Source organism: Talpa europaea, assembly GCF_964194135.1.
Source record: "Talpa europaea genome assembly, chromosome: 13".
In the NCBI taxonomy this organism is placed as follows: domain Eukaryota; kingdom Metazoa; phylum Chordata; class Mammalia; order Eulipotyphla; family Talpidae; genus Talpa; species Talpa europaea.
The window spans coordinates 42,318,965-42,463,143 of record NC_140080.1 but is presented as its reverse complement, the minus strand read 5'-3'; the positions used below and the strand labels follow the sequence as shown (position 1 = coordinate 42,463,143).

The following is a 144,179-nucleotide window of genomic DNA, read 5'->3' as shown; positions in this document are numbered from 1 at the left end:
ACTTACGCAAATATCTGTCTCCCCAGGATAAATACCTAACAGAGATGCTGTCTACAGCGAGTAAACATGTAAAATGTTACTGGAGGCTAAAAGTTCCCTTTCAAATATACAAGATCATCATTCTCTCAGGAGGCTGAGGAAATGAAACATGAAGGCTGTGAAAACAACGTTATTTTAGGCTAGCTAGGTGCTCTGGGCCCCTGGAAGGAGTCTGGAGCCTTTTCTGTCTTGAGAAGAGTCACACAAGAGAGGTAAAAAGGACTTCAAGACAGACGTTCTCCCTGAGCGACCGGAGGGCTGAGAAGCCTTGTCCGGGTGGGCACTTTCCCAGGACTCAACTCGGTCCCCGCAGACTGACTCTGGCCCACTTCTGGGGCAGGGGTCCCACCCGTTGGGAAACAGGGGTCCCTGGGCTACCCTGCTCTGCCCAAGCCTCACATTTAGTGTGTGCCTGTCAATGCTCCCATGGGATCTCACAGTAAACCTGTGAAATGAGCCAACAGCGGACCAGCTGCAGATGAGGAAATGGAGGCTCAGCACCATGCAGCGGCCCAGGCACACGCAGGAGGATCTGGTCTGCCAGTCTGGGGTCCCCACTCCTGCCTTCCTCAGGGTGTCTCCAAGGCTAGTTCCTGGATTCAAAGGGCAGCAGGCTGGGGCCTGGGGTCAGGGTACTAGCTGGTCATTCAGGAGGTGGCCCCCAGAAGTCTTTGGTAGGATCCTCCTTTAAATGGTTCAGGGGCTTCCCTGGGCTATGACAAACTCCCTCGGTTCAGAAAACGATCTTTCATGGCTGTCTGCAGATCTGGTGAGGGATCCTGGACAGGGATCTCAGGATCCAGCAGGGACTTGGGGACACTACAGAATCAGCCTGTCTCCCTCTGAACCCTCACCCCTACCCCCAGGACTCTGCTCCATCTTCCAACCGACTTGGGACAGTTCTATCCTCTCTTTCTGGCTTTGGGTTTCGAGGGTAATCACTGCAAGGAACTAGAGAAGTTACAAACACGGGGAAGTAGCAAAGCTTCTGGATTCTCAGAATTCTCAAAGCCCTGGTTCCCCTTCTGAAGAGACAAAATGGACGTTTCCATGCTGAAAGTTTCTCTTCTTTGCTATCGAGTTCAAGGCTATGAGCTGGGCTTTCCGTTGCTCAGACACCTCCAGTGGTTCCTTATGGCCAAAACCAAGCGCAGACTCCAGTGTGGTGCGAGGCCTCTCCCATATCTCCCCCCATGCCTGTCTGCCCCCGGTGGGCCATGAGCTTCCCCAGCTTCCAGCAGTGCCAGGGCTCACTTCTCTCCACATTCTAGCCAACAAGTGTTATCTCTTGTCCTTTTGATAAAGTCGTCCCGACAGGCGTGAGGGCGTAGATCAGTGTGGTTTGGGTTTCTATTTCCCTGAGGATGAGTGATGTGGAGCAGCCTTTCCTGAACCTGAGGGGTCCTCCTGTTCTTTGGAAAAACATATCTTCAGGCCCTTTGTCCATTTAAATGAGTCTGTTCTTTTTGCCATCACATATGCATTCTTTACATGCTCTGGATGTTAGCTCTTTGTCAAATCATCGGATAGATGATTTGCAAATATTCAATAGGTTCTCCCATTCAGTAGGTGGCCTTTTTATTGCTCTGACTATTTCTTTGGCTGTGTGGAAGCCGGACCTTTGTGGGGGCTTCCTCACCTGCTAGAACACCCTCTAAGCTGGAGGGCAGAGTCTTGCTCAAACCTCCAGCCTTGCACGAAATCACCACCTCCTAGAAGCCTTCCTGATCACTCTACTGGAAGTGACTTCTCTTCCCAGTGCTCTGTTTGTGTCTGGTGGGCCCTCATGCTTATCTGACCCCTCAGTCTCCAGATGTTCTGTGCCCTCCAGAGATAACTCCATGCTGTCTCTCTTTCCTGAAACCTTCCCTGCTTCTTCCACCTCCCCCAACTCATTCTCAGCCCAGGCCAATTCTTCCTTGTCTCCTCTTCAGTGCTCCAGCCATCCTACAACTCTTCTGAGTCACGGTTCCTCTCTTGGCTCCACCACCAGGCTATGCACCCCAGAGGGGAGGGATCAGGCTGCCCTGTTCCCCACTCTGTGCCTAGGGCCAAACACAGAGAAATGTTCAGTATCTGTTGAGTGCACCTCACCTGCATCACTGGATCAGAGTCAATGCTCCCCCACCTAGTTTGACAGAAGAAACTGAGGCATGGACAGGCTGGGCTTGGCTGTGGTCGCATAGCTAGGAGGGGGGCAGGCCATCCCTGTTCTATCTAGCCCCAGAGCCTAGACGGACATTTGATCTTTCTGACCTCCCTAGCTATTGTTGAGAGCTCTCTGTGGTTGAGTTCCTGGGTTCAAATCCATTTGTGCCACATATAGGCTCTGTGACCTTGGCCAGGTCACTTAGCGTCTCTGAGTCTACCTTTCCATGCCTGTAACATGGGATAATTATAGTTCCCCCCAAAGTGGTCATGAGGATCTAATGAGATGATCTGTGCAGAGTTTAGTCCAGAGACTGTCACAGGGAGGGCATGGGGAAAAGGGTGACTCTGGGCTCCACTGCTTTAGTGAGATTATTAAAGGCACAGTTTTGGGTAGCTGCTTAGATACTGGTAGATAGGGGAGCCCAGCAGGCAGGGGAGAGCCCCACATCTGCACCTTCCTAGGTGTAGGACAGGGCCTGACATGTGAGCATTTGCAGAATGGAGTGGTTTCTGGGAGTCCTGTGGCTGAGCCTGCACCTGCCAGGCAGGAGCCAAGTGTAGAGGCTACGAAGAAGCCTGGGAGAGACGCAGGCCCCGCCAGGTGCGGAGGGGCGAAGCTGGAGTGTGGAGGGGTCAAGGTGACGTTGAGTCCACACCCCTCTCATAGCGGTGCTAGTGCCGACAAGCAAACTCAGGGGTCAGGAAGAACACAAGACGGGCCAAGTCAGCAGGTGAGCATGACCCACAGGCAGGAGCAACAGAGAAGCAAGAAAGAAGGGCATGGTGAGTTCAGGAGCTGAGAGCACAGACTTCAGGGTCGCAGTGGGGCAAGTGGGGAGCAAGGATGGTGGGGACATACCACGAGGCTCTGGAGGCCCTGCTGGAGGGTGGGCTTGGTCTGCATGGCAGGGGTAGAAAAGCAGATGGAACAAATACCAGTAGTGCCATGAACCAAACACTAGACCTCCTGTAGGCTTCAATCCCCGAAGCAGAGGCTACCAAACCTTCTGGTTGAAGCAGGAGCAGCAGAAATGCTGTCCCGAGGATGAGCCCCTGGCTCCTGATTTGGGTTCCACTCTATGATCCTGGGGCAGAACTGCACTGGAGCCAGTGAGCAGGATGGGGGCTCAGGGTCTCTGCCACTGGGTCTGCATGTGGCAGGCGCCAGGAGCCAGAAAGGGAGGTGAGGATTAGGCCCTCAGTGACATGGCCCACACAGGTACCTCAGGATTTCCAAACCCCTGGGCTGACTTGCAAAGTTTCTCTGATAGAGGGAGAAGTGAATGTCAATCCAGGATCCCTGTTTGTCACCTTCCTGGCAGTCGCATTGAGGCTTCCCCAGCCAGGGGTCACCCCACTGAGCACCAGCATTTCCATCCCACATCTCCTGGTGCTGCTGGGAAGGACCCAGGGCCCCTGTGCAGTGTGGTGGTCATCAGACAGGCTGTGAGGCCAGGCTGTGGGCTTCAATCCCCTCCGTCATCTGGGTTGAGCAAGTGATAAAACCTCTCTGAAACCTAGATTCCACATTTGCAAAATGGGTTAATGAGCAGAGCCAGCCTCCCAGGTGAGAGGATTACATGAGGACCTGGGAGGTGGTTGGTACATCAACAACATTCAGAAAATGTTAGCCCTCCAAACACCCTTTTCCCAGGACAGAATGCTTTCCTGCCTGCAGAGTTTTGGGACACTCATTCATTGAATCATTTATTTTTCAAACATCTGAAGTCAGTGAATCAGAACAACTCAAGAGGTAGATTACCCTCACCAGCTGTATGATCTTGGGAAAGTGACAACTTCTCTGGGTTTTGGGTGAATCATATCTACCTCTATACAGTGTTGAGAACTGAATGAGAAAACTCCAAGGACACTTGGCATGTTGCCTGACATATAGGGAGCACCTGGTAAATCTGTGAACCATTGGAGTGACAAAAGTACTAGAATGGGGGTGAGTCTAGGAGGCTGTGGTTCATAGAAAGGGCACCTTCTGGCAGGGATGGGGAAGCCCCCAGAATGGGGAGCATGAAGGAGCTATAAGAATTGCCTGGTGGTCAGAAATGAGGTGCAGGCAGCATTCTCTGATCTTGGGGACAGGGGTAGGTACTTCCAAGGTGGCACAGGCCACCCTACAATACCACAATGACTCTGACCCCCCAGGAGGCCAGCCACATTTCTTCTTTACCTCAACACTCTCCACCAGAAAGGGTCGGGGACTGCATGAGAAATGCAGGAAAGCTGGGAACCCAATCCAAGATCAGATATAAACTTTCAGTACATGTTAGGGTTCTCAGCTTTTCTCAAGGCCACCCATGGGCTGTTAAGGCCAGAGGCCTTGGCCACAAGCAAGCATTAGAATCCCCTAGAGAACCTGTTAGCTGTACAAGTTTCCACCTTCCACCCCTTACTCAGCAGGCCTGGGGTGATACTGGAATCTGCATTTGAACAGGTAACCTTGCAATTCTGAGACTGGGGTCCCTGAACTGTATTTGGAGACATCTCCTCTAGAAACTCCCATTAAGAACCCTCGGTTTACAGGATAAAGTCTGAGTTTCCAGCCTAATACTTGGCCCTCACCCCTCCCTCCTCTGCCTCATCTATGCCTCTGGCTGACCTCCCTACCTCTGCCCCCATGCTGGTTCCATTCCCCGGCTTCCTTTCTGCCTAGAGGTCTCTTCCAAGGCCAGCTCTACAGCCACGACCCATGTCGTGTTCAAAGACTCCACTCCTTATCCCTATGGCTACCCTGTTTTGTCCCTGTCACTGCCTGAAGGGCTGCCTTCAGGGGTGGGCCTTGAAAGTGTCCCACTGATGACCCTGCATACTGTGGACAGGGTAGCGAAGGTAAAGGTGACCAGAGATGTCTGGAAACCAGGTCCCAGGAGGGCTATCCACGGGCCAGGCTGACCAATCTGAAGAAGTGGCACTTCTGGGGAGACTTGGGCTGTCCCCACATCCAGGAGGCTTGTGGAGAGACAGGGACAGAATTGCCTGGGAGGCCAGAGGCAGGGTGGCAGCTCCGGCCCCTGGGAGAAAAGCATGGTTGACAACAGGCCCGTGGGGCCTCCAGCTCAACCATGGTGAGGCTCCAGGAGTGCCAATGGGAAGCCTATGGTCCAATTTTTGGACCATTGCAAATAAAGCTGCTATAAATGTTCGAATGGAGGATTTTACGCGAAAATAAATTTTCATTTTCACTTGGGATACCTAGGAATAGATTCGTGAATGGGAGTGGTCTGGGCCTGGGCCTGAGAACCTGAGAATCCCACTCTGGCTCTGAGTCTTCCCCAAAGTCACTGTGTGACCTGAGATAAGCCATTTACTCCCTCTGACCTTCCCTTTTCTTATCTCTCCTGGGAGATAATGTGCATTTTGTGGAGTCCCTGTGACCCAGGCCTATAAGAGAAAATGGAAATGAAAGTGCCTTGTAAACAATAAATGGCTCACCCTTCCTAACAACACACGAAGCCCAGAAGCCAGAAATGAACAGACTGACAGATTTTACTTTCTAAGTAGCGCAAACTTCTCTCTAAATAAAGACACCAAAAGAGAAGTGGTAGATTAGTGAAAAATAATTTCAATATATATGATAATAGGGCCAATAGACATAGTCCAGAATCTAAATCACCCCAAAAAATCAACAAAAGACAGAAACTAGTAGAAAAACCGACAAAGGATACCCGGAAAGAGACCATAAGACAGTAGTAGCCAATAAATATGAAAAAGGTACATGTAAAAATCTCAACAAAAGAATACCTTTTCATATTAGGCTGGGAAAAAATTGTAAAGATCAGTATTCTCTAACCCACCAGGAACATAGTAAAGTTGAGTCTCCCACACACTGCTGGGGGGAAGTGCATTCACCCAGTCTTTTCTGGAAGACAGTGCCACACAAGTTCCACATTTCAATGTACGGAGCCTTTCACCCAGCTCTTCCTCTTCTGGGGGTGGCCCTGGCTGGAACTATGCACAGTGCTCAGGGTCACGAGCGAGGATGCTCACAGCAGCCTTGTTTACAAAGGAGAAAACTTGAAGTTACTCATGTGCCCTTCATTAGAAGAATGGTGACTAAAATCACGGCACAGTCCTGCCAACACTACAAAGCAGCAATTGCACAGAACTATGCCTATTTCTTTGCACTGACATGGCAAGATTTCTGAGACGTGATGTTGAAACCCAGCTGCAGGGCAGTAAATAGCACATTTTTGAAAACTGTGAAGTATGCATGCATGCATGCGTGTGTGTGTGTGTGTGTGTGTGTATAGATGAACGGAGGATTACAGAGATGAGCATGTGCTCGCATGGGCAAACACTGTGAAGGGCATGCACATAATTGGTACCATTAGTTGTTTGTGGGAAATGGACTATGATAGCGAGGTAAAGGATCTGGTGAGTTTCCATTTCAAAGGCAGGGCAGACCCCTATTTATGTATGACTATTTTAGAGCGAGCACTGGTGTGAAAATACTAAAAGAGGGAAATCAGTTGGGGCTGAGAATGAGAGAAGGAGGAGAGCCCAACCACCACCACCCTCTGCGAGGTCCTGTGGGTGTTAGTGTCAAGTGCGGGCCGATTGGTTATCTTTGCTGTTCATTTCTTTCCAGGGGCCCTTTTTTGTTGTCCCTGCTTCTGCCTGGAAAAACTGAGCCCTCCGAGTTCTGGCACTTGGCCCAGCTCACTGTATTAGTTATCTTTTAGTGCATAGAAAACAAGCAAGTCCCCACAAACCACAGGGGTACACAGCAACTGATGTTCATTTCTAGCTGATCCACAACTGGGCAGCTGCTCTACCTGGACCCAGTAGGCTGCTGGACTGGCTGGGCTCTGCAGGGTCACCTTAACCGGTGCAACTCTGCTCCTTTCTAATCCTTCCCAGAACCAGCAGGCCAACGTGGGCACATAGTCTTTGGAATCTCTTTTCTTTTATTTGGCATAATGCATTTGAAATTCGTCCATGTTACCGTGCGCATACAGAAGTTCTTTTTCATTGCTGGTAGTGTTCTGTTGTGTGAGTAGACCAGTTTTTCTATCCATTCAACAGCTCAGGAACATTTGAGTCATTTCCAATTTTTGGACCATTACAAATTAAGTTGCTATAAATGTTCGAATGGAGGATTTTATATGAAAATAAATTTTCATTTTCACTTGGGATACCTAAGAATAGATTAGTGAATTATATGTAAATGTTTTCTCTTTAACTTTGTAAGACTCTGCCAAGCTGATTTCCAAAGTACTTTTTTGCCTCCCCCCAAGCAATACACATATATGAGGTCTGGTTGCTTGTTTCTCATCATCAGAACAACATTTGAAATTGTCAAATAGCTGTTCAGCTTTTAGCCATTCTAATGGGTACTTTGGGGTATTTCATTGAGGTTTTATTTTGTAGTTCCCAAATAAATATTGACATTGAAGTTCTCTTCACAGATCTTCTTTGTTCAAGCATTTTGCCCATTTTTATTGAATTATTTGATTTCTTAACGTTGAGTTTTGAGACTTCTTATGACTCTAGATATAAATCCTATAGATGAGTGGCATTAAATTCTTTCTCTTGGTCTTTGGTTTGTCTTTTTAAACAATTTTTTTTATTTTTTATATCATTATTCAATCATTATTCATTTTTAAACAATATTTGCTCCTCCTCCCCCAGGTGGTCCCCATAGAATTTCCTTCACCAAGGCACCAGTGCACCATCACCTCAGTCCCCTGTGCTCCTCTCTCCCTCCCTTTGATCCCTCTCTCTCCTTCTCCCCTGCAGAATGTCTCTGGTTTATAATTGTCTGTTTGTTTTTATTTTGTTTTGCATTGTTATTATCTTTTTCTGCTGATGTCTTATTTGGTTCCCCTATATTCCTCCTAAAAGGAATATTCCTCCTATATATCCTCCATCTGATATTTTTCTTTTTCTTTCCGACATTTCATTGAGCGTAATTCCTTCTAGCCCCATCCATGTTGCTGTGAATGGCAAGAGTTTATCTTTTTTTGATTGCTGAATAGTATTCCATTGTGTATAATACCACATCGTCTTGATTGAATCATCTATTTGGGGGCATTTGGGTTGTTTCTAAGTTTTACCTATTGTAAATAGTGCTGCAATAAACATAGGGGTACAGGTGTTCTTTTGAATCAATGTTTTTGTGTCCTTTGGGTAGATCCCTAGGACATATGGTAGCTCCATTTTTAGTAGACTGAGGAACTTCCAAACAGCTTTCCATAGTGGTTGGGCCAGTTTGCACTCCCACCAGCAGTGTAGGAGAGTTCCTTTTCACCACATCTTTGACAACATTTGTTATTGCTAGTATTTTTGTTATGTACCATTCTTACTGGTGTAAGGTAAGTATCTCAATGTGGTTTTGATTTGCATTTCCCTGATTATAAGGGATGTTGAACATTTTTTCATATGCCTGTTGGCCATTTGCATTTCCTCTATGGAAAAATGTCTTAAGTTCTTCGGCCCATTTCTTGACTGGACTGTTTACTTTGCTTTTGTGGAGTTGCGTGAGTTCTTTGTATATATATCTTTGTGATCAGTCCCTTATCAGTTGGATGGAGTGCAAAGATTTTTTTCCCAATCAGTGGGGTGTCTCTTTGTTTTAGTTAATGTCTCTTTTGCTGTACAGAAGATTTTTAGTTTGATGTAATCCCAGGTGTTCATCTTTTCCTTGACTTTCTTTGCTTTGGGTGATGAATCTTTAAAGATGTTGCTGACATGTATGTCTTGTAGTGTTTTACCTATATTTTCTTCTATATGTTTCATGGTTTCAGGTCTTACATCCAGTTCTTTTATTCATTTTGAGTTGATTTTTGTGCATGGTGAGAGGTAGTGGTCTAGTTTCATATTTTTTGCAAGTGGCCAGCACCATTTATTGAACAAACTCACCATGTTCCATTGCATATTCTTTGTTCCTTTCTCGAAGATCAGTTGTCCATATAAGAGTGGCTTTATTTCTGGTCTCTCTACTTGGGTCCATTGGTCTGTCTGTTTTTGTTCTAATGCCATACTGTTTTAATTATTGTGGCTTTGTAATATAGTTTGAAGCTTGGACGTGTGATACCTCCATTCACCTTTGTTTTTGTCAGTAGGGCTTTGGCTATTCATGTGTTTTTTTTTTTTTGTAGTTCCATATGAATTTCATCAGTATTTGTTCTATTTCTATGAATAATGTCATTGAGATTTTTATTGGAATAGAAGTGAATCTGTAAATTGCTTTTGGTAGGATGGCCATTTTAATAATGTTTATTCTTCCAATCCATGAGCGGGGGATGTCTTTCCATTTCTTTGTGTCTTTTCTATTTCTTTTAACAGTGTTTTATAATTTTCTTTGTATAGGTCCTTCCCCTCTTTTGTTAGGTTTATTCCCAAGTATTTGATTTTTTTGTTTGTTTTGATAATAAAAGGGATGGTTTTCTTGAGTTCTTCTTTTTCAGATTGATTGATTGTGTCTAGGAAGGCTACTGACTTTCGTGTGTTGATTTTATATCCTGCTACTTTACTGAACTGGTTGATTATTTTGAGTAGTTTTTAGGGTTCTCTATGTATATTATCATATCATCTTCAAATAGTGATAGTCTTACTTCTTCTTTCCCTATTTGGATTCCTTGTATGTCTTTCTCTTGTCTTATTGCTCTGGATAGGACCTCCAGTATTATACTGAAGAGTAGTGGTGAGAGATGGTTTGTCTTTTAATCATCTCTTTTAGAGAGTGGAAGTTCTTGAAGTCCAATTCATTGATTGTTTTTTCCATTATGGAGGACATGAATCTTTCTCTTCCTCCTCCTCCCCCCTTCCCCCTCCTCCTTCTTTTATTTATTTATTTGTGTGTTGTGTTTAAAATTTAAAATTCTTTCCCTAACCTCCATGGTCATAAGTCCATGTGAATTTTCTTGTTTTCTTGTAGTAACTACATAGGTTTATGCTTAGGTTTTGATTCATTTTGTATAGGGTTTGAAGCATGGTCAAGGCTTTTTATTTGTTTTTTACATATGAATATCCAGTATTTCCAGCATCATTTTTTGGAAAGACTATCCTTTCTTCATTGAATTATCTTTCTATTTTTGTCAAAAATCAATGATTTTCAACTTATTTCTGTACTCTATTTTGTTCCATTGATGGATATGTATGTCTTTTCTCAAGTATCATAACTTAGCTTTCAAAAAGTCTGTGAACCAGTCAGCAAATGAGTCTTCCAACTTTTTCTTCTCTTCCTAAATTGTTTTGGCTAGTGTAGTTCCTGTTGTGTTTCTATATAAATTTGAGACTCAATCAACTCATAAATTTCTATAAAAACTCCTGCAAGCATTTTGAGTAGAATTTTGTTATATCTGTAGATCCACTTGGATAGCATTGGCACACCTGCCAACCATGAACATGGTACATCTCATTATTTATGGCTGTTATTCTTCTTGGACGTCTCACCTGTGTTTTGTTGTACACAGTATGTAGATTTGGGGCATATTTAGTAAATATTTATATCTAAGAATGTCATGGGTTTGGTATGAATGTGAATAGTATTTTTAAATTTAATTGATTTCTATATATGGACCTTGTATCCTGTTAAATCATTAGTTATAGTAACTTTTTTGTGGTTTCATTGGTACTTTCTCTGAAGACAATAATTGCCTCTCCAAATAGAGAGCTTTGTTTCTTCTTTCAAAATCTGTATTTCTTTTATTATTTTCTCTTGCCTTTACTACAGTTGTAGTACAAATGTATTTGACTTCAGTATAAATGCTGAATAAGAGAGCAGATGTCCTTGCTTTGTTTCTCCTCATCGGAGGAAAGTATACAGTGTTTCATCATTAAGTATCATGTTGGTAGTAGGTGTTTTTGCAGCTGCCTTTTATCATGTTGAAGGAGTTTCCTTTCCATTCCAGTTGCTAAGAGTTTTAATCAAAGAATGGATTGAATATTGTCAAATCATTTTCTACATCTATTGAGATGGTCAGATGGTTTTCCCTTAATCTGTTGATATAGCAAATTACATTAACTGACTTCTTAAATGTTAAGCCAAAATTGATTTGCTGTAACAAATCCCACTTGGTCCTGGTGTATTGTCTTGTTTATATACTCTTGGATTTGATCTGCAAAGATTTTATGGAGCATTTTTTGCATATTTGCTTGCAAGGAATATTGGTCTATAGTTTTATTTTCTTGTGGAGTTCTTGTGGAGTTATGACATCAGGGTAGTGCTGGCATGATACAATGAGCTGGAAAGTGTTCTCTGCTACATTCTGAAAGAGTTTGTGTAGCACAGGTATTATTTATGTCTCAATTGTTTGGTAGACTTCTCCAGCAACAATATTTGGGTCTGGTGTTTTGTATTTGTGTAATTTGTTTTTGTTGATGCTGTTAGAAAATTGTTTTAGCCGCAAGTATAATTTCCTTAATAAATATAGAGCTATTCATGTATTCCATTTGTTTTTGAGTTATCATTGGCAGTTTGTGTCCTACAAGTGATTTGTCCATTTTATCTAACTTGTTCAATTTGGAGTTGTTCATAGTATTCCTTTATTATCCTATTATGCAAGAGTATTATCAAAGAGTAAAGTGTCGATAAAGTTGATAGTGTTGGCCAAACTTCATTTTTTTTCACCTGCCCACTATTATTTATTTAACTTTGCAAATTGAACCAGAATTCAAAAAATTAAAATATATAACTGTGTTCTCCTAACAGAATCTTTAAGGGACATCTAGATTTTTTTAAAAACTCTAATATAAACTCTTTATTTTATTTTATTATTTATTCCCTTCACCTATTTCTCCCACCTCCCCCCTCACTACTCCACCTCTGGAAATCAACAATGTATTCTTTGTATCTATGAGCTTCTTCTTTAGTTGTTGGTTTTTTGTTTGTTTTTTTTTTCTGGAAATCAACAATGTATTCTTTGTATCTATGAGCTTCTTCTTTAGTTGTTGTTTTTTTTTTTTCATATGGCATTTGTCTTTCTCTGTTTGACTTATTTCACTTAGTATAATGCCCTCAAGGTCTATCTATCTACCTATGTCTATCTACCTATGTTGTCACAAATGGTAAGATTTCATTCTTTTTGTAACTGAATATATTTCATTGTATTTATATACTGCATTTTCTTTATTTAGCCATGATAGACACTTAGGTGGTTTCCATATTTTGACTGCAATGAACATGGGGGTGCAGGTACATTTTTGAGTCAGTGTTTTCATTTTCTTTGGAACCTCCATTCTGTTTTCTATAGTAGCAGTACTGACATCTATTCCCAGCAATACCACAGAGTTCTGTTTTCTATAGATCCTTGCAAACACTTGTTATCTCTTGTCTTTTTGATAATAGTCATTCTCACAGGTGTGAGGTGGTATCTGATTGTGGGTATGATTTGCATTTTCTCATGATAAGTGATGTTGAACATCCTTTAATGTGCATGTTGGCCATCTGCATGCATTCTTTAATATTCAGAGCTTCTGACATTTTCCAATTAGATTTATTTTTTTTTGTTGTCGCTATTGAGTTATATAAGCTCTTTTTACATATTTTGGATTGTAGCACCTTATCAGATATGATTTGCAAATATTTCCTCCTATTTAACAGCTGTCTTTTCATTTTACTGATGCAAAAGTTGCTGTGCAGAAGCTTTTTAGTTTGATGTACTCACACCTGTTTATTTTTACTTCTGTTGCCTTTGCCTTTAATTCAAAGAATCAAAGGTTCAATGAATCATCACCAACACCTATGCCAAAGAGCTTACTGCCTATATTTTCTTCTAGAGGTTTTATGTGTTTAGATCTTACATTCACATTTTTATTCCATTTTGAAGTAAGATGTCCTCCAAGGCGTACATCCCTAAGGATGGCCGAGATCCCTCTAGGCCTCTATGTGTGTGCCAGGCCTGAACGTGCCCCCCAGGCAGAAGCTCCAGGACAAGCAAAGAAGCTTCCTTCACAGAAAGGCTGTGGGGTGTACCTCAGTCTGCTGCTTGTTCTGTGCCCCATCAGAGAAGGCCTGCCAAGAACTGTCTCTATGATTGCCAGAGTCCCTTGGGCCCAGGAATGTAAGCCTCCCTGGCCTCCAGAACCTGGTGATCAAAGAGTGTCCCTTGGGAAGCAACTACAAAAACCCCTGGAACTGCAAACATAAAAACTAGGCACCAGACTCATGTAACTTTCCTCTCCGGGACACACTGGTGTTCTGGCCTATGGCAGAGGAAAAGCTCTTAAAGATAGCTATGGTTTCACTTGTTTGTGGAATATAAATAATAATCATAATAATAACTAGCAACATACAGAAAAAATAATTCTTTGACTCTGAAAAATATACTGGTTATCGGAGGGCATGGTGGGGGAAGGGAGGAGAGGGAAAGAAGGGGACAAGGCATTGGTGTGGGAGCATTGGGGAGAGTGAGTAAAGCATGTGCGCATTTTGTGGTGTGAAGTTCTACTCCCCGACTTATGTAAACAACCTGTAAACAACCGACAAATTAAATGTGAGAAGGGAAAAAAAGTGCCTGCTCTCCAAGTTTTCTGGAAAGGCTTACAGTCAGTCCTCAAATGTGTGCTTAATGAGAAGCCTACCCCTCAGATCCCAACCTTGATGATGACTAATAGACCTCCCTCAGAGCCGGACTGAGCTCATGGATCTGCAACTGTTGCTTTGCTCTGGGCAAAGACTGTTTCTGAGTTGGTTGTAAGCCTAAGGGCCCCAAGATTATAAGCACCACTTGTCACCAGAATGAAGCAATACAAGACCTCCTCTGAGTGGCAGCTGCAAAGACTGGGCTGCTGGACAGGAGCAAGGCACAGATTATGACAGTCCCTGGAGACCAGGAATGCAAGCTCCCCCTGGCCTCCAGGCGATAAGGAGACCTCTGGGTGGCAACTCAGATCTTTGATTAGTTTTTCATTTAAATTCAAAATATTTTCTAGTTTCCTTTGTTGATTTCCCATTTAACTCATTTATATGTGTCATTTTTTTAATAAGGGTTTTGTTGAATTTCTAGATATTTGGGGCTTCCCAGATAACTTTCTGCTAATGATTTCAAGTTTAATTCTGTTATGGTGCTAAAAATACTTCATATAGTTTAGTTATTTAAAATTTTAATGGTTTTTAATGGCCCAGAATATGGTATATCTTGGTGAATGTTCCCTATATCCTTGAAAAGAATGTATGTCCTGTTTATTGTTAAGTGGAGTATTTTATAAACATCAATTAGGCCAAGTTGTGTTAGAGTTTTGTCCTGGTATTCTAGATCCTTACTGATTAGCTCTTTACAGTGTTGCAAAGATTTGTCTGTCTTTTATTTCAGTTCCATCAGCATTGCTTTGTGTATTTTGAAGCTTTTTCTAAGGTGTATATGCCTTTAGAATTGTTATTTCTTCTTGGATATTTGACCCCCTTGTCATTATCTATTCTCCTTCATTATCCCTAGAAATATTCCTTATTCTGAAATCTATTTTACCTGATATTAATATAGCACTCCCGTTTTTTACTCTTTTTCAGCCTTCCTTTAGATGAACTGTGTGTGTGTGTGTGTGTGTATTTAAAGATTTATTTATTTATGCATACAAGAACTGGGTTGTAGGCCAGAGGTGCAGGGGAAGAGGGTGGTGAGATGATTCACCAGAGACAGAGTGGGGAGCAGAACAGGCAGACCTACTGGAATACACTGCTGAGGGGAGCAGCGGGCAAGACAGGAGAGGTCTGCAGTGCCATGTGAGTCAGCTCCCTGGCCAGTCTTGGATTGAACTGCAGTGGCTGCCAATAGCTTGATAGCCATGTGTCTTTAACCCCTGTGCCACCAATCAGGCCTGAACAATGTATATTTTGTGACTGTTTTATCTCCGCTAATGACTTATACCATAAGTTGTTTTTAGTGGTTATCCTAGGTTTTGCAATATAGGTATTGAAATAATCAAAGTCTACCTTAGAACAGTAATACACTGCTTCAAATGTGATACAAGTGTCTTCCAACGGTACACTGCATCTCCCATCTTATGTCAGGTTATTGTCATGCAGTTTAATTTTATGTAGTCTAGAAATGCACAATACGTATTTTTGCTTTCAATCAGAGGTTGCAAACTATAGCTTATGGGCCACATTTAAGCTGCCCCCTATTTTGATAAATAAGGCACCATCAGAACACAGCTACACGCAGTTGTTTGTGTATTGTTTGTGACTGCTTTTGTACTACATTGGCAGAGTTAATTAACTGTCAAACAGACTTCACGGTCCACAAAACCTATAATATTTACTATCTTGCTTTTTGAAGAAAAAATTTGCCAATTTTTCATGGTTTTTTCTTTTTGAGTAATTAAAAGTAAGATAAAAGTATTTTTTTTAAAGATTTATTTATTTATGCATACAAAACTGGGGTACAGACCAGAGGTGGGGGGCGGTGAGAGGATTCACCAGAGACAGAGTGAGGAAAAGAACAGGCAGACTGACTGAAACACACTGTTGAAAGGAGCAGCGGGTGAGACAGGAGAGGTCTGCTGCACCTGTGGGTAGCTCCCTGGCTGGCTGAGTATTGCTTCACAGTGCTGTGTTTAACCCCTTGCGGCACCAGGGCGGCTGCAAGATAAAAGATTTTTATATTAACCTGTATTTCTTCCATTTCCAGTACTCTATTTTTCCAGGTATATCCAAGTTCTGTCTGTAATCTTTTTATTTTTTCCTGAAGGACTTCCTTTAACATTTTTCTTTTGTAGTGATGGTCTGCTGGTAATGAATTCTCTCAATTTTTTTTTCTAAGAAAATTTTTATCCCTTCTTTTAAAAAAAATTGAGATGAAATTCACAACATACAATTAAACATCAACCATTGATTGTCAAGTGTACAAAGCAAGGGCATTTCGTACATTCACAATGTTGTACAACCACCCCCTCCCCCTCTAGTTCCAGGATATTTTCATCACCCCAAAAGCAAACACACAACCTATTAATAGTGACTCCCTTTCTTCCCCTCACCCCAATCCCTGTCCACCACGCCTCTGCTTTCTGCCTCTAAGGATTTATCTATTCTGAATGTTTTATATAAACGTAGTCATACAACATTGTGACATTTTATGTCTGGTTTCTTTCATTTAATCTGATGTTTTCAAGGATCATCCATGTTTTGACATAAACATCATTCCTTCTTTTTTTGAAAAATTTTATTTATTTTTGCATAGAAAAATTGGGGTGTAAGGCAGATGTGCAGGGGTGAGAGGTTTCACCAAAGACAGAGTGAGGAGAAGAACAGGCGGATTACTGAAATACACTGCTGAAGGGAACAGTGGGCAAGACAGGGAGGTCTACTATGCATTGTGGGTAGCTCCCTGAGGGATCAAACTCAGGCTGTAGTAATGACAGCTCTGAGACTTAACCCCTAAGCCCACCAGAAAGGCCTATCATTCCTTCTTTAAGGCTGAATAGCAGTGCATTGCAGGAGGTACCACATTTTGGCTGTACATTCATCAACTGCTTCTGTTACAGGGCGGGGAGAGGGGCAGCCCAGACCCCACAAACCTGCCTATTCTAAATGGGTTCTGCCATCCGCCGCATCAACACAAAACATATGAGACTTTAATGGGAAGGAACTTTAATAAAACTAGGAAACAATACAGGAAAGGCAAAGAATCTACTTTCTAAATGAAGCACCCAAAGTTACCCGTCCCCTCCTGGGTAAAACTCCATCCATATGGGATCGGCCCAGAGCAAGGCCCCAAAGCCTGCCGCAAGTCTAAAGCATCTTCCAGGGGGACCCACAGAAAAGGGTCAGAAACAACCAGACAAGCCCGGAAGGAAAAGAGCAAAATCAAAATCAAGATAAAAGCTGCCATGGTCACCTACCCACGGGTCTCAACCACATCTGTGTCACCCAGTCCATGACCAAAAGACAAGCACAGTTTCTTCACGTGTCTCTAGGCTCCATGCGCCTCCTCCAGGTCTCCTTCTGGCTCCATCCCGCTTCCTTCCTTCCTCAGTCTCCTCTGAAGCTTCTTCTCTCCCTGCTCACCTCCGCCCTCCATTTGGGTGGAGCAGGGAACCTGGAACCTCCCCCTTTCCTGGGGACCACCCTGTTACACTTCCACTTTTTAGTTATTGTGAATAGTGCTGCATTCACCATCAGTGTGCAAGTTATGTCCCTGTTTTCAATTTTTTGGGTATATCTCTGAACAGAATTGCTGGGTCCTATGGCAGTTCTCTGTTTCACTTTTTGAGGAATATCAAACTGATTAACATAACTGATGCTCCATTTTACATTCTCACCAGCCATGCTCAAGGTTTCCAATTTCTCCACATCCTCATCAGCATTTGATGTTTTCTGGAATTATGGCCAACCTATTTGGTGTGAGGTAGCATGACTGATGATAGTGAACATCCTTCATGTGCTTGGTGGTCATTGTGCATCTTCTTTGGAGAAATGTCTATTCAACTTTTTTGCTCACTTTTAAATTGAACTGTTTGTCATCTATGTATATTCTAGATACCTATCCCTTACAGACGTGGTTTGCAAACATTTGCTACTATTCTCTGTGTTATCTTTTTACTCTTTGATGTTTAATTGTGATGAAGTCAAATTTACTTATATTTTTCCTTTTGTTACTTGTGCTTTTGCTGACATATCTACAAACAAGCATGTCAAAGTCTAGACAGTGAACATTTACCCCAATGCTTTCTTCTAAGAGTTTTGTAACATTAGTCTTTTATATTTAGGTCTTTCACCTATTCTGTGTTCATTTTTATAAATGGTGTGAGGTAAGGACCCTTCATTCTTTTGTATGTTGATATCCAGTTCTCTTAACATCATTTGTTGAAAAGACTGTTTTTTTCCATATTGAATGGTCTTGGTAACTTTGCATTTTGGGAGCAAATCAATTTACCAGAGTGAAGACTTATTTTGGACTATCAATTTTATTTCCTTGATCTATATATCTATCTTTACGCCAACACCACTGTTTTTATTTCGGTACCTTTGTAGTAAGTCTTGAAATTGGGAAGTGTGACTCACTCAATCTTTTTTTTTTTAAATAATAAATTTTATTTTTATATTCCCCCATACAATTGCAAACCCCACATTCTGACCCCAATCCCTCCCCTCCCGCCCCCCACCCCCCAAAAAGTATCTCTGGTTCATAGTTTTTTGTTGATTTTGATTTTCACTTTCTTATAGTTATTCATTTTCCTGGTCCCTTATTTAAGTTTTCTAGATTCCTGCTATGAGTGAGACCATCCGGTATTTTTCTTTTTCTTTTTGGCTTATTTTGCTGAGCATGATCCCTTCCAGCGCCATCCATGTTGCTGCAAATTGCATGTGTTTATCTTTTTTGAATGCTGAGTAATATTCCATGGTATATATGTACCACATCTTCCTGATCCAGTCATCTATTTTTGGGCATTTGGGCTGTTTCCAAAGCTTAGCTATTGTAAATAGTGCTGCTATAAACATAGGGGTGCAGGTGCTCTTTGGAATTGATGTTTCTGTGTCCTTTGGGTAAATACCTAGGAGTGGAATTGCTGGATCATATGGAAGCTCTATGTTTACTAGGTCCAGAAATCTCCACAGTGCTCTCCATAGTGGTTGGACCAGTTTGCACTCCCACCAACAGTGTAGAAGAGTTCCTTTTTCTCCACAACCTCACCAACATTTGTTGTTGCTAGTTTTTTTAATATGTGCTATTATCACTGGTGTAAGATGGTATCTCATGGTAGTTTTGATTTGCATTTCCCTGATTACAAGTGATGTTGAACATTTTTTCATATATCTGTTGGCCATTTGCATTTCCTCTTCAGAGAAGTTTCTTTTTAGCTCTTCTGCCCATTTTTTGACTGGATTATTTTCTTTGTTGTTGCTGAGTCTCATCAGCTCTTTGCAGATTTTTGTGATCAGTCCTTTATCATTAGTGTTGTGTGCAAAAATGTTCTCCCAGTCGGTGGGGTTTCTCTTTGTTTTTGTTATTGTCTCTTTTGCTGTGCAGAAGCTCTTTAATTTGATGTAGTCCCAGCTGTTTATCTTTGCCTTCACTATCACTGCTTTGGGTGATGTGTCTGTAAAGATGTCTTTGAAGTGCACATCGCGTAGTGTTTCGCCTATATTTCCTTCTATGTATTTTATGGTTTCAAGTCTTATGTCTAGTTCTTTAATCCATTTTGAGTTGATTTTTGTGTATGGTGTGAGGTAGTGGTCAAGCTTCATTCTTTTGCATGTAGCAACCCAGTTTTCCCAGCACCATTTATTGAACAAACTTTCTTTGCTCCAATGCATAGTCTTTGCTCCTTTGTCAAAGATTAGTTGACCATAAATCTGTGGGTTTATTTCTGGATTTTCTATTTGATTCCATTGGCCTGTATGTCTGTTCTTGTTCCAATACCATGCAGTTTTGATGATTATGGCTTTGTAGTATAGTTTGAAGTCTGGGAGTGTGATGTCTCCATTTCCTTCTTTTTTTTTCAGTAGAGCTTTGGCTATTCGGGGTTTTTGGTGATTCCATATGAATTTCATCAATAATTGTTCTATTTCTTTGAAGAATGACATTGAAATTTTGATTGGAATAGCATTGAATCTGTATATTGCTTTTGGTAGGATGGCCATTTTAATAATGTTTATTCTTCCAATCCATGAGCAGGGGATGTCTTTCCATTTCTTTGTGTCTTCTTCTATTTCTTTTAACAGTGTTTTATAGTTTTCTTTGTATAGGTCCTTTACCTCTTTTGTTAGATTTATTCCCAAATATTTGATTTTTTTTTGTTTCAATAATAAAAGGGATTTTTTTTTATTTCTTCTTCTTCAGATTTATTGTTTGTGTATAGGAAGGCTACTGACTTTTGCGTGTTGATTTTGTATCCTGCCACTTTACTGAACTGATTGATGAGTTGAATTAGTTTTTCTGTGGAGTTTTTGGGGTTCTCTATGTATATTATCATATCATCTGCAAATAGTGATAGTTTGACTTCTTCTTTTCCTATTTGGATTCCTTGGATGTCTTTCTCTTGTCTTATTGCTCTGGCTAGGACTTCCAGTATTATATTGAAAAGCAGTGGTGAGAGTGGACATCCTTGTCTTGTTCCAGATCTTAATGGAATTGCTTTCAGCTTTTCACCATTGAGAATGATACTGGCTGTTGGCTTGTCATAGATGGCCTTTATGATGTTGAGGTATGTTCCTTGTATCCCAAGAATTTCAAGGGCTTTTATCATGAATGGGTGTTGCACATTGTCGAAAGCTTTCTCAGCATCTATGGATATTATCATATGGTTTTTATATTTCTTTTTGTTGATGTGTTGGATAACGTTGATTGATTTTCGGATGTTAAACCATCCTTGTGTCCCTGGAATGAATCCTACTTGGTCGTGGTGAATTATCTTATGGATGCATTGTTGGATTCTGATAGCTAAAATTTTATTGAGGATTTTTGCATCAGTGTTCATTAGGGAGATTGGCCTATAGTTTTCCTTTTTTGTGTTGTCCTTATTCGGTTTTGGTATTAGTGTAATATTGGCTTCATAGAACGTGTTTGGTATTGTCCCTTCCTTCTCAATTTTTTGGAAGAGTTTGTGAAGGATAGGCACTAATTCGTCTCTGAATGTTTGGTAGAATTCATTTGTAAATCCATCAGGTCCTGGGCTTTTGTTTTTGGGGAGGTTTTTGATTACCATTTCAATTTCGCTGTTTGTAATTGGTCTGTTTAGGTGTTCTATTTCTTCTTTATCTAGCTTTGGGTGATTGTAGAGTTGTAGGAATTTGTCCATCTCCTCTAGATTGTTGAACTTGTTTCCATATAACTGTTCATAGTAGTTACTGATTATTCTTTTGATTTCCGCTGTGTCCATTGTGATTTCTCCTCTTTCATTTATGATCCTATTTATTTGTGCTTTCTCCCTTTTTTCCTTTGTGAGCCTGGCTAGGGGTTTGTCTATTTTATTGATTTTTTTCAAAGAACCAGCTGTTGGTTTCATTGATCTTTTGGATTGTTTTTTTAGTTTCAATTTCATTTATTTCTGCTTTGGTTTTTATTATTTCTTTTCTTCTATTGGTTTTGGGTTTTTTTTGTTGTTCTTTTTCTAGATCTCTGAGCTTCGAGATTAGGTTGTTTCTTTGAGTTCTTTCTTGTTTCTTGATGTGAGCTTCTATTGCTATATATTTTCCTCTTATTACTGCTTTTGCTGCATCCCATACATTTAGGATATTGGTGTCCTCCTTGTCATTTAATTCAAAGAATTTTTTTTTAATTTTTTTTTAATAGAGGCATGTTTTTATTTATTTATTTATTTGTTTGTTTGTTTTGTTTGTTTGTTTATACAAGCACTGGGTACAGTCAGAAGCACGGGAGGGTGAGAGAATTCACCAGAGCCAGAGCGGGGAGCAGAGCAGGCAGAAGGACCAAAGTACACTGCTGAGGGGAGCAGCGGGCGGCAGGAGAGGTCTGCACGCCATGTGGGACCCTCCTCCGGTGGCCGAGGAGCAGCCAGGGATCGAACCGGTGCCACAGAGGCCGCGGGCAGCCTCACAACCCAGCGCTCAACCACTGTGCCACCGGGGAGGCCCTCAAAGAATTTTTTAATTTCTTCTTTGATCTCCTCGTTAGTCCAGTGGTCTTCCAGTAGTGTGGTTTTTAATCTCCATGAGGTAGGATAGTTCCTTGCCTTCTTTTTATGGTTTATTTCTAGTTTGATGCCTTCATGGTCAGAGAAGATGGTTGGTATGATTTCAATCATGGTGTATCTGTTGATGTTTGTCTTGTGCCCCAGTATGTGATCGATCCTGGAGAATGATCCATGTGCGCTTGAGAAAAATGTGTACTCCATTTTTTTTTGGGTTTAGTGTTCTATAGATGTCTGTTAAGCCCAAATGCTCTAGGTCCTTATTTAGAGCTTTAGTTTTTTTACTTATTTTTTGTCTTGTTGATCTATCCATTGTTGATAGTGGTGTGTAGAAGTCTCCCACTACGTATGTGTTTTCTCTGATGTCTGTTTTCAGAGAGGACAACAGTTGTCTGATATATTTTGGTGCTCCTTCGTTTGGTGAGTATATGTTAATGAGTGTTATTTCTTCTTGAAGTATTGTCCCCTTGATCATAATGTAGTGACCATTGGGGTCTCTTTTTATTTTTTTGAGTTTGAAGTCTGTTTTATCTGATATAAGTATAGCTGTTCCTGCTTTCTTTTTTGGTCCATTTGCTTGTAGGATTGTTTTCCATCCTTTAACTTTGAGCCTATTTTTATCTTTTGTAGCTAAATGTGTTTCCTGGAGACAGCAAAAGGTTGGGTTTTGTTTCTTAATCCAGGCTGCAACTCTGTGTCTTTTTATTGAAGAGTTTAGTCCATTTACATTTAGAGTTAATATTGATATGTTAGCATCTGTATTTGCCATTGTGTTTGTCTTTCCTTTGATTTTATTTATTTATTCTTTTAATAACTTTTTTTTTGGTCTTCTTTTGTTGTTATTCATCCCTCTGAGGTCTGGCTTTAGCATTCCTTGTAGTATTTTTTGGAGTGGGGGTTTAGTCGTAATGAAATTCCGGAGTTTCTCTTTGTCTGGGAAGGTCCTTATTCTTTCTTCATAGAGGAAGGAGAGCTTTGCAGGATAGAGTATTCTTGGTTGGCATCTGTTTTCTTGGAGTCTGTTGACTATGTCCCTCCACTCTCTCCTTGCCCGTAGTGTTTCTTCAGAGAAGTCTGATGTCAGCCTGATTGGTTTTCCTTTGAATGTTATCTGTTTCTTCCCTCTTGTCAGCTTCATTATTTTTTCCTTGTCCTGGATTCTTGGGAGCTTTACTATTATGTGTCTTGCTGTATTTTTCCTTTCGTCATGGAAGTCTGGTGTTCTTCTTACTTCTTGTATATCAATTTTCAGCTCCTTCTTCGCATTTGGGAAGTTCTCTTCAATTATCTCCTGGAATATTTTCTCTGTTCCTACATCTCTCTCCTCTCCTTCTGGAATTCCTATAACTCTTATATTTCCTTTCCTCATGGAGTCAGATAGTTCCCGAAGTCTTTCTTCGTTCTTTTTCCTTTGTACTTCTCTTTCCTTTTCTGTTTTGGTTCTTTTTATTTCTGTGTCTTTAAGAATACTTATTCGTTCTTCCATTTCATCTATTCTGCTTTCATTGCTTTTCCCAGAGTTCTTTAGTTCCTCCATTAATTCTTTGATCTCCTGCATTTCTTTTACTTCCCTCTTTAGGGACTCAATTTCATTCTTCTGACCATTGTTTTCCCTGTTTAGGGACTCAATTTCCTTCTTCTGATCATTGTTTTCCTTTATGACTTCTGTCACTTTTTTAATCATGGCAATTTTAAATTCTCTTTCTGGAAGGCTCAGAAGTTCTTCCAAGCTACTGTCGTTGCACTCTGGGGGGTGGTTTTCTTTTTGTGGTGTGCTTCTTTCCTGAGGAGTTGTTAGGTTGCGTGTGGTTTCTTCTACTCCCTACTGTCTGTTTTCTAATTTGTCGTATGCATTGGGACACTGTGTTGCTCGGACTGGCAGGCATCTTGGGTGAACTTCTCCGCTCCCCTCTGGCTCCTCCAGGAGCCATCTCTGGCTTCTGGGGGAGCTTTCTGCTGGTTTTAGGCAGTCTTTATTGAAGAAATGTCCCTGATCTAAAATTGCGAAGCAGGATGCTGTCCCTGTGCATCCGGTCTCAGGCATACTCTTCTGCGCGCCCAGTCTGCCCCGGACGTGGGTGCCTGCTCCCTCTGTGGGCTCAGATTGCTGGTTGGGAGGGGCCTGGCATGGGCTAACTTCCCAGCTGGCCACTGGGTCCTCCAGAAGCCTTCTGCCCTTTTCAAGAAGTCTTTTCTTAAGAAATTTCCCTGTTCTATGGGGTGTTAGTGACTTTTTTTTCTGGTCGCTAGGTGGCGCCAGAGATCTCTCCTATTGTCCTTGGGGGGCTGCTTTTCGATGCCCCCCCCCCCGTGGGACAGGGAACAGAGCGAGAATGGTAGGGTAAACCTCAACGGCTTTGGGGTGCTGTGTCTGCCTTGTGCCCCGCCGTCATGGAGAACCCACGCCCCGAATTTCGTGCCCCGGGTCTCAGTTCCAAAGCCCTCAGGTCCAGGACGCGGGCTGTAGCCCAGTTCAGTGGCGCGGGAATGGCACCTTTTGCACCCCGCTCCCGTGTCCGGGTGCCTGGTTTCTGATTACTCAGTGAGGGACTTTCACCTCAGTGAGGGACCCCGCGCGTCTCCCCGCAAGCCTCGGTCTCAGGCGCGGGGACCTGGGCAGCCGCGATCCCGATCCGCGTTTGCTTTTCCAGAGCGCCGCTTTTCCGCGCAAGCTTACCGGCCGGCCTGGGCTGTGTGCAGGTCTCCCGCGGTCTCTGCTGTTCTCTAATGGCGCCTGGAGCTCACCGCCACATGAATCCTGCAGGGTTCTCCACAGCTCCCGTTCACGGGGTGTGGTGGCTGCAATAGTTCCTTTCCACTCACAGTCCCGCTTGCTGCGTAGTTTGTTCTTGTTGGTTGTTTTAGTTTGTTGTTTTCCTCCTCTCTGCCGGTCGGAGAGTGCCGACTCTGTGGGCGGGGGAGGGGAGCAGGGTTCTGCGCTTTCCTCCCTTCTGGTCCTCTTTTATGGCGACTTTCTTCTTCGGGTAGTTTGCTGGAGTCTTCCGTTTATCCTCCGTGTCCCAGTTCTCACTGGGACCTGCCGCTTTTCCTCCCTATTAACTTTTTTTAATGGGAGATCTTACTCGCAGCATCTCCTCGCCGCCATGTTGCTCCGCCCCCTCACTCAATCTTTTTAAAGATTGTTTTGGCTATTTGTGGTTTCTTCAAACTTCAAAATGAATTTGAGAATCAGTTTTTTCACTTCTACAAAAAAAAAAAAAAAGGTAATTGAGATTTTGATGGGACTGATTGAATCTATAGATCACTTTGGGAATTATTACATTTTACAATATTAATTCCTCTAATCTGTGACTATTAGATGTGAGATGCCTTTCCATTTATTTAATATTCTTAGTTTCTTTCAGTAGTGTTTACAGTATATATGGCTTGCATCTCCTTAGTTAAATTTATTCCCAAGTACTTTACTCATTTTGATGCTATTATTGCAAATTACTTTTTCAAATTTCTTTTTGACTTGTTATTTATTTACATTTATTTTTTGTATTGAGGTAACATTGCACTGCATTATTGCTTGTGCATTAGACATACAAGCTCTCCCCTCTCAGGTGTTGTTACCACATTGTCCCACCACCGAGACACCCAGAGTCCACCCCCAAGTCATTGTTGCTATTGTGTAGAAACACCATTGAGTTTTGTATCCTGCAACTTTGCTGAATTAGTATATTAGCTCTATTGGGTATGTGTGTGTGTGTGTGTATTTGTTAGGTTTTTGCTACATATAGGATCGTGTCCTCTCTGAATAAAGGTAGTTTTAATTTTTCCTTTTTAATTTATTTTTCTTGATGATTGCTCCGACTAAAACTTTTAGCACAATGTTGAACAGAAAATGTGAGAGTCTTGTCTTGTTTCTGATCTAAGGGAGAAGGGCGCCATTCTTTTACCATTGAGTCAGTTGTGGACTTTTCATCTATGCCCTTAGTTACATTCAGGTCATTGTTTTTCATTCCTCCTTTGTTGGGTGCTTTATCATGAAGCATGTTAGGTTTTGTCAAAGGCTTTTACTGCATGATTGAGATGATTTTGTGGGATTTAAAAAAATTCTATTAATGTGACATAATAAATTAATTTTCCTGTGTTGAACCATTTTTACATTTCTGGAATTAACCCCTCTTGGTCGTGATGTATCATTATTTTAATATGCTGAAGGATTTGGTTTGCTATTGTTTTTGTTGAATATTTTTGCATCTGTTTTCATAGGGTTGTTTTCTTTTCTCTTGATGCCCTTGTCTGAAATTAGTGTCAAGGTAATGCTGTCATCATGGAATGAGTTGAGAAGTGTTCCCTTGTCTCTATTTTTTTTTTTTTAATGAGTTTGAGAAGGACTGGGGTTAATTCTTGAAATATTTGGGAGAGATTATCAGTGATGCCATCTGGTCCTATCTTTCCTTTGTTGGAGGTTCTTGATTACTAATTCAATGTCTTTGCCTGTTAGAGGCATATTCAGTTTTTCTATTTCTTCTTGAGTCAGTTTTGGTTGGTATTCATAATTAGTAAAGGTTCAAAATAATTTCCTAAAAACAAGTATGTATTTCATATACCCAAGTCCATGGAAAGAATCATCACATCCCTAATTCAATGTTATATTGGGATTTTTTTCATCTCAAGAAGTAACTTTACAACAATGTTCTTTAGAAATAAGAAGGTAAATATAAAGAGACTCAACTAAAAGACATAACAGTAATTGTATACAGAAAAAAAGCTGTTGGGAAATGTTATTTTTCTTAAGAAATATGGCAGAACAATTAGTCTCTTTGTAAAAATAAATAAAAAGTAACTTAATGAATACACAAAAGGCAGCTCTATACCAGGCTGCCTGGACCCAAGCCCAACCTCCACCATTGGTAACCGTGTCATCATGATCAAGTTTAGGTGTTTGGTCTTTCTGAACCTCAGTTTTCCCATCTGAGAAATGGGGACAATACCAGTATAATCACATAAAGCTGTTATGGGAGACAGCAAATATAAAGGGCTTGAGTGTCCTGTCAATGGAAACTTCTTGCTACTATCATCAGGCTCTCCCAGGCCAACCTAACATCTCTCTTGGCTTAGCCAGGGCCACCTGGCCACTCCAGAAGTCCCATTTGTGCCACTGATGGATTGTCTGACTTTGGGCACGTCTCTTCTGCCGGAGGTCCTTTGAGGTGGCTTCAGAAGGTCTCAAAACTTAGCCAGCTCCCCCAGCTCAGAGACCTCAGAGACTCAGGCCCTGCCCAGTGTCCAGCCCCTCCCGCTGAGGGTCATGGCTTTGTTTTCTTCTAAAGATTTCCAAACTCTGTGGTTGCCTTGCCTAGCTAAAAGGGGAAGAAGAGGATCTGCCCAAGGAGGAGGAAGAAGAGGAAGACAAGTCAAAACAGCCTGTGTAGCAGAGAGGGACGTATGTCCAGCGGTCTTGGTCCCTAACCAGCTGGGAGCCCAGCGCCCTGCTACCCTCCAGCGCTGCATCAACCTGCGCCTCCTCTGAGGCCATGGGCCCAGGAGTACTGCTAATCCTGCTAGTGGCCGCAGCTCAGCATGGTAAGAACAGAACCGGGGGCTTTGATGGGGAAAACATGACCGCACGGGCCCCTGCCCTGACGAGAAGGAAGACTGTAACCCTCGTCCCTTGCTGGGCTTCTGCCCCAGCTGTCAGCCCCAAGTCCTGGACTGCAGGTTTGTGGGTATCTGCATTGGAGAAGCAGTGCAGGGAGAAGAGGGTCTGGACGGGATGGGGGCAGCCCAGTAAGGGCTGCAGACTGGGCACCTGGCCCAGTCAGGTGTTGCTCACCTTGAGTCCTCAACAGGTCCCGCTGCTCTCAGGGCGCATCTACTCACTGGCAGGTGTTGGAGGCAGTGATGGACTAGACAAAAGCAATGCTCTGTGCTCTGACCACCTGAGGGTCCTGTTATAATGCAGATTCCGACTCAGTGGCTCTCAGGTACACCTGAGATTCTGCATTTCTAACAAGCTCCCAGGAGACACCAAGGTTGCTGGTAAGATGGACAGAGTGTGAGGCTGCAGTGAGCCCGGTGGCTGTGCCAGACTGTGATTCACAGATTGGGAAGGCCAAATGTGGCCGTGGCTGGATGCTGGGAGACCTGGAGGGGAGGGGGGGGTGTCAGAAAAAAGAGGTTAATCTCTGATCCAGGCACGGGAGAGGTACAGTTAGAAGGGGAGTATACAGGGTCTGTGGGGAAGAAATGAGGGTTTTGCTAACCAGAGTTTACAGAGACACAGGCTTCTGGGTCTCAGGAAGGGGAGCTGAGTGGCACACCCCACCCAATCCCATGCCCCAGCAGTGGCAGTGATGCAGTGCTTCCAGCTAGGAGGGATCTTAAATCGAAGTGAAGGGCTGCTGCGTTGCTTGTAGCTATAGTTGGCCAACTGCAACTATTAAGTTTTATCTAGTGCTAACGTGGGGGACAACTTGGGGGAGGACAAGGGTGGGAATGGGATAGAAAGGCAGCCTCTGCTCTGGCTTCTCCCCAGTCCTGGGACTCCAGGACCCCAGGGGCAGGTAGGTCTAATTTCTGAAGAGGAAGCCCATCGAAGTTCTTTTAGTCTAGTCAATCTCATTGGACTTGATCTTTTTTATTGGATGTGATGTATATGCAGTAGAAAGCACAGCTTTTTTAAAAAAAGATTTATTTATGCTTATAAGAACTGGGGTATAGGCCAGAGGTGTAGGGGGTGAGAGGATTCACCAGAGACAGAGTGGGAAGCAGAACAGGTGGATCTATTGAAACACACTGCTGAGGGAAGCAGCGGACGAGGCACGAGAGGTCTGCTGCGCCATGTGGGTCACCTCCCTGGCCAGAGATCGAATTCGTGCTATAGTGGCTGCGGACAGCTTCACAGCGCTGGGTCTTAACCCCTCGTGCCACCAGGGAGGCCCCAGCACAGATTCTTAAGTGTGCATTTGAGGAGCCTTGACAAATGTATGCACTGGTGTACCCACCACCCCAATTAAAATATACTATTCTTCCCACCCCAGAAAGTTCCGTGCATTTTATTTCACTGCCTTGTCCCATCTGCACACCGGAAACCTGCCAGCGGGACATCGTTGGGATAGAAGAGGGTTGTTCAGCATCCAGTGCAGAGGAGAGGAGAGATGGGGTGGCAGACTAGAAGTCTAACTTTTGCCCAGTAGACCAGAGTGATTGAGTAGGGGTGTGGGGGCCACTGTAAGAGAGTGGGGGCATATTGGAGTACTCCAGAGACCAGGAGAGACCTGGGCTGAAGGAGTCTGTGTGTCAAGCCTTATGCAGTGTGTGTGTGCTGGGGAAGGGGATGGAGGTTGGGACGCATCCCAGGCTATCAATGTGGGGGGCCATGAGCCAAGTGTGAGGGGTGGCGAGGTATGCAGCATAGGGGCCATTTGGAGCTGACATGAGAGGGTGAAGATGGGCAGACAGAGTGGGGCCTTGGTCAGTGTCAGCCTTCTCGCTCTGCCCCGGGAGAGGAGGGGGTCTGAGCGGGCTGTCCCTTCCTGCCAGCCAAGCCCGCAGGGGGAAGTTGGGTGCGGAAGTTGAGGGTAACAGCCATGTCCTACGTGAATATCTGGACAACAGGACAGAACAAAACAGGACAGATCTTCCTCTCTGACCGCATTTCCAGGAGACCAAAGCTGGGGTTAGGGGGACAAAGCAACAGAGGGGTGGAGAGAGGCGCCTGTAAGATTGAGTGGGTGCAAAAGCAGAACATAGCATGAAATCACAGAATCCAAGACCTTAGCGGGCAACCATCGCAGACAGTGACATTAAAGATGATGAATTGTTGAGTCTTAGGAGGAGGAGGGCGATTAGAAATGTCGCCTGGTAGCCGAGGGCAGGAGAGGTCCCCGAGCCCAGGCATCATCTCACTGAGCACCCCCAGGACCTGAGGTGGGGCCAGATGGCCCCACTGCATGGAAGAGTAGCCTGAAGGTCAGAGGGGTTAAGCAAACAACGCAGCTGGTTTTGGAGTACCAAGCTGCAGACCCAGACAGGCCCATGCTACAGCCCAACGCCCTCCTGCAATAACCCCAGTAGGGTCCTGCTGGCGGCAGCAGTAACGGTGCATTGCCCCTTCTGCCGGGATTTGCCAGCAGTCTGCACCTATTCCTAGGGGTCACAGGGTCCAGGAGAGCTGCACCTCCAGATGTGGGCTCTGGGGGTGCTTAGCACTCCATCTCTCTGCACAGGTAAAGCAGTGGCCCATCTCTGATGGGTACAAAATTAGATGTCAACGAAGCCATCCTGAAAGCACATGAAAGAGCTCCTACCCATGAAGGGGCCTGGGAGGGGAGGGAGATGGAAGCACCCATTTAAGGAGCTTTTCTGAAGGACAACGGAGAAGCCCTGAATTCACCCCATGTCCTGGGGGCCAGGGTGCCCCCAAGGCTCGGAATAGATGGGGCCCACTGACTGCACCCCCCAGGGTAGTGAAGGAGTCAGTGGCAGAGCCAGACCCCACAGCCCAGGGTGTTCTGATGCCCAGGGCACCCCTCTCTTGGGGATCTATCCCCTGGACAGGGGACAGTGGCCAGGAAGGCCAGGAAGCAGAAGTGAGAACATCCTTGGGAGAGGGCTGCAGGCTGAGAGGAAACCGGGGGCTGGACTGTCGCCAGCAATGTGTTTCCGCCCACACAGGCTGGGGGTGGGTGGGGGGGACTGGCAGTCCCTCCAAAGCACTGAATCAGCTCTCACTTCCCTCCTTCGTCCCTATTTTCGGCCCTGGAAAAATGCTGACACTGCAGAGGCAACGGGCCTTCTTCCCGGAGGGACTGATATGGTTTTCAAGTTCTCTTTTCTCCTTCAAGAAAATATTCCTTAAAAGAGATTGGCTCTCCAGTAAACAGTAGTGCCCGGGTGATCTATAGAGGGTAGTCGAGATAGAAAAGGCAACGATTAACCCTAAGTGAGTATTTATTTGGTGACAGGTGACGTCCTAAAGGCGTTCTATGTATTTTTTATATTTTTATTATATATAATTATTTTATTTTATATATTTTTTACTCATTTTTCATTTTTTGCACAATGTATGCATTTTCATCTTGGTTATATTCCCAATACAATTCCCACACCCCCTGCTTATTTTGACCCTAATCCCTCCTTCCCACCCACCCCCCCTATAGTGTGTCTCTGGTTTATAGTTGCTTGTTGATTTTGATTTGACACAGAATCATTACTTCAAAAGGGCACCTGCACCCCTATGTTTGTAGCAGCACTATTTACTATAGCTAAGCTATGGAAACAACCCAAATGCCCAAAAATAGATGACTGGATCAAGAAGATGTGATACGTATATCATAATGGAATATTACTCAGCAATCAAAAAGATAAACTCATGCAATTTGCAGCAACATGGATGGAGCTGGAAGGGATCAATTATGCTCAGCGAAATAAGCCAGAAAGAAAAAGAAAAATACCGGATGGTTTCACTCATAGCAGGAATCTAGAAAACCTAAATAAGGGACCAGGAAAAAGACTAATTATAATAAAGTAAAAATCAAAATCAATAAGCAACTATAAACAAGGCTTTCCATATATTTAAACCACCCTAAATTCCAATAATTGGACACAACTTTTGCCCCTATTTTATCGTGGGGAAACTGTGACACAGCCTCTGAACCACCCGCTGTGCTATAGTGTGGGAGTGGGCACAGCAGAAGACTCCTGGAACCTTCTAACTCAGCTGGGTGAACACCCAATACCCCTCTCTTTTTCCCCACAATGAAATCTGGGGACTTTGTCATACAGTCCCTTCATTTGCTTCTTCCTTCGCCATTCAAGCCCCCTGCTTTGTGCGAGGCCCCGGGCTCGGGGGAAGCAGTGCAGCCTTCTTTGTACAGGGGCCAAGGAGTCTGCTCCTGGCAAGAAGATGCAATCCCAGCCAGGGAGACTGCAGCAGGAGGCTAGGGGAGCCCCGGTGGAATATGTGGGAGTGGAAGATCAAGAAAGCTCCCAGTCCCCTTTCTCAGGGGGGCGTGTTGCACACTCAGGTATGGGGTAAGGAGCTGAGCAAATGACCAAAGAGTGGGGCAGCACTTGTTCAAGATGACCCCGCAGGTCACAGCTGAACCCAGCATACCCACCTGAGAGGCAGGGGTGACTCAGAGGCCTTTCAGGCCTCACTTCTGATTGCCACCCTTTCCACTAGCTCGAGGGGCCCCGGTGATAGAGCCCAGCGGCCCTGAGTTGGTCGTGGAGCCAGGCACAGCGGTGACCCTGCAGTGTGTGGGCAACAGCAGCGTGAAGTGGGAAGGCCCTATCTCCCCCAGCTGGACCCTGGACCATGCCTCCGTCAGCAGCACTCTGACCACCACCAATGCCACCTTCCAAAACACGGGGACCTATCGCTGCACAGAGACTGGAGACCAGGTTGGGGGCAGCACCGAGATCCACCTCTACATCAAAGGTGAGGACTCTGAGACCACTGCCAAGAGGCCTGGCCTGGCAAGTCCCATCAGGACGGGGCTTCCCGTTTCCTGGGTACCTGCTGTGCACAAGGACCTGGGGCCGGGCCTGATTTCAGGTAGTCCTCATAAGAACCCTGTGAGGCATCTTCTATGGCATGCCCAACTCCCAGGGGGCTTACACAAAAGTCACACAGCATTAAGTAGGGGGGCTGAACCAGACCCCAGGATCCCCACTCTGAACCTTGCCAGCATTGTGTGACCTCTGGTAAAACAGCATCTCCAAGTCTCCCTATCACCAGTGTCCAGGGGCCGCATAGTCTGGTGCAGATATGACGCTGTGTCACCCTCTCCTCCAGACCCTCTTCATCCCTGGAGGCTGCTGGCAGAGGAGGTGACTGTGTGGGAAGGTCAGGACGCGCTGCTGCCCTGCCTGCTCACCAACCCAGCGCTGGCAGGCAAGGTCAAGCTGTTCCGGACACGCCAGCGAGCGGTCAATAGCCAAACCAACTACTCCTTCTCACCCTGGGATGGCTTCACCATCCACAAGGCCAAGTACGCTGATAGCAAGGACTACCAATGCAGCATTTGGGTAGGCAACACGTGGATGTCATCGCTTGGCATCTCGCTCAGAGTACAGAAAGGTACGTGGGGTCGGAGGACCAGGCACAGCAGGGGCCAGGGGCAGAAAGCATGGCCAAGCCCGGCTCTGGAGGGAGGGAATGGGTTGTCTCCTCCTTTCACTTCTTTCTTCCAATTGCACCATGTTCATCAACGGGCACCTCCTGGGGCAATTGCGAGGTGTGTTGGCAGGGAGTCAGACCACATGCCAGTCAATACCTCAATGGCCAAGGTCACGTCAGAGCAGAGGACTCTGTGAAGATATTAAACAAGGCGATGGAGAGGGTAGGGAAGGGGATTTTACTGGTGTTGAAATGTGAACAATGAGGAGACGCTCAAAGAGCTACTGTCGTAGAGGAAATAACACAAAGTCAAGGTCCCAGCACTGCAAGAACAGGAGGGCCGGAGCGCTCCACACCCTCAGATGAGGATTTCCCACTCAGCAGCAGCCTGGAGCTGGTGCTGGTCACTGGGCATGTGAAGGAAGGGTGGCAGGCACATGGGACAGGGAGCTGGTGGGTGTATGGGATGGGGAAGAGGGGGTGCAGGAACTAGCTGTGTGAAGCCTCTCTCCTTACCTCCAGGCCCTGCCAGCTGGTGACCAGGGGTCTGGTTTCTGGAAGGACAGGTGTGAGTAGGCAGGAAAACTCAGCACTTGGGCTGAAGACAGGTCAGGTCCCTATCATGAGGGCCAGGGTCAGAGTGGCCTCACAGGCCCAAAGCCTGAGCATACAGGAAGTCAAGGACTGACCCCAGCTGTGGGGGCAGAGGAGGCCATGGGGGCCGTCTCCCCCAACATCATCTTGCAGAGCCCTGGGCTGTCTGGCAGCCAGGAGGCTTGAGCCCCAGTTCTGCCGTGACCCCTTTGGTGGCCTTGCATGAGTCCTCAGTGTGTCTGGACCCTGGGAGACTAGATTAGGTCATCTCTCAGCAACAGCAACCACCATGACTATTAATTCAATGCCTACTATGTGGCAGGCCGAGGGAGCTGCTAGGGATACAGCCTTGACGGATAGGCCATCCTACTGAGGGAGACAGATGGGAGAGAGAGTAAATAATGCTCCAAGTGTGATGAACAAGAAACCAAGCCATAGAAAGCTGGGGGTGGGGGTGGTGGGAGGGGATGGGAGGCTCATTGAGCTAAATTGGTCACACAAGCCCTCTTTGGGGAATTTTTGAACTAGAGATCTCTTGGTCTCTTGAGCTGAAGGATGAGAATAGTTGCCCATTCAGAGATGAGGAATGTAAGCATTCCAGGAGGAAAGGGAAGGTGCAAAGGTTGTGGAGTCGGGGGAGACCAGTGTGACTCGGCCTGGGGCTGTGGGAAGGACTGTGGCGGTTTTTCCAGCTGCACAGCGGAGAGGCATTGTCCAAGTACATCCTTAAGCACTTACTCAGCTGTTTGCAGGGGTCTCGGTTATAGAGGGGCCGGGGGTGTGAGGGCCCAGGGAGGCGGCCAGGAGGCTGTAGCAGTCTGGAGGAGAGAAGAGAATGGTGGGGGGACCACAGAGCAGTGGTGACGATGAAAGGAAACAGACTTTCCCAGGCCTATTTAGGAGATAGCACTTGCTGTGGGCCCTGTTGGGGCGTCAAGTGCTGCCTCCAAGGCTGGGGATGAGAGACTGCTGGGGTGGCCTGTGGCAGAGAACAGGTGACAGCTTGGCCCGGGTATTCACGGGTCCCTTCCTCTGGTTTCAGTCATCTCAGAGCCTCCAAAATTGACAATGGAGCCTGCAGAACTCATTCGGATTCAAGGAGAGTCTGCCCAGATCGTGTGCTCAGCCAGCAACGTTGATATTAATTTCGAGGTCTTCCTCCAGCAGGGAGGCACCAAGGTCAGTTCCTGGAAGGACAGCAGGTGATGTCTGCCCCAGCCCCTAAAATCAGGGCCCGCACCTCTAGCCCACCCCAGTTGGTTTTCTGGGGCACCGCCCAGGCCCAGAGAGGAGAGCGGACTCACCCAAGACCTGGGCCGACCAGTAGCTTACCCAGACCCAGGACTGACGCTCATGTAGCTGCCTCCTGGATGGGGCGGCAGCACCCTGGCCCCCTGTGCCCCAGCTTGCAGGCAAGAGCCGGATGCCAGCTCACTTTTGACTTAGCAAGGGGTTCCTAGGCCACCCTGGAATTCCAGGGATATAAGGGCTGCTTCAGAAAGACTTTGGGGGGAGGGGAGGGTTCCTAGGAAGTGGCCTTTCTAAGAACCCTTGCCATCCCACTGAGCCAGGCACACCCCACACCACCCACATGTAAACCCACACAAGCTCTTCACTATCACCCCAGGAGCAGGGCTCAGTGGTAGTCCCATTTTATAGAGGGAGAAACTGAGGCTCAGGGTTCAGCCCTTGTCCAAGGAAAGGCACATAGTAATTCTTAAAAACTGAGGAAATGAACCCCAATCTTTCTAATGTGTAAGCAATCCATGTGTATCTTTTCTATTCCCTTTGGCTACAGCTCACAATTAATCAAAAAACCGACTTTGTTGAAAAACGTTACCAAAAAAACCTGACCCTCAACCTCGATCACGTAGACTTCCAAAATGCTGGCAACTACTCCTGCGTGGCCTCCAATCCCCAGGGCATCAGCTCCATCTCCATGGCCTTCCGGGTGGTAGGTGAGCATCAGGGAGGTGGGGGCTTCTGGGGGGAGGAGGTATGTGAAGGAGGGTGCTGATGGCAGAAAGGAGACACTGTTAAGAACAACCCCTCTCAAACCCCCTCATCCTGGACCTGGCTGGGGCCACAACTCTGGGAGCCTTCCCAGACCCTCCCCACAGTGTGTTGCTGCATTTCCACGCAGTCCTATTTTGTTCTTCTGGCATCAGTGTCCAGGAGTTCCCTGCTGGACCTGGTTGACCCCTGCCTTTCCTGCATGCCTGGGGCGCTTACATCACACAGACACGTGAAACAGCCATGATCATCCAGTGACACTGAAGGGTCCCTCAACCCAGGCAGGCACAAAGTGGCCTATAAACTGGGACAGGCAGAGTGGAGGTGGGCTAGCCAGGCTAAAGTGTGGGAAAGGAAGCAGAACAGCATCTCTAGAAGAGGGGGCAGCATAGCCACATCCCAAAGACGGTGACACCGTGAAGGAAGTTGCTGACCTCGGGAATGTGGAGGAGGGGCGACCATCAGAGAGAGACGGGGAGCAGAGTTCAGATGACAAAGAGGCCTTGGAGCGGGAAGGGAGCTGGCCTTGTTCCCCACTCGGGGTCATGGAAAGTTTTAAAGAGGAAGGTGACGGCATCGGACTGCACAGAGGAGGTCCCACGTGGCGCTCGGGGGTCCAAGCTCCTGGGCCATGTTCCAACCTGCCTCTGCCAACGCTTAGGGTGAGTTGCTTAACCTCTCTGTGCCTCAGTTTCCCCATATGTGAAATGGAGATAGTAACAGTTACTGCCTCATAGGTTTCCTGTGAGTATTAAGTGAGTGCTGAGTAAAAAGTACTTAGAGCAGCACTCAGCACACGGTAAACACTGTCTCAGAGTGGGCCAGACGCCATCCTAGAAGGCTGAGGCAGTGCATGTGCCCTGGGGAGGTGGGGGCTGGAGGACAGCATGGTCCAGGCTGGAGGTGGCCAAGAGTGCTGGACCATGCTGCAAAACAATCTAGGAGGAACGATGGCCAAGACTCCGTGGCTGCTGGAGTGAAGGAGAGGCGCCCAGAGGAACTCGAGCTGTCTGGCCACAGGCTCCAGTGGGAGGCAGTGGCGGTCTCTGGGCTGGGAATCCAGCAGCAGGCGGGAGTTTCTTCAGAGCGGGGACAGGCTGTGAGTCAGTCAGTCTGGCATGCCCCGTATGTTCAATGTCACAGGAGATAGGGGAGGAAGGAGAGAACCCTGAGCACCTCTGCGTATATGCGGTGATGTGGGTGCCCTCCTGTGCTGGGTGCTTGGGGGCAAGGAGGAGAGGAGCCCCTAGAACCATCTCCCAGCTACAAGGGTTGCTCCTATGTTTACTGGGAGTCTCTCGATAAATGTGACCCTTCACACCTCTGGGCAGATGCTGTTCCAGATGCTGAGGACGGCTGCAGATGAAATGATACGAAACCCACTGCCCATGCGAAACTGTGCTTGCGTTGAGAGAAGACAAGCAATGAGGAATATAAAACACAAATCAACTCTAAGGGTTTGCAGTATAAAATAGGGTAGTCAAAAAATAAAATAATAAAATAAAATAGGGTGGTCAGCAAGGACCTTCTGACCAGGGAGCTGGCCGTTGAGCACGTGATGTTGGGGAAGGAGAGTGTGCAGACGCTGGGGAAGGGCGCACCGGGCAGAGACAAGTCCCCAGGGCAGCATCGGGCTCACCACATGAGAGGAGCATGTGTCAGTGTGGTAGGGTGGAGGCCAGAGGAAGAGCGTGCAGAGAGATGGAGAGGAGGGTGGCAGATTCCACAGTGCCCTGTGGGCCAATGTGAGGGCGTGGGCTTTTCCTCTTGAGAAAGATGGGGTGTCACTGGAGTGTCAGGGCAAAGGAGTGATGTGATCTGACTTGGAGTAATGAGATTTAACATGATGCTGGTGCTCTGTCGAGGGCTCTGCAGAGAGACAAGGAGAGAAGCAGGGGGACCAGGTAGGCTACAGTAATAGCCTGAGCTGGAGGTGATGGTCGCTCTATTGGGGTGGCAGTAATGGAGGTGGTGGGAATAACTGGAGTTTGGATGGGTGGATGGATTCAGCGACGGGTGGGTGGATTCAGGGCCAGACGGATGGTAAGGAGACAGTGAAGACAAGAGCTTCCACGCCCTAAAACCTCTGGATTAGTTGGGAAGACCCCAATGCAGGAAATAGTGTAGTTGTGGGCCTCACGAATGTGCGGAGTGCAGAGCGGGCAGAGTCCCTGGGGGCTGGAGGCTTCTTAGAGGGGCTGTGCCTTTAATGAGGATGAGGCAGACCTAAATAAAAGCCGGTGTTCCTGTTGGAAGAAATGGCTGGAGCAAACCTCCAGGGTTGGAATGACTGTAACATATTCAAGCAACTTTAGGAGACCCAGACAGTGGAGCATCAAGTGTGTGCCTGTCAGGAGAGGGGAGTTGTCAAGATGGCTATTGGGAGACTTAACTGAAGAAAGTCTTGAATGCCCAACTGAACAGTGTTGGTGATGGGGATCCACAGGGGGTTTTTGAGCAGGCACCTCATAGGGAAGAAGCACGAATTTAAGGGTTCATAGAGTTGAGTGAGGAGAAGAACCCTTAGAGGTCATCCAGCCCAGGGCTTTTTGCAAAGATTTGGGGATCTTAAGAAGGCCTTTTAGGGGCTTTCACAAGGGGCATGGAGAAGCTGAGTGAATGGGGGTTCTTACCACAACTGCCTTGTCTGAAATGCAACCAGAGCAGCTTGATTTTAATTCATGTGAGATTTAACTAGAAGGAACTGGCCAGGATCTTTTCAGATACAGGTAACAGACACCAACTCAAACTAGCCTCAACAAGAGTGTTTTTATTGACCTTATACCTGAAAAGCTCACGGATTGAGTTTCAGGTGCAGATGGATCTAGGAATTCAGACAATGTGGACAAGAATCTGTTGCTTCCCAACAGATTCTCTCAGCTCTACATTATTTTGTGTATCTTGCCCTCAGGCAGGCGTTCCCCTGGTGGGACCCCACACAGCACTCCCATAGAATGAGAGCATCTCTTTTCCCAGAGTTCCATCAAAAAACACCGGAAATGATTGTCATGGACTCATGGACTCACATGCCTTTCCCAAGCCAGTCACTGATCCACACTGATTGGCTGGCCTGGATGTCATGGCCACTTTAGGTTTGCTGTGGTAGCCACATTAACTAAACTATTACCAGAAGGAAGATGGGGCATGTGAAAAAAAAACAAGATTTATTTGATCTCTCATTATACAAATAAAGAGGTAGCAGCACCAAAGAGCACAGGAATTTGCCCAGGTTCTCCCAGGGACTCGGTGAAGAGTAGAGTTTGGAGGTCCAGGCTTGGGGGTTGGGGGTGAGGAAGAGATGTCAGAGGGCACCGTGGGGAGGGTGCTCAGTGCAGTAACTGGATGGATAAGTGGATGACTGACTGAACAAACAAACTGGGACATCTTCCCACTAATGCCAGGTCCCTGTGTGTTCTGCTTTCCAGAGAGTGCCTACTTGTACTTGACCTCTGAGCAGAACCTCGTCCAGGAAGTAACTGTGGGTGAGAAGCTTGACCTCATAGTCCAGGTGGAGGCCTACCCGGCCCTGCAAGCTTTTAACTGGACCTACCTGGGACCCTTCTCTGACCACCGGCCTAAACTCAATTTTGATATCAGGCAGGACACATACAGGTACCAGCCATGAGCTCCCGTCTGCGTGGCCAAGTAACCAGGTGGGGAATGCTTGAGCCAGTAGTCAGGACCCTTGGGTCATGGCTCCAACCTGCTTGGTGACCTTGAACAAGTCCATCCTCTTTCTGGTCTCACTTTCCTTGACAATGTCAAACCTCAATATCACTCATCTCTGAGATTTAGATCAAATTGGCATACCCCTTGGTCTGACATCCTTGGGAAATCTGGTGACTGCCTCAAGAATTCTTCCATTTCTGGGAGTTGTTCAGAATCTTGCTTATCTCATAAGCACGATGCTTGAGAAATCTCTTTTTCCCATTTTACAGACTGTGTCCTCAGAATCTCAATTTCCCATCCCAAGTGGTCTAACTAGGTAGTTTTCTAAACAAGACAGTTCCTCCCTAAAAGGCATACTGATCAGGAATTAAAGTGTAGTTTCTTTATTCTGCTGTATCTGAGCGAGAGAGCACACCTCGATGGAGGACAGCGAATGCTGTAACTCCCCCCAACACACACAGTCCGGACACATGGCCCCAGTACATTTTGAATGTTTCCTGAAGTCTAGATGCAGCCAGAGTCCTTCTCAACACAACCTCCAGATAGTATTTCCAGGGCCAAATTTCCAGTATTTCCCTGGGCCAAATAATCCCTTCAACATCTTCCAATTCCCGAGATTCTGTTCTCTTTCTGCTGAAGCCCAAAGCCTCCTCGACTCCTGGACTCTTGCTTGTTTGTTTGAGTTGACAAGGATGTTCCCTTGTCTTCCTCTCCCTCCTCCCAAGTCCTTTCTCCTTCCTTCTGGTCCACATACAGTAGCAACAGTGTGGAAAGGAGCAGTAGCGATCCCCTCAGACACAGCTGTCTGGGGCCACTCAGCAGAGGGCAGACGAGCCTGGAAACCAAGAGCCACCCCCTGAGCCCTTGTGACAGGTGCCTCCTAATTGTGACTGAGTCGTTCGAAAAGGTTAAATTCTTTCCATTTGAATGGTAGGTGTTAGTCTCCTCAGAACGGGCAGGTGTGGAAAGGAGATGTAGACAGAAAGCTGGCTGCCTCAGAGGCCCTGTGAGTTCCACAGGCTTAGCCCCAAGTGGCCAAAACGTGTCCAGGTGAGACTTGGCCATCTGTTATCATTTATTTCTTCAAAATGTATTTATTACCTAAACAATACATGCTCATTATGCACACTTTATAAAATAGAGCTTAAAAAAGGAGTGAAACAAAAAATTACCTGGAATCAGCCAATAAGTGTGCTTGTTCTCACTTGCTTTCCAGGCCTTTTCCATCACAACAGGTATCCATTCCATGAGCACCAAGAGTCAGGCTTAACGTTGGACACTCTGAACACATACCCTTTATTTCGCGGGCCGAGTCTGTGAAGGCAATACTGTCAAGGTCGCCTTCCCCAAAAGGGAAGGGAAGGCTCTGAGAGATTAAGTTCATGTCTAAAGTCACACAGCTAAAAACAGCAGCACGAGGACTTGAACCCTAGTGTCTGGTAGCCCCATGGCCATACCCAACTCTCACCCCACTCACAGTCCCTATGGGTAGGGTTGGCCCTTTGGCATTGGCAACAGGCCTGAGCCTGGTGTTTTCAGCAGGGCTCAGTGACCATGTGAAAGCAGGTGCTCCCGGTGCCCCCACTTTACAGACCTCGCCTCTACTGAACCTCAGGATGGGGCCACTTTATAGACAAGAGAACCATTTAGGGAGGGGGGGGGTTCCCAATGTTCCTGGCCTGTACCTGGCTCAGCGTGGGTCTGTGTGCTTGGAAGCTTTGTCAAAAATAAAGCACAGGCCTTCAGGACTGTTGTCTGAGCCCTGCTGTCCTGGTGGGGTTGATTAGGAATGGGGCGCATCCTGATGGCCAGCTCCTCTCACGCAGATACACCTCCACCCTCTCCCTGCCTCGACTGAAGCCCTCTGAAGCCGGCCGCTACTCCTTCCTGGCCCAAAATGCCGGAGGCTGGAAGGCCCTCACCTTTGAGCTCACCCTTCAATGTGAGTGATGTGGGGATATAGGGTCTTTGGGCTGCTGGGAGAGTTGGGGGGGCCTGGTGGAAAGCAGGCTTGTGAAGGGCTGCTGAGTTCCGGGAACTGGGGGCTGATCCATCCCTCCTTCATTCCTCCTTTCTCAGACCCCCCAGAGGTCAGAATCACGTGGATCTCCATCAATGGTTCTAAGGCCCTACTTTGTAATGCCTCTGGGTTCCCCCAACCCAACGTGACCTGGCTGCAGTGCCAGGGCCACAGTGAAAGGTAAATGGGTTCGCTTGCCTTCCTCGCTAGGCCCGCGGGCTGGGAAAGGGTGCCCACAAACTCCAAGTCATGCTTTGGTCTTCCAGGTGTGATGAGGCCCAAGGACAGGTCATGGAGAGCTCATACTCCAAGGTCCTGAGCCAGGAGCCCTTCCACAAGGTGACCGTACAGAGCCTGATGGCCCCTGAGACCTTGGAACACAACAAGATGTACGCGTGCAGGGCCCACAACAGTGTGGGGAACAACTCCCAGGCCTCCTGGCCCATCAGCACAAGTGAGCCCCCTCTAGGGCATGAAGGGTCGGGGGACCAGGAACAGCACTGCCTTAGGGAGCCAGAGTTCACCCATAAGCAGACTCTACCACTCCAGGTCCCTCCCAACCCAAGATCTCCCGAAGCAGAGGCACAGGAGGTCTAGGGCTGGGGGCTGGAAGTCTGGAGAAGCAGGCGTGAGGTGCAGAGAGAAAGCAACCTGAATCATGTGTGGCCTAGTCCGGCCCCTCTCCTCCCACCCCTGCCCTTGACCTCCCAAGCATGCACGTGCCTGCTGTGTGCAGTATAGTGGTGCCTCCGTGGCTAGGCTGGGTGAGAGGCAGTGACAAATGAGTGAGCCCAGCCTGCACAGCTTTCTCCACCTCTCCCAGAAAAGGCCTTTAAAACCATCAGAGACATCACTCCGAGAATGACGTCAGGCCCAGGCAGTCTAAAGGGGATGACCTTGTCTGTGCTGCACAGGGCTCTGTGCGGTTGCATTCTGATTCCCAGTCCCATGGCTGCAGAGACCACTGAACCTCAGGCTCCCCCTAACAAGTGGGCCTTGGTGTCCACTGTGGGCCAGGCCCGGCCAGACTTTTGGGCCCAAAGAAGACACAACAGGTACCTCTTCCTGACTCAGAGGTCGCTCTTAGGTAGCCCAGCTGCTACCTTGGCCCAGCACTGAGCTGCCTGCGGCCGCCCTGTCTGGCCTAGTAGCCAGTGGCCCTCTAGTAAAACACAGCCCATATTTTCTTCAACACTGGCCCTGGGCCACATTATCTCAGTGAACTCGCCCATCAGGGAGGTCAGTGCTGTTTTCCTTCCCACATAGGGAATCGCGATGGCCCTGAGGCTGAGGGAGAAGTCACAGGTTCCTCGTCACACACCTCCTAAGGGGCAAAGATGATATTTGGCCTTAGACCTGGCACCATTAATCTGGGCAAAAGGGATAGAGATTACGTCCCTCAAACTCAAGAGAACTAGGGCTGCTGGTCTGGGAAGACGAGACCCAGGGCCTGTGGTCCCCACTTTCAGGCTCTCAGAAGGGCTGTGTGATTCCAAAGGGCACTGCCTGGTGAACCCCCATCACTGGGGCGAGGGGTGAAACCCTGGCTGGGCACTGGGTCAGGCTGCTGCAGGCGGCACCTCGCACTGGCAGGGGTACAACTGTGTAATCCCAGGAGCTGCCGCAGCTGCAGGAGGCTACAGCTCCAGACAGGGTTTGGGGCACAGTGGGCTATCCGTCCTGCTCCTGCAGATGGAGGGTCTGCAGGAAGGCTCTCTGAGTCTCTGGGGGCTTCTGGTGAGAGGACACTCGGTTCGGTCAACCAGCATTTATTGAGCACCCACTGTGTTCCAGGTAGCCCAGTGGGGAAGGAGGCCCTTCTGCTGCTCACTCCTCTGCTCCACCCGTTCCAGGCTCATCTGTGCAGCAATCCGAGGAGGCCCTCTTCACGCCAGTGCTGGTCGCCTGTGTGTCCATCATGGCCTTGCTGTTGTTACTGCTGCTGCTGCTCTTGTACAAGTACAAGAAGGTGAGCCAGGCAGGGGTGGGAGGGCAGCCAGCACCCAAAGAGCCAGACCCCAGGACAGTGCCACCCTCCATGTGGACCCACCCTCTGGTTCCCAACACCTGCTTATCCTGTCAGCCACTGTGCAGCCAACAGCTCGTTACTTCAGACCAGTGTGGGTCAGGAGTGCGTGAGCCAGGACAGCTCAAGGCTCTGCCCTCACTGAGTTCGTGCTCTAGTGCAGGAAATGGCCATTGAGCCACAAGCACAAGGTGCAGGGAATTGGGACAGTGAGAACATGGAGGCTGACACGGCACGGGCAAGGGCGTCACCCCCAGATGGCCATGGCTGAGGGAGGAGGAAGGCCTGGCCACTGTTCCATTTGATTTTTTAACATTAGTCAAAGCTGCCTCTTCTTGCACATTGCCCTGGAGCGTGCTGCTGTCCCTGCGAAAGTCCACTCAGGGACAGTGGGTCCAGGGGCTTGACGGAGCATGCCGCCTGCATCCGCTCTTGGGTGGCCTCGGACACCACAGCTTGGAGAAGGCATCAGTAATTTCGTTTTACAGAGTGGCAGGTTGAGGATCTGAGAGACTGAGACAGTTGCCCTCATCCACAGCTGGTCGAGGGCAAATTGGTTTTTTGAAAGCTGAGCCTTCATCCATTGTGCAAAATGCTCACTCATCTCCTTCACCTCACAGCCCAGAGGCAGGGACTGTGACATCAGCATTTTACAATAAGGAAACTGAGGCACACTCAATTGAAGAATGTGCCTAAGATCCCAGGTGCCTCCTTGCCAGAGCCCAAGGCCCCCACCTCTGACCCAGCTGCCTCCCTACACAAAAGAGTGTGTCTGCTGCAGTCAGGGCTGGGCTGGGGGTTGGGAGAGGGCAGAGGCGGCTGGCAGGGAGGGACACAGGAGGAGATGGCTGGGCATTGGTGGGACGTAGAGGAAGGGGGTCAGCAGGGGAGATATGACTCAGGAAAGGTCTCTTGTCTAGAACTCCACAGCCCTAGCACTGGCAGAGGCCATCCAACCCCCAGGGCCCACTTCTTAAACCAGGCCCTCAGGGACGTCAGAGGAGAAGGATCAAGAGGGCCTCATGGCACAAGATGGGGAGCCAAGGACAATGAGTCAGCCATATTCACATGGCAAAACTGCATCAGGACTGGGCCCTGCTTTCTTGGGGCTGCACTCAGATCTGCCTCCACACGCTGGGAGCTGGCATGAGCTGGAGTCCTCTGGGGTTCTCCCATACCCCATCTGCCCAATATACTCCACGTCTTCTTCTCACACTGAAACCCCAAGGCAGGTATGGAGAAGAAAAGGCAGCAAAGGAGTCCAACGAGGTGGATTCTTCACCCCAACTCACATCACTCTTGTTCAAATGCACTGAAGGCCTTGAGTCTCTGGGCTGGGGTCCAACCCCTCAGACCCTGAGTCTATCCCCCACCTGCCTCTTTCAGACAACACAGTTGTGTCACTTAACAGCAGGGCTAGGTGCTGAGAAAGGTTTTCAAGGGACCATGTCATTACGGAACCATGGAGTGTAATGGTACACCCCGAGATAGTTGGCCTACTATGCGCCTCGTCTGTGTGGTGTAGTCTCTTGGGACCACCAACACAGATGTGTCCATCATTGACCAACATCATTAAGTGACTACACACGACTACTTCCAGAACCTACGTTGGTCTCCTCGCCGCCCCTTTGCATGCATTGCTCTTCTGTGGGGCAGATGGGGTGTGGAGGACCCCAGCTCTTCTGCTCATGCCAGCTTGCAGCATGTGGAGGCAGATCTGACAGCAGTCCCAAGAAAACAGGCCCAGGCCAAGATTTGAGGGCCCCGGGCCCAGCCCTGAGTCAGTTTTGCCATGTGAACTTGGCTGAGTCACTGTCCTCAGTTTCCCCTCCTGTGCATGAGGCCCTCTTGGCAATTGTCTTCGGATGTCCCTAAGGGCCTGATTTAAGAACCGGGGCCTGGGGCTTGGGCGGTTCTGGGTCTGAACTCTGCCTGTGCCAGTGCTCTGGCTGTGGGACTCTGGGCAAGCTGGGATCTCTAAGCCTCAGTGTCTCCATCTGTGTGGTGGGGTTAATACCCGCAGCCACCCACAGGCTGCTGTGAGGATTCACCAATGTGAAGCCTACAGAGAGGACTCGCTCAGCAGGATGAGAATGGAAGCTTCCCAGAAGGAAGTAGGCTTGGAGTTAGCTCATGTACCCTGAGCCCGGAGGAGTCTGAGGTTGGGCATCTCCTTCACTACACACCAGTGTGGTTGTTGGGCCCTGCTCGCCCACCTCCGGGACGGGCCCTCACTCACGCTTGTGGCCGCCTGTTCCTTCTCTGAGCAGTTCTGACTATTGCAAGTTCTTCCTTATAGGGAGCTGAAAGCTGTCTCCTGTGGCCAGTGGCATGGCCTCCTCAGCCCAGGGGAGCTTTGCAGACATCCCAGAGAAACACCCAGTTCCCCTCCAGCCCTTCACTCCTCCACTATCCAGCCCCTTGGCCAGCATGGTTTAGGGACACCGTACCCCCTCTCTGCGGGATCGTTACTTGGAATGTGTACTCGCATTCATCTCATTTCCCACCCGGGAAATTCAGCTGTCCCCTGAGCCCAACCAAAGCAAAGAGAAGGAGGGCATCCCCTCAGCCGAGACCTCGAGGGGTCAGGATGGTCATGCGCCTCAAGGCCTCCAACCCAATTCTCCTCTGTTTCCCAATGGGGTTCTGAACATTGCCCCTCACTGGAGACTCAACCCGTCCATCCTCCCTGCCCAGAGCTGGGGTGAAAGGTGGCTCTGTCTGGGGGAAGGGTTGTTTCTGCCTCAGGGCTGAGTCACTGCCCCCAAGAGACCACAGGGGCAGGAGAAGGGGAAGAGAAAAGGGTAGAGTCAGCAGGCTGGAAGAAGCCGGCATCTGGAGGATGGGATGCGGCAGGGAGGAGGGAAGGCCCGGAGAGGGCCTGGGAGGCTGGATTCTGGGGCTCAGAACTGAATTCTGGGCTCTGAGAGCACAATGGGGATGGACAGGAAAGTCCCCAGGGAACTACCTTCGAAGTCTAGTGCATTCTCTGCCCTCAATGTCCCCACTCCCTGTCTGGGGCTTGGAAGGGAAATCAGGGTTGGCTGGGGCCTGGGCCTGTCACAGAGAATGGACGAGCTGACGCACATGCAGCGTGCCCAGAGCCTGCTGACAGGAAGTGCTCGTGCAGTACCTGTTGTGATCATCATGGTTACTGTGCTCTTAGGAAATCTGGCTGAGTGGCCATGTTGACTTCCCTGCAAAGTTCTCCCTCATTGGAGAGGACTGTCCAGGTAGAAGGCCCTGGGAACCACACTGTAGCCCTTTCCAGGGATGGCAGAGGCGACCAAGCCTGGTGGTATGGAGCGGAGCTGGCCACGCCCTTCCAGGAAGAGTGGGTGCCTAAGGCAGGCGGGAGGCCATGTCGTCCTCCAGGTGTAGACTCTGGGATCCAGGAATCTGAGATTCCTTCAGACATCCTCTTCTTCCTTTACTGGCCCTCCCTTCCCCCAACACCCCCTGGGGTGACGTGGGGAAGGGGCTGACTCAGGCCCAACTGTGGGGGCCAGAGGAAGGAGAAGTGGCGAGGAGCAAAAACAGCCTTGGCCACAGAAGCTCCTGGAAATGGAAGTGGCCAGGGTAGGCCAAAGATTCCCCTCCTGAGTCTATCTGTCCTTTGGGTTGGGGAGAGGACCACACGCAGGAATCGAATCCTTGGAGACTCGGGGAGTTCCTCCTTCTGTCTCTCCCAACTCATAGTGTCCATGTCCTTTATGACTTGTGTCCCTTCCTGAATCAGAAATGGAAGCCCTTCCTCTAACTGCAGACTTTTCTCCCAAACTCCCGTCTGGAAGTTCTTCCCCATGGTCTTCTGGGGTCTTTCCTCTTAACTGGTGAGCCTTGCAGGCACAGGCCGCCCTCAACCCCAGCACCCACTCACATACCCTTTACTCCCCAAGTCGCTGCTCCACGAAGGAGCCCGGAGCCAAGCACAACCCAGCTTGTCCCATCCCTGGCCTGAGCGGAAAGAGCAGGACTGCTGAGCCAAGGCCTTGGCATCCACCCCACCCACCAGCTTCCACTTTCCACCTAAACTCCATCCTCCATCAGCACTTCTCAGCATCACCCCTGGCAGGACGCCCCCATGCAGCTGCCACCCGGGCGGGAGAGAGAGGCAGCTGTTCCCTTCCCGGACCTAACTCAGCCTGCTGATGGCTTGGAAACAGCTCGTACAACTTGACAACAAGCTCAGGTCCCTGGCCCCTCACTGTGCTCTAGGTGGGGCCTCTGTCCTGCCTCAAGTCCTCCCTCAGGGCTTCTCTGCAGTTAGACAGGAATCGCTCACCTATCACAGCCCCCAAGACCTTCCTGTCTAGGATGCTCCCCGGCGGCTCTCCCCTCCTCCTGTGGCTCACACTTGCTGGCTCCTTCCCGTCTCCAGGCATCCCGCCCTCTGACGGGCATTCTCGGCTGGCCCCTTCCCACCCCCTGGGGGCGCTCCCTGCCATTTCTTAAACCACACCCTCACTCTCTAGCCCTACAGTCATGTCGCTTAACAGGGAGCCATGCTGAGACACAGTAGGCAGTTTCCTTGCTGTGTAAACATTGTAGCGAAGGACACAAAGCTCAATGGCCTGTCTGTGATTCCCGGGGCTGTCCACTGGGACCACCTCTGACGCGGAGCCCCCTGGTGTTGATATGGGGGGCATGACTCACCGGCTTTGTGTTCTTTCCAGCGCCCTCTGAACAGTTCTGGGCTGAGACGCTCTACTTTATGTGTATCTTGCTCCGGAATGTTTGGATGGGAGGATGGGGGCGTGGAAGGATCTCAAGTCCCACCCTCTCTCCTGGCTCAGGAATTACCAAATGATGAGAGCTGTCGAGGTCCTCAGAGACCATGCAAGCCATTTTTTTTTTTTTTCAAATGACACCTAGGAAAACTGAGACTTGGGGCAGGGAAGGTCTGACATGAGGCAGAGTCACAAAGGACCTGGGCCTGAGATGACAGGGACCCCGCCACCTCCAGGGCCACCCTGCCTCCTCCGGCCCGGCCTGTGGGATGGCCACTCTCCCTACCCCGGGGCTGTGGCTGCCACCCAGGGCCCGCCTGCCTGCCGCATGCTTTGTCCTGCACCCTCTGCAGAAGCCCAAGTACCAGGTGCGCTGGAAGATCATCGAGAGCTACGAGGGCAACAATTACACCTTCATTGACCCCACCCAGCTGCCCTACAATGAGAAGTGGGAGTTCCCCCGAAACAACCTGCAGTTCGGTGAGATAGGGTCTCCACACCCGACATAAACCCCCCCCCCCCCCATCACCAGGCCAGCATGGGTTCCGGGAGCCTGGTGGCCCTCAAGAGAGCGCCCTCTGGCGCCCCGGGGACCTGAGGAGGCTGTGTGTGTGGCAGGTAAGACCCTCGGAGCCGGCGCCTTTGGGAAGGTGGTAGAAGCCACAGCCTTTGGCCTGGGCAAGGAAGATGCTGTCCTGAAGGTGGCTGTGAAGATGCTGAAGTGTGAGTGAGGGGGGATCTTGGGCATTGGGGGTGAGCAGGGGGAGGAGGTGGGTCCTAGGGAGGTTATTGCCCTGTCATCGTGAGGGTCATGACCTGTGCTGCTGGCTGTCGGAGCCCAGGGCACAGAGCCTCAGATTGAGGCAAGGACTCCGGTGAGCTCCAGCCTCCCTCGGACTCCTGGGTATGGAGGGGCTTCTGACTGAGCCCCAAAGAGACCAGGGCGCACAGTGGTCACCCAGAGCTGTGACCTGGCCACTGCATGGCTTCCTGCCACCCTGAGACCAGCTGGTGACAGGCCATCTCCCTTCTTTCTCTGCCCCAACTGCCATCTGTGCTCATATTTCTCCTTCTCTTGGCTTCTGATCACTTTGGGGTTCTGCGTACCCTTGGCCTGCTCCCCTGGCTATCCCCTATCTGTCTGTGTGGCACTCCGTTCTGTGGTACCTGTGACCCCAACTCTCAGCAACGGCCCATGCTGATGAGAAGGAGGCCCTCATGTCAGAATTGAAGATCATGAGCCACCTGGGCCAGCATGAGAATATAGTCAACCTTCTGGGAGCCTGCACGCATGGAGGTGAGGGCCTGGCAGCCATGGGGCTATGGGTTTGGGGCTTCATGGCGACCTGTGGGTCCCTGGCCCATCTCTCCCCATTCCCCCTTCCACCCACTCCAAGTGTCAGTAGGAGCCCTGTGGCAGCATCCCTTAAATTCCCAGGCCACTTGCCTGGCTTGGTTGGAAGCCACTGATGCTGCTGCAAGCAGAGATGTGAGCCCTGACTTGTGGTTCTCAGACATCTGAGTCCCCTGGGGAGGGAGACAGTGCACATCCCTGAGCCCTGCTCCAGTGAGTCAGAATTCTGTGGGTCTGGAGTGAAGCCCCCAAATCTGCTTTTAAGAAACACTCATCTGAAGATGCTTGGACACTTACCCCAGGGTCCAAGATGTGCCCCAGGGCCATCTTGAACCCAGGGGTTCCCAGTTTGTCCCCTCCTGTTGCAGCTTTGACCTCTCTGGAGCTGCCACCAGTTCCCTTTGAAGAAGTAACTATTCAGCATTAATGTTTTTGCTTTAGACATGGGGTTACCTAGGTACAGAGCAGAGAAGGCTGCTCACGGTCAGGGCTCCTGAGACCCAGTCACTGCCCAGTCCATGTTTCTGTTGACATTTGGAGTGGTTGATGGGGAGCACTCACCCCACTCTCTTGCTGCCATAGGCCCTGTCCTGGTCATCACCGAGTACTGTTGCTACGGCGACCTGCTCAATTTCCTACGCAGGAAGGCGGAAGCCATGCTGGGCCCCAGCCTGAGTCTGGGCCCGGACCCAGAGGTGGGCGCGGGCTATAAGAACATCCACCTGGAGAAGAAATATGTCCGTAGGTATGTCCCTGCCAAAGAAGGAGGCCAGAACTTGGAGATGGGGCCTCCAGGTCAATCCCCAAAGCCAGCTCAGGGCAGGGTGGCTGTGGGCCCTCACATTCCCATCCAAGGCATGGGGAGAGGCCATCCCAGCTCATTTGAGCAATTCAGATTTTGTATACTTTACTCCCAGCATCCAACTAATATTTGAGCACCCACTATGTTCTGAGAGTATCAAGGGCAAAGGTGGGCTGCTAATAATCTGGTAGAGCTGGGAATTAGTGAAATCATCACTTCAACGCATGTCCAAGATCAACCAAGATCTTCACGGGGCCCTAGCAAGAAGTGGGCAGGTCTTCGGGGGATCGCCCTGTTTCTCCCATAGCGTTCTGCTGGGTAGTTCAGGTCACCTACTGCACTTAGGGGTAGTCAGCGTTACCACAGACAAGTGGGGACGCTACTGTCTGTTGTGGGGAGAAGGTGGTAATATGACCCAACTGGCCAGGCCCGGGATCCACTTGGGCCTGTTTCACTGTTGAGCCATCAGAGGCTGAACTTCTCAGTGTCTTTCCTGTTCTTCTGCCATTGTGTAATGCTGTGATTCCTGGAAGCCAGGCAGAGGCAGATGGACAGTAGCTGCATTGGGAACCAGGGAGAGGAAGTGGCGAGTTTCATGTCACAATGAGTCAGGGCCAGAGGCATTGCTGGGCTAGAATTCTGCTCTCTTGACTCCCAGTCCAGTGCTCACCTAAGCTACACTGGCCCCCTCCAGGTCTGTCTCAGGAGTTGAGAGGCCCCAGAGCCAGGCTATTGGGCCTGAGAAAGGTCCAGAACAAAGAAGGGCATACCTGCGGTGCCTGTCCTGGCCACTGGCCACTGCCAAGCCTGGGGAAGCGAAAGGGGAAGGAGGCCATTTCACTCCATCCAGAGTCCTCAGCTATGGGGACTGGCAGAGTCTGCTTCCTCTTCTGATTCTCTGACCCCTCCCAGAGGGCCGTTCATACTGGGCCTCCGCAAGCTGCAACCTCAGGCCAGATTAAATAAAAATGAAGACCAAAATATTAGCTTCCATCTTCAAATCTGCAATTGGGTAAAGAATTTATGGATGAAGTGATCTCAGGAGCAAATGGTGTGGGAAGCAATCCTGACAGTGAGATCCTGGGCTGCATTAAATGAAGTATAGTTTCTAGAATAAGGGAAGGGATGGTTTTGCCATGGTCAGATCACAGATAAAACACCAGGTTCTCTTTCGGGAACACTAGAGAGTGGAAACTGTCCAGATTCTCATCTTTGTGGTGAGGGGAAAGGAAAGAGAGGCACAGAAATCTTACCCGGTCTGAGTACTGGAAAGCAGCAGGAGCTGCTCATTCTGGAGCAGTGCTTTCCAAGTTCACCTGCTCCCCAAAGCTGGGCTACTGGCATCGCCCGAGACCATTAGAACAGCATCGTCGCAGGGCCACCCAGCACTGCAGAATCAGAACCTACATTTTAAGAAGATTCCCCAAGTGATTCACATGAGCACAGATTAGTTTAAGAAGCACTGCCCTGACCAGTGGGTCTCAACTGGTGTTGCACGGGGACTCACCTGGAGAGATTAAAAGTGCGAATGACAAGGTCTCCCCGCTAGAGTTTCTGCCATCCAGCGGGCACCGGAAGGTCTGAAAGGTCCCCGGGGAATCTGAATGTGAAGCCAGGGGTGAGAGCCGCTGTCCAGATAAGAGAGGGTTCAGAGGAGTCCAGGAACATGCTCCATCCCTACAGGAGTGTCAGGAGCAGAGGGAGGGACTTCTCTGTGGCCCTTGGGGGAGGGCCAGGAGGAGAATGCCGGGGCAGCTCGGCGTTAGAAAGAGCTTTCAGTGGGCAGCCTGCCCCGAAGCAGGACAGGTGTCCGCTCCCTCACAGAGGACAGACTAGATAGTGGACATCTCTCAGGACTCGGCAGGGGCTTCCTGGTCAGAAAGGATGTTCCCTTCTCTGCCGAGTGACCAGGAGAGGCTGCGGGTGGGCAAAGGCCAGGCCTGAGCTGGGCAGTGCGGGCCTGGGGGCTGATGCGTCTGGCCTGCTCTCCCATGTAGGGACAGCGGCTTCTCCAGTCAGGGCTTGGACACCTATGTGGAGATGAGGCCTGTCTCCACGTCTTCTTCAAACGACTCCTTCTCTGAGCAAGGTGAGGCGGTACCCACGGGGAAAAGGGCGGTGCCCCCGTGGACTGGGCAGGGAGGTGCGGGGTGCCTCGGGCTGCCCTGACGTCTCACCCCATGCAGACCTGGACAAGGAGGAGGGGCGGCTGCTGGAGCTGCAGGACTTGCTGCACTTCTCTGGTCAGGTGGCCCAGGGCATGGCCTTCCTCGCTTCCAAGAACGTGAGTCGGGGATCCCGCCCTAGCGCGCTGTCACCCGGGCCCCTGGTGATGAGCGAGAAGTGGGAACATGGGGAAGGGAAAGGAGCAGGGCTGTCCAAGAGCAAGTGGGCAAGGCCCCGGGGGTGTCGGGAATGAGTGGAGAGGCGCCTGGTATGCGCCCAGCGCCTAGTGTGCCAGGCAGGTGATTTCCAAGAACCTGTCTTTTCCCTTCACTTTTACGGTGCAGTGTGAATGAAATCACTGCTGTGCCCTTCGGGCAGCACACGGTGGGGGATAAAGGCACACCCGCAGTCACCCCGAGGGTGTGAACTGACCGAAGGTGACACGTAGCCCAGGAGGCTGCCAGTGCCCAGCGGGAGCTCTGAGGAGGGAGTCGAGTGAGCACTGGCTGTCACTGGAGTTGGCTACTCGTCACTCACTCCAGAGACAAGCTGGAGGAAATAGGGTTTAATCAGGAGTCAGCAACCTGAGGGGGTGGCGAGCTGCTGTCCCCAAGGTCACCTCCTCCTGTGGCCCGCTTCCTCCCCCCGCGTCTTAGCTCAAATGCTAGCTTTGAGTGGTGGGTAGCGGGGGAGGACCCAGTACCATCTATGCCACTCGCTGTGTCCTTGTGCAACTAGGCGGTTCTCCGGGCCTTGGTTGCTACACCTATAAAGATGGGCACTATCACTGAGCTGCCTGAGGGCAAAACAGGGCGCCAGCGGGTACAATGCCAAGGGAAGAGCCTGGCGGGGCCAGAAAGTGGCCGCTATTACGTCAGCCTCTGGACTGCACTCAGCTCCAGCGCCCTGGCTGCTCTGCCAGTGGTCTGGGCCCAGGTAGGGGTCCTGGGACTGAGCCCGCGGTGCTTCCCCCAGTGCATCCACCGAGACGTGGCGGCCCGGAATGTGCTGCTGACCAGTGGGCATGTGGCCAAGATTGGGGACTTCGGACTGGCTCGGGACATCATGAATGACTCCAACTACATCGTCAAGGGCAACGTGAGTGCTGGGGAGGGCGGGCTGTGCTGGGTTGGAGCAGGGAGCGGGGCCTGACGTGACTGGGGCTGCCGTCAGGCCCGCCTGCCCGTGAAGTGGATGGCCCCGGAGAGTATCTTCGATTGCGTGTACACAGTGCAGAGCGACGTCTGGTCCTACGGCATCCTCCTGTGGGAGATCTTCTCACTCGGTGAGCCCAGGGCCCCCTCAGCTCTGCTCCGGTCACTGCCGGTGCCCAGGACAGTATCAGTGGGAGCGAAGGGATGGTCATGGGCAGGTCCTCCTTCGGGCTGTTCCCTCCCAAGTGTGCGCTCGCTGCTACTTCTCTGACACCTGCCCCGCCTGCGACACAGCTCCCATTTCTGTGGCGCTAGTAGCCACAGGGATTTGGGCAAAGCCCTGAAGTGTCCTCTTTTCAACTGTGGGATCACTTTAGGCCCCAGGTCACCGAAGCCTCTGCCCCTTGCAGCGCCTAGTGCCTAGTGAGCACTTGTATTATCAGAGTCTCCCTGAGGGGTGTGGGTGGGGGCGAGGCGGGGAAGAACTGAGCATGGTCTTGGCTTTGCAGGGCTAAACCCCTACCCTGGCATCCTGGTGAACAGCAAGTTCTATAAGCTGGTGAAAGATGGATACCAAATGGCCCAGCCCATGTTTGCCCCAAAGAACATGTAAGTGAATGACTCGGGCTTGGGTTGAAGAGGGAGGCCAATGGTCCTAGTGTCTTTCTGTCCAAAACACGCTGGCACCAGGCCTCACGCCCCACAATGGGCTCTGCTGTCAGAGTCTCATGGAGTTCTGGGTTCCCACTAGCTTCCCAGGAGGCACAGGTTGTGGGGGTTCTTAGACAAACAGTTCTTAACTGGGGCTGACCAGAACTCAGATTTTAACTCTGGCTGTTATTACGGTGACCCCAAGACAGGGGTTATTTTTTCTGTCCTGGAATCTGTGGTGTTGACTGACCTTCCACTTGGGGACACTGGCCCACTGTGCGCTTCTTGCTGGCACCCTGCCCTCACCACGGCTTTCCCACCAGCCAGCTGACCACAAATTCACCTCCTGCATCTCTGCACAGCCACTCTTGACCCCGCTGCTCCCCCTGCCTGGCAGGCACCCGCAGGCTAGCCAGTGCCTCTGCCCCTGCAGTCCATCTGACACTAGTTCCTGGCCCCAGTACCCCAGCCACTCACAGCTGAGCTGCCTCGCGAGCCACCCCCGGCAGCAAGCAGTGCCCTTCTCAGTCTCCAAGCTTGGGTAGATCAGTATCCCTGAGCTGCTTCTCCAGACTCAGTTGTCCAAACAGGTGTGACGGTGATTCCGCTCTCTGAGGGTGGTGGGAGGAGTGGATGAGAACACACGCCCAGAACGTGGCACATTCTGTGCTCAGCTCACTCTTGACCAGGCTGCAGGACCTCTGCTGGGCGGGCCTTGGAGGGGTGTTTGCACCGATCCCAGGCCCATGGCAGTCTCCGTCGGTTTCAGATATAGCATTATGCAGGCCTGCTGGGCCCTGGAGCCCACGCGCAGACCCACCTTCCAGCAGATCTGCTCCCTGCTGCAGGCGCAGACCCCGGTGGACAGAAGAGAGCAGGTGAGTGGGCCAGGGCTAGGGCAGGGGACTGGCTAACGCAGGTGGGACTGGGCCTGCCTGTCAGCACAGCCCTCCCCTCGCCTCTTCTCAGGACTATGCCAATCTGGCAAGGAGCAGCAGCAGCAGCGAGCCTGAGGAGGAGAGCTCTAGCGAGCACCTGGCCTGCTGTGAGCAAGGGGACGTTGCCCAGCCCCTGCTGCAGCCCAACAACTACCAGTTTTGCTGAGGGGACGACAGCAGCATTCTCCCTCCTCCAAGCTTCTGTGACCGCCAGAGGGCGCTGTGGACCAACACAGACTCTGCCCTTGGTCGTCTCCACTGCCCAGCCCAGCTCTGAAACTCAGGGAGGACCCCACTTTCAGGATCTGGGCCATCACTGCCAGTCAGGGGTGCGGGGCTGGGGCTGAGCCCTCCCCCCACCCCCACGTTCTCAATGCTGTGGCCTCCTGTCCGCTATGCCAACTGGGAGAACCCCCAGCTCACCCCCTTAACCTTGTCCCCAATTCCAGGAGCCCTGTCCCTACTCCCCTCATGTCTCCATGGAAACAAACTGGCTTGGAAACTACAAAGCCCCCAGAGACACCCTAGCTTTGAGAAAACAGGGCTCCTGGGCCTTGGCAGAGTGGAAGGACCGCTCCCCTAACACAGCAGAGCGTTTAAAGAGGACAGGTGCCCAGAGACGGTGCTCTACTTGGGCTCTTGGAGCAGGGGGGCTCCTTGGCAAGAAGCCCCCATCTCTGCCTACGGCCTTCCCTCCCCACCACACCAGCCCTGGACCTGGTATGCTGTAATGAACAGGTGGCAGCTAAAAGTTTGGGGTGTTCTGCCCAGTCCCCCATCATCCTGAGCTGGAAGGCAGGCAACCTGTGTGGCTGGCCACACCAAGCAGCATGCACCCCCAAGTTGACTCACAACTAACAGTGACACTGCGGGACGTTCATCAGCATTAAACTAACAGCATTAACACAGACGGCCTCTGGTTCTTTGCGCCGCTTGCGGGCCTGAGGCCTCCCCACACCCGTGACCCGCTGGCACAGTGCGCATGCACTTGACTCGCTTCACCAAAATCAGATAATTTAATAAATTTTATTCTTGTCGGGGGAAGTGAGAGGGGAAAAAAGCCACCTACTCTGCTCCTCTCAATAACTTAAATAACACACGGCCAGCTCCCAGGCCCCCAGCAAACCCTGGGCACTGAGCAGTCCGCTGTTTCCTTTCAGCCTGGTCCGCTTCCCCTTCACAGAAGGGAGTTTCTCCTACTGCTGCCAGGTTATGTCATGCCCGAGGACCACATCCCCGCCGTGGGGAGGGCCCGGGGAGGATGTAGGTGCAGCAGCAGTGGCCAGGGAAAGGAGGAAGGGGACCCTCTTCCTCAAAGTTTGGGGCAGAGAGGGAAGTCCTGGAAGAGCTGCGGCTGCTTCTCCCACCTCAGCTTCCCCTATAGGGTAAAGGAAAAGCAGGAGGAAAATGCAGCCCTCCTTGAGAGAATCAGGAACCAAAGGGGCCCCCAGAGCAAATGAAGCCCCCAAGGCCCAGGGTCAAAGGCAACAGGCTAAGGAACTCGTGGGGGTGGGCCCTGGAGACGGCGTTCCTCGGGGACAGAAGACACCTCGCGGCCTTCCCACCTAGTGCCAGACTCCCGCCTCGGCCCCCCCGGGGCCCTAGCAGGCCAGGTACCCACCAGGCACCCTCAGGCTCCCTCCCCTCTGCTGAACACACCATGTCCCCCCAAGTGCTCTCTTGGGCTGGTAAGGAGCGCTCTGCTGCCTTTCCCAACCCCGTGAGGTGGCGAACCAAGGACTGGGCCCCGGCGTGCTCAGGAAATGGAAGCTCTTTGGTCAGTCCCAGCATCAGAGGCCCTCTCTGCAGGCGAGCCTCCCTCCGCCCCTGCCCGGGCCAGGCCTCGTATGGCTTGAGAGAGACGGTGTAGTCTCTGTGCAGAGCCTGTCTATTCTGCCGCCACGGCTGCCTCCTCTTCCTCACCCTCCTCCATCTCTGTCTTGATCTGAGCAACCCCCAGGCGGTAGAGGGTGTCGCGGATGACCACCTCGCCAGGCTGGCAGCTCTGCACGATGTCGTGGATCTGCCGGTTGACAATCTCGCGGCTGGTGAGGAAGTCCATGAGGCGATTGTAGAGGTAATAGTGGGTGGCGTTGTCAAAGGCGATGGGCCGCTGGCGGACACTATTTGGTTTGCTGTCCCGGATGGAGGCCAGGATGGTTGTGTAGGGTGCCAACTCAGGGCACAGGGCCAAAGAGTGGTGCCCGGCGCTGGGGTCACCAGGGCTGGGCTGTGTGCTGGCATGGACGATGCGCCGGGTGGCAGTCTTGGTGACAGGGTGCTGGACGGAGTGCTCAGCCTCTGTCACATCCACAGCATAATGCTGATCCAAGAGCTCTGGGCAGGACACGTTCTAGGAGAGAGAAGGCACTTGAACATGAAAGAAGGAGGCGTGCAGGGAAGGCTGGGTCAGCCAGCCTGCTTAAATCCCGTGTCACCATGCACCTGCGGCCCCTCTCCTCCTCTGGGCCCTGTCTCGTATGAGAACAGGGACAGAGCAGATGCTGAATTACCTGGGCCACGACTGTCACCGCGCCTCATCAGTTCAGAGGGGGTGGTAGGGTGGCAAGTGGGGGTGGTGCCCACTGAGGCTCAGAGCTTTTTGCTGTGCCCCACAGAAGCTCTCAGTGGGACCCCGGGACAAAGAAGAGGTGATGGTGAGCTGTCCTTTTCCTCCTAAGGTTTCTTCCAGCAAAGGGCACGGCTGGCCTGAGGGTGTCCACTGTCTCTGTAAGAACTACTCACTGCCCAGTATGACACCAGGATGGGGCAATCAGCAACGGCCATGCCACTAACCAGCCATGTGACACAAGTCCACTCCCTCTGGGTTGTACTCTCCACTTTCAGAACAGGAGGGGGCAAATGAGGTCAGTTAGGATCTGGAAGGCAACTATGTACGTGGGACACCCTAGGCACGCTATGGACACACTATGGCCTCACATGCACAAAAAATAAGATTTTTGTGGGTAAATGCTGACTCCAGAGCATCAAGAAAAAATATTGGTGGAGGCAAAGGATGCTGGAAATGGTTCCATAAGGCCTTCCTGAAGGACTGGGGGGGGGGGGGTGAGACACTGTTGGCCTATGAGAATCACTCCAGCTCCTCAGAAGAGAACTCACCACAGGCGGCTCTGTGGGGCTGGAGAAGCAGCCCTGGTTCCTCCCCCACATCTGGTTGGTCAGTTCAGGGTACCAGAGATCGGCACACAGGGCCACTGGGGTGGCCATGTCTACCACGTAGACGGGCGGCCAGTGGCGGGAAGAGGCGAGCAAGTCCACGTGGTCCAGGGCGCTCTCGCCCCGCACAAGGTACTTAGAGCCACAGACCACCTGGAGGAAAGAGAGGCCCAGCACAGGGTTTTAAAAAGCTGTTCTATAGACAAGTCAGGCCCTCACTGGATTCGTTCAGGGAGTTCACTAGAAAGCCTTGTCATCCTGCCATAGCCAAGTCATTCTGCTTCCCTCCTACTTCTGTCCCTAACAGCTGAGGTTGAGGCTGACAGGACCGCTCTGAGTCACAGCCCCCCTTCTTGTGCCTCCCCAGCACCATCCAGTTCAGTGCTATCCAACCCTACCACATGGTGTGGGCAGCTAAGAGCTGGTCACAAATGGAGGTTTCTGGAACCCAACATGACCTTAAGAATTAGTCTCTGTAGGTGCGGCCCAAGCATCTGTATTCTGAGCAGCTCCCCCCACCCACCATGCTGTGCTGCCCAGGCGGGAGGCGGAGACAGGAGTCAATAGCTCCACTGCCAGGAAGCGCTGCACATAGTGGGGAGTTCAGACTCCACGCCCAACATGTACACCCACCCGTCCTGCTGGTGTCCCCCTCCCAGTGCCGAGATCTATGGCTCTCCTGTCCCTGTGTCACTGCTTCTTGTGAGAGGATTTCCAGTCACAATGACATAATCCTCTGAGCAGGCTCTCTCCCCATTCAGTGTGTTTGGGGTTATTAACCCCAGCACCTTCCTGGATGGGCCTACTCTGCACAGCATGATCTTCCCTAAACCAGATCACAGCCCCACCCTGTTTCCCAATCCAAGCCATCTAATGGACACTGCATCCCTCAGAAAAAATCTCCAAACTTTTGTTCTGGCCTACAAACCACAGATCTAGTATGGGGTGGCCACTAACCTTCCTCCTCTTGGATCACCAGTTTCCCACCCAGGCCCAAGTTCCCTCTGCTGAACTTTCCTTCCCTGGCTCCTTGCCGGGGCTATGGCCTTCTCTGGGTGGTGCATGGTGAGAGTTTACTCCTCTTACTTTCCATGCCAGGGTCTTCCTTCAGAGCTACCACCAAGCCATGGTGATATACCCATCATAAAAATAGGTCAGCCAGAAAGGAGTGCTGTCTGTGGCTCACTTTGGGGCCCTCGATAACCAATGCAGGGGTCAGCACATGGTAGGTAGGAAGCTTGATAAATACTCCCTGATGACGACCCGACTCCTTCTTAGCCCAAAGGCTGGCACCCGACCCACAAGATGAGAGGGATCAATGACACCCTGTATGGGTGTTCTGACATGGACAATTCACCCACCCTGGTTGTCCTCTTACCTGGTGGGGGCACACCTTGTAGATCTTACCCCCTGTGAACTGAGGTGGGGGCTGTCTGGCACTGGCTCCATTCTGGACAGATTTGTAGAGGGCCAGCAAGGAGAAGCAGAGCTGGTCCTGGGACAGAGGACAAGATTACCAAATGAGGCCAACTGCTAAGGGACCAGGCTTCAGTACCCAGAGCAAAAAAGAATCAACTGCCAAGGTCAAGTAGGCCTCACCAGCCCAAGCTGCTCGAGGGCCCCTCCAGGAACCCAAGGCCTTGAAAGGATAAAGTTATGGAGCCAGCCAAACAGAGCAAGCTGCCACACTCCGAGGTCCGAAATGTTCCTACTAAAGGGCAGGGAAAGCTGCTAAGAGAAGTAACAGTCACACCTGAACCAAAAGGAAGCACACAACTATCCAGAGCCTATCGGTATGAATTAAGGTAGGCCACGTGTGGCCACAATGTGCGTGTGCACACTCGTGCATGCTCACACGTCCCTGGATGCAACGGCGCCCATTCACCTAGAGCCTGGTCAGGAGACAACCAGACACTATACAAAGCACCTTCCTTGAAACAACCCTCAGGGAGTATTTTGGCTACTTTCACTTGGCAAATGAAGAAAAACAGACTCTGAGAGGTGTGGTAGCTTATGCAGGGTCACAGTAAACAGGAGAGCTGGAAGCCCAGGCCCACCACCTTCCGCACAGGACTGATGGGGGAGAGCCCTCCAGTGTGCGTGTGCCCAGGCCTCCTGCCCCCAGCACCCGCTGTCCAACATAGCGCAAGGCAGACTTGCATATCCCTGCTCAGAAAAATGGGCCCATTAGCCTGTTACCAAAACTTCTATCTCAACTGCCGCCCTCGAATGCTTACCTTAGAGTCATCTGCCCCAAAGGGGATGCTGCACTGCCTGAGCAGGTGCCGCAGGTCATCTTCATTGTAGGTGCTGATCTCCTCCAGCCTGCAGGCGCCCTCCTGGAGCAGCCTCACCAAGGCACTGCCATTGCCTGCAAGAGATAAGAGACATGGGGCTGGGAAGGTGCTGTGCCAGGATACCTCTTGAATGAAGCTGAGAACCGGGGTGGGGTTGGGTGGGAGGGTGCCAAGAGCCAGGCCAGCCACGTACAGAGGGCCCAGGGCTCGGGGGAGGGGCACCCGAGGTGGGTCTGTTAACTTCCACAGCGAAGTCCAGTCAAGTTGCTCAGAACTGGCTTTCTGACCCTGAACACTAATGGACAAGACCCAGCAGACAGCCCTTGCAAATACCCCATAATGGGTCGGCTTTCCTCTGTGCAGGTTTTGCAGAACCCAGGTGGCAGCGGCTCACCACAAAGTCACAGCAACGAGAACAGCGGCTCTCCTTTAAAGACACTCTACTGAGTCCCCAAACCAGCCTGACCACAGTTACTGGGACCTTAAAAAAACACTCCTGAGCTTTGAAGCAGCGAACACAAGGCAGGACCTCAGTATCTACTGCATGTGAGGAAGTGCTGTTTGAGAATCAGTAGATCCCGAAATATGACAAACCTATTTAGCAGTTCATGTCCTGAATTTCATATATGAAAATAGAAAATAAAGTGTATTACACTGGAAAAAAAAAGTACTATTTGTGAAAATTCTGTTTCAGTTACAGATATACACACTTGTGCAGATTTATGCACCACGAGGGTCATGACGCAGTTATTTTTTACTGTGAGATGCAAAAGCAAAGCATTTCACATTTCGCAGCAGTGCGAGTCCTTTGAGTTGAGAACAGCACATGCCTCCTTTGTGAATGGAGCAGAGGATCCGTGCAATGATGGGCTTTGGTGGAGGCCACCTAACTAGGTAACATACCTGGGCAGTGGCCCCAAGTTGTCAGAAACCTATGTTCTCAGTAGTTCATTCAGGGTGTCTCCCCTCATGTGTAATGCAGTGTCTACAAAACCATCTTAAAGATCCATTTACAAAGCAGGTTCCCTGGCTTCCCTGCACGTATCAGTGAGGATCTCTGGGACGGACCCGACCAGCAGCACCTTTCAGAGGATTTCCACTGTCAGTGTAGTGTGCTGCAGACAGCTGACAGCCAGCCCTGAAGTCAGCCCTGATATATGGCTGGCAACTTCTCAAAACTCGGCACCGTGAATTTAATCTCAGGTTGTTGCCCACTTTCCAGAAAAGCCATAGAGGCAGGTCAGCCCCCTCCCTACAACCTGTGCCATCCTGCCACGGACAATGTCCCGGACTCCAAAGTAGGCCTGCCCTGACTCCAGTCAGCTGCCAGGCACCTTACCAGGTGCCGGCTGCACATCCAGGCTTTTGTCTCTCTCCGTGTTGACGACCATAGCTCCTCTCATGAGTGGTGGGAAGAAGGGCGCGATAACAGAGGCATCAAACTTGGTGATGGGGATGCTGGTGGGGAAGGCCACTTGCTCGATCGCCTCTGTCTCCATCGTGGCCCAGAAATCCTCCACATTGACTTCATTAGAGCTCAAGAACTCAGGCCAGGTGAACTAAGGGGTCAGGATAAAAAGATCACATTGTAGGAGCCATGGAGCATTAGCAACACAGAACCTACCTCCCTGATACATGGCCCACGGCAACCAAGGCTGGGGGGCAGGAGTCTGACAGCCCTACACTGCCAGGATGTCTCCACATGGAGCACCTTAGTTCCCAATGCCCTTCAGCCTACTGCTCCTCCCACACCAAAGCACCCCCCAGACCTATACTTTATTAGATGCAAAAAAGCCTTCATTATTAACACCCATTTAAGACAAAGCTCATTGTACAATAAGAATAACAGAGAGGCTTGCCAGGAAAGGGGAGCCAGCCCTGCCAGGAGAGGGGAGCCACCATCTGTGTATGTGTCATGAGCCAGGCACTAACTCCTACAGTATCAGGGAAGGGGTCAGAGTGAGACACTAGACTGAGGGATAGAATAAGAAGTGAACAAAGTTCTAGTTCCAAAGTCTAAGCCCTTAATCCCCAAACCCAACTGGCAGGCATGAGAATAAGATGGAGTAACACTGCACCCAGCTTCCAAGGCCCTGTTGACCCTGGCACACAGCCCGAACTCACACAGCACTGACCTATCTGTTACAGGCACCCAGCACGCATGCTGCTAACGGTTACCTCTTGCACGTCCTCTTTCATGGCGCTCACTATGGCCTTTGGCCTTACTATCTCCAGAGTCACTGAGTCACTCAGCAGTACTCTAATTTCTTATTCAGACACATGGGCCAAAGCAATCTGTATGCACTAAATCGTTAGGTGTGCGTTTTCAAGATTCCCTAGGTAAGTGGGTCTCAAAGTGTGGCCATCATCTGGGAACTTAATAGAAATGCAAATTCTTGACCTCCAATCCAGATACACCCAGTCAGAACCTTCATGGGTGGGTCCAGCAAGTCCCCACACCAAGAAGTTTGAGAACCACTGCCTGATGCAATTCCATGCCTGAGACCCACGCTCCGCACAAAGACCTCTCCTTCCCTGCTCACCTCCCCTCCGTCCCCTTTCACAGGCACTCCGTGCACGCCTGAGGAAATGGCAAGTGTCCCAGTTTCATAAGGTATTGAGCCCACCCACAAAGGGACAGGAAATGCCAACTGAATACACTGTGGGAACAAACCAACGCGGTAACTGCCATCTGTGTCAAGGGTCCTCCCGCCAACAGCCCCCGAGGACAGGGGTCAATCCAAACCGTCTTCTACAGACAAGCATATTTACAGTGTTGTTCAGAATCTTTGTTTTATTTCATAGTCTCACCTTCTCCCTAGACACACACACACCCATCCTGCACACAGAAACAGGCAGCACCACAGGAGGGACAGGACCCCCGTGCTGAGAGCAGGAATGGTGCTCCATCCTGCGAGGAAAGGGCCTTGACCAGGACGAGGCAAGGACCAGCAAGGCTGGAGATGGAGACTTTGCAGGGACGTGACCTTTGTCTACTCTGGAAACCAAAATGTCTCTTGCCAGATGTGTTTAGAAAAACCAGAGCTCAGTACCTGGAAGTAGTGGTGAGTGTGGCGGTGCCAAGAAGCTCAGACACTGGGATCACAGTCATACCAAAGGCCATTCAGGGTCACCCCTTTCTGGCCAGGTGAGCTTGGATAAGCCCTGGAATTTCAATCCCTTCACCTCAAAGGGTTGGGTGGGAATGAAGTCATACAGCAAAGAATTTCACACAGAATAAGAAGTTAGCATATGTAATTAAGCACACAACAAATTGTGACTATGTTACTATTCATGCTGATCGGCAAACAGATTTGAATGGGTCTGGAGACACTCTCTTGGTGAAAAAAAAAAAACACAAAAAAGCATTATTATTAGTTCATTTTCTCTCCAAGGAACACTGAAAGAGCTCCAGGGAATATTGTTTTCAAATGTCTTGTTATGCACCACCATCCTTCAAAAATTTTTTTGATCAACATATGTATTTTTCTTTTTAAATTGGGACGGGAAAGAGGAATATGCATTACATCCCTAATGTGCTCAGCTAGCCATGCCAGAAACCAAACCAAAGCTTTTCTCCAGAGGCCCCCTCTAGTCCCCAATAATGACAGGTGAGAGGCAAAGCCAGTGTCCCAGGGCAACGACCTCACATGCAAGGGGCATCCATGCCTGGGCAAGGTGAGCAGGCCTTGACCTAGGAGACAGTTCATCAATCTATGGGTGCTTTTTAAAAAAAACCCCGTAAAGGGTTAAGAAGCCTCCCTATTATTCTCATTGTACAATGAACTTTATCATAAATGGGTGTTAATAATGAAGACTTTTTGGCATCTAATGAAATAATCATATGGGCTTTCTCCTTTAATCTGTTAAGTGGTTGCTTGCATTAGTGAATTTCCAAATGTTGGCGTTATCTTGCTTTCCTGGGGAAAGCTTAGTCATGGCACATTACTTTATTCATCATTAGACTTGATTTGCTGTTATCTAATTCAGGTCTTTGGCATCTATATTCATGAGTACAATCAGTCCCAATTTCTTCTCCTATGTTAAATGTCTGCTTTCATTCTCAAGGTTACATGGTCTTGCATGTGAACTGGGGAAATAACACCTATTTTTGTTCTTTTCCTATTACTGGATTCATACATTTCTTGGACATTTGTTAGAATTAATGTATAAAGCTGCCGTTCTTTTCGTGTGAACATTTTCAGTTACAAACCTAAGTCAGATCATGTCATTCTTTCCCCCCAAAGAATTGGTTGCTCCATTTCACTCAGTGTGAGGCCTTCAAATGGCACCAGTGACCCCAGTCTGAACTCCCAGTCTGGTGACCCTCACATGTTCCACCTCTCTCCCAAGGTTAGCACAGTCCAGCCCCTCTGGCCACCCTGCTGCTCCTCAGTCACACCCAGCAAGCCCACCCCAGACCACTCTTTCTCTGCTCCCTCTGCCTGGAACACTCCTCCCCAAGAGCTACATGGGCTTCAGATCTCTACTCAAATGCCACTGGAATAGAAAGACCTTCGCCAACTACCCGTAAGAAACAGTAATTATCCCCCATTCCACCACACTCTCCTCTTTTCCATGCTTTATTATTACTATGCTACTTTAAATAAATTAGTTATAATTATACATGAGAGATACAATTACTAACAATATTCGCTTCCTGCCTGTCTCCCCCAGCCAGCATGTGAGCTTCATGAGCACAGAAACCCTGTGGGATTTTTTACTGCCACTTCCTAAGTGTCTAAAAGCATACTTTGTTCATATTTACATTATTTGTAGAATGAGTAACAAATGCCTTCATTAGATTTAATCCTGGGAAGCAGCAGGAAGAAGTCACTCACCCCACATAGGACAGGACTAGTTATCTGCCCCAGGGACATGGTATAAGAAGGTGGGCGCCAAAGTGGGAGAACAGTTGCAGAGGTCACCAACAGTGGCCGAGAGGCACTTACCTCCACACTCTTCAGTGCCAGCACATTTTCTTCACTCCTCTGGGCCATTTCCACTTTAGGGGCCACACCACAGATGCCACAGATCATGTCATTGTAGTCTCGGACAGTGAGGCACTCGAAAGCCCAGTAGCCATTGCACAGAAGTTCCTGCAGCTGGTTCAGCTCCTCTGAGGTCAGAGTCTTCTCTGGAAGGAGAACAAGAGCATTGAGATCAAAGACGATGATTCTGAGGCCACCAGGGATGAGCCAATGGCCAGCAAGAACAGCAACTCTGTAGGCTGCCTCTCACCTAAGGACACTCAAGAATACTAACCAGTCTGAGGGTTGAGTAGCCTGGCCTTCAAAAATGTCAGAAGGCAACCCAAAAGCCCCCTTGTAATACCGCCTTCCAGGCACCAGATGCTGTGGCACCAGTTTCAACTGCATTATCTCATTCAACCCTTATATCTTTATGAACCGGGGCCCCTTATCCTTATTGTATTATAACTGGAGAAACTGAGGCATAGGGAATAACTTGCTCAAAATCACTCTGCCATCCAAGTGGCAGAGCCCAGACTCAAATGGATTTGTCTGAGCCAGGAAGATTTCCTCGACTCCACCTGTCCTCATAGCAAGAAAAGGTAATGGTTAAGTAGAGTCTGTGGGAATGGGAAGGGGAAAGGAATTAAAAAAACAATAATTTCTTGGTAGTAAGGAAGATGCTCTCCACCCTCAACTATGCGACTGGCACCTTCAGGTCACATGAGCCATGGGGCTGGCAGCAGACATGCAGAAACTGTGTGTGGCGAACATATGACTGAAATGCAATGAGATCACATCTACCTATGCTCAAAGGATGAGCTTCAAAAAGTCAGCTTAATTTTCTACTGATGGTCCCCTGATGCACAAAAGACTCACACTTTCCAAAGCTAGCTTGGTATTTCCAAAAATCAAAAGAACGAATGTCTTAGGAATGTCTCCATCACAAAATCACACTCTCTTCCAGGATGACTCTTTCAAACAAAGTCATCACTGAAAAATCCAGGGAGCTTAGGACTAGCCATGGGGAGGGGAATAAGGCAACTTTTACCTGTCTGCTCCTGCACTGACTTTAGAACAGTGCTGATGGATACTCTGGGGTCCTCTCCCAGCTTGATCTGGTTTCGGATTGCAAAAAGCAAGTCCAGGCTCACCAGCAGCTTGTTCCCCACATTAAAGAGACCTGAATGTTAAAAAGAAGCAAGAGAGTTTCGTCTCTATAACATCATCCACAGAGGCAAAAACCTGGAAATAGGATTATTAAATAAGCTATGGTGTAGTCATAAAATAGAAACACTATGCCTAGTTAAAAAGAGTAAGGCAGACCTATATGCTCTGACAGGCAGTTGTCCACAATATATTGTTAAATGAAAAAAGCAAGTAAAGAAATATGTATAGTATAATTTCTTTTTAAATAAAAACAGAAACCTCTCCCTACACCCAGCACAGTCACCACCACAGGCATCACTCTGCCACCTCTGCCAGGAACACCTGTGCTACTGGGACAGACCTAGCAGTCTCTAGTCCAGGAAGTGTAGGGGGTTAACAAAGGTTCTAAAATCACCTCTCTGCTAAATTCGAGGATAGAGGTACAGGAATTTAAATGCAGTCAATTTAAGATATATGAAAGATGGTTAAGATCGTTTATTTGCACAAAATACACAAGTTTGTTCAGACTGTGTTCCCATTAAAGGAAGAGAGGAGTGGGGAAGGCCTTTCTGAGCAGAATAGCAAAGTCACTTTGAAACCATGAGAACTTTAAGAACATAAAAATCTAAAAGAAACAAAGAGCAAAAAAATCTTTTTGACCTTTTGTGTCAAAAAGCAATTGCAACCAAGTTTAAAAGACAACTGATGAACTGCAGAACTCTTGTCAACAAAATACCTCAAATAACGGGAAATTCACAAGAGAAAAAATGCAAAAGATTTAAATCTTTCTAGTAATCAAAAAAATACAACTAATTAAGAAACTATACTGGTTTTTTTTAAAAAAAGATTTATTTATTTATGCAAGAACTGGGGTACAGTTCTTGAGATGCGCAGGAGGGTGAGAGGATTCACCAGAGACAGAGCAGGGAACAGAACAGGCAGACTGAGGATACACTGCTTGGGGAGTAGCGGGCGAGACAGGAGAGGTCTGCTTTGCCATGTGGGAGTCTCGCCGGCCGGCCGGGATCGAACCTGTGCTGCAGAGGCTACGGACAGCTTGGCAGTGTGGTGCTCAACTGCCTGCGTCACCAGGGAGGCCCAGAAACTATACTGGTTTTTACCTATCAAATACTAATCTACAAGTTCCTAAAGTGTATCTAAGCATGGTCAATGAATATGAAGACAAAGACGCTGCTAGCCTGAACAGTCAGAAACTGAACTGTGCCTGCAGCACTAAGAAGAGCACAGTAAAACACTGCAGTTTAAACCTAACAAAATAGGCTTGGGATCTAAATGCTGAAAACTATAAAACACTGTTAAGAAAATAAAATAAAAGAAAACGACAGACCATGTTCATGGATTGGAAAGTAATTATTTCAAGACATGTCAAACTTCCCCAAATTGAATACATATTTGACACAATTCAAATTTAAAATTCCAGCAGGATTCTGCAGATACTGACAAGCTGATTTTTAAAATTTTACATGGACATGCAAAAGCAACTAAGATAACCAGAACAATTCTGGAATAACAAGGCTAGAGGATTCACACTACCTGATTATATGACTTACTGCAAAGTCACAGTAAACAAGACAGTGCGATATTGGCAAAAGGACAAATAAATAGCGGAAGAGAACAGAGTGCAAAAGTGCACATATATGACCAATTGATGTTCCATAAAGAACAAAAGCAATTCAATGGCGAAAGGACTACTTTTTAAAAAGGTGGTACAACAGGTAGATACCCACACGCCAAGAAACTGAATTCAAGCTGGGCTTCACACTGCATACAAAAATTCAAAGTGGATCACAGACCTAAACTGTAAAATTATAATATGTTTAAAAGAAACATAGTAAGACTATAAGATCTTCCCCTAGGTAGAGATCTTAGAAACAACATAAAAGACACAATCCCTGGAAGGAAAAACTGATGATTTAGTTTTTACTATAATTGAGAACATTTGCTCCGTGAAAGATTCTGTTAAGAGAATGAACAAACAGGACACAGATCATAAGAAAATATTTGCAAATCACTTATCCAAGAAAGGACTTATATCCAGAATATATTTTTTTTAAATTTCTCAAAACTCATCAGAAAAGAAAACCAGATTCAACGGTTCAGAGATGTGAACATTTCACCCTACAGATGGAAAACAAACCCATGAAAAGATGCTCGACACAATTAATCATTGGGGAAATACAAATCAAAACCACAATGAGATACCATTACAAACTGGAACTCGCATTGTCAGAGGGAAAGTAAGAGTAGACCTGTAGCCAAATGGTTCAACAGTTTATTATAAAGGTAACCATACACTTACCATATGGCCCAGCAATTTGAATCCTACATATTTAACCAAGAGAAATGATAATTTATGGTCACACAAAAGCCTTTACAGGAATGTTGACAGCAGCTCTATTCCTAGCTGCCAAAATCAATGTTCTTCAGTGAGTGAACAGAAGTAAGCAAATGGTGGTACTAACACAAACTACTCAGCAATAAAAAGGAACTACTGGTGCAATAACATAGATGAACCCAAAGGCATTATGCTTAGTGAAAAAAACCAGACTCAAAATGCTACATACTAGGATTGCATTTATATGACTTTCTGGAAAGATAAAACTACAGGAATGGAAAACAGGTCAAAAGGTCTCCTGAGCTAAGGGTGAGTTTGATTACAAGAGAATATTTGGGGTGTGGGGGAACAGAACCATCCTACATGATGACTGTGGAGGCAGTTACACACCTTAGTGCATTTCTCCAACCTCAGAATTATGTAACAACAAAATAAATTTTATCACATCTAAATTTAAAAGTAAAGTTAAAATTAAAAAAGTATAAAACCTTAAGTACTACTCGGCCTAGAAAAGCTGCAGGGAATGGGCATTAATTAACTACTGACAAGAATATCAAGCAGCACAAACTCAATCAGGCAAGATATTAAATATATCTTGTATATTTAACATACAAGATAGAAAAAAGTGTAACTTCAAAGTAAGGAACCATAGATTCTGAAGACAAAGGACAAATAATAACTCAAACTCAATTCAAATTCTCACCATGGGGAATGTTCAATAAGCGCTCGATGTTGATGAAAGAATGGGGGAGAAAACAATAAATGTACAGCAATTCCACTTTTGAGCATTTGCCCAAAGGAAATAATTAAAGCTGCACACAAAGATGCAGTTATAAAGAGGACTCTAAAACAGCACGCTCATTCCTTAGAAATGGTCATGTTTAAACTTGCTGCTGTAGGGAGATGCTCATAATTCTGCTAAATTTAAAAAGTACATTTGAAAACATCTGTACTTGTCCTTTTGTTGCAAGAATTACAAACCAATGAGCACTTCTGGACATTCTTAAACTTTGCATGTACAAGTAAACATGTGGATTAGAGAGTGCAAGTGTTGATCTCATGACAGTAGAATTAATGCTGGTTTTTAGCTCCCTCTTTATACTTGTTTGCATTTTCCAGTTTTTCCACAACAAAGAGCTGTTGTCTTTAAATGTACTTTGTTTTAAGGGCCCAAAGAAGAAAGAGTCCTAACATTTGAGAAGTAAATGTCACCTTCTAGGGCAGAGGCATTCTGAAGGAAAAATCTCCTGCTTCCCCAGAAGCCCATCCGGGAAGGTCCAGTGATCCAAGGACAGGTCAGAACACAGAGGCTCTTCTCCAGTCTGCTCTGTGGCCTCTGAGGGGAGAAAAGGCTGGCACTCACCTGTATAAATGTCCATGAAGCTGTGCAGGGCCAGACACTGGGGATTCAGACACATCTTCACCTGAGCAGTCACCACCTGCAGTCGGCTGGCTGTCAGCAGCCAGCACTCCTGAGGTCCTGCCAGGGAGCTAGTACCAAAAACATCACCAATAAAAAAATAGAAAGGATATCAACCCCTGAAAGCAATTCCAGGGCTCAGTGATCAATAGCCAAATTCTCCAGACATTCGTGGACTGGGCAGATGAAGGCGCTGGAGCCTGGGTTACCAAGTGGTCTGGGCTGGCATTCCCACTTTGTTGAGATTTGGTCTGTGAAGCACTCTTGAAGTTTACATAACTCAATATATCACCAAATTTAACCATTCCCACTGACCTCCCAAATCCAAGTGTTATAATGGGATGTAAACTAAATCCTAATTTGGTGACAACAGAAATAATGGATAATCACTATTATTATTCTCATTTTCATCATCATCATTGTTCTATTTTTGGCAATTAGAAAGCTAAAGAAAACATTAAGAATGCAGAGTATAACATCTTCAAAGATGATAGCTTTAAAATCATTTGAAGAAAAGAGCCTATGAGCCATAGAGGGCATTTGGGGGCAGGATAAATCTGAATGGGGTGCTTACTTTTGTCCCCCTTTGAATAATGGGCTGCTACAGAGAAGGCACTGCGTGGACGGAGACTCATAATAATTCGACCAAGAGGTCTGCTCGATGGTGACTGTCTCCTCACTCACGTTGGACAGGATGAGTCGAGAGCTGTTGAGTTCATGAATCAAGGCGAAGACCTCGGCCAGCTCTGACTCATTCTCGGGAATCTGCAGGACCTTGCGCAGCAACTGCAGTGTGGACTGGCGCTGGATCTCCCTCTGGGTGGTGCTCAGAGGCTCCGTGGCACTCAGCACATCTGGGAGGGGTGGGCTCGTCTCCTGGGGAAAGAGGAACCAATCACCAAGCACGTAGGGCACAAAAAGCCAATCCTGGGCTAAAATAATGAAAGGCTGTGAGTGGCAGAGGAACAGGACCAGGCAGAGAGGTTGGGGAACCCGGGTTCTAAGAGCAATTCAGGCCAGGTAGGGTCTACCTCTGGCACTGTTTCTCTAGCATACGGTGAGGGTCATAGATTTGGAGTCAGCGCCCATTCACCAGGTATAGGGTTTGGAGGATTACAGATCTGAATTTCAATTCTGAATATGCCATTAACAGTTGCACATGAAATTGCAGCTGGAAATTGATTCTTTCTGATCCTTAGTATTCCCACCTATGAAATGGAGATCAAAATACTAGCAATCTCCAAGAGTTGTATGAGGTACAAGTAAACCACTCAGCACAATGCCTGGGATGCAATGAAAACATTGCACTGGTAGTTTAAACATTTAATGTTAACATTTTTAACATATAAACAAGCATCTATACTCCTTTAACCACCTATCTTTAACACTTAATGCTCCTGGGCATAAGAGATCTTTATATATACCAGCCAGAGGCTTCTAGGAACAAGGTTCTGAAATGCTCATTAAAATCAAGTCCTTCTCAGGAGGGTGCCTTTTCAATGGAGGTTTCTCCCCGATACAAATGGAGCATGAAACAGCCCCTCCACTGTGCTCCCAGAGTCCAATAATTTTACCTCCGAATTGACCTTCTCACAGCTAGTAATCCACTGTCCCCCCTTTAGTGATTAGAGAGTCCTAGCTTATTTTCTGATTCCCCATAACAGCATGAGACCAGGACACACAAGAGATACTAAATCATATTTGTTGGACATATTTATACATTGCTTTGTGGAAGTTAATTGCTTAACAACAAGAAAAGGCTCTCTACTACCTGTGCATACCTACAACTCTCATCTCACTTCAGCAGTGTGGTTACTCACCTTTCCCCTTCACAAGACTGTAAGGAAAGTGGCCTCTTGCTCTATTTATCTTTAATTACCAAAAGCCTGACCCATAGTAAGCGGTCAACAGCCCTTCCTTAAAAAGAACAAATTAATGGCTACTGACACTAAAATGAGTTGCCCTGGAAGGTTGTGTTCCCAGACATGACTTAGGTGAGCCATGGGCTGGAGAACCAGAAGGCAGGAATGACTGAGACACAGATGAGAAATGGAAAGGAATGAAGACTGTTCCAGCCCCGAAGTGGCACAGCCTCTTTAGTCACTAAAAACAAAATACATGGGAAATGCCCAACCAGCAGGGGGCGTCAAAGACAACACATACTAAGATCCTGGGTCTTTCTGACCAGTGCTTTATTTTGTGGAAAAAAGTAATTACATCTTATTTCTCTAAAACTGAGGGGATTAAAGTGTGAGTGAATATCTGAAGATGAGAGTTTAGGGGTAGGGGTGGTGGGGTAGAAGCTGCCAGTGAGCCAAAGACACAGAAATATAAATAAAATAGTGGGATTTGAAATCTCTAGACAATTTCTGACCTGAAAAGCTACATCACACCCTATCAGCCACCCTAGATCTAGAGGCCAATGTCTATTTCTCCACTGCAAACCACACCAAGAACTACACCACACCCTGAGAAAGTGTTGGGGGTTCTATCTACAAAGAACTCAATTTCACTCCACGATTACTGATCAACCTTATGTATGCAAGCTCCAGGGGTAGCAGGAATAGAGGAACAGACACACCGGAGCTAAAGGTTACCATGTTGCAGGGACAGTCACAGGGAGCTAATGAGGGAGTCCAGACAAGGTGCAGTGGGCACCACATGACGAGCAGCACAGTCGGGCATGAAAAACGGGGGCTGGTAGTGACAGAACCACTGGTAGCTCAGGATCCTTCTACTCATAATTTCAGGGGTTACAGACTCCTTGAAGCTAAATTCTGAGTCTTCTCTAGGTTCCTGTGCTGAGAACAAAATGCCCAGATCTAACCACCTTGACTGCCTTGTGTTGCTGATGAGGAAGCTCAAACTTGGCAGAGGAAAGCATCTCACTCCAGGTCACTCCCATCAGGTCTTCCAACCCCCAGCCTCAGTGTTTTCCCACTAAGCCATCAGTGCACATTAGTTCCACTCCTCTAAGATGATAATCTCACGAATGGAAACAGACCTAGAGATCAGAGTGAGGTTCATCTGCCAGTAATGCCCACCCCAGTCATGTCTAGTCTAAATGTCATTTAAGTTTCCTCCAATATCACCCTCTGCCTGGACTCTTCCTGTCTCAAGGACGTTCAGTGGGTCCCTATGGCACAATCCAACACTAAACATCTGCCACAATGGGGCCTGATGTGCCTTTAAAGTCTTATTTTCCATCCTCCCCCCAACCCCCTCTACCCCCTCTCCTCTAGCTGAATGGACACTCACTGATTCCCCATCTCTTCAGTATTGCTCAGGCTTGTCCAGGAATATGGCATACCTTCCCCTTCAACCCACATAGTACCCATCAAACAAGGTCCAGCTTAGAGCTGCAATACCTAGGCCCCATGTGAGATCCCCATGCTCTGTGAGACACCCTCACCTCCCACTCCCCAAAGCAGATCAGAAACTTTTCTGTTCTTTTTTTTTTTTTAAAAATTTTTTTTTTTATAGAGGCATGTTTATTTATTTATTTGTTTGTTTGTTTTTGTTTATACAAGCACTGGGTACAGTCAGAAGCGCGGGAGGGTGAGAGAATTCACCAGAGCCAGAGCGGGGAGCAGAGCAGGCAGAAGGACCGAAGGACACTGCTGAGGGGAGCAGCGGGCGGCAGGAGAGGTCTGCGTGCCATGTGGGACCCTCCTCCGGTGGCCGGGGAGCAGCCGGGGATCGAACCGGCACCGCAGAGGCCGCGGGCAGCTTCGCAACCCGGCGCTCAACCGCTGCGCCACCGGGGAGGCCCAACTTTTCTGTTCTTACTTTCATTCTATTTGTTGTCTTGTGCACTTAAAAAATTCCTCATGTGCAAATTCCCATCCTTCCCCGCAACCCCCCTCCCACCCCCGCCCTGATCCGGTTCTAATAAAAAGAAGTAAGCCGAGTAGAATGTGTTTTACTATCCAAACAGTATGGTCCAACTTCACAGATTTGCAAAGACCACTAGAGGTATATTAGTAACTAGTCAAAAGCTCCGTGAGGTACCTGAGCAGCAGTGATCTATAAAGCCCCAGTACTGGCATTCTCTGTTTACCAAAATACTAGTTACAGGTCCTTTGCCAGGCCTCAGAACTAAAAGGATGGAACTCTTCCATTCCTCATTATCAAAGTCCTTTTTAAGGCCCGTGTTGCCATTCTCTTTGTTGAATGAACTCTTGGTCCTTTAGGCTAGAAAGTTTTCAGAGATCAAGGTAATTAGTCAGCCCACCAATGAGGACAAGGAAGCCCAGAAAAAATGCACTTGCCTAGGTTTAAGAACCTGTAATCTGGTTGTTTGTGGTGCTCTTACTCTGATGACCTAAGAAATACCTTTATTTCTACTACATCAGGTCTGCTCACAGAACCCAACCCAAGGCCAAGGGAAGGAACTCACGAGAACCTTGTTGGTTTTCTCAGTCCGGTCCTTGGCAAGGTTAAAACCACAGCTGGGACAAACCCGAGGTTTATGCCGGTTGGTGTAGACATAGCTACAAGAGGGATTCTTGCACTTTCCCCGGCCTCTTGATGTAGCCAGGCCCAAATCCTAAAAAAAGAAAGACCAAAGTTTAGTTCTATAAAAGTTAAGATGCACCCGGGGAGGGCCAAGAAGCAGGATGACTGCTATCAGTAAATCAGAGGAAAGTGGCAATTCTAAAGCCAGAGTTAGATTAATTTCCAAAGGGTCTTGAAGAAGACCCCTTTCCTGCAGTTATCCCCTTCCAGTCATAAGAGAGCCGGTGTGATTTTCAAGTCCCTTGCCATCTGTGAAGCAAGAGAGTCAATGTCAAGGGTCAGAAATTCAAGACAGTGAGCATAGTGAGACAGGTCTGTCTAGATTGTAGTACATGCATCATGTCTCTAAGAGTTCCAGCCCCGCCCAAAGACAAAGTATGAATCTAGACTACTGATGCTCAAAGCTTGGGCATCCAAGCTTTGGGCTCCCTGGATACTTTTCCTTTTTTACTTTTAAAGATTTATTTATTTATGCATACAAGAACTGGGGTACAGGCCAGAGATGCTGGGGGGAAGAAGGTTCACCAGAGACAGAGTGGGGAACAAAACAGGCAGACTGACTGAAACACACTGCTGAGGGGAGCAGCAGGAGACAGGAGAGGTCTGCTGTGCCATGTGGGTAGCTCCCCAGCCAGCTGGGGATTGAACTCATGCTGCAGAGGCTGCAGACAGCTTCATTGTACTGTGCTTTAACCCCTTGCACCACCAAGGAGGCCGTGGACACCTTTACTAGTCAATTAAGAGGATCCTGGGTAAGACCCATCAGATGGCAACCTCAGTGGCCTCCTGGAATCAAAGGGATGGCCTGGACAAGGTACTAAGTACGTCTTTTGACAAAGAAACTCAATATGCTCTCGAGGATAGAGACTGCTGTGACTGTCCTGCTCACTAGTGAATCTGAGCACAGGGCCCAGACACATAGCAGGTACTCAAAAATTATATTTTGAATGAATGACTCTGCACCTGTCTGCCTTTATCAGTTTAAATGTTTAAAACTCTAGCTGCACTCTCAAACTCAAACTATGCATATTATTCAACTCAGCCAGAGAAACTTGTCAAAAGAGATCTGGCCGATTAATACTTTAAGGCTCAAGAAAATTAGAGACTAATAAAAGGAAGAGAAGCCCCAACATATCATGCAGCCTTTTCCAGACAGTGAAAACTGAGGTCCCCATGAGAGAGTTGAGCCCAAGGTCACATGGCCGTCGTGCTAACAGCAGTGTCAGAACTACTGTGAACCAGGTCTTTCAACACCTGGTGTTTATTCCTCTGCTCCATGCTGCTTACCCTGCAAAAAGATGACCCCCGAGCCACACATTTATTAGGGTGTTAATGTGTATTATTCTAAAAAATAAGGGGAGAGGGATGGGAAATATCAAGCTAAATAAGTTTTCTACTAAAGCATTTCTCAAGTCCTGTAAAACACTAGTATTGAATGTGACTATTTTAAGGAGGAAAAAAGGTAGCAATGCCCAAACTCATCTATGGAACACACTTTTGAGACTAAAAGGTACAAAGATAGCTAAACTAAACTAGATTGTCATCTTAAATTACACTTTATAGGTCCTGCATGAAAAACAAAAACCTAGTTGATTCATCAGTGGCTCTCACTACTATCAGTGAGGGGATCTTTAGAATCTATGATCTATCTGTGATCCTATGCATTCCTCGCCCCCTTCCCTAACCCCCTGCCAATCTGACTTATCCTCAACTACGAAATCAAAACGACCTGGGTCAACCAGTCCCCTGGTTGCACTTACCAATGTGACAGTGCAGCTGTACTTATATGGAGGAAACATATCAGGCTTGACCTCTACAACTTTCACCTGGGATGTCCTGTTGACTGGGCCGTTCGGTAGCTGTGGGTCAAAACAAACTATTTAGGGCTTTGAACCTCAAACTCCCGAAGTCCTGTGGGTTGAAAAAGTTTGAAGATGCAATTTCCCAGGGAAGTGATAGAATTAAGTCTCAAATGAACCCTCTGGGATGCTAATAAGCACCACCAGCGCACAAAAGACTGTCACTTTCAATTCCAGGAGTGGCACACAATTCTGGGTAGCTTATAACACTGCATAATAGAGACACTAAGTCAGATGTATAATTCCCATCAAATGAAAAAAACCTAGTAGTTATATACACAAATATATGGCTGAGTAAAGTTGACAGCAAGGTTTGAAAGATCATTCACTAAAATGCCATAAGGTGGAAGGAAGAGATGACATACACCATATGACACACAAGACAGTCCCCCTTGTTTTCATTTAAGCCCTGTGGAATGTATTATACAACTGCAGTTTTACTGACATTTAAGTAGCCAGACTGTTCACTTAAACCATCCATGTACCTGCAGAAACAGTCTGTAAAGACACAAACGTGGAAAATCAAAACACAGGCCCATAAACAAACAAAAAAGAACTTGAACAACAAGTTTTACCAGGATCTGTAACATTTTCAAATCTTCTATAAATACAGATATTATTTACATAATTAAAGAAAAGCTCTTGCTTCTGTGGCCCGACTTGCATCCTGGCACTGGTGGGAAGGAGATTTGGAGGAGACATGCGGAGAAGAGACATGCAGAGACTCTTGAAAGAGACACAGGGTAAGAGGCATGTGGAGCTGTCCTTGGCAGAGATAATGACAGTTGTTATCTTGATTTGTACTTTGTTTTTTTTCCTCTCCTTTCCCAGCTCTCCGGGACCTGCCTAACCCCTTTCCTGTGGTCCCTGCCAGAAGGTACCGTAGACTTGTGGCAGGCTTTTGTGGCTTAGGGGTCCTCCTTCAGGCTGTTTGATTACGCATATGCCCCTAAGGAAATGAGTAATTTGGGGGGTTTTACTGAGAAACTATCATTGGGGATATACCTTTTACTCTCTAGGCACACTAATTCTACTAAAAATCATTCATACTGGTTCTTGTGCCTCTATGTGGAAGATGGTCGGGCACCTTACAGAGGCATGCACTCTTAACAGTTTGGGGGTCAGTGCCTCCTGGTCACGTACTAACAGATTTGGTTTCCTGACTGAGAAAAAGCCATCTGTGGTTAGTCAGTTCCATGAGGAAACCTGGCTTCTCTATGGCACTGACTACCATAAGTGCACCTGTGGTTTCTGTTTCTCTATTGTTTGTGGATCTTGTTGCTTCATGTATGTGATTTTTTTTCCTGACCCTTGGATTAGAAAAATTGAATCTGACATCGTGGAAACTATGTGTATGCATGCAATTTATTTCTTGCCACTAATTCAGGTTTGATTTTGTGGAAACTGTTCTGTGTGATAGCAAGCAATTTTTCTTTCTTTGCTAAGTACTTGCAAGATGGTGTTTGAGAGCACATGGTTATGCCCAAGATAGTGTCTGAAGCTTCACAGCAAAGTAATTTCCCTTTTTTCCTTCCAAGGTCTAAGGTTTCAAAACGGTATCTGAGGCCAAATGACAGATTATTCTGGAACTCAGAAGTCTGACTTTTTTTAGTTTGGTCTCCCAAAATTTTTGCTTTTCATTTTCTGCCGTCCTTTGTTAGTTATATGTTAGGTTCTGTGACTTTCGGCTTTTATTTGTAATCTCTGCTGGCTTATACTCTTATTTAGCCTTAAGAGATTTCTGCAACTCTGGCTAAAGCCAACAATGATTCAGTGGTTAAATTATAAAATTCATGCTTGGAAGCTGAGAACAAGTTAGATAGATGAAACCTCTGGATTGAGAAATAACTGGTGATTGTGGTTGTAGCCTTAGTGAATTTGACTTTTTCTCCCATCGGGGATCCAAATCTGGATTAAATTTGAAGGGGTTCAGTACAGGGAATTTTTGTTTACACTGTTTGTTTGGGGCATACTTGCCATTTGAATTCTTGGATTTGTTTGACTGTTGGTGAATGGCAAGGTTCTAAGGCTCTGGTTTCCTACTATGATAGTTCTGTTTTGGGAAGCACACTACTGTTTTGATTAAAGCCCTCTAGGGACACCTGAAATGTAGTCCAAAAGCTCCAAGTTCATGGGGCATCCACCTTGTGACATGTTTTTTGCATGAGCCAATTACAACAGGTTTTGATACCACTGTTGTCGCCCCTCAGTTTAGAGAACTTGATTTATACCTGCTCTCTCAGCTTCTGTTGCAGAATACCCCAGGCCAGATGAACACTGGAAACTCTGAGATAAATGATGCCATTCGCATCCTTTGGTGAATGCTAGCTCAACTTTCTTTCCTTTTTCTAAAGTCTAACTAGGAAGACATTTGGAACCATGTGACCTTACACTCCAATTTTAGGTCCTTGAGTTTTAACTCTAAGGAAATAACTCAAGTTTTGATTTTGGCTGTTCTTGATTTTTACAATTTTGGTTTTCCAAGGTTTTTTTTTTTTGTGTTTTTTTTTTTAATTCATGGACCTATGTTTTCATTTCTTCCATTTTTCTCTTTGCAAACCATTTCTGCAAACCATTTCTGCATGTACTATTTAGGTGAACAAACAGCTTGGCTATTTAAATGTCAGTAAAACTTCACATGGCTTAAATGAAAACTAAGGAAACTTCCTATGTCTATACTATGTATGTCTTCGCCTTTGTGTCTAACTGTTCTGGCCTCTAGAAAATATAAAATTGGTATAGACGATGCCTATAGAAATTCTGAGCACGGAAATACAATGGAAACTGGTACAAATATTTCCAGGAAACACAGTTTGGGATAATTTTGGTTAATGGGAACTAATCTGATATATAATGGTTTGGTTTGAAGCACATATGCCTATATAGTTGTACTGAACATGATTTTTTTTCCTCTTCTATCTAGGATATTGACGTTGGGTACATAAAGTCTTTTAATGTCAGATAAAATGGTAGTTTTTATTTTGAAAGTTAAAATTTTCAGTTATAGGATCAAAATCAAAGGTTAAGGTTTGGCTGTTTGCATTGCGCCAGTCAGTTTAGCCAGAGCCTTGACTGTAATTTTAAATGTATTTTTTTTAATACTTAAAATAAAACTTCTCAGAAATCTAAATTAGAAAATATAGGTAGTCTTTTAGTTAACTGAGCAGAGGAAATTTTATGGAACCTCAGTAGAGCTCCTTAAAAGTTCTCCCTTTCCTCATGGGAAAGACATTAGATGAATGTGACCTATTTGTTTTTTATCTGCTAAATTAGAACTTAATGGGAAGCATTATATCTCAGGAGAAACATTAAACTGTGGCATCTATATAAATCTTAACATTACTGTTCTAAAATTTATAAGAAACCTTTTAAGTTACTGATAAGTACTTTCCTTGTCAATTTTGATTGCTGTTATTCTGTAATATTGTAAGTTACAATGTTGAACAAATTCCCTTTTGACTTTTTCAAAGCCTGACATTTGCAGAAATTGTTTCTGGAGAATTAGAGAAAGACCTGGACTCACGCTAAGTGATAGAACATGAGAATTTTCTACATAGAACTGAATGGACTATTGGGGATGACTATAATTTTGTTATGTTTTTGTTTGAAAAGATAGCGGTTTTATTACTTTGAATCAAGGAAAAATTTTTCTCTTACTGGCCAGGATCTGAAGCAATGTTAAGTGACTTTTTCTTTTAGTAGCAGAACTAAATTGTATTTGCATTTTTTCTCTCCTTGATACCATGATAATATAGGAAAAAATGGCAATAATTTTTACTACTCATGGCAATGTTGTCTATATTTGCAGAATTTCAATAGGGAATTTTGTCTGTCCTTAAACCAGATAGAAGTTGGAAATATGTTTCATTATATGAGTGAAATTCTTCTGGGAGTTGAATTTGAACCTGAATTTGAGTGACTACAGAGCTTGCCACTCTGGGGTTCCAGAGACCTCCCACAATGGTGGGAGGCCTGGAGGCAAGCCTGCAAACCCTGGAAAGCAATGCCCTGGGAACCCTAAAAAGTGGGAATCACAGCTGGAGTCTGTAAGACTGTGGTTTTGATCCCAAAGCCTGTCCAGACAGAATGCTGAGTGCTCACTCTAAGATCCTTTATAGCGCATTCCAACAAAGCCAAAAAATTCTGCTTGGTTATTCTGCCCTACGAGCTCATGCAGGCCAAAGGGACTGAAATTAGATTTAGTTTATGAATGCATTGTGCTATATCATTAGAAAGAACTGGGAAGAAGGTAGCGAGAAAGTGAGTTTACTAGAAGAACCATTTTTAAGATTTTTTTCAAACTTCCTGAGTTTTCTCTTTGTTTGCTATTTTTTTTCCTAATGTCTCCTGATTTTTTTTCTTTTTTGCATGGAGCGATCAACTATTTTCTAGAAATTGAGGACTTTGCCACATTGGATATCCATAGACAAGACTGGAACCCCAGAAAAGACCACGTCCTGAGGCTGAGTCCCCAGACCTTCAACATCATAGAAATGGTGACAAACTGAAAAGGGTGGGGGAGGTGGGAAATTATTACAGATATACCTCATGGAGTCTAGGTTTCATCTCCCCCACCCCTAATTCACCTCCATGCAAGCTGACTAGGACTCTAAGTCCCAGTATGCCACGAACCAGACTTCCTGAGCAGGAAGCTACTGGGATCTAGAGTGGAGCAGAGCAGCCAGGTGGACCAACACAACATAGAAGGCAGACAGGCCTTCTCTCTTGCTTCTGCAGCCCAACTTGCATCCTGGTACTGCTGGGAAGGAGACGTGGAGGAGACACACAAAGACATGTGGAGACTACTGGAATAGCAACTTGGAAGAGATACATGGGTAAGAGGCACACAGAGGCTGTCCTTGGCAGAGACAATGGCAGCTGTTATCTTGATTTTTACTTAGATTTTCCTCTCTCCTTCTGTCCCAGCTCTTTGCCTAATCCCTTATGTTTCCCTGCCAGAAGGTACCTTAGATTTGTGGCAAGATTTTGGGGCTCAGGGGTCCCACTTTGGGCTATGATTGGCCAGGCATTTGCCCTCAAGGGATGGGTAATTTGGGTAGTTTTAATGGAAAATGATTTTTAGGGATATCCTCTCTGCTCTTCTCTCTCTGCACACTAATTTATTAATAATCTTTCACACTAAGAAAATTAAAATGAAGGGCCTCCCCGGTGGCGCAGCGGTTGAGCGCTGGGTTGCGAGGCTGCCCGCGGCCTCTGCGGCGCCGGTTCAATCCCCGGCTGCTCCCCGGCCACCAGAGGAGGGTCCCACATAGCGCGCAGACCTCTCCTGCCGCCCGCTGCTCCCCTCAGCAGTGTACTTCCGTCCTTCTGCCTGCTCTGCTCCCCGCTCTGGCTCTGGTGAATTCTCTCACCCTCCCGCGCTTCTGACTGTGCCCAGTGCATGTATAAAACAAAAACAAACAAACAAATAAATAAAACATGCCTTAAAAAAAAAAAAACAAAAAAAAAAAAACAAAAAACAAGATTAAAAAAAAAAAAAAAAGAAAATTAAAATGAAGACTGTAGTCTAAATTATTCTGTAACACTGAACTTACATTGATTTTCTGATACAAGTTTTCAGAACAGTAGACCTTAACTGGTTTAAGACCGCAAAGTACTTATAGCTTTTAACAAGTAAGCCAATGTTGCCTATCAAAAGGAAACTAATGACAGGGAAGACTGGTAGTTTACACCAGTGAGGAGAATCTAAGGGCCAAACATCTATTGAACAGGTGAAGCAGACTCAATCACCAGCCTTCCACACCCCAAGATAACACCAGCACCATGGCTGACACAACACCCGGGTAACAGGTCAGCCTTTACATTAAGTCCACCAATATTCTTGTCAGGCTGACACACCACAGTTGAGGCTGACCAATTTCCTATTCCAATTTGGTCTAAGACAAACTTTTCAAATTACAGGCTGCAATCCACTAAGAGATCATGAAATTAATTTAATGGGTTAAAACAAGCATTTTGAAAATAGAAGAAAATATCAAAGTGACTGCATATAAAAAGGGCATAACTTCATTACTCCTTTAATGTATATATGTATTATTTACTGGCCTGTTGTGATGTGAAAATGTTTTGAGGATGACAGTCAGAGGAATCTGATGAAACTGCTGATTTTGATTATGACTGTTCTAACCACATATGGCAAAAAAGAACTAAAAACAAAGACGAAATATCCCAAATACATGGAATTTTGACACCCAGAAATTCTTTAATAGCTGTATCATTAAGCTGAATGAATTATACTGGCTTCAAACCAGCACATGGATAAAAGCCATCTGTAATTTTTGATTAAAAAAATATTTTAAAATACACTCAAAAATGTAGGAAAGGACTAAATGAGCATACACCAGGACTGTCAATAGTTCTGGATTCCAAGACCATAAAAGACTAATTTTCTTCCTAATTTACCTGATTTTTCTGTTCTTTCTCTAACAACTATGCAATCATTTTTTTAGAGGAGGCTAAACAGACATGACGACTAAATACACTATCTGATCGTAGACTGGCTGACTCTGTACTGGAGAGGAAAAATGCTACAAAGGACGCTGACAAAATTGGAATACAAGTATCAATGTTTTGATTAACAGACCAATTTTCATTAACAGAATACTCCTATTCGTTACAAATACACCAAGGGAAAGAAAAGGCCATGTAACTTAGTATTGAGCTATGTGTATTCACACACATGCACACACAAAGGGGGGACATGCATGAACACAAATGATGAAGCCTAATGGGTTAATATAGTAACTGTAGGCAACTCTGGGTTGCCTGGATGCTCTTTGTACTACTTTTATTCTTGCAGCTTTTTTCAAAGTTTTTATTTCTAAATAAAAAGTTTAAAAATGTATCCATTTTATAATAAGATAAAACAAAAACAGTAACTCATTCAGGTAATTCTTCCATGCCAAGCCACCTCTCAGAAGTCCACCAATGTTAAGAAAGAGGTATGCTCTATGCCTATGGCTTTGGAATGTTAAATAAAGCCCTATTCTCGGAGCAACCAGGCCCTGTTCACAGCTCTCCCGTCCTCCCAGGGCTGGGTCTTACCTTCACCTCCCCAGTGCTCGATGGTTGTTGAATGGGCTGGCCCAGCTGCTTCAGTGTGCTTGGCTTCAGGCCACAAGTCCTCACAGATGGAGTCTTATCTGAGACAACCAGGAGCAAAAAACAGTGATTTAGTACATTTAGAGCCCCTCAAGCCTCTCCTCTCTGTTCTTTTTTTTTTTTTAAAGATTTATTTATTTATGCATACAGGAGCTGGGGCACAGGCCAGAGATGCCAGGGGTGAGAGGATCCACCAGAGACAGAGTGGGGAACAGAACAGGCAGATTGACTGAAATATACTGCTGCGGGGAACAGCGGGCAAGACAGGAGAGATCTGCCTTGCCATGTGGGTTTCTCCTGGTGGGCCAGGGATTGAACTCGTGCTGCAGAGGCTGTGGATTGCTTCATAGTGCGGTACTTAACCCCTTGTGCCACCAGAGAGGCCCTCTCCTTTGTTCTTAATCTCCCATTCCTATCCTCTTCCCACTAGACAGCCCATCCTCCCGGGTCTGCCCCAATCCTTACCACTCATGGGAAAGGTCTGTCTGGCCCTGGGCAGCCCCATGCTGCCACCTCGCCCCACATTAGTTGGGGCCGGGAGGATCGCTCTCATGGGTCTTGCTGCAGCCAGTAATGAGGGTTTGCCCCTTGCTCTGCCTTTAATCTCTGGGGCTCTCGGCCCAGGGGTAAGATCAACTCTGAAAAAAAAAAAAAAAACAAGAAGGGAAATCTCCTAGAAAACCTGGACCAAGGGCAAGAAAGTCAAGGTGCAATCTCAAAGGGCACTTCATTAGATGGATAGCATGGTGGTTAAACTGTCAGGTTTTAGATAAAGTAGTTTCAAATTAAATAGTTATGTATCCTTGGGCAAGCAATTTCACTCTTGTTAACCTCAAGTTCCTGATATGTAAAGTGGAATTTTAAGTACATATATTTCATGGAATAATCATAAAGATAAAAATGCGCGAAACAGTGCCTACAGTGTGGGAGACTAGCAGCAACTGCAGTTATTCTAGAACATCTAATCTGCTTCTAATTAGAGCAAGTAGTCAAAGTGCCTCAGTCTCCCACACAAGGGTGGTATTGAGACCCCAGGAGCAAAGCCTGTGTTTCCTTCATGCTTATAGCTCCAATGCCCAGAACAGAGCCAGCACCACTAAAGACCTCAATTCACATTTGCTACAGTGAATTCACCTGCCCAAACAAAATACAGTCTAAAAAAATGCAGTTAAAAAAAAAAAAATAGCGACGTGCACAAGTCTTTCTCTAAGGATACAGAGCCATCTGGATATATGCTGTTTTAATAAAAGGGTAAGACATAGAAATATGTACATTATGCTAGTAGGTATGTAAAAGGAGTAAACATAGACATATATACACATTCATGTTTACATACACTTAAAATTAACTCTAGAAATGCAGAACATTGGAACTACTGATTACGTGGGAAACAGAAATGGATGACTGAAATATGGGATAAAAGGAAAACTTTTCACTATACATTTCTTATATACTTTGTAAGTTTGAATTTGAATCATGTGAATATATTTCCTTTTCAATAATAAAATTTTTAAGTAATAATGTAAAATAGAATTTCTAAAACTTGCCACTGTTTACATTGTGGGCCAGATAATTCTGTGCTGTGGGGCTGTCCTGTGCACTCTAGGATGGTTAGTAGCATCCCTGGCCTCTACCCATAAGATGCCAGTAGCAACCCCACACCTCACCCCCAGGGTGACAACCAAAATTATCTCTAAACAGTTGTTGCAATGTCCCCTGGGGCGAAACTGTTCCCCACTGATATAAACAAATAAAAGCCCTTCCTTACCAGAACACAACTGCCTCTGGGAAGAGACTACATGGAGAAGCCTATGAAATCTCTAAGAAAGAAAGGGAATAAAAAAGAGCCCACACTAGGGATCTCCTATTTGCAAGGCACTGGATTGCCATTTTATATGCGATCTTTTCACTGTGTGGGCAGCTATTTAAAGTTTTAAGTACCTGACTCAAGATGTTTCAGGAGAGAACTGAAGGTCAGAGGCACAAAATGACTACCCTCAATGTCAAACAGAAAACAACAAAGGCAGGACCAGAGCTGCATTTCTGACCAAGAGGCCAGGAATCTATTAGGTGCTTTCAGAAGGCTTCTTTCCAAAGCCAGTATCCAGGATCATAACTACACTGTCACACTGACCTCAGCCTTTACCAGGTAGACCCTCATAACTGCTTCAGGGAGACAGACAAGAGCACTATAAGGAATCTGATGGCAGGGCACCATGCAGTATAGTAGGAAAGGCTTGATTGGTCTATAAGCCCTGCTCTCTGTATCTCTAAAACAGAAATCTTAACTGCTGCCTCCCAAAGGAATGTAGTAGGAGACACAGGACAAAACAGAGCAGTTCCCAAGCAATTACTCAAATACAATCTTATAATATATAAACAGATTGGCTTACCCTGCAGTTTTTTTAGGAGCAGGGAGTGGACTGGAGGTACCGGTCCCGGTCCCCTCGGCTGGTGGTGGAATGTCTGATCCAGGATTGTCATTCTCAGTTGTCCCCAGGGTGGCCTCAGGCTGCACACCATTCTTGATGACTGATGTCTTAGTGACTGCTATTCCACGACTCCCAGGAGCTTCCTTGACCAAAACATGGGCATCTGAGATGATCACTTCCTCCCACTCATTCTCCTCACCCACTTCTCTTGGAGGAGCTACACTTAGGAGCTGGCTTACAGCTTCGGAGTTCTCCAGAGTCAGCTGGGAGGCATTTTCCTTAGGGGAATTTTGCTCAGTGGTGACAGGCTGCTGATGTCTTTTAACTACAGAGCCTCTGGAGGAGACACCAGAAGCCAATTCCACTTTGACTTTGGCTGGCTTTTCCTAGAAAATATAAGAATAACGTTGTAAGCATATGACATTTTACAGTTGACAACACATTCAAAAATATTTTCTCCCTTGATCCTCATAACAGCAGGGTATAGGCATCAGATAAAGGAAACTCTGGCCCTGAGAGTGGAAGAGGCTAACTTAAGGTGCCAGGTCTAAAACTAGCCTGAACAGAAGTCTTCTGATTTCAGGTCCATGTCACCAAAGCATTCAATGCCCCACTTAAGATAAAGTTGAGCTCCTCTTAACAAATATATCAATAGGCCTCTTTGGGTTTCAGCAAACAAATGATGGCATTTTTCAGCCTGACCTTTGACTCCCCAAAGCCCAATTCTCTACGTCTAGAAAACAGAAAAGAGACATTTAGATCTAAAATTCCTAAATTGTGGCCCCCCTTTCTGATTCAGTTAATCCCAATGTGGCTTCAGTCGCCCATGGAGAGATTCAAAGCTTCCAGCTCTGTTGAGGAAAACTCTCTTTGTCCCAGTTTATTTCAGGTGAATATTGAGACATAGCCATCTGCCACAAATTTCTCACTGGGTCATATTAACGCATACATATTAAGTCCTAGAAAATATTCGAATTCACTAAAAATAGCAGCTGCTACCAGAGATAGACCTAATTTAAAAAAAAATCCCTTAATGTTTTAGCTTTGAGCCAATCAACACCACTTGGGGATACAGCAGTATTTATTTACACACACAATGTACACACACACACACACACACACACACACACTTCCTAAGTACTTATGTGACCTAGGGCAAGCTTCATCTGAATCCTCATTTCCCTGTAATGACATGAGAGAGCACTGGGCTCTCAATGCTTATCAGTAGAAGATAGCCTTTTGGGTAGCCCAGTTTTTCATGGTGCAGGACTCCCCTACAGGGAGTTTAGCATCTGTGGTTGAGATCATTTAATTTCAGTATTAACTCCCAGTCAACGACTGCCAATAACCCCTTACAGTTCCAAAGCACCTGGTGCAGCATGCTGCCTCCAGTTAAGAACCAGTTATAGAGAACTTTTAAGGAATCTCTGGTAAAGCACCATCAGATTCTAATAAACAATAACCACAAAGATGAATAAAGATACATGCCAAGTAAACTGCATAAAGCTTACTTAATGTTGGAGAGGGAAAAGTCAACAGAAAAATAAGACACAAATTAAACTAAATGCCTCTGTGAGGTTTCTTAGTAAAACACTGCCCACTAAGTAGGTTATTTTAGACAAAAATCCTTTGCAAGCAGAGCAAAAAATTATAGCCAGTGATCTGACATTTAACTCAGCCTACCCTTTTCAGATGCCACTTTCTTTCAAGATGGAAGGCAAACACTACCAGCAGCCCACTCAGAGACCCCAATTATGCCATCAGAGAACCCACAGGAGTGAAACCTTAAGCAAAAGAGCCTTATATATCATCTTTTGTTCCAACCAATTCATTGGGAACTGTGCCACATGTTTCCTGAGCTAATTTTAGCCAGTATGAACTCTAGAACAATACAAGAAAAGGTGAGTCATTTCCTGACTGGCACAAACACATTCGGAACTTTAAGAAACTATTTATACTTGCTGCTTCAAAAATAAGGACTCAAGAACTCGAAAGGTTCTGCAGCTAAACAGCATAGCAATGCCCGAGAAGTGTGGTTTACTGGAAAAAGTGATAGCATAATAAGTTTTGCGAACTCAACAAATCACACCTCTTAAATCTATTTTTACTCAGCTGGAAACACAAAGGGTTCACTAGCTGATAACCAAAGTCACTTAATCTCTAAAATTCTGAGTGTACTGATGCTAAAAGGTTACCAATCTTAGGTTGACTTATTCGGGGCCTATGAGATTTAAAAATCAGTTATCTACTTTTTACATGTTAAGTGTTGCAAAAACCTTTGGGGGAAAAAGAAGCTGACTTAGAAAGCCAAGACAGGGAACAAGGAGCTGAGATAAAAATTGTTTTCATGTCATAAGTTTGAGCTCAGAAAGAGAACTATGGCTCAAAAGCTATTTCAGGCAGAGAACATGAAATGAAAAAGGAAAGTCAAAGTAACAACAAAGTGAGGGCCTCCCTGGTGGCACAATGATTGAGCGCTGGGTTGCGAAGCTGCCCACAGCCTGTGCGGCGCCGGTTCGATCCCCGACTGCTCCCCGGCCACCGGAGGAGGGTCCCACATGGCGCGCAGACCTCTCCTGCCGCCCACTGCTCCCCTCAGCAGTGTACTTCGGTCCTTCTGCCTGCTCTGCTCCCCACTCTGGCTCTGGTGAATTCTCTCACTCTCCCGTGCTTCTGACTGTACCCAGTGCTTGTATAAATAAATAAATAAATCTTTAAAAAAAAAAAAAAAAAGTAACAACAAACTGAGACAAAGCCACATGCTCAGACATATGGAGGCATGGGAACAGGCCACTTCACAGATCGCTGGGCCTCAACGGGGAAGGGTCAGGGAGTGTCTGCTACTATCCAACTCAATCTCTGCATCCAGGAAGTATGTTTTTGGGAGAATATTAGGTTGGGAATAAAACTAAATAGCTTCCTACCAGACAAGTGAGCACAAGAAACCCAACAAAACCTCCTGAAATACTAAGCACCCATGTTTTTTCCCTGATATGTGAAGTGAGAAGACTAACAATAACACTAAGTTCAATAACTACACTGCTGCCAACGACAGCAGTGAAGCCTTGCAGAGAATTTAATGACCATCAGGGATGTGCCAACAACTCTACATGGATAAGCTCATTTGCCCCTTCCAGCAATCCTAGTGAGGCAGGCGTTACTGCTAACTTCCATTCACTGTAGAAAGAAAACCTAAACCATGGAGAAAAATAAAATGGCTTATGCAAGCTTACAGAAGCAGGGATTTGAACTTAGGAAACGGACTCCAAAATTTATTCTTACTATTCTACTGTTTCCTGGAATCGGTGCTTCCCTGAAGTCCAACAGTCAAGTCAGACAGTAAAAGTCACCATCCCAGTATTTCTCAAAGATGGTCTGTAGATACTATCCCAGAGGAATTCAACAAGGCATGCTGCTTGAAGTTTCCCCTTTACAAATATGTTGACTTAAACACAGGGCAACCCAGGCTAAAGCTATTTTCACAAAAACAATGCTCTCTCCTTTTCTACCACCTTAATTCTACTGCTCCTTCAAGACCATCTCTTCTATAAAACCATCCCTGTCTATTCTAATTCTTTTGGCCCTTAAATAACTTACAGTTAAAATGTGGCAAGGCTGTATAGTCAGGACCAAGCATACAACAGGTAACAAAAAAATGTGGAACTGAACTTAACGCTCTAATCCACTGAGCACCATTCATTCAGAGACAGGGATGTACACTTGGAAAACTAGGCATGAATAGTGGGCTTGAGACCTCACTTTTTAATAGGAAGTATAGGAGACTGAAAGGATTTTGAGCTAAAGTGCCAGCTATGTATTTGAATAATTAATAAGCCAATATGGAGGGCGCTTGTTAAAATTTTAAACCTAACAGAAAATGAATAAATTAACAAGATGTAGTCATTCATAGGAAATTATGAAGCACTCAAAGATGTTTTTGAAAAATATTTAATGTCATGGTGTCAAATGAAAAATGGCAAGATATAGAACTTGTATATTCACTAAAAAAAGACTGAAAGAAAATATACCAAAATGTTCATGATGCTTTTCTCTACATGGCATAAGATCATGGACATTTTATTCTTTCTTTTAAAAACATTCAACAGTGAAATTGACTTACTAGCAGCCAAAAAGCAAAAATGAGGACAGACCAGGAAAGCCACCTGTGGGGCTTCCAAAGCAGAGGTGGCCAATGGTCCTTACCTTTGGGATCCACTTGCCTCCTAGGAAGTTACCGCAGGTAGGGCACTTAGGTGGTTTGTGCCTGGTGACGTAGGTAAAGGAGCAACCTGGGCTGGTGCATGTCCCATGGCCCCGTCGGGTGTACGTAGTGGTCTGTGAGGAAGGAAGAGCAGGTCAGAATCAGCACTGCAGTGTAATATCTTGGATTCTGATGACCACTGTGACACAACAACCCAGGAAGTTACCAGCTTGAGGAGGAGAGCTGAGTCCTGGTACCCGAAAGGTCTAAGTTAGAAAGGTCTTGTGATACAACTAGTTCTCTTTTTAGAAATGGAGAAACTGAGCTCAAATGGGGAAAGGGAGGTGCCTAAGGTTATAGTTAGATACCAAAATAAAGTAAAAGTTGTTATTGAGAGGGTTACCCCGCAGTGCTAAACAGCGTACCAGTCTCTCATTCAGTGTGTGTAGTAATGTGATGGGAGCAGGTATACTGCCAATGAGTTTCAGAGCAGGTAAGTGCTTACCTTATGTCACAGAGTGACTCACAGGCAGAGACAGACCTAGAACTCACGTCTCTCTGAATCTTAGTCTTAAGATTTCTCCAATGCACCCAGCTACATCCTATGGCACTGAATACAAAGAATTTGCTTCATTTAAAACTTAGAGAAACAGGTCTCCCTGGTGGTGCCAGGGGTTAAGTCTCAGCACTATGAAGCAATCTGTAGCCACTGCAGCATGAGTTTGCTCCCTGGCCAGGGAGGTGACCCACATGGCACAGCAGACTTCTCTTGTCTGTCCTGCTGCACCCCTCAGCAGTGTACTTCAGTAGATCCACCTGCTCTGCTCCCTACTCTGGTGAATCTCTCACCACCACCCTGTACCTCTGGCATACACCCCAGCTCTTGTCTGCATAAACAAACAAATCTTTAAAAAAAAAAAAAAACACTCAGGAGAACCAATGATAGAACTAGATGGGACTATGCTAAGTGAAATAAGTCAGAAGAAAGACACAAGATTTCACTCATATGTGGAATATAAAGAAACAAAACAAAGGGACCAACAAAACTAAACCAAAACTAACATTAGAAATCTGACTGCAGAACTGAGGCTAATGGAAGGTAGGGTGGGAGTAGGGAAAAAAAAGAGGGAGGAGGCCCAGTGAACCATGGTGGCAGGTCATGGGTACCTTGGTGTTGAGTGTGATGACATACATCTGAAGAGGTGTGAAACTATACCCCTAAATCAAATGGGGATTGGTTTATTGTTTACACTGCTATAAACCAGTGTCACTGCTATAAAAAAATAGTACAGTTGCCAAAAAAAAAAAAAAGATCAGTGAACTATCAACAGGACCCAGGGTTCAGATATATAAAAACAGATCATGGTTACTAAAAAAATGAGAGAGGTGTCCAGTAGAAACCAAGTCCTTTCACACTCAAAGGAATTTAATTCTTTGTATATGAATATTCCCAGGCACTGGCTCTTTCCATCTCTGCTGATTTCCCTTTGAACAGAATGTAGGACAGCGGGTTATTACATTTCAGTTACAAATAGAAATTAGCAATGCTCCAATGCTGGATTAATGCTGGAAAGAAAACATTTCCTGTCAGATCTGTTCTGTCTGTTATGACTATTTATTCAGCAATTAATCCCAGCTTCTCTAGTCTAGTCCAAAAGCAAAACCTCCCTTGGGGGACAGCAACCTGGCACTAGGCTACCCTGGCCAGGACGCCAAAGGAAAAGATGATTATGATACTGGCAGCAGGTCAAGGCTCAGTGTGGAGTGGAGTGACCGGGGAAAGAGACTAGGCTCTGGGTTCCAATCTGCCACTGACACATTGAATGACTTCGGGGTAAGTCACCCTAGCTCCTGGGCCCTGGTTTCTTTTCTGTAAAATTACCTGCCCTTCCTATCTCATGGATATAGCCCAAGAAGCAAATAAGGTAAGAAATGAGGAAGCATGTCATTTAGTAAACTGTAAAAGACTGTAAAGGTCTGTAAGAGACAACTATTATTGGGACTATCTTTTCTCAAATTGTGGCCCCATAGAAAATATTCATTCTGTATACCCCCAAAAGGCAGAGTAAAAATTGAGTTAGATTAGTTCTCTAGGGCCTCCCTGGTGGCTCAAGGGGTTGAGACACAGCACTATGAAGCTGACTGCAGCCACTGCAGCACGAGTTTGATCCCCGGCTGGGGAGCAACCCACATGGCGTAGCAGACCTCTCCTGATTCGCCCACTGATCCCCTCAGCAGTGTATTTCATCAGTCTGCCTGTTCTGCTCCCTACACTGTCTCTGGTGAATCCTTTCACCCCTCCCCACCCCACACCTCTGGCCATACCCCCGTTCTTATATGCATGAAATAATATAAATCTTAAAAAAAAAAAAAAGATTAAAAGATTAGTTCTCTAAGTAAATTATCATGAATTTGGAAATACTCCTAAATAGCAGTTTATAGAAAAAAAAAATCTAGTGTTCAAATCTGGTATTTTATTCTTAAGCATTATTCATAACACATCTTCCACAAGAGCTTGGCTTAGACCATGAAAGAACAGAAATTTCCAGGAGAACAAAGACTCAGGAGAAATAAGCATTTTTTTCCATGAATCAGGCTAAAGTGGCTCTTCCTGTTTAAGATACTATAACTTCCTTATTTAGGAACATTTTGCTTATCTAAGGCAGGCATTTCAGTAGATCATGATAAATTGAAGATGCATACATACTACTACTCCTAAAGAAAGCTCCAAAATAACCAAAACAAAGTTTTGCTCCAATAGCTAAGAGAAAGGATGACCTTATTAATAAATGGTGCTAGGAAACATGGATAGCCACATGCAAAAAAAAATAAAGCAACACCCATACCAAACACCATACACAAAAATTAACTCAAAAAGGATTAAAGATTTGGACAAACAAACCAAAATCATTAAGTACTTGAAAGAAATATAGGGGACACACTACAGGACATCTACCACAAAGATGTATTTGGGAAACCCAACAGCAAAGGAAATAAAAGCAAAAATAAACAAGTGGGATTACACCAAAATTAAACCTTTTGTACCTCAAAAGAAATGATCACAAAACCAAAAAGACACCCTATAGAATGGGAAAAAATACTTGTATACCATAATCTGACAAGGGGTTAATCTTTGAAATTTACCAAGTATTTATACAATGAAACAACCCAACTGAAAAATGGCCACAGGACCTCAATAGGCACTTCTCTAAAGAAGACATTCAGATGGACTATAGACATGAACAAATGTTTACTATCACTTATTATAAGAGAAGTGCAAATCAAAACCATACCAAGACACCACCTCAACCCTTTGAGAATAGCCCATATAAAAAGAACGGAATTAACAAATGCTGGCTAGGCTGGGGTGAAAAGGGATCTCTTGGCCACTGTTGGTGGGAGTGCCAGTTGGTACAGCCCCTTTAGGAAAGGGTATGGAGATTTCTCAAGAAAATGGAAATCCCCTTTGACCCAGCAATACTGCTATTAGGTATTTATCCAAATAACATGAAAAACCCAACACCTGTTTACAATTGCCAGCACTGTTTACAATTGCCCAATCATGGAACCAACCCAGACACCCTTCAACAGATGAACAGATAGAGGAACTGTAGAGCTTTGAAGAAAGATAAAATGGTGGCATTTGGGGCAAAATGGACACATTTTGAGGTGATTATGTTGTGTGAAATCAGTCCAAAAGTGAAAGACAAATTTTGAATGGTTTCATTTATCTGTGGAATAGCAATACCAAAAACAAAATTATTACACGCAAACAAGAGAAAAAAATAAAAATTTGAACTTGGCAAAAAGATAATGGTTGCCAGAGGGACTGGGGGAACAGTGGGGAGGGGGGTGTGGGGGTGGGTAAGAGAGAGAGCACTGGTGGTTTGGTGAGAAAAAGATTACCACCTATAAAAAGTGATTCAGCAATGTTGCCTCAATTTAAAAACACAATTTTCTTTTTAAAGTTAATAGCTAGTAAGTTGGTAAAATAGATAAAACAAATTCATTAAAAATATTCAATTAATTCAAAAGAAATCATAACAAAACTGATAGGACAAAAAGAAAACAAGTTTAAGATCACAGATATTAGCCTAACCAAAACAATAATCACTGTGAATGTAAATGGCCTAAAGTAACTGAAAGAGACTGCCAGACAGATCTTGCTCTTCGAGCCAAACCATGTGCTGTCTACAAAAAGCACTTTACATACAAAGATTCAAAATAAGGGATAGGAAAAGACATATCTTGCTAATAACATCAAAAGAAAGCTGGATATCAGACAAAGAATTTCATAAGGAATACTGCCAATGACAGTGGTCACTTCACAATGGAGTCAATTTATCAAAGGGACATAAGAATCCTAAAATGTTTACTTATTTAATAAAAGTTGAACACATGACACAAAAATAAATAAAAATGCAAGAAATAGATAAATCTAGAGGAAATTACAATATCCATCATAAACCTAAATCAAAATTTCTGACCAAATTTAGCTACTCAAACACAACAACACACAAGAGATAGATCATTGACAAGTGGGATTTATACAAGAACAGTTAGTTTAACACACAACTCTATCAACAGACACAGAAAAAAAGCATTGACAAAATCCAACATCCATTCCCAAAGTCTCCACAAATTAGAAGAAAACATCCTAAATTTGATAAGGCTATCCATGAAAAACCTACAGTTAACATTATGCCCAATGGGGAAAAATTGAGTGCTTTCTCCCAAGTTGAAGAATAAAGACAAACATTATCTGCTCTCACCACTTATATTCAACATTGCACTGGAGATCCTACACCAGGAAATAAAGCAAGAAAAAGAAATCCAGAACAGAAAGGAAGACACTAAACTGCTTTTATTCAGACAACACGCTCACCTACATAGAAAATGTAACAAGCTACTAAGAGGCTACCAGAATACACGCGTTCAGCAAAGAAGCTGAATACAAATTTAATGGCAAAAAAATCAATTGTCTTACTATACACTAGTAGTGATCAAACAGATATTTTTAAAAAATTTCCAATAGGGTCTCCCTAGTGGCACAAGGGTTAGTTAAGCACCGCACTATGAAGCAATCTGCAGCCTCTGCAGCACGAGTTCGATCCTCGGCTGGCCAGGGAGCAACCCACATGGTGCAGCAGACCTCTCCTGACTTGCCTGCTGCTCCCCTCAGTAGTGTATTTCAGTCAGCCTGTCTATTCTGTCCCCTGCTCTGTCTCTGGTGAATCCTCTCACCCCCTGCATCTCTGTCCTGTACCCCAGCTCTTGTACGCATAGATAAATAAATCTTTAAAAAAAAATTTCCAACTACTTATAACAGGGTAACAGGACATGAAATACATAGGGCTTTACCTCAGCCTAGATGCTGCATGTGTGACAGAAAAAAACATTAACCGAAAATCAAAATAGAACAGGGTCTTTGTTCTGATTTGATTCACAGCCCAGTGGTCTTGAATCTTCCAGAAAGCAAGTTCTTTCTCTTAAGTTTTTCCCCTCATGTATACAGTAACAGGACTGCATTAGATCAGTGGCCCCTCAATTTTTCTACAGTGTGCTTCTGAAATTTTGATAAAAGCCATAGAACTACTGCAGGAAATACTCTCAAGTACAAAGATTTTTATTTCACTTGAAGAATTTATGGCTCTCCTGCAGCGCCATTCACAGGCCTTCCCCTAACCTGGCTCCCCAACCCCCAGTTAAGAACACCTGGATCAGCTCCTCTGAGACCTTTACCAGTATCAGTATCCCAAGGATATAAGACTTTTAGAAAAACATCTGGAAGAGAATTCTTAGAGAGTCCCAACCTCCACCAACTCCCCACACACTGACCAGTTTGATGGAGGTAGGGTTCTCCACAACCGAGTATGCAGGAAGAGGCAACATGATGAACTGTGTGGCTGGCGCAGAGGAGCTACTCTCACTGGAATCCTGCGGGCACAGGGAAAAGGACAGTTTTATTAAGGAGGGAAGAATATCCAGGGCCACCCACAGCACTGGAAGAACCGATCAAATTCAACAACCATCATGTGCTTATCTTATGTGTTTGTAAAATCAAATCTATAATTATCTCAAAATAATTAAGAAGAAAGAGAAAATCATTATCACAGGGAATGTGCTTCCTTCATTTTACAGATGAGAAATCTAAAACTCTAAAAGGCTTGGGGCTCCTAAAGATCACACAAACATTGGAAAACCCGACTCTTCTGGCTCTGCTGATCTGCCTTAGCCAGGCCAAGGCATGCTTCACTGCTAGGAGTAGCACTGAGCAAGCAATCTGGGCTGGATTCCTCCGCAGGAGTGCCTGTTCTCACCCACTTAGGCCAGAGGGGTTGCAGCATGCTGGTCCTCTCAATCTGAAGGGAACCGCTACCACTGAGGATACCATCCTACCCAGGACAACAGAGGGCATGGGGGCAGCTCCCCCACTTCCAGAGGACCCGGCTGCAGCAGGATCACTAAAACTGCTCTGTCCCCTCAACTCTGCATGACACACAGCCCGTGGAGAGAATTTTCTCTTTTGGAGGCAGTCTTATCAACTGACCTTGAAGAGACCTTCCTTCTTTCTATCTAATGTGTATCCATGAAAACCACTTAAAATCTTCCTAAACCGTTCCAGGAGCCACTGTGTTTTGCTGCAACAATCTTCTTCAGGGAACTTAGCATTTTGAATGATACTAACAGTCTGACAGATGCTGGCTTTAACTCATAAAAGCACAAATACCATTTTCCTCATTCCTGCTAATGCACATGATATACTACCTCAAGTAAAGAAATTCTGGCTATGCTGGGCCAAAGTTGGTGAGAGTGCCCCAGAAACTTAAGAGAAACTTAGAGAGAAGTTTAAACTTAGAGAGAACTTAAGAGAACTTAAGAAACTTGAGAGAACTTAAGAGAAACTTAGAAGTTTCTTAAGAGAAACTTAAGAGAAGTTTGCAGCAAGTCCAGGGGTGAAAAATCCCAACAGGACAGCAGTGCTAGCAGAAGTACACACCAGCCCTCTCAATTTCCACTGCTACAGAATCACACTGCCCAGCGCTAGTGCCTTTTTAGTCATTCCACATAGAGCAAAAGACATCAGTACCAAAGACACTTACCCTCATGACTGTTACCACTGACATACTCTCCCCAACCTGGGGGTGGGGCACAGCCAGGCTTCCTGTTGGGAGGTCTGGTGAGTCATTCACCAGGGTTTCTTCGATTACCAGGCTTGTCTGGTAAGGTTGGTGGCTCTCCCCTACCTCCAGGGACGCCTCCTCCAGTAGCATATCCTGGCCGAGGATCTCTGAGGTGGTGATCTCCTGTATAGCACTGGGCTGGGCAAGGCTTCCCACCTCCTCAGCCAGGGCCTCCACAGCCAGGCACTGCTCCGCCATGCCTGCATGGCTGGACACAGCCTCCAGGGCAGTGTTGGACACAAGAGATGGTCCTTTAGGTGACATCTGGTTCTGAGCCACACACAGCTCGAGCTGAGGGCAGCTCCGATCCTCTTGTAGGCTGCTCTTGGGGATGATGATGTAATCTGAGCGTGGGAGGATCTTGCGGAAACCTGGGATGTCCGGAACCACAGCAGTCAGGGCAGAGAGCTTAGAATTCTAAGGATAAGGAAGCCAGGAAGGATAAATAAACAGATAAAAAGTTAGATCACATGGATATACACTTTTTTTTTTTTTTGGGTACAGAAGAACTAGGGCATAAGCCAGAGGTACGGGGAGGGAGAGGACCCACCAGAGACAGAGTGGGGAGCAGAACAGGAAGATTCACTGAAATACACTGCCAAGGTGGGCAGTGGGCAAGACAGGTAAGGTCTGCCATGCCATATGTGGGCCAGCTCCCTATCTGGGGATTGAACCAAAACCATAGCAGTTACAGTGTTGAGACTTAACTCCCTAGGCCACCAAGGAGGCCCCAGGTATATACTCTCTACGTTTTTTCTGCAAAAGGAACCACACTCTATTAACCTATAAATTAAGTAAGATCAGCCTCTGTTAACAATGTCATTTTTATTTGAGTCACACTTTAGCCAATGCAGCTTTTATATACTTGATCACACAGGAGACAGACATGTGGAACCCCAGGTCTGGTATAGTCCTGAACAAATCCTTTCCCACCTCTAGGCCTTGCTGCTCCATCTGGCCATTTGAGAGTTCCTTCCTAACTTTGATACCTTATGATTCCAAAGCAGCATAAGATTTAAACCCCATTATGTATAATGCACAATAAAATCTGTTACAAGTTACAAATCAACAGGACAAGCTGGACTTCCAGGTAGAAAGGATTCTAACAGCACTGGTCTCTCCAGTGCTGGTTATAAATAAGAGGGCAGACAGATGACGAAGCAAAGGTTTCATGAGAGAGTGTGCATAGGGAAGGGGTTATCTGATAGGGTCTGAATACACTGGGGGGAAGTGAGGCAAGATAAATATAAATACTGATTTAGAATCTTAAGATTTCCTGACCTTAAGAACAAAACTACTAAGTTAAATGCTGTTATTTTTCCCATTTGATAAATGAGGGAATTGAAACTCAGAGAAGTAAATGTTTCCAAAACACAAAATTAGTAAGCAGTGAAACTGGGACTCCAGGCCAGGTCTTCCGTGGAACAAGGAGACCCAGGTACTAGAAACACAACCCTGCACAGCTAATTGGCACCAAGAAAAAGGTGCTTTTATTTTTTCAATCTCAACTGAAAGTTACCCAATAAGGAAAATAGAAAAGTTCAAAGTGAACAGTTAAGTGAAGAACAAAATTAAATGGAACAAAAAATAATTTCAGAAGCATCTTTTAAAAGGAACACTAAGTCAATTACAAAAGGATCCTTAAATAAATCAAAAGCAAGATGTCGATGAGACTACTTAGGGTACAAAAGAAGCACTCAGAGATGAAAGTTAAAAGCAGCACTCAGATGACACATGAAAGCAGACAGACTGAATCCTTTACAGAGCCTTTACTGGAAAGATAATGTAGAAGTGACTTTCTCAAGTCACTCTGAAGCAGATGGATAAGAACAAAACTAAATGGTGGCAAATGCATACGATGATCTGGACTTCACACATCCAAACACAAAGAAACCAGGAGGTCTGAAGACCTTCATCTTATGGATTGGATGTCATAACACCGGAACCTCGGGCACTAACACGGGGCTGGTGAGGAGACAGCCAGCCACAAGGCTCTGGCGGGCTCACAAAGCATGCAGGCACCCTGGAGAGGTCAAACACAGCATTTAAAGTCTCATCTAGTCTTGGTTCATTCTAGATGTTCAGTAAATGCCACCTTTTCTTATGTGGTCACTTAATACCTAGTCTACTAACAAATAATAGTGACCAAGCCATTGTAGGCTAAGAATTCAAGCAGGTGTTTTACATTGTCGATTTTAAACAAAGTAGACACCTTCTGTTCCCATTTGCAAATGGGGAAGCCAAGACTCAAGTTATTCTTTTAAGATCACAGTAGTTATTTTCTTTTAAAGATTTATATATTTATGCACACAAGAGCTGGGGTACAGGCCAGAGATGGGGGGGTGGGGTGAGAGGATTCACCAGAGACAGAGCGAGGAACAAAACAGGCAGACTGACCGAAATACACTGCTGACGGAAGCAGTGAGCGAGACAGGAGAGGTCTGCTTCGCCATGTGGGTTGTTCCCTGGCCAGCCGGGGATCGAACTCATGTTGCAAAGGCTGTGGATTGCCTCATAGTGCAGTGCTTAACCCCTTGTGCCACCAGGGTGGCCCAAGATCACAGTAGTTATTACCAAAGTTAATCTATTAATATTCCTGGTGATAGTGGTAGAAGTGACCGTACACATAAATTTGCATATGCACAAGGAAAAACCATTGCAGGTGACTTAAATTTTTTTAAAAAAGCTTTAATAGGGCTGTGCCTCCATTAATCTAGTTTTAAAACTGTATTACTCCAGGATTAGATCTCGTTTTCTTGAATTATGGGCAAGATTGTTGAGTTTATAATGGGAAGGGAGCGTGTGTACCTTTCCTGGACTCTACTTCCCCTCTCCACACCGGGATTGTTTCCCACTCATCCCACTCACAGCTTATAAACAAACTATCTAGAGGAGGGAGTAGCAAGTGGCAACTCTACTGCTGTAGGTAACACAAAGTTCTGCCAGGAAGAGGAATAAGCCAATAAAAACAAAAAAATCTAAATGGTAGTGGAGTGCTCCACTAAAGGCAAATACAGCCTGTTCTACATAGCTACATAGCTGTTGGACTCCTGAGGGACCTCTGCACTGCTGCATCAGAAAAGAAGTTAGAGATAATTGTTTCCATTGAAAAAAGGAGTTCAGGGACAAGGTTTCAGCTTGCAATAACAAGGATATTTTTCTTACAGGAATTTCAGTTTGAAAACAAACAGCCCCAGCAGTGTTAACAGTTGTCCATGCATAAAATGCTTCCTTTCCTGTCCTTTAATCCAAGCACTCCAAACCTCTGCTCCATCATCTTTGACTTTAATCTTGCATTTTGCTTCTAGCCTAGGTCACAGCCACCAGGGGTAGAAGACTGTGGCATTATACAAAGCAATTGTATCGACCATCGCTCAGTCCAGCTGCTGATTACAGTTTAATAGATATCAGGCAGCACAAGACAAATAAATGACAGCATATTCAATTTGTGACATGAAAACTCATGGTATAGGAGAAATGCCTGCATAAACTACGACATCGAAGGAAAATAATACCAACTGCCTGTGAGGAAAAGGTGTTTCAGTTATGTTAAAATTCAGAAAGAACCTAAGGCTCACTTCAGATAATGTCAGCTTCACGTACTGCTGCAAGCAGAGGACAAGAGTGCATGTGACATCATGCAAATGGAAAAAGACGGTATGAAGCTCAAGAAAAATACATGACCTCCCCCAAAAAGAAAATGGAGAACAGGAAGCTGTTTCCCCAAGGCCTATACCACTGAACCAATGTTGAAATTAATTGGGAAAAAAATTACTTACAGGATCCAAACCTTCTTTCTCTAGTTTGGCTTTCTCCAAGTAGTAACTCCTCTCAGCCACACTGAGAAGTCGCCAACTCTCACTAATCTTCTTATTGATCTCAGACTGGGGGAGATGGGGGAGCTCCTGCTGCACTTTCAGGTAGATGTCATAATAGTACAGAAGGTAGGCCGACCTGAGGAAGCAATAAGGTTTTCCTTTATTTTTACAATTTACCATCTATTTGTCCTTATACTTATCCCAGTAAATATACAATGTTAGGATTTGAGTAGAAAAAAGGTAATATAAAACCTGCCTTTTCATCTCAAAGCATTTATCTAAATAGGGTCTGAAGTGAAGAAGCATTTAAGCCACAACCCCAGATCATGTATGGGAGGATGTTTCTCCCTTCAGAGATGCAAAGGCTGGTCTGCTTTACTTTTCTGTGGACCACTTGCTTGGCAGATATGACAGGCTTTAAAACCCAGTATGAGCAGCAAAAAAAAAAAAAAAGATACAGGTTAGTTGTTCTGTCAATTCTCTCTCTCTAAGGTTACTTAGCGGGCTGATCACAAAGTCTAGTTATCACTCTCTCACTCCTTCACCCAGCCTTTGGTCACCTCACTGGTCAACAGCACCTCCCCAAGGCTGAGAGAAGTAAACTGAACATCAAAGTGACCCACCCAATGAGGGGGCCTCCACAGGAAGTCTGGAGTGTCCACAGTTAAGAGGGAGATTCGAGCTATAATTTAGGACACTCTTTATTGATATCATTGGTAATATTTATTATTCCTGTTTTTGTTAATGCCCTATTATAGCGGCAGGAAGGGATGAAGCAGGAGCTCTAGGACCCGAGCAGGTGAAGGAGGAGTCCTGGAGCCCTCGGTGACTTTTTCAGGCTTTTACTGAGTTTACCAGATACATGGCATAGCAGGCTGCTACAGACCTGCCAGCCTCCCAGCCCCCAACAAGTCTTCACTCTTCCTTGGCTCACTGGCATTCTCTCATGGTCTTGCTCGCTTCTGGTTCCATTCACTCTCTTGCTTGTACTCTTCTTCTGGTCTCTTGGTATCCTGTAATGCCACCCTTATAGCCCTAGTCTCAGGCCAAGTGAACCCACCTACGTATGCCCAGACCCTATTCCAGGTGCCCGTCATCAGGCATGCATTCAGAACTGCAGGAGCCATCATTAATCCTAATGGTGGGAGGGCAGAAAAGCCTGACATCATTTACCCTACACCTATTTTAAATATTTTAAAAATAATGGTAATAATAAATAACAGTTCCTTTGTATATAGATTCTACCATTTGTATGGTGTAATCTCCCGTAACAGCCTGGAAGACCTGCCCAGGAATGATAAATGCTGGCATCAATAGGCCCTTTCCACTCCTGGTCTCCCTCTCCCCCAAACCCCAGGGCTCACAGGGAGACTTCAATGATTGACCAAGCACTACCACTAACTCTGCATGCATCCTTCAAGTCTTGCTCACTACAGCACTCCACCAGCTTCTGCCAGCAGTTACCAAAACATGTGTTTGGCTAACCTGGGTTTCTTGGCCTTTTCTCCATGTATTTTATACTTTTTCTTCTTCTTGGGTGGCCCAGGGGAGGTATAACAATAGGCTTCCTCAATTTCCTCCATCACGACAGTTACCTCAGTACCATCATATGATGATGCATCCATGGCTAGAGGAAAGTCAAACACAAACATGTTTCAAGAATCAACCCTAGAGCCTTCCCGGTGGCGCAGCGGTTGAGCGCTGGGCTGCGAAGCTGCCTGCAGCCTCTGCAGCGCTGGTTCAATCACCACGGCCGCAGGGCAAGGGACCCACATGGCTCGTAGATTTCTCCTGCCGCCCGCTGCTCCTCTCAGCAGTGTATTGTCAGTCTGCCTGTTCTGCTCCCTCTCTGGCTCTGGTGAATTCTCTCATTCTCCCGCGCTTCTGACTGTACCCAGTGCTTGTATAAATAAATAAATAAAATCTTTTAAAAAAAAAAAAAATCAACCCTAAAGGAGATAGGTACCTCCTGATCCAGTGATCTCATTTCTGCCAGGGCTTTAAGGCTCAGTCATTTCTCAAATTCAACAGATCCTAAAAAGGCACCCATGGTACTTCTTACCCATGCAGAGTCCAGGGTGCTACCTCAGCCGTTCTGAATCAGAATCTCTGGAGTATGGAAATCTCCCTGCTCAGTAAGTGGCCCAGGTGATTGCCCTGACCAGGTGAATGGACATGGGCTCATTTTGATGGCCTTTTCACCTATACTCACTCAAAGGATACTAACAGGAGTACTTCAACTCAAAGACTCATTACCCCCACGTTTCAAGAATTCCACCTGGTAACAGGTAGAAAGAACACCTGGCCAGGAGTCAGAAATTTCAGTCATTCTCTCATGTTTCATCACCTCAAGCAAACTGTTTCACCAAGTTACTCACTCAATTCAAACATGAAATAAGTGCATAAGTGTAAGAAATTTCTTTACACTCTGCCAGCTTGTGGGACTCTGGGCAGGTTGTTTAGCTGCTTTCATTTCCTCATATTTAAAAAGAGCGATGGCCCACCCACCTTAGCACAGATTTCCAGTAATAAGGCTCAAAAGAGATCACAGAAAGTCATGTACTATCCAAAAGGATCGTTGTACTATCCAAAGAGGAACCATCTGTAGCTGAAATGCTTAGCAACCTGCCCAAGGCCACTATATCCAAATAGGAACTTGAAAACCAGATTTTTTTTAATCCAAAAACCCAGCTCTTTCATATACTATACTGTTCCCATCGCCACTGGCAACTTCTAAAGCAGCGTTATTCAATAAACTGTGATCATGCAAGTGTTCTATGCCTGTGTTCTCCAATATGGTAGGCAGCTACAGCTATCTGGCATCTAAATTATGGTTAGCGTGGCTGCAAAATGGTATTGTTCTGTTTAATTGCAATTAACTTAAATAGCCACATAGAGCTACTGGCTATGGTATTGGCCAGTGCAGGTATAAACGGTAATTTGACATACCAGTATTAGCTCTCTGGCACTGACCTTAAAAAATAGAAACTCTACTAACAGCTTTTCCTAGGAAAACAAAAGCATAAAAAAAACTTGTTAGCTCAAGAAGAGTAAGTTTATTTGTGGCCATATCCTAATTTGGAGCTTTACCACAAGACTCAACCCATGTGGGAGAACAGTTTTCAGAAACCACCTGAATTTTATGAGAGGGAAATGATGTGATTGCTACTGGAAAACTTCTGGAAGAGGCTTTAGGATTCTGGAACTCATCTGTGTATTACGAAGCCCATTTATCATCTCCTTTAATCCTCCTTTCACAATGATAAGGTATAATGAGAAGGAGAATCCATGTCAAGTCAGGAGACTGGGTTCCAAATCTAAACTTTCAAACCATGTAATCTCCAACAAGTACATTCCCCATCCTAAATTTCACTTTATTCTTCATGTGTGATGAAGAAGTTGAACTCAGTCACTACCAACTTTGCAGGGAGAAAAGAATTCCTTTGTGAATGTTGGGAAAGCTAAAAATCCTCCAAGAAAACGCAAATATTTCACCTGTAATTAAAGACAAACTCCAGAACACATTATACCCAAGATTCTTTCTAGTTCTGTGTCATCTTTAAATAATTTCTCTTCCCACTAAAATAAAAAAGAAAACCGAAAAAATGACCATGCATTCTAACACAGTGCAGCACCGAGAACATAACCCACAACTTGGCTGGGGAAGTTGCAGGTCAGTGAAGGGTAAGAGAAGCCGGAGTTGTAATCAAGGCGATACGGACCTATGGATTTTTTGGGTTTTTTTTTTTTTTTTTGCCCTTAATACTTAACTTCTCAGCCACTGAGAGCCTGGCAGACAAAAAGCAGTAGCTGCTGGAGAGCCTGTGCAAAGAGTGACATAAGGGCACCCAAAGCAAAATAGGAAACAAAGCCATCACAGCTACCTTGGGATATGGGGCAGCGAGACACTTTGCAGGGTTTTGACCGCCACGTTTTAATCCTGGGTGCAAACTTGTTTTCAGATACTAGGCCCGAGTACGACGATGCAAAAATAAGGGCGGGAGGGGTGCAGCATTCTACAAAGGCTAAAGCCAAGGGCTCTGGTGGGCAGAAGACTAGAATTTTAATTGTAAACCACACCTTTATTTTTAACAGGGCCCGCAGAGTTCTATGACCTTGAGCAAACTACCTACTCTCAAACTCAAGCTTTCTCATCTGCGAAACTGGTTTACCGGCGGACTCGAAACCAGCGAGACCCCCGCACTGCCCCCTCACCCGCTCCTCGCAACCCCAGGAGTGGCCTCGCCGGCTGCGTCCCGGGCCCCGGCCGGACCCCGCGACTTCCCTTCTCCGCGCGGGTCTCCCCGAGAGCGGCGAGCGCGAGGCGCGGCGCCGGGAGCAGCGGGGACCGAGGCCGGCGGCGCCCGCTCCGGGGAGGGCGCGGGCTCGGGGCCCGGGCGGGACTTACCCGGAGGAGCGAGCGCGGCGCGCGGCTCACATGCCCCGCGGCGCCCGGCCCGGGGGCTCGACGAGGGGGCTGGCCGGCGCGCGCGCGCTCCCCGCGGTCGGCGAGAGGCGGCTCCGGGCGAGACAGGGGCGGCGAGGAGGTGGAGGCGGCGGCCCGCGCGCGCATCCCGCGGGCTGGAGGAGCCCCGGCCCCGCGGCCCCGCCCGGCGACACTCGGCGCGGAGTCGCGACCGCCCCTCTCGCCGCCCCCCTCGGAGTCGCGACTCGGGGTCCAGAGGGCGGTGCGGGGGTACAGGCTCGCGCCGCCGGCTCGACACCGACGCCTGCCGAGGGCCCCGGGGGTCGGGCCCCGGGGAGCCCGGGGCAGACAGCGGGGACACGGCGTCCCCGCAGCACCGGCTCGGCGGTGGAGGCGGCAGCGGCGGCAGCGGCGGCGGCAGCAGCAGCAGCAGCGGCGGCAGCACCAGCACAGCTCGGATCGCCTGGGAGACCCGTCCCGGCGGCCCTCGCGGCGCACCGGAAGCGGCCGGCGGCGCGTGACTGCGTGCGAGCCCGTGCGCAAGCGCAGCGTCCACGCTAGCGAGAGGCGGCCCCGGAGGAGCTGCTCTCGAGGCCTTGGACGGCCGGCTAAAGCGGACGGACCGCTTCCGGCCAGAGGTTCCGGGCGGAGGAGGAAGCTGCGGTCGCTCGTCCGCTGTGGGACGCCCGGCCTTTCAGCCCACCGGGCCTTGCCGCGGGGCGTTCAGGTAACTGGGCGGGGCTGTGCCTGAAGCGTGGAGGCCCCGCCTCACCCTTCAGTGCCTAGTCGGGGCCTGGGGAGTCCCCAGCACCCTGCGCTGAGCACCGCGGTCAAGGCCTGACCCCAGCCCTCCTCCGTCTGCCCCCGCTCGTTCTGGATAGGGTTCCTCGCAGTACCGCATCCAGCCTTCCTCCTTCCCGTGGTGGTGTGACTTCAGCCCGTCCCACACACAGTCAGGGTGGAGACTAGAGTGACTGTAACCGAGCTGGATGCTCAGGTGGAGAGGCTCCGCGAGCAGATATGGCGTGTATGTCTTTTCCCGTCCCATGTCACAGATTGTCCCACATTTGTTCAAGTCCCCGCACTACCCTCACTGCTTTGCAAATGGATTTCTAATCTGCCTGCTTTTTTTCCGTCTGCCGTTCTCACCAGCCTCCTAGCCACCATCGTTTCCTGCCTGGACTGCTAGTTTCTTCCATCCCCATTCTTGTCCCCCTCCAGTGTGTTCTCCACACAATAGATTGATTTTTCTTTTTCGAATTTCTCTAAGTTTGATTAGTTCACTTCCTGCTTAGAACCCTCCAGTGTCTGCTCTTTCACTTAGAATAAAGTTCCAACTTCTTAGCTTAACGTGGTTTAACTTTTACTTTATTTTCTCTCCACATCCCTTCTCAAAACTCGTAATTCCCAGAACAAGCTCTATATAGCACTCTCTGTTGTGTTCAGAACAGTGGCTTTGTGGTCGGCCTCTCTGGGTTTGAATCCCAGTCCTTTCACATGTAATCTGTATTAAGCATGTAAAGTAACAAACTATGTTTCCAAAGTAGATCCTCAGTAATTGGTTCTCATCTCAAAAGTTGTTTCTCATCGAGTAAATGGCACCACCACCCACTGGACTGTGCAGTGCTGAAGCCAGAGATCTGGGCATTGACCCCTCTTGCACCTCAAATCCAGTCCATCAGCAATACCTGCAAAAAACATATCCCCAAACATATCCCCAGAATCACTGGGAGCTTTTTTACGATCTCCACTCTACTGTAATTTAAGCCACCATTATCTCACAGCCAGAGACACATGTAGCAACTTCCTAGGTAGCCTCTTGCTTTTTTTTTCTTATGCCCTTTAATTCCATTCTTTATACACTAGTCTTTTATTTTATTTTATTTTATTTTATTGCATAGAAGAACTGAAGTGTCAGGTGGAAGTTGGAGGGGGAGACAGTGGGGAGTAGAACAGGCAGATTTACTGAAATAACACTGCTAAGGGGAGCAGCAGGCAAGACAGGAGTCTGCTGTGCCATAATTGGATAAGCTCCGTGGGGGGAGGGGGAGGATCCAATCCAAGCTTTATTGGTGATAGCCTGAGACTTAACCCCTAGGCCACCAGGGAGGCCCCCACACAGCATTTTCTCCTTACGTAAAATTGTTAGTAGCTTCCTATTGCACTCAAATCAGCACAGGCAAATTATATGGCCTGTTAGGCTTGCCTGCTTTCTCTTCAGATTTAGGGCTACCTCTTAGGAAAATGAACTCTGCCATTAGGTTCTCCACACTGCAAAAAAGGACTCTTTCTAAAGTATAATGTGATGAAGTCACTCCAAAAAAAAACCCTCAAAGGCCTCTTATTGCCCCAGATTCAAGCTAGAATCTTTAGGAGGCCTTTCTGTGATTTGGCCCTTGTTTTCTTCTTTAAAGATTTGTTTTTTCCTGAGCATGCTGTTTTATTTTCTACAGTACTTCATTACCTTTACACATACTTCTTTCCATGTCATGAATTCCTATTATTTAAGGCCCAACATCAGTGTTATTTCCTTTTTGAAGTACTTGGCCCATCACATCCACCCCAGATGATCTGTACACTGTGTTCAGTACACTGTAGTGTTTGTCATCTGGGCTCCCCAGGTAAGCTCCTCCATGTGGGCACTATGCTCCACTCATCTTTGTATTGCTGGCATCAAGCACAGTGCTTGACACAGAGGAAGTCATAAATAAATAGATATGGGGGTAGAGGTGATGGTAGAAGTTAGCTCTGGGAACAGGGCAGTCACAACAGCTTTTCTTGTCCTTTGAGAATTCTCTTGATAAAAGGTCTAAGCAATTACCATATCTGCTACTGCTGAATCATATTTTGTTTGGCCTTTCTGGAGAGAGGGCCAATTTTATTGATTAAAATTCTGAATAACTCTAGACAGGGCACACGGACCACAATACTATTAGTGCCTTCTTCCCCCTTCACTCACTTATGCTACCATTCTGGCCCCTGTCAGCATTTGAGCTTGGAGCACCTATCTAGGGTCCAGTGCTTCAACCTGGAAGGGACCTCAGGGATCAGCTGGTCCTGTGGTTGGCAACTATAGGAGGTAACAGAATCACTGAGAGCTTTTCAAAATTATATATTCCCTCTTATTTCTTATTCAGTAGGTATTGGTAGCACTTGGATATCAGATTCCGATATGACCTCCCTAGTTGAGTCTGTCTTCCTCATTCTGAAGTGGGAAAATAGTCCTGGAGAGGAAACGCCCATACTTCTGCCATCATCTGTCACCCAAAGTATCAGCAACAGCATCCTAATGTCCTAATTGATCTCTTTGCCTCTTTGGTCCATTTTCTACATAGCAGCCAAAGTGGTCCTTTTTTAAATGCAAATCAGATCCTGACCCTCTGTTGCCTGAAAACCTTCAGTGGATTTCTGTTGTGCTCAAAATATCAACTCCTTACCATAACATCTTCAAATGGTCCAATTTTGTCATACGTTTGGAGTAATGCAGGTCTTTCAGTTCTCTGAATACCTCAAGTGCTTACCTGCTTTTGAACCTTTGCTGATGCCATGTCCTTTACTGGACTGTCCTTCCCCTATTCTTCATGGAGATCACAGCTTAAATGGCATCTTCTCAGAGCCATCCTAACCACCTTTTGTAAATAGATCTGACCTGGTTAGTCTCTCTCAGTCTTTATTTCTCTCATCATGCAGATCACACTGTTTTTATCTTACTTGTCAGTTTACTTACTCTTTCTCTCCCCCCACCACTGTATTCATAAGGGCTGGGACTTGACTCTGTTGTTCATGGCTATTTCTTTACTACTTGGCATCTGTGAATATTCATTAAATGAATGAATGGCTACCAGAAACTCTTCCCAATGTGAAAATCTTTCTAAGCCAAATGAGGATAGAGCTCTGAAGATTTCATGATGGTGGAATTTCAAGCAGGACTGTGGCGTTTCAAATAGCACTAATCTGAGTCAAGAAATCTGAGCTGTATGAATCTGGGTAAGTCCCTGCTCCAGGCCTCAGTTGCTGTATCTGTAAAATGAGTCAAGTAACAATCCCCTTGAATTTCTATAGTGCATTTCTATTTGCAAAGCCCTGTTAACACCATTTTTTTTTTTAAGCTATGAGACAGAGCAGGATTATTATTTTTGCAGAGACCCAAAAACTAGATCACCCATAAAGATCTAGTTCAAGCATTCTCAGTCTATATAAGTAATCTCTACAAAAAATTCAATAGCATGAATCCAACCTTTTCTTGGATATGACCTCATATTATCATTTCCTAATAGAAGTTTTAAAAATCTGAGCCTTTCTTTTAGGGGACATCCATTGTCATTCGTTCCTGATAGGTACCCCATTTTGTCTTCTCAGTTTTCCACACTTGTGGCAAAACAAGCTACAAGGAGGAGCAGACACAGCACTGGTAGTTGTGGCCCAGCCCTCACCCTGTGGATATGGCAAACAAGGGCAACAAGAAACGCCGGCAGTTCTCCCTGGAGGAGAAAATGAAAGTTGTAGAAGCTGTAGACTCAGGCAAGAGAAAAGGTGATGTGGCAAAAGAATTTGGTATCACTCCCTCAACCTTGTCTACATTCTTAAAGGATCGTGCCAAGTTTGAGGAAAAGATGCGGGAAGCATCTGTGGGACCCCAGCGGAAAAGAATGAGGAACGCCCTCTATGACGACATCGATAAGGCTGTCTTTGCTTGGTTTCAGGAAATCCACGCCAAAAACATTCTCGTGACTGGTTCCGTCATTCGGAAGAAAGCACTAAACTTGGCCAACATGCTGGGCTATGATAATTTCCAAGCAAGTGTGGGTTGGTTGAACAGATTTAGGGATCGCCATGGAATTGCTCTGAAAGCAGTGTGTAGAGAGGATAGTGACAGGTTAATAAGTAGTCTGGGAATAGATAAGGTTAATGAGTGGCATGCAGGGGAAATTATAAAACTTATTTCTGACTACAGTCCAGATGATATCTTTAATGCTGATGAGACAGGAGTGTTTTTCCAGTTGCTTCCCCAGCACACACTCAGTGCTAAAGGGGACTATTGTAGAGGAGGCAAAAAAGCAAAGGAGCGGTTGACAGTGCTCTTTTGTTGTAATGCTTCAGGGACTGAAAAAATGAGGCCATTGATTGTTGGTAGGTCAGCCAACCCACGCTGCCTTAAAAACATGCATTCCCTCCCTTGTGATTACCGAGCCAACCAGTGGGCATGGATGACGCCGCATATCTTCAATGAGTGGCTGGTGAAAGTAGATGCCAGGATGAAGCGGGCAGAACGCCGGATACTCCTGCTTATTGACAACTGCTCAGCTCACAACATGCTTCCCCGCCTGGAAAGGATCCAGGTAGGGTATCTGCCCTCAAACTGTACTGCAGTCCTGCAACCCCTGAATCTTGGCATAATTCACGCTGTGAAAGAGCTGTACAGGAGCCACCTTCTGAAGCAGATTCTCCTCAAACTCAGCAGCAGTGAGGATCAAGAAAAAATGGACATCAGGCAGGCCATAAACATGATTGCTGCAGCATGGTGGTCAGTGAAGCAGTCCACAGTGGTGAGGTGCTGGCAGAAGGCAGGTATCATCCCCTTGGAACTGACAGATTCTGACACACAAGCAGCAGCCAGTGAACCAGATACCGCCATTGAGAAGTTGTGGCACTCAGTGGCTATTGCTACCTGTGTCCCAACTGAAGTAAATTTTCAGGATTTTGTCACTGTAGATGATGATGTCATTATCTCTCAGGAGCTGATGGACGCAGAGGACATCCAGGGTGCTGGGCCTGGAGAAGATAGTGATGAAACTGGAAGTGAAGATGAGGGGGAGGCATCTTTACCAGAGCAGCCAGAAATCACTATTGCAGAAGCCATCTCGAGTGTCCAGAAACTCAGACAGTTTCTTTCAACTTGTGTAGGTGTTCCGGATGCTATTTTTGGCCAGCTAAATGGCATAGATGAATATTTAATGAGAAGAGTGACACAAACGCTTGATTCCAAAATTACAGATTTCCTCCAAACAAAATAGTGTAGGAATTAATTAACTCTTTCAAAGATGCAGTTTAAAAGTGTATTTTTTTAGCTAGTGTGTTGGATATGAATTTTAAGCAATATTATTATGACAACATGCTAGTCCTTTGAAATAATCATGGAACTCCCTCGAGTGGAATTTGGGCATGGGGTTTATTACGTGTGCCTCTTGATTTATCCAAGGGTTGCTAAACTCATCTGTACTTTTTTTTTTTTTAAATATTTATTCATACAAGAACTGGGGTACAGGCCAAAGGTGTGGGGGTGAGAGGATTCACCAGAGACAGAGTGGGGAATAGAACAGACAGATTGACTGAAATACACTGAGGGGAGCAGCGGGTGAGACAGGAGAGGTGTGCTGTGCCATATGGGTATCTCCCTGGCTGGCTGGGGATCAAACTCTTGCTGCAGTGGCTGCGGATAGCTTCATAGTGCTGTGCTTAACCCCTTGCACCACCAGGAGGCCCTCATCTGTACTTTCTGATCACTTGAGATTTTTTTTTTTTTTAAGATTTATTTATTTATACATACAAGAGTGGGGTACAGGCCAGAGGTGGGGGCGGGGTAAGAGGATTCACCAGAGACAGAATGGGGAACAGAACAGGCAGACTGACTGAAAAACACTGCTAAGGGGAGCAGCAGGCAAGACAGGAGAGGTCTGCTGCACCGGGGATCAAACTCTTGCTGTCGGTGGCTGCAGACAGCTTCATAGGTTGTGTCTTAACCCCTTGTGCCACCAGGGAGGCCCTTGAGTTTTTTAAAATGTCCAAAGCTCAGGCCTTATCTCAGACCAATTAAATCACAATTTCTAGTAATGGGTCACATGCCTTAGTAGTTTTTTAAGCTCCCAGATGATTCCACTGAGCAGAAAAGTTTTGGAACTACTGGATTAGACACAGGAAAGTGAAGTACATTTTGACCTAGGGCCAACTTTCTGGTAAATCTAGCTTAGTGGTTTCCAAATTTTAGCTCACTCAAAGGCTTGCTAAAAGCCATGTTGCAGAGCTCCACCTCCACAAAGTTTCTGATTCAGTGGGTCTCAGAGCCCAAGAATTTGCATTTCTAGCAAGTTCATAAGTGATAATGAGGTAGTCCGGAGCTCATAGTTTGAAAACCATTGCTCTAGCTGAATTCTAACACTTCTTTCTTTAGCCGGCCGTCTAATCTCTCCCCATACTAGCAAAAAAAAAAAAAAAAAAAAAATCGCTGTTCTCACTTCAGTACTGTTAACTCCTTTCTGCTAATCTGGCAACCCTGGGGCCACCTTAGTTATTCTCTTCCGTGTCCTGCTAGTTGGCTGAGTATTTGGTAGTGTTATATCAATCTCCCCAACCAGCCATCTCTTTTATTAAAATATCTTGTAGTACTTCAGGCTTCTTATTAATAGAGACCTGGTGTAGTAGGGAAATAAAGAGGAGACATGATGCAATCAGGGATAATAGCAGAATCCTGCTAATAAGGATCAGAGAAAGCACTTACAACCCAAGGTGCCTCTCGATTTCCAGACAAGATGAAAGGCAAGTTCGCCAGAGAGAGGATGCGTGAGAGTGTTTGAGTCATTCACACTGCTCCTCTCCACACCTGCGAGTACTCCAGGCTGGACCGTGTAACTGAAATAGGGCATGTTACATTTAGTCTCAGAAAAAAAAAACAAGGAATCACCTTTATTCCTTTACCTTTGTTCTTCAGAGGAGTCTGTTAGAACAGAATTAATTTTAAGTTACTTAAAACTATAAATATATTATCAGATTTATAGTAACATTTTTCTGCTACAGAGAAGGCATTCTTCATATCCTTCATAAGCCTAGAACAATTCCTAAGTGACATAAATGTCCATTTTATTTTTAAAAGTACACCACCTCAGTCTTGTAGTATAGGGCTCTTTCCCCTTTCAGTTACTTTAGTTCCTATTTCAGAAACTTATAGCAATATAGTTATTTTTCTTTCTGTAATTAAAACATGTATAAAACAGATTAATTATAGAAAGGAATGCTTTCATGTTGAACAAAATCAGCAAAAAAAGGCATATGTTTAAAAAGACTTTAAAATCCTATTTTGGACATTTAAAGAAACTAGTATCATTTTACTTGAAAGTACTGTATACATTTTAAATTCTTAACACTTGAGAGAAGACTGTGCTGTCTTCTGGCCAAGATTGGTGGTTATCTCACTTGCAGTTCCTTCACTGCCCTCATCATCTTGTGTCAGGGTTATGGACACAATTTCTCATTTCTTTACTTACCTTTTTCCTAAAGTCCATTTTGCACATAATGTTAGTTCAGTTGGCATCATGCCATTGCGTCTGCCCAGGGAATGTATTCTAGCTCTCAAAGGCCTTAAGAGCGCAGCACTGGATTTTTCAACTGAGTTGCAGCGCCCCCTAGTGTTGGCCACAACCTGCATGTCCAGCTCAGTTGCTGGGTACAACTCAGCCTGCGCGTTTGCTCCGGTCCCCTACCCTCCACCCGCCACTGGCCATGTCTTCCTTGCCTCCATACCTATGTCTGCTATAGTGCCTTTGCCTGGATGCCTTGCTCTGCTCTCTAGGCAAAAAATGAACTGGATCCCCTTAAAGACTCCAGTGCTTGCTCCACCCCCCTTTCCCTTAACTCAGCACTTGGTGTCTCTAACACTCAGTGAAGCACTTAAACGTTTTAAGAGTGCTTTGTGGTTCATTAACTAGACTGTAAACTCCATGGGAGCAGGAACCAGTAAGCCTTTGTAATCTTAGTGGTGCCAAGCACCACTGTTCTGGGCATGTAGTAGGTACTTTAATAAACGTGTGTGTAAAATGAGACACGTGATGTGTCAAAACCAACTTATTTTTACAAAACTGTATGAAGCACTGATTCTACTAGAAAATGACTTGGAAATAAGGTAGGGGTCCTCTATTTAAAGGGATTTGCAAAATTTTTTCTATGAATATCATTGTCTCAAGTATTTTCAATCCAGACTATAATCTGTTCTTTGATTTTAAAGAATTCTAAGTTACAGGGTTAAACCTGTTTCCTTCCCCCCAAAAGTCATTGCAGGATTTTCCCACTTATACACATATAAGACTTTAGTATGAAAGATTTTGCCTAAGTGCCTGGAACATAGTAGGTATTCCATAAATATGTGCTTAAAGTTGTTTTCTTAAAAAAAAAAAAAAAATCTGTGGTCCCTGACTCTGACTCTCTTAACATGTCATATGAATGAGATCCTAGTAGATGGAAGTCACACCCCAAAGAGAAAGTTTTGTGCTGTCTGGTTTCCATTGGCTAAGCCTCTGTGTCTGTTAAATGTTAGGCATTTTTATTTGATGCTTTGTTTTTCAAACTAAAAGGTGATATCCCTTCTTGGTCTGCTATCTCCATCAGATCCTCTGACTTTTCTTTGACTCTGGTCCCTCCATCCCCACTCGAGGACTTAATTCTGCACTAGTTCACAGATCTACTCCATGAGCCAACATACCAGGACGAGGCACACACCTTGACTATGTTATCAGGAGGCTAATGAGCTCCTGGCACAGACGAAGTGTTCTGTAAATACTACCTGTTGTCTATCCATCCCTATTTGGAACTTTCTCAGCACCACCCAAAGGTGCCTTAGCAACCCCTTCTTGCACTAATAAATCTTGGGGTTCAGTATTCCAGTACCAGCCAGTGTGATCAATAAATGATAATTTGGAGTTTCCTTTGCCTTGTTCCTAAGACTTAGATTAAAAAGGAAGATCAGACAAGCACTGTTTCACTGCTTATCATTTAATCTTTCCAACAAATCATAATACAAAGGACAAATAAGCTTAGATAATGTAATTCCAAAGTTGCAAACCTAGGAAAGAGCTGTTATGCCACCTGAAGCCATACTTCTTTGAAATAGAATGTGGTGGCATGTTCTGACCTCCAGAGGGCAGAGGTGGCCCACATGAAGGAGTGAGTGTCGCCAACTGAGGAAACCATAGAGGCAGCCACTTGTAACTCCACATGGCAGATGTGGAGCAGGACAACAAAGAAAGAGTTGAGACTTAGGGTGTGGGGCTAGTTCAGATAACTAACTTAGAAATCAATTGTCTTTTACACTACCTAATTCACTCTACTACACACCCATCCCTTCCCTAGAGTCTTTTTCCTATAACCACAGGCCACGAGATAGACATGCTCTGCATATACACCAGTGGTAGAGAAATAACCGCCCACCAAATAGATCCTTGTTTGCAATACATATCGACCTTTTATAATGTACCCCCTGCTGACCATAGAGGCTCTAAGGATGAAATGCATGGCTCTATCCCTATGAGGTTTAGTTAGTATAAATGATAGGAAGAATGGAGTAGATGCCATTTTGGGAAATAGATAGGCATTCAGAGATGGAGTCCTTTATGAGAGAAAAGGAATTCAGTAGGAAATGTTGCCAAGATCAAGGGACATTTTAATAAGTATCTGGAATAGGAGTGTGGAGTTAGGCCAGTGGAGCTGGGCTAACATTAAGAATAAATAAAGGTCTAAGACATTTAAAAAATGGCCCATTAGGCGGGAACACCTAAGGTAAGAGGTCAGTGTCAAGTAAAGAATATGTAGCAGAGCAAGAGATTTAAACAAGGGCAAGGTTTTAAGGTATTGTAGGCTGGATCATAACTTTGAAAATACCCTGATAACACTATATAACCACTTACAAGGAAAAATGGCCATTTTATTTTTTATTTTTTGCTTTTTTTAAAAAAAAAATTATCTATTTTATACAAGAACCAGGGTACAGGCCAGATGTGTGGGAGGGTGAGAGGATTCACCAGAGACAGAGCAGGGAACAGAACAGGCAGACTGACAAAATACCCTGCTGAGGGGAGCAGCGGGTACGACAGGAGAGGTCTGCCGTGCCATGTGGGAGCCTCGCTGGCCAGCCAGATCAAACTGGCACTGCACAGCTTCACAGCACGGCGCTCAACCGCCTGCACCACCAGGGGAGGCCCAAAAATGGCCATTTTAAAAAAACAATTGATAACTAGCATAAAGGCTGGATTGTAAAGAAACAGATAATTTTGAGTTAGGCTGTGACGCTGTCCTGAAGAGAAATGGTGTTTCCCTTAAGGGCAAAAAAAAAAAAGATGTCAAATTTGACTCTTACCAAGTTGATAGACTTGACATGGAAGTTAAGAAGGAAGATTCTATAATTTCCCAGGTTTCTGACTTGAGTTGTTGGGTCATGCCATGATCGAGATAGGTTGATAGGGAGACTTTGGGGGGAATATCTCTGGGTAGCCAGGCAGAGCTGTCAACAACAGCTCTAGAGATTTATACAAATATGCTGGTTAGTGTTCTAGAAAGGTCAGGTCTGCTTGCCATTAGCACACAGGTGGTAAGGCAATAGAAGCCAAGATATGGATGTATTCATGTGGAGAGTTTATACTGCAGGTGTTCATGATATGGGGGGTCTGTGAACCAACATTTTTATAATCATGAGTGTATATGCATGGACACGTGGCTTTTTCTCTAAGAAAAGCCATTTTCATCAGTCTTGACTGTATCTGAAAATTCAAACCTTGAGCAGCAGTGCTCTATGAGTAGAGAGGAGGCCAGGAGATAGCACTGAAGGACAGGTGGGGAAGGAGCCCACCCAGGTGACTGCAGATGCCAGAGAATGTGGAGCACCGCACAGGGCTCTGCATCCAGGTGCTGTGTGTGGGCAGGGAGGGCAGACACGATGGTAAAACTGACGGTAGTAGGACTTAGGCGATCATTAAGTCCCCCTCCTTCACTCTGTAGGGTGGATATAAGATCAGGGAAAGCAAGCCCAGAGTTACAGGACTGTAAAAAGAAGACTGAAAACTGTCCTTAATCTTGCACCCACAAAGCTGAGCCAGACAGAAGTGGGAAGATATTCCAGAAGCAACTAGCACTCAGGGCAGGTAGGGGAGGGTGCTGGTGCAGGTATTCCTTACCAAGTGCTATGCTCCAGTTAGAAATTCCATTCCTGTTTCTCTCACTTGGTGGTTATAAGGTGTTAGCTTCAATTTACTGCTGGGGAAAATGTGTCTCAAAGGTCACTGGCTCAAATTCAGAGTTATGACAGTAGTAAAACATGAGCCAGGTTTGAGTTTTCTGATTCCCAGACGATACAAATAGGAGCCCTGTGAAATGAGAGCTGGAAGGGTCCTCAAACAACTGGATCCTTCTCCTCTCTTCACTGGGGGAGAAATGGAGTCACCTAAGGGTTAATGGACTCACTCAGAACCACAGTGCAAAAAAGATTTATGTTTTATGGTTTTCTCTAAGGACAAGATACTTTTGTTATAGTTAGGGAAAATTACAGAATCCCTCCCCAAATGTAAAGAGATGGCATATTTTAAAACTCACTGGTACCTTAATTAATATATAAAAGTAAATAATAAAACCTATTGGTGACCTAAATGTTTCATAGAACCCCCTTGCACTTAAAATAACAGACACAGTCATATTTGATTAGTATAACAATTTATTAGCAAATGAAATGACATCTCTAGATTGCAAAACTTAGGTAGATCTTTCACAATAAACATCACAAACATTGTTCATGAAACTAGAAGAAAAGTACCAGCTCACCGTCCCTGCAATAGGCTGTACTTCATTAATCACTAATCTTCATCCAATAGAAGGTTAAGCATGATTTATATGGCATTGCATCAAGGCACTTGCTTTAATTAAAAAAGATACATGTAGTACAAAATATGTTCCTAAGAGTCATTTGCCTTGAATAATTGGGGGTATAGGGTATACTTTTTGGTGAATAGACAAGAGTAAGAATTTAGTTTCATTAATTTGTCACCCTGTTATTTTCTTGATTGGTATATAAAATTACAAAGGAGACCATAAAAGGTAGCATGTTATATATACTGGTTTGTTCACAATAATTTTTGAGAAATCATGGTAGGATCCAAATTTAAACAGTAATTTCTCAGTTGCTTGAATTGAAAAGGCAAAAAGCTTTTTGATTCCCAGCATCTTACTATTTTAGGGATGGGGGATGAGCGGGGGAAGAAACCTCCCTAAAATAAACTAAAGCTGCAGTTAAAAATCCTTTCTGGCTTAGGCTTCTTGTCTGCATGCCAACAAAAAACCTCCCTTTAGAAATTGCAACTTGCATCTTGTAGTAATACTGTAATTATTCAGCATTTCCAGAGCCATCATTCAACTGCACAGAAAAGGTATCCAAGATCCAGTGTAGGCTTACAAACATGGTACCTTCAAATGTCAATAGCGACATTTAGTTTCCATCATTATTCCAGTTTTCATAGTTTCATATCTCACTTTCCTCTTTTACACCACAAGATAAAAATTACACATCAAAAGCTCAGTATTAATACAATGCTCACTTGACTTTGCTAACCATATTTAACATGGTTATTTTAGAATTTCAGTTGCAAAACATTTTTTTAAAAAAATAGTCCTTGTCAGGATAAAAATTATAAAAATAGATTTCCCCACTCCCAAACCCAAATTCTCCATTCCTAAAGTTAATAAAATTTTTATTAAATAACCTAAAATGTACCTTTAACTTACAATATTTAATAATAGACTAAGATAACAAACCAGCTGGTGTAATGTTTTGGCCTGTTCCATTATAATTTTCATACTTGTTATTAGCACTCAAATTAATGATTCAATTCACGGTTATTTAAAATCATCAGAAAAAAATTAGTTCAGCACTTGAAAGCTTCCTAGATCCAAGTTGTTACACTTTGCAGTTTTCTAAGTCCAGTTTTTAATAAAGCATCAGGACAGACAGAAAATATTAAAGGGAAAAAAAAGAAAAACATTAAAGAACAGAAAAATTAAGCAAAGTCTGAGTCCAATCTAACAGGTTTTTAACCACATCACTGTGGAATCATTCCCTGAATAGGCCGGGGCAAGCACCCATGCCTCCTTGTCTGCCTTGGTGGCTCGTCTCCTGCTTAGCTCTCAGTCCACTCAGCTCAAGCCCTCCACAAATGCCTCCTCAGTGCACCATCTCTAGGAGAGATACCACATAACCCACCTACTAGATTTAATGTCCTAACTCCCAGCACTTGGCCTAAGGCCCCAGGTTCCTGTTCGGATCCTCAGGAAGCATGTGAGGTACTGTCAACATTGGCGCAAGAAGAACCTGTGTCATCTACAGCAACACACAGAGGAAAACAATCCAGAAGGACATTAATGAGGTTCACAGAACTCAAATTTGTCATTATAACTGAGAGACTTGATTTAAGTTCCCAGGCAATTGACTATAAGCCTTTTCTCACTTTTATTTAAGCTTAGGGCTAGTGCCCTGACAGTGTTCTTGAGCAACAAATTACTAAGAGAATATCCCTGCAGAGAATACTGTTCTTGTTCAGGTGTAGTCATCATTATTAGAAAAGTCTAATGAACTCATTTTTAGAGGTTACCATCTACCATAAAGTAAATTTACCAACACCACATTTTGGCTTCAGTGTCTACGGTTGTTTACAGCTAAGTCAGATAATCCAAATACTGTTCACATTTGGTCCTACTTGAAAAAAGATCAATTAGACATCTGTCAGTTCTACCACATCAGAAGCACAGATCAGCAGGGCTCAGTCCAGATGAAAGACGGAGGCTGTGCAATTGGCTCCCTCTCATTTCTCCCTCCTGTGTGGTCTGAGACAGTGTTCACAAATCCCTCTTGTTACAATTTTTTTTTTTTTAAAGAAAGGTTGTAAGAAATGTAACCATTAAGGATGCACACAGTACATTTCAATTAAATGGCCATTTTAAGGTATCCGGAATGTACATTCTCAATAAGCAATGATAAAATGCTTCACTGAAGTTTAGAGTAAGCACACAGTATTGTTGCAACAATAAAGTGTAAGTTATCACCCAAAGAATTAATGCCCATGTCCTTGAATAAGCAAGCAAATGAAAAGTTTTTTGCTTGTATATTAGGCTTTGGTTTCAGGTTTGGTTCTTTCAAATACCAGCAATCAAAAATGTTTAACAACATGGAAGTATAGGCAGACCTTAGCCCAAGCGGAGTGTGACATGTAAATTCTAGTGAAATCTTAAATGTCTTTGATAAATGGCCACCAAAAGTAGATTCTCTTGCTTGGATCAGTGGAAGAGATACAAACCAGAACACAATTGGAGAACTTGCTGATTTCATAAAGTTCCAGAATTGTTTATATCCACATATGGACAGAAATGTCAGGTAAAGATCAAATCTGCTTACTCCATTCTTCTGAGGGATTTCCCACATTCTTTGGACTGAGAATTTATTCTTTGCTATGTTGTTGTTAGTTAATTATGGTCTTAAACATCCATTCACTTCTCTGTCACATGGCATTAAACATCTATAATGGTCTCAATTCAAAACTTGCTTGAGGAAGGGTTAAAAACATGACAGAACAAGATACCAAACTTTACCATTATGGTTGCTAAGACTGGACAGAAAGAGCACGTACTGGCTAACAACAAGCCACAGCCTACAAGTACAAACAGCAGCTAACATTTCTGAAATTCTATACAAGTTCTAAAAGGACATAAAAATTCAGAACACTATTACATTTAATCATATCCATCACCTTAACAGAAATCCAACTTTTCTACTGAGAAACTTTTTCTTCATAATGCAAAGGTGTTTTCATGTAAACAGAGCTCTACCAATAAAAAGGCAGTATTTGCTTTTCTAATATGGGGTCAACAAGAGAGCTAAATATATTTAAACGGATCCCACTTTAATAGGTACCTCACATTAGGGTTTGCTTCTCATAAGTATTTAAATTGTTTAGAATATAGCAGCAGGTTAAAAAATAATTGTGCAACGTTTGCAAGTGTTTTAAGTGTTGTGGCCAAATATTACAATCTCAAATAAATTAGTCTCCTCTGGAAAACCTGGTTTCTTCTTGCTTATCAAAGTCCAGATACAGAACTACAAACATTCAATGTTGCACAGTCTTGCTTTTCGAAAGAAACAATTCCTGTAGTCACAAACTGTGGCCAGCTAGCGTAAATAATACACCCCCAGAACCTGCGTTCTATGAAGGTGATGCTTCTAAATTCTCTTGCATAACAGTTTTGCATGATCCAAGAGTTAAAAGTTGTTGTCTTCAATATTTACTACCACGTGGCAGTGAGCATTAGCTTTACCTTCACTAAAATATCTACAACTGAATTATTGATGTGCTTTTGAAAGCCCTCGATCTTCTGTGCATTCTTTTCTATTGGTTACATCCTGCTTGGGGAGTAAAGGTAGCTGCTTTCTGAGAAACTCAGTCCCCAGGCTTGCTAAAATGTCACAAGAAGGAAAAAAATAATTCAGGGATGTAAACACATTCTCATGGGAAACTGTCAATCACCCCTTCTTGCCTCAAACTCATTCAAGTGCCATCTAGGATTGCTAAGTCAGTGTTCTGCCTTTTATTTGCCAAGTTGTCACTGGTGATCAGACATAGCCATTTAGATTTCATGGGGAAAAAAAAACAAAGAAAAAGATTTCATGGGAAACACACTAAATGGAAGCTAAAATGGAGCTTAACAGGCGAAATACTCAGAAACAGGGACAGAGAAGATTCCAGAAAAGATAGGGAGGAGTCCCATCATGGCGGCTGATTTTGAAGACCTCTTTAAGAACCTACCCACACTAAACAAAAAGGCATGACTCAAAACACCAAGGGTATTACAAGGAGTACGCTGTGTAACGTGGGGCTGGCTGTCGGATTTCACAAACCAGCCCAGCCATCTGAGGAACGGTGCTTTCCTGTTCAAAGCCAGAGATACTGCTTTGTAGATTCCCAGTTACTACTGGGAATCGAGACGCACAAGTGAAATCAACTTGCTTGGTGGTCACCTTGTGCTCCGAAAGCCTCCTGACCTGCAGGCACAGGAGCGGGCACGTTTCTTGACTGTCTCCTTTCCTGCTCCCACAGTTGATGTGAATGTCAAGCTTCACCCCTTGACCTCCTGGAGAAGGAAGAGTCCAAAAAGGCTAGCTCCTGAAACAGATAGTCATAAAGTTTGGGGGCTACTTTATGGTCCTGTTCAATAGCCATTCAATTCCAATAGCTCCTATCTGTGAGAAAGCCGGACACCACATGGTATTTTCTTTCTTTGATAACACCATACTATAATTTCCACTGCATTTGGGTGTCTATAAAAGCCACCCGCTTCAGAGGAAGAATACTCTCCAATCGAGAGGTTAAAATTTCAAGTGCACATTTCCAATGAAAATGTGCACTTGAAACATTAGCCTTTTGGTCAGACATTGTTCCTCTTTCAGTCTGCCTTCTCTCTCAATCACTGGAAGGACTCAGACCGTTGGAAATACAGGTCCCTTTCTGATTTTGGCAGTCTTCTGCAAAAGCCATTGCTTCATAGATACTATAAAAGAGAAGATTTTCTTCTTCCGTCTTGCAGTACCCTCCACGGGCTAGGGACTCCCTCACAGAGGGGTTGCACTGAGCCAGCAGAACCTGGATGCCAATGGCTTCATAGTCTCTGCGGACTTCTTTCAGTGTATGGATCCCTGCTGTATCTAAAAACTGTACTGCGCTGCAGTCAATCACTATGGTGTGGAGCTCCATGGGGTTGTGGGAGAGTTGCACAGACACTTCGTCCTGGAGCCCAGTGAGAGTCAGCCCTTCTTTTTTCATCTTTCTCTTTGCTTCCTTCTTCTGTGCCGCCATTACTAAGACTGGGTTGAGGGTTTTTTTGTACAGGGCAGATTTAAAGCATTCTTTATTGATGTAATAGAGAGGGGCTACAAAGCGGAAGAGCTTGATGCCCGGCTTAGTCTGAAGATTCTTGTAAACAGAAATGGATTCGAAGACAGTAGACTCTTCAACCAAGCCAAGCAGTGACGTCTGTGGCTTCTGAGTGCGGAGGATGACACAAAACATAGAAAAACAAACCCCAATAAGCAGGCCTAGTTCAGTGCTTATCAGTGCAGAGGACAGCATTGTGACAAACCAGATAACCGTGTCCATTCTGCTGACCCTCCACATCTTGGGCAGGTCCTTAAACTTACGCAGGGCTCCCTGGAGATTTACAATCGTGATCACACTAAGGACACTTTTCTGAAGGGAATAAAATAAAGGAGCAATTACCAGGAGCACCAGCAAAAGAACCAGAGCTGACACCACAGCAGAAAGCTGAGTTTGGCAGCCTGTTGATTCTTTCACCAAAGTCTTCGCAAGAGCTGCACTAGTAGTAAAGCAGTGGAAGAAGGAAGGGATGATATTGCAAAAGCCGATGGCATACATTTCCTGGTTAGCTTTGACCGTGTAGCCATGCTTTTTGGCAAACATCTCAGAAAGTGACACAGTGATGGCAAAACCAATGATAGAGATAGCGATTGCATCTACAGCCACGCTGGGAATTAAGTTCCAGTCTGGTGCCTCGGGCGGCATAAACCCAGTTGGAATGTGTCCAGCGATACTCGTATGGTACTTCTCATTTAGTTTCCCAAAGTGAGAGGCTAACGTGGCCGCCACGACAACAATGAGTTCTGTAGGAATCGGTGCCTTCAGCTTTGACTTGAAGCGCTCATTGATTTCTTTGGTTGGCAAAAGAACCAAAAGGCACAAGAGACTAGTGACGAGATCACAGAGATTGGTCTTGTGGATGTTTTTGAAGATATTTATCCACGTTGTGATGAGTGAGCCTACACCACTACTCCTAGGAAGGCTGAGCCCAAGGAGATACTTGGCCTGAGATGTAAGAATAGTGAAGGAGGCACCAGTGACGAATCCACTCAACAAGGCATCCGAGAGGTAGACAGAAACAAAACCCACTTGAAATAAGCCCATGGCTACCTGGAAGGAAGGATGGACAAGTGTTAAATATACGTGGAAAAGAGCTTGTGCAGACTGCATCACCCTGGCACTTCTCTGCATGGAGACAGGGCATCACGGAAGGTCAGAGCTGGAAAAATGCCATCATATTTAAGGGCACACTGTTATAGCTCAGCTGAGAACAGAACTTAGGATTCCTACCTTCTTGTACAATGTTTCTTGACTTCAAAAAGGTTCAGAGCTCTTTGACAAAGAAAATTCTCAAGGATCCATAAGAACTCATAAAAACTCATGTTGGAAAAGTTCCTTTAATTAGAAAGCCATGTATTTTCTTTAAATTACAAAGCATTACTATAAAAGGAAGTTTGAACTGACCAAAAAAATAGATTCACATCAAAATATAATCTTATCAAACTCTCGTTAACCTCCCTGGAGAAACTCCTCACCCGGTGTATACATGCTTGTGCCATACTGCTTCATGTTAACTCCTCATTCTCAAGGACATGACTTCTTATGTCTTTATTTTTTCTTCTTCCAACAATTCCTCAGAACTCTATTGTGCCCTTCCTCATTCTTGGTGAGCCATAACAACAAAGTCAGGTGGGCTCTGAGGAGCACAGCTCTTATACACACCACCCCCTTCTCCCTCTCCTCCTCAACCAGGCACTACATAAAGAGAAACACCCCCCCCACCACCACCACCCTTATTCCAAAGGCCTGTGACAGTGGCTTAGTGCTAGTACACACCCTGGAGGCCACGAGGCAGGGCACAGTGGTTATGGTAAATCAGTGGATTCTGTAAGAGGCCCATGAATTTCATTTCTAAGAAGAATTTCATTTCTAATCCTTTCTCCTGGCTGATAATAGGAAATAGTGGTTACTGTCTTTAGGGAGAGTGACTCCCCGGAGAGCAGCAGTTCTAAAAGAATTCTATAGGGGCAGCTACACCTTGAAGCGCTCCCCTCTTCCTCCTTGGCTCCCATTCTGTTTCCTTTCTGTCTGATTTTTAGTGCTGACTCTGCCAAAAACGGACCGCACAAACTCGTAAATGGATGTTTTTTGACACATAAAATTAGGAGATATACTAAGTGGTCTGAGGTTCTGTTCTGGTCTAAATTCTTACAAATAATTAAATAATATTCCAAGTAATTAAAACCTAGTTGATTGAAACTCATTAACTAGAAGGCAGTCTAGGATTCAAAGACTGAGAACACAGAAGCAGACTTACCTGTGGAGTTAAACCAGGCTTTGAATTTGGGCTCCACCCCTTAAATATACTGTGCATTCAACCAAAAAAAGCTTTAATTATTATAATCTCTAAGCTCCCTTACAGATCTGAGGGATCTGTAAATCATATGTCGTGATTTCTTTCTTACCTGATAAACTCCAGCCATAAAGGTTACAGTACAGCCAACTCTAATTGCATAGCAACTTCTGTCACATTCCCTAACTGATGTCTGGTTTAACAAAGTGCTCGCATTTGAAGCCATCGCCACAGAAGAAGGAATATGGGCAGTGTCATAGCCAGCTTTGTGTAGTTCTCGGTCAACCACCTCACCGATCATAAGGCACAGTATTCCGAAAATGCCAACAGAGATGTGACGGGAAGTACCAAACAGGACGTAAATGATGCTGGCGAAAAAAGATGTGTACAGACCGTAGATAGGCTGCTGGCCAGCCAAGAGGGAATAAGCAATGGACTGGGGCACCAATAAGATGCCAACAATCAAGCCTGACATCACATCTCCTAAGATATTTTTCTTCAGATCATATTTTGGAAGCCACTGCAGAACAGGAAAGAAATCAAACATTGTATTTTTGACTTTGGTTGGGCTGCACTGACAACTCTTCTGCAGTTTTTTGGTGATGACCTGCTTGAAGTTAACATTTGATTTCTCTTGAGGCTCTATATGGATCCTAGGAAAAGGTCTGCATTGATCACTGGCCTCCAATTGCTTGAACTCAGGCCTCGATCCCTTTTCAAGCTCCAGCTGGATCCTAAGTGAAGGACTGTGGTCGTCATTTCCATCAATTGAGTCCTTCTGGGAATGGTCATGTTGCTCTTCACTTTCCGAAGACATTTCTGGAGATGGTTGCTTTAGCTTCCTATCCCAGGGAAAATAGCACGGTTAGTGATTAAGTAATTCTCAGTGCTCACACATTTGAACAGTTCTACTTACCATTCATGAGTGTTAAGTGGAATTCAGTTTAGGAGTAGGTATCCTAATCCTTTCTTGACTCAGACCTTCTCTTACACTCTCTTTACTTATACCTTATCTTGGTGAAGGGGAAAAAAATTACCAGACCATAAATAGCCAAGTCAAAGCAAATAATGTGTTGGGTACTGGATTTCCCAGAGTTATAAACCATCAAGAGTTTTCCACCTCTGCCTGGCAGTTTTTCTCCAGAAAAGGTATCAGATGCCCTGTTCCCTTCCTTTCTAAATGCTGTCAACAGTCTTCTTTCCAGACTTTGTTTTTCTTTACCTGTCTTTCACCCCAAGGTATACTGCAAAACAAGATCTAGTCTCAGACCTTCATCCCTACCTACAAGTTCCTGAAACAAGAAAGATAATCCTTTGGGGTGGGGAGGTGTCAAGGAGTATCCCTTTTAAACTAAACTACTAATTGTTGAAAATAAACCAAGAAGAAAATGAGTGATGGAGCAAAGAAAAATGCTTGGGGAAATAAAAAGAAACTAGAGTAGAATGCTTTTGGGTCCTTGAACAGCACCTCCTTGTTTGGTAGGAAAGAGAAGTTGATAAAGACCTGGGTGAAGCAAACAAATGCCAAGAGTATGGGGTGGACTGATGGTCGCCATCCAATGTCTGATTACATTCTAGAAGGTTTTGTTTTATTCTGCCTTATTCTAGTATAGAGTCATATCTGCCGTGGGCAGGGCCCATATTCATGCAAGGACAGATTCGCTAAGTGTGCACTCTGAAACACAGTCTGAGTGGAGGAGTAATCTCGCCCTTCATGTCCACTTGGGAATATCTTGCTTCTCTGGGTCATAGACTCCAGGACTGTGCCATAAGAGACCTACCCCTAAGAACTACAGGAAGCAAAGGAGGTAAAAATAATCAAAAAGAGGAAAGGGGCAACTGAAAAATGTCTCATAATAAAAGTAAAAGAGGAAGAAAAAGAAATAGCTCTTTAAAGGAAAAGATAATAAACTGTTTACTAAATACTCTACAAATAGTGTCTGTCAGCTCTTTGCTTACCTTGGAATGACTGTCCACTCCTCTGCCTGTAAAGTTCCTAATTATTTTTGAAAACTACCTAAAATGCTACCTCTTTTACAAAGCACTGACCCAACACCCCTAGCCCAAATTACTCCTGCTCCCCATGTGCGGGAGCGATTTCCCCTCCACCGTAGCACTGAAACACACCAACAGTATTCGGTAAGGAGGAGTCTCCCCAGCTCCTGGAGCACAGGGCATCTTGTTCATCATTACAATAAACAAATGTAAATAGTAACTCTGAGACGGGAGACTTAAGAATATCTAAATAAAGAATAAATGAATAGACAAATTTATGACTATGCCCAGACAGAGATAAAAAATATTAGATGGAGGATTCAGGAAGTTTCCTGTTTGTGCAACTGACAGAAAATAGGCCCTCTGAGGTTCTGCAAGCTGAATGCTAACAAAATGTCATATCCCAGACCCAAGACCTATCCAGGAACATAAACTATATGAAAACAACCTGCATTAATTTTGTTTAGGATAAAGGGGCTATCACTGATCAAGAGTAAAATGATGGTTCCTATGATGGGCTAGCTAAGAAAATAAGGAAGAAAGGCTCGATTTAGATAACCACTTACCCTGAGCAAGTCAGTCAGACAGTGGGTATGTACAACAGCTCTGCATCCCTCAGCACCACCAGTCTATAGCTCTCCCTCACTGTTTTCTGGCCAACAGTTTGAGTGCAGTCCTTATATGCTCCTATTTTGGAACAGTTCTTGCTAATTTCTGGGTCTTCTTCCTAAAATGTACAAAAGAGCCATAGAAGAAAATAATCAAATCTTGCTCTTGCCTAATAAGATTATTTCTAGGAGAGAAAGATAAAAATGAATACTAGAAAGTATAACAGTGACAGAAACTATAAGAAAGAACTGAATGGGAATACTAAAAGGAAACACAGTAAAACAGAGATGAAGACTGCTTCTGACAGGAACTTCAGTAGCTCTGACAGAGACAAAGGAAGAATCAATGAAATCAAAGACAGGTCAATAGAAATTACCTAAATGGAAACAAAGAAAAGTAGAATTAAAAAAAAAAAATCAGCAGTAACAATGGAAGAGAAGATCCAAGATCTGTGAGGCCTATTAAATAATCTGCTCATGTATGATTAGAATCCCAAAGGAGAAGACAGAAAATGGGTAGAAGAAATATTTGAAGACTTCATTATGACCAAGAAATTTCCAAAATTAATGACAAATACCAAACTATCCATCCAAGAATTTCAGAGAATACCAAGAAGGACAATGACAAAAGAAAACAAACCCCACACCTACATGTATTCCAGCTTCTGGAAACAAACAGCAAAATATAAAATCCTGAAAATGGCCAAAGGAGAAACACACCCATGAGAGACACAGGAGCAAAGACCACAGCCCCAGCAGACTTCCTAGAGCAAACCTTATATGCCAAAAGATGATGGACAGACATCTTTGCTAAGCAAGTATAACTATCAACCCAGAGAAAGTATGTGATTTTATATAAAACATTATAGGGACCTCCCTGGGATGCAAGGGGTTAAGATACAACCTATGAAGCAATCCACAGCCGCTGCAGCATGAGTTTCATCCCCGCCGGGGAACTGCCCACATGGCACAGCAGACCTCTCCTGTCTCGCCCGCTGCTCCCCTCAGCAGTGTACTTCAGTAGATCTGTCTGTTCTGTTCCCCACTCTGTCTCTGTTGAGTCCTCACCCCCACACCTCTGGCCTTTACCCCACTTCTTGTATGTATAAATAAATAAATCTTTAAAAAAAACTACATAAAATATAATTCTATACCTAGAGAAAATATATTTAAAAGATAAAGGACAAAGAAAAACTTTCTCAAATACTAAGAGAATGTATTGCCTCGATCAGCACTGCTGTATATGTGTATGCCAGACAAAATCTCAAGATCTATACCACAATACACAGTGAAAAAAAACAGTCAGGAAATGGAACAAATGAAGATAAATGCAGTTTTTAATGTAAAAATCTTTAACTGCCTTAAAATATAACTGTATAAAGCAAAAATAGGACAGCATTTTGTTCATAGCATGTGCAAAATAAAATGTATGAAAATAATAACACAGAATGGGAGGGAGAACTGGGACTATAAGGTTAATCTAGATGCAAACTGATGTAATAATATTTGAAGGTAGCTCTAATTAAAGATGTATATTGTTCTTTTTTTGAAGATTTATTTATGCATACAAAACTGGGGTACAGGCCAGAGGTATGGGGGGGTGAGAGGATTCACCAGAGACAGAGTAGGGAACAGAACAGGCTGATTTACTGGAATACACTGCTGAGGGGGGCAGCGGGCGCATAGTGGGCCAAGACAGGAGAGGTCTGCTGCACCATGTGGGTCACCTCCCTGGCCGGGGATTGAACTCGTGCTGCAGTGGCTGCGGATAGCTTCATAGTGCTGCATCTTAACCCCTTGTGCCATCAGGGAGTCCCAAGATGTATATTGTTAGCCCAAGGGTAACCACTAATTCTTTAAGGTATAAGTAATAAGTCAATTGTAGGAATGAAATGGAATGATAAAATACCCTCAATTAACCCCAAAAGAAAACATAAAAAAGAAACCAAAGTAGATGGAACAAATCGAAAATGGTAGCAAGATGGTAGAGTTCAGTCCAAATACATAATCATGTTAAACATGAATGGTCTAAACTGTCTGATTAGATTAAAAACAAAAACACAAAATTCTGTCTTTAAGAAATGTACTTTAGGGCCTCCCTGGTGGCGCAGAGGGTTAAAACGCAGCCTGTGAAGCTGTCCACAGCCTCTGCAGCATGGGTTCAAACCCCAGGCAGGGAGTTACCCACATGGTGCAGCAGACCTCTCCTGACTCTCCTGCTGCTCCCCTCAGCAGTGTGTTTCAGTCGATCTTCCTATTCTGTTCCTCGCTGTCTCTGGTGAATCCTCTCACCCCTGCCCCACATCTCTGGCCTGTACCCCAGTTCTTGTATGCATAAATAAATCTTTAAAAAAAAAAAGAAATGTACTTTAAAATATATAGATGAATATATATAATAGGTAAATATAAACATAATAAAAAGAAAGGACTTGCCCAATTTAGTGATTTTTTTCACTAGTGACTAAGCCCAGGTAATACAACCTAGACTTTAGGGTTCTAAGAACAGCTCTTTTTGAGCATGATACTATTCCAATCACCTATCTAATTAGCTTTCTCTAACAGCAGGTAATTCTAAACACTTTAGAGTTCAGCTACCTTGCACATTCCAGTTTACCTACTGACTACACAAAATAACCTGGCACTCATACCCACAATCTCATACCCAATTCTCCATTCTCTATACACAAGGCCACGGTCTTTTTCCATCTCTTGCTGTCAAAATTAGGTATTCACTCACAAAACCTAGACGTAGAATGTTTTCAACCATCTATCAGAATTATTCCATAGCCTACACTATCTGAATTCTGCCTATCTCTTCACTCTCATTCCCTACTGGCATTCTTGTTATTTCTGGAACATGCCAAGTGACTTACTTTGTAGGGTCTTTGCACACGCCCAGGTTCTCTTTGCCCAGAACCATCCTCCAGCTCCAGGTTTCTTTTCATCCTTCAGGTCTCAGCATATGTATCACCTCCTCAAACAGGCCTTTCCTGACCATCCCAGAGAACTTAATACCTCTACCTCATCCTTCTCTAAACCCTTAAATGGCTTTATTTTCTTCAAAGGACTTGTGACTTTTGAAATTATATTGTTAAAAATATTATCTACAGTCTTTCTCATTCAGACTATATCCCCAGTACCAGGAACAATGCTCAGCACATAGTAGAATATCAGTATATTCTTGCCAAAATGACTAAGAAACCCAGTTCTACCTACCACAGTGGGTTAAGACAGAGTTATAATAGATAAACTCTCACATTCCTAATGCATTGCTGAAGTTTGGAGGGTTTGGTGAGTAGAGAACAGGCTACAAGCCAATGTGAAGATAATGTAAAGAAAATTAGAAAAAAAGGGATATTCAGGCAAGTGAAAGGTCCTAGGATAATTCGAGATGTAGGGAAAAGTCAACGAGAATGCCAGATTCCTGGGATGAAGTTAAAGGAGACAAGACTGGAGTGAAGGCTTGGTTCCTTACATAATCCTGAGAAGCCTGGATGAGCCCTGTAAGCTATAGTTGACAAAGGCATGAACTCGGATACAGGGAAGGGATGGAGAAGGTTGGACTTTTCAGTGATGCTTAAAGGATATGAACAAATTTAAGATGAATTCTGAGGTGGCCCACATAAAAGGAAATGTGGGGTATGGGACTTTGGAGGAAGTGACTAAAAGTCTGACTTGTTCAAATGACAGTGTCTAGTAAGCAATTAAAAATGGAAGTGCTGGGCATAGATGATTCAATGATCAGCTGTAAATCCCCATGGTTTAGAGGCTCAGTAAGTTTTTATTGAATATATGCTTTAGCTTCTCAACACCTAGCACACAGGAGGCACTTAGTGTTTTCTGATGGATCATTTTTTAGTTTTAAAAGGTATTTTAACTAAAAAATTAAGTAAGAATTAACTTTGATTTTTAAACTCTGATTTTTGTTGGTAGGTGCAACCACTGGAAAAAAGCTTGGTGGTTTCTCAAAAGTGTTACGGAATTACTATATAGCAATTCTGATCCCTAGGTACATACCTGCAAGGAACTGAAAACTGACTCAAGCAAATACCTGTATGTCAATGTTAGTAATAGCTTCATTCACAATAGTCAAAAGGTGGAAACAACCCAAGTGTCCATCAACAAGTGAATGGATAAACAAAATAAAATATAAACTGTACAATGGAATATTATTCAGCCACTAAAAAGGTATAAATTTCTGATACTGTTCACCTACAACATGGATAAACTCTGAAAGTTTTATGCTAATAAAGAAGTCAGGGCCTCCCGGGTGGTGCAGTGGTTGAGCGCTGGGTTGCGAAGCTTCCCGCAGCCTCTGCAGCGCCAGTTCGATCCCCAGCCTCTGGGCGAGGGTCCCACAAGGCACGCAGACCTCTCCTGCCTCCTGCTGCTCCCCTCAGCAGTGTACTTCGGTCCTTCTTCCTGTTCTGCTCCCCGCTCTGGCTCTGGTGAATTCTCTCACCCTCCCGCCCTTCTGACTGTACCCAGTGCTTGTATTAAAAAAAAAAAAAAAGAAAGAAGTCAGAAACAGAAAGGCAAATATGTATGATTCTACTTATATAAAATATCTACAATAGGCAGACTTATAAAGCCATAAAATAATCAGTGGTTAACAGGGGCTAGGGAGAATGAAGAGTTATTGCTTAATGTTTACAGTTTCTGTTTCAAGTCATGGAAAAAGTGGTGATGCAATGCAACGTTGTGAATGAACTTAATGCCACTTATTTGTACACTTAAAATAGTAAAAAATGGCCAATTTTAAGTTATGTATATTTTTCACACATACACATTCACAAAACCAAGAAGGGAGAAAGCATACTATTGTAAAGTTCTTATATTTGCAAGAAATGGTATAATATCACTTGAAGTTAGCTCTGATAAGTTAATGCTGCATACTATAAATCCTAAAGCAATCCCATTAATAACAAACAATTATGACTAATAAACCAACAAAGGTGATAAAGGAATCATAGAAAATACTAAATCATCCAAAAGAAGACACAGAAGGGAAAATAAATAGAGATCATATAAAGATTATAAAAGATTACATACAAAGTAATCTAACACTAAAGTTTGTGGGAAACTTTAAGTCTTAACATTAGTCTAATATTAAAGTAAATAAGTCACGGACCAAAAAAAAAAGTCTCCTTGCTTATGTGGAAAAAGCTATTAAACCAGACGGGAATAGGTGTGGAATGTGCAGTATTTTTTCAGTACTCACACTGTAACCAGAAGAACCATGACTGAGACCAAAGTCTGTTTGATTCAAACCCACTTTCTTTCCATTTGTGGACTGCTTATTTTGAAACTTTTCAAATCTTCAGAAAAGTTGAAAGGATGATATATAAAACACTGGAAAATTCACAATTCACCCATTTAACAATTCACAAATTATTACCATTTTGTGCCATCTGTATTTTTGCACTCTCCATCCACACAAGTGGGTTTAGGTTTTGTTGCTTTTGTTTCTGAACCATACGAAAGTTGCAGACATACTTCAGCCTTAAACTGGACCAACATTTTTTCGACCACTGTGCTGTGTTGCCCCTTCTTCAAAGGAAGCATTCATTACCATGAGGTCACACTGTTTGGATACACTCTTCAAAAAACTGCAACAGCTCCCCACCTCCTACTGAATATAACCTTCTGTCTAGAAAGTGGCCTAAAACTGCCTTCCTTTTGCTCTCCTATGTACTGGTGTTTGAGTCACCAGTCCACGAAAATACCAGTATCCTTTGCTCCTCTGCATCTCTGCTCATGTTATTTTTTTTTTTAAAGATTTATTTATTTATACAAGAACCGGGGTATAGGCCAGATGCACGGGATGGTAAGAGGATTCACCAGAGACAGAGTGGGGAACAGAACAGGCAGACTGAGGAAATACACTGCTGAGGGGAGCAGCGGGCACTACAGGATTGGTCTGCGGTGCCATGTGGGACCCTTGCTGGCCGGCCAGGGTAGAACCGACGCTGCAGAGGCTGCAGACAGCTGGACAGCTGGACAGCTTCACAGCACTGCGCTCAAATGCCTGCGCCACCAGGGGAGCCCCTGCTCATGTTGTTCCTTAAGTCTGGGATGTCTTTTCCTTCAATCTCCATCTATCTTGGTCTTTTTCTAAGGTGAAAGTATAAGGAGGCTGAATCTTTTAGGCTATGCTTCCCAGTGTGGCACATGTAACTATGTAGCACTTAAGTGTCCCAGTTCTTGTATAAATAAATAAATCTTTAAAAAAAAAAAAAAGCTTACATGTTTCTCAAACTAAAGTTTACATTCAAGGACATGGTGGTGCAAGGGATTAAGACGCAACCTATGAAGCTATCCACAGCAACTGCAGCACGAGTTCGCTCCCTGGCCAGGGAGCTACCCACATGGCGCAGCAGACCTCTCCTGACTCGCCTGCTGCTCCCCTCAGCAGTGTGTTTCAGTCAGTCTTCCTGTTCCTGTTCCCTGCTCTGTCTCTGGTGAATCCTCTCACCCCCCACACCTTGACCTGTACCCTAGCTCTTGTATGCATAAATAAATAAATCTTTAAAAAAGAAAACATTTATCATACATTCAGGGGCAGACACCAAGTCATCTTCATTTTTATGTAACCCAGAACCAATTATAATGCCTCCCACTTGGGTATTATGGCTCTGTGTCTATGTTTATTGACATAAACAAACAGGTGAAGTTTCAAGTAAATGTAATGAAAGCTAAAAAAAAAAAATCCCTTATTTTGTTATCAGAAATGATGAACAATTTTCACTTATGTGATACAAAAAGAACCACCATAAGACCTAACAATAATAAAAACAAGCACACCACGGTGCTGTTTCTAGTATAAAGTCTGATATAAGATAAAATAATCCAACACTTGAGAAAAAAATAACAATGGAAAACCATGGTTTTGTTGCACAGGAATTCCCTGCTTTCAGAAAGATCACATAGCTTATTATGTGATAAGAAAGATCACTTCTCTTATTTGCCTGCTCAACAAGTCTGGGAATAGAGTATGAATTCCCATTCTCCGAAATGGGAAAAATCAAAGTTTAGTTGCTGGCTCAACTGGTAGGGCAAGATTCTCAAACTTCATCCTTGAGTTTCCAAGCTTAGCTCTCTTTCCACACTACCACATGGCCCCCAAATTTGTTTCCTGCTAAGAGGTCTCAGGAACTAGTTCAAAGCAATATTCTGTGGCCAAGTTTTCAAGTCATTTTTAAGCGCACTATTAATTTTAGTAATGCAAGGTAACCAAGAGCTTGAAGCAGGATGGAAGGATGAAGAATGAAATTACTTTTATCTTTCATATTACATACATGCATTTGGTAACTTTTTCTTCCACGGGGAACAACACTTGGGTTAGACTAGTGTCTTAGACAAAAGTCAAACAAGCCAGCCTTGCTCCTTTACCTGCCCCTCCAACTGGAATCCTACTCCTTGACTATGTTCACAGCTTTCTCTTTTGCCTTTTTTTAGCTTTTTGCCTAAATACTGCCTTCATCAATTTCATCCTAGACATAACATATAAAATAGCAGCATTGCTGCCTCCATGCCTTACCTCTGGGCCCATCCTTGCTTCACGCTACCATCCCCTTTATTTTGCTTTGTTTTTCTCCCTAACCTATCTCACCATCTCATATTTATTTTTCTGTTAATTTCCCACTAGGGCAATGACTGCTGCTGTATCCCCTGAACAAGTGCTTACCAAATATTTGTTGACTGAAAAGCTGAAAGACAGTTTAACAAATGTATGGTAAAGAAAAAGGAATCACCCTTCCCCCTCCCAAGCGTCATAAACAAATCTGTGTCAAGAAATTAGAGGTGACAAGCAACTGCCAGACGGCTTCTAATCACTAAGAGTGATGTCAAAGCACAAAAATCAAACCTGGTAAATGGAATTTAGATTTCCCCCAAGCCCTGAATATGTTATCTCTAAATCTTCCTGTAGGAGGCAGTACATCATAGTAAAATGATAGTCAAGTACTACAGAGATCTGTTAAAATGCAGATTCCCGGGGTCTCCCTGGTGTCACGAGGGGTTAAGCACAGCACTGTGAAGTTATCCGCAGCCTCTGCAGCATGAGTTCAATCCCTGGCCAGCCAGGGAGCAAGCCATGTGGCGCAGCAGACCTCTCCTGGCTCACCCGCTGCTGCCCTCAGCAGTGTATTTCAGTCAGTCTGCCTGTTCTGTTCCCCACTCTGTCTCTGGTGAATCCTCTCACCCCCAAACCCCCACACCTCTGGCCTATACCCCAGTTCTTGTATGCATAAATAAATAAATATTAAAAAAAAATAAAATGCAGGGCCTCCCTGGTGGCGCAAGGGGTTAAGACGCAACCTATGAAGCTTGCCGCAGCCACTGCAGCACAGTGGTATCTCCCCAGCCAGGGAGATAGATACCCAAATGGCTCAGCAGACCTCTCCTGTCTCGCCCACTGCTCCCCTCAGCAGTGAATTTGGGTCGATCTGCCTGTTCTGTTCCCCGCTCTGTCTCTCATGAATCCTCTCGTCCCCCGCAACTCTGGCTTGTACCCCAGTTCTTGTATGTACAAATAAATCTTAAAATAAAATAAAATGCAGATTCCCAAGCAAACGCAGGGATAGGTTCCAAGACTACACCCGCTCTGGGTGATTCTGAAGCAGTGAGCTGAGGGCCACACTTGGAGAACCAATGGTTATGTTCTGGAGTCCAAGAGATCTCTATTTAAATCCCAGTTGTAATAGCTGTAATGCACTGAGTGAAAAACTTCATTCCACTCAGCATGTTTCACACCTGCAAGATGGGGATAATAGTACTTAACTCACAGGGTGGTTGGAAAGCCAACACAAATCAAGTACTTAGCACAGTGCTTGGCACAAAACATTGGCTCAATAAATGGTAACTACTAGCTTCTCTCCTTAGATTCCTCAAGGAAAAAGTGGGCTCATTTCTTTCCAACACAGTTGGTTCTCCAGTTCTCATGGACTCAATTTTCAGAAGCAAGAACTTGCAGAACCCAGTATTTCCTAGTGCAAACTAGTGCTAATTAGGCAGTTTCAGGGTCAGTGCAGGCAGGAACTTTGGGAAAGTTAAAAGAAACCTTCTGAGATAAGGACAGAGAAATTCAGGAAGGCGAATGAGGACAACAAATTTTAAGGCTAATAAGGAGAGTAAATTTTAAGAGACCTTGGACAGGGGCAGTGAAAGAAAAACTAAGATAAGAGCTGTAAAGCTGAACCCAGCTGCCCAGGGAATACAGCCACGGAGAAAGCTAATCACAGAGGACGAGGAGATTTTGGAACACAGAAGAAAGGTCTAAATATGCCCTAGACACAGGTCCATTCGGCTTCCTTGCCACTCCCTGGTCTGGTCCCACTGGCCTGGGAGTCCTACTTTATTTCTGTTCCTTTTTTCTTTAATAAACTTATTCTTTCCCTAAACAAATTTGCCTCTTTCCTCTTGCCTGAGTGTCAGTGAAGTTACCGCTGCGGCTTCGTGAGACACCAACCTGTGGTGGTCTAGCGGCTGGGACTCAGCACTGCCCCTGTAGCCTGGGATCCATCCTGGCTGGGAGACTATACCTGAAAACCTGAAATTACAGTACCAATTGGACAGCACATTGGCTCCATATTTCAAGAGTCATAGGGGCAAGGAGTGAAAAATTAAAAGGTACTAGAATGGTTATCAGAGAGCGGTTTAGATCCTGAATGCTTCTGATGCAAGTGGTCCCCAACCCGTGCAGGGAAAAGGTCCAGCCTGATATTCTGAGCCTGGGAGAGCTGGGTACCAGTCCTAGAACTGCAAGTGGTGTGCTGTATAATTTTAGGCAAGGCCCTGGCCCTCTCTGCTGTTCTCTAGTGTCTTCCACCTATTCAGTGACAGAATTTCAACTTGGTCTATGAGTCTCCAAGGGCAGCGCCTGACTGCCTTAACCAGGGAATGGTTTTTAAATTCAGATAATCAAAACATCTCTCTTGTCCAGGCCTCAGTTTCCCAATGTGTTCAAAGGGTGGGGGCTAGGGGTGACCGGAGGCGGGTGGAGGCTCCTGTCTTCCAGTCCTGTTTGCAGAAATCTGGCTTCGAGATGGCTCCACAAGCTCGCACGCACCAGTATCCACCAGGAGATGCGCGGAGTGCAGGGTATGCCGCCCTCAGCAGCCAGAGCCTGTCGGCGTCCCCCGGTGGGAAGGGCAGCTGACACGTGTCCACCGCCTCCAGCGACTAATGAAAAAACCCCGACACTCGCCCACTTCCCGCCGCCGGTCACGACGCCCGCGGTCATGATGCGTCCGGGCTTCCACCCCGCGCCGGGACACCAGGCCAGGACGACCCTAAGGGGAGCCAGCGGGCCGCGCGGAGGCCGACACGGCTCCCTTCCCCTTCGGCCCTGCGCGCGCCCCTTGGCTCACCTCTCAGGTCTGGGCACCTCGCGCGACGAGGCCCGGCGGCACCTCCTCTGCGGCGCGGGCACAGGCGCCCCGGCCGGGGCCGCCCTCCCTTTAACCGGCGGGCCCCGGCCCCGCCCATAGCTCCGCCCCCGGAGGAGGCGGGGCCGAGAGGGCGGAAGGGACTCGTCCCGCTCGCCTGCCTCGGCGGTCGCAGCGCTTCGCCCTTGAGCGACGCGGCCGCCAGCGAATGACGCGCCTGAGCGGGGCGGGGCGCCGCCCCCGGGCTGGCAGAAGGGCCCGGCGGCCGGGTGTCTAGGGCGGGTCGGCTCTCGACTCCAGCGTGTGCGGAGTTCAACGACCTTAGGTCTCCGCCCGAAGAAAGAGTCTCTCTGCCTGGCGCTCGGCGCTGCGGCGGGGCAGGATCTTTATCGCTGACGCCGTGGGGCCCCGTGCTCCCTGGATGCAGCTGGACCCCCGAGAGGAGGCGCACGCCGCAGCCTCCCGCCGCCCGCCGCACCCCTGCTCCCCGCCACGCCCTCGCTCTGTGAGGAGGAGGGTTTTCAGGATTCCCCGAATGAGGAAGGGGCCACTGAAAAGATAGAGGCTCTTGCTCCCTGGAACCTGTTCTCCACCGAAGGTCCCAAAAGCCAGAAAGCAGTTTTAAAGATAGTTAAATAAAATATTTTATTTAAGAAAATATAATCATAGAAGTAAATAATGAAATGTAATTCCATCTGTGACTTTCCTTGACATTCGTAAGTAAAAATCAAATCCTTGCTTAGGCCCTCGTGACCCTGATGGCTCTGGACTCTGGCTCATTCCTCCCTGCTTTTTTTTTTTTTTAAGATTTATTTATTTATTTATACAAGCACTGAGTAGAGTCAGAAGCACAGGAGGGTGAGAGAACTCACCAGAGCCAGAGCGGGGAGCAGAACAAGCAGACTGACGAAATACACTGCTGAGGGGAGCAGCGGGCGGCGGGAGAGGTCTGCGCGCCATGTGAGACCCTCACCGGTGGCCGGGGATCGAACCGTTGCTGCAGAGGCTGTGGGTAGCTGCGCAGCCCAGCGCTCAGCCGCTGCACCACCGGGGAGGCCTTCCTTCCTCCCTACTTCGAATCTCTCCATCTGACCTTCCTCCCTTGCCCGCCAAGTTTGTCCTCTATCAGGACCTGCGCAATGATTATGGCTACCTGGTTTGTCTCTCAGGTCTCAGCCTAACAGCCCTCTCGCCTCAGCTAGCCTTCCCTGAGCGCCCCATCTCCAGTAATTTAATCTTGACAACATATTTTAATGCCAGTATATGTTAATGTGTTCTTGCTGTTCCTGGTTTACCGTCTACAGGGGTCTCACTCGATGAGAGTGAAAGGGAACCTTGTGAAGGAAGCAAAATCGAAGAACCTCTCCAAAGCCATCTAAGCAACTCCCTTTCTCATCTAGAAATGATCCTCAAGTTTCTTTTACTTTCCAGATTCAGAGATCACAAAAGTCGCAGCCATATCAGGAACCTTAACAACTGGCTCCTACCCCTGAGGGACGCTAATCACTTGACCTCAATGGGCATCCATGTTTTCATCTTTCAGAGTGTACTTAATGGCTGGCACCCAGAGTCCTTGGAGAGAGTCAAACAAGACCATGAGTGTGAAGTATATCGTCAACTCCCAGAAGAATGGCAAAGCCAGAAGAATGGCAACAGGATTTCTGGATGTTTGTTTCTGGAAGCACAAAACTCTTCACATTCTTTATTTTATTTAACCCTCCCTGAGGTTTTTGAGCTGTTGCTTTATTATGATTCTCCTTTCATAGATGTGGAAATGAGACTCAGAGATGTTAAGTGCCTTGCCCAAAGTCCCACAGTGAATAAATGACAATAGGAAGATTTTAATCCAGCCACAGTTGACAGTAAAGCCCACTCTCAACCACTACACTTGCTGTGTTCACAAAATGTATGAATCCTCCTTGCAGAAATGGACATCAATAATGCCTATCATTCTTTTTCTTAATCCACATGTTTTAGTCTACCTAGCAGATGAGGAAACTGAGGCTCACACTATTGTTAGGAAACAAGGTCATACAGCTGACAAGCAGTAGATTTGGAGATGGATGGCAGAACCCAGTAGCAAGCAATGAGAAGAAGCTCCAGGTCAGTCATTGGTTCCTCTGTCCTTCCCAATTTTGCATCCCAGTTGCTATATCATGTCGTGGCATCCCCACATGCACATCCCCAGGGGGACCATGGAGCTGAACTAAGTTTCCTGCTCCTACCTTCCTTCACCGGTGCTCCAGTGAGGCAGCAGGAATCTACAGGGTTAAAGAGACAGCCAAATCTCTGCTAATCTGATCTTCCTTGATGACAGCCAGAGCCCATCTTTAAGCCTCTCACCTAAGCCTCAGCACTTGCCTTCCTGTTAGTCTCAGGGTTCACAGAGGCAGTAGCCAGAGGGTTACAGATTATAGCCATTATTCTGTTCCAAACTGCTTTTGCAAAGAGTGACTAATGACGAATTGGGATTCACAGCCTCAGCACTTCCCGATCATCCACTCTCCAAGCAAGGACAGACGCCTCCTCTGAGACCCCACTGCTGTGGGTGCTCCCATTATTTAATGGCTGTTCCTGATGCGCTATTCAAGATTCATTTTCACAACTCTAGGTGACTTACTGTAGGGTAAGGTAAAAAGTATCAGGCTTTTCTGCCCCCCGCCATTAGGATAGATGAGGGAACCCTGTGGTCCTGAATGCATGCCTGATGGTAGGCACCTGAAGTGGGTACACCTGGGCTGAGAGACTGAGTTTATAAGGGCGGCGTCACAGGGACGCCAGCAGAAGCCAAGAATGAACGGAAACCGAGAGAAGGCCAGAGAGCCCAGACAGAGTGAAGATTTGCTGGGGGCTGGGAGGACTGCCAGCCTCCCAGTCCCCCAGCACCCCTGCCTGCCATATACCTGGTCAATCTAAATAAAAGACCTGCAAAAGCCACTGAGGGCTCAAGTTCTCTCTCCTTCACCCATCTTCATAGGGTCATAGAGATCCTGCACTGTGTCCTTCCTGCCCCTACACTTATCTTTTTTTTTTTTTAAAGAAGTTAACTGTTGTTGGATATAGGTAACCTGTACAAGAAATTCAAAAGGTCATAGAATGTATAATGAGACATAAATCTCCCTGCCGCACTCTCCTTTCTTAATCCTTTGCCCTGTTCTAAAAGGGTCAAACATATCACCAGTTTCCTGTGCTGCCTCCCGGGTTGAGTCCATCGCAGCAGTTCTCAATTCTGCCTGTGCATGTGAATCTCTTTAGGGAAATTTTTTTTTATAGTTTTTATTTTAATTTCGGGAGTTATATTTTTGCTCTTCCATATGTGCACTTGTTCTACTCACCCTCCACCAAACCTCCCGTGCCCACACTACATCTATCTCCCCCTCTTGGGGAAGATTTTAAAAGATAACAATGTTTGGGTCTCATCCCCAGATGGCTGAATTGGTATCGAGTGAGCTCAGGCATTGATATCTTTTAAAAGCCTCCTCCGGTGCAACTACTTTGAAAAAACACTGATGTATGCATGAAAAAAACTACTACTTTTTAAACAAAAGGGGAACAAAATGTACACTATTCTGCACTTTGAAATATTAATATTATACCTTAAAGACTATTCCATAGCAGTGCATAAAGAGTGCTTTCTGCTATCTTATTGCTGACTAGCCAACCTAGTAGCTTTGTAGGACAGAAATTTGGTGAAAACTTGAGTAGGTGGTTCTTGTTTAAGGCGTTCCATGGGGCTATAGTCAGATCGTGGCTAGAGTCAGGACGGGGTTTGGGCAGCCAAGTCCTTCTGGAAAGCTGTCATCATGAGTCTCAGGGCCTCCCATGTGTCTCTCTGTGTGGGCTACTCTCGCACCATTGCACACCATGCAATGGAGGTACAGGGCAGTCTGTGCTTAAGTGACAGTGGAAGACATCAAGAGTTCCAACGTACTGGGAGGATGCTGTATAACTTTTTATTATCTAACCTCAAAAGTCACATACTTCCCCACAGTCTCCGTGGGGGAGTGTTGAAGTCACCTGGTAAGGACATGTGGGATGAAAAATATCGTTGGGGTTGTTAAAAGGTCATCCCACCCTTCATCAGACAGTTGTCTCCTTTCAAGTGATTTACCCGACCTCCTTCCCCTTTCCCTTCTGGTAACCACTAATTTGGTCTTAGAGTCTTAAGTTTTGGTTTTTGTTTGATTTAGTTCAATGATTTGTTGTTTGGTTTCTCTACATACCACAAATGAATAAAATCACAAAGTCTTTGTCTTTCTCCATCTAACTTATTTCATTAAGCATAGTGCCCTCGATGTTCATCCATGTTTTTGCAAATGACAGGAGTTCCTCTTTTTTATAGCTGAGAGTATTCCATTTTGTACACATATACCACATCCTCTTTATCCAGTCATCTGTTGGTGAGCACATAGGCTGTTTCTAACTCTTAGCATTGTAAATAACTCTGCAGTGCATATATCGCATCCAATTTGTGTTTTTGTATTCTTTAGGTAAATGCCAGAAAGTTGGACAACTGGATCACATAGTAGTTCTAATTTTAATTTTTTTGAGGAAACTCTATACTGTTTTCCACAATAGCGGCATCAACTTAGAGTCCCACCAACAGTGTACAAGGGTTCCCTTCCCCAAATCCTCTGCAAAACTTGTTGTTTTTTGTCTTTTGGATAACAGCCATCTCCCAGGTGTGAGGTGATATCTCATGGCTATTTTGATTTGCATTCTCCTAAATAATAAGAGATGATGAAAGTCTTTTCATGTGCTGGTTGGCCATGGGTAGGTATTCCTTGGAGAAGTATCTGTTCAGATGGGGCTTGTGCTTCCTCGATCCCTTGCCTCTCAGGCTGCTGTGTCAGGGCAAAAAGCCCTTCTGAGTCTCAAGAAGGGATTCCCCAAGATTGAGATGAGGGTGAGGCTTTGCAGGATCCTTGAGTGAAAGGACCTCAGCCTCTCCCTGTCTGGAGGTTGAGCAGGACCCCCATGTGGGTAAGTATGGGTAGCACCTGGACATTGGCACCATAGTGAGGACCTCTGAGTCCCAGCAAAGAGCAGACCCACTGGCTGAAGGGCACATCTTGGGTAGCAGTGTGGACTCAAGCCATTTCTCTGGGTGGACTGAGAGAGACCAAGGCCTCCACATAACCCTGGGGTGGGGCAGCAGTCACAATAATGCTCAGGATTGAATGTTCTGCCAGCAATGTGGGAAGGGGGCTTGGAGCATTTGATTTGGACAAAGAAAAGAAATGTGACTTTTACACTCTGATGAAGGAGCACAAGTTACTCTGGCAACAAATATTTCAGTAGAGAAAGCAATGTA

The 144,179-nt window shown here is 45.7% G+C and overlaps 3 protein-coding genes across 4 annotated transcripts; 1 reads left to right on the top strand and 2 right to left on the bottom strand.

The window, feature by feature from the left end:
- Positions 1-27,221: 27,221 nt before the first annotated feature.
- On the top strand, positions 27,222-55,095 carry CSF1R (colony stimulating factor 1 receptor; the record flags this gene model as incomplete). The annotated part of the gene is made up of 21 exons (XM_084252133.1): positions 27,222-27,270; positions 31,874-32,131; positions 32,489-32,773; positions 34,449-34,585; positions 35,205-35,364; positions 38,845-39,031; positions 40,915-41,030; positions 41,168-41,288; positions 41,375-41,562; positions 42,962-43,077; positions 48,218-48,344; positions 48,483-48,587; positions 49,051-49,161; positions 49,801-49,963; positions 52,018-52,109; positions 52,207-52,304; positions 53,162-53,284; positions 53,360-53,471; positions 53,850-53,949; positions 54,761-54,869; positions 54,961-55,095. The coding sequence occupies 21 exons, from the start codon at positions 27,222-27,224 to the stop codon at positions 55,093-55,095; spliced, it is 2,892 nt and encodes a 963-aa protein (XP_084108259.1).
- A 1,722-nt stretch (positions 55,096-56,817) lies between these two features.
- On the bottom strand, positions 56,818-103,057 carry HMGXB3 (HMG-box containing 3; the record flags this gene model as incomplete). Of its 2 annotated transcripts, XM_084252298.1 has the most annotated exons (19): positions 56,818-57,282; positions 58,050-58,259; positions 59,485-59,601; positions 60,344-60,477; positions 61,743-61,962; positions 65,356-65,540; positions 66,425-66,556; positions 70,242-70,369; positions 70,873-71,174; positions 74,698-74,847; positions 76,577-76,675; positions 83,741-83,838; positions 84,263-84,435; positions 86,191-86,615; positions 90,433-90,564; positions 96,269-96,367; positions 97,534-98,031; positions 101,394-101,568; positions 102,918-103,057. In XM_084252298.1, 19 exons carry the CDS (start codon positions 103,055-103,057, stop codon positions 56,818-56,820), a joined length of 3,882 nt encoding a protein of 1,293 aa, XP_084108424.1. The 2 variants fall into 2 exon arrangements, with proteins under 2 accessions (XP_084108424.1, XP_084108425.1); XM_084252299.1 differs by lacking the exon at positions 97,534-98,031.
- A 20,053-nt stretch (positions 103,058-123,110) lies between these two features.
- Positions 123,111-126,796, bottom strand: SLC26A2 (solute carrier family 26 member 2; the record flags this gene model as incomplete). The annotated part of the gene is made up of 2 exons (XM_084252525.1): positions 125,987-126,796; positions 123,111-124,631 (listed from the first exon to the last, which is right to left on the bottom strand). The coding sequence occupies exons 1-2, from the start codon at positions 126,689-126,691 to the stop codon at positions 123,111-123,113; spliced, it is 2,226 nt and encodes a 741-aa protein (XP_084108651.1). The 5' UTR covers positions 126,692-126,796.
- Between the last annotated feature and the right edge of the window lie 17,383 nt (positions 126,797-144,179).